General features: G+C 32.6%; 1 protein-coding gene across 1 annotated transcript; it reads left to right on the top strand.

The window, feature by feature from the left end:
- The first annotated feature begins 26076 nt into the window (after positions 1-26076).
- Positions 26077-124444, top strand: LOC149903614 (uncharacterized). The gene is made up of 15 exons (XM_090108400.1): positions 26077-26293; positions 95354-95476; positions 97988-98123; positions 99380-99486; positions 99956-100045; positions 105615-105644; positions 106460-106573; positions 112819-113022; positions 115206-115328; positions 115782-115911; positions 116937-117178; positions 118212-118306; positions 122420-122638; positions 123397-123488; positions 124293-124444. The coding sequence occupies exons 2-15, from the start codon at positions 95358-95360 to the stop codon at positions 124413-124415; spliced, it is 1824 nt and encodes a 607-aa protein (XP_089964526.1). The 5' UTR covers positions 26077-26293; positions 95354-95357; the 3' UTR covers positions 124416-124444.
- Positions 124445-144179: the final 19735 nt, after the last annotated feature.

Raw genomic sequence — 144179 nt, 5'->3', positions numbered from 1 at the left:
TAAATGCATTTTTGTCTTCAGAGGACGGCTGTTTGTTTGAGGGATAAATATATATATATATATATATATATATATATATATATATATAACAATATATACAAAAATATCCACCCAAAAAAAAATATCCATCCAACAAAAATATAACTACAATATATATATATATATATATATTGTAGTTTGTGTAGTGTATAATACAAGTATATTTATATAACTATGTGGTATCTATGTACAGTTTATGTAGTATGTAGGCATTTTTTTTAAATATATTCTTTCTTTTATTTCTTTTTTGCGCTATCCTTATTCTTCTCACATTTCCTTTCCTACCAGGTTGCCTGGCAGAGATTGCTGTGTAGCAATAAGGCCGCCTATTGTGCAAAATTTTTGTACCTCACTAATTTGTACCAAATTTCCTATATTGTTTTGTACAATGAAGTGTTATAAATAAATAAATAAATAAATAAATAATTTTGTAGAAGTTTATAATGATTGTCGCTAATAAGTACTACGTTAATCGGGCTAATATTTACACTAGAATTATGATTATTTAGTTTTCTTATCGTCCAGTTTATATAGTGGACATTGACCCGATGGTAAATAATGATAAAGTACTAACTACAACAGCTATCCTTGGATAGAGGTAAAATAATATTATGTTAGACTAGTTTAGTTCCATGGATTTATTTATCCGTAGATCATCGCCACACTTTCTTTTTTTATCTATATTTTATTTATTTTAAACAATGCAGGCAATGCAGTGATAATTTCTGTACAATTATGTTATTCAATGCTCAGTAACTAAGGATTTTTTTTTAAATATTATTTTTAAATATTATAGGACATTATAATATCTATAAAAAAAGGATATGTGATAATTATTTTTATTAAGTCATCAAATTGTCAGAAATTGACCAAAAAATAATACCGAAAAGAATCGTCAAAATCGGTTCACCCGTGAAAGTTCTAACGTGACAACACCAAAAAAGTCAAATTGAGAACTTTCTTTTATATGTATTTTAGGTTTCGTTTTAATTAGAGAGATAAATCTCTGAGGAAATTAGCAAAAGCAACACTTCTTTTTCGATACAAAACACGCTGTTCCTAGCTGTAAAACGTTGGTCGTCTTTTATAAATCGTGATTCGTTCAGTATATTTATTGATAGACGTCTGCTTTTATTGATCAATTCGATTACATTCATCTACGCTAGTTACAAGTCACATAAATACAATACACTAGTGTTTATTGGAACATAGTTTAATACTTTACGTATTATAGGCGTCTAACGCCAATCAAAACATAACAAAGGCGTGTTAGAATTATGTTGGTTTAGGACACAGGTTTAGGATTATCAAAAAAAGTGATAGAAATCTTGAAAAACCGACCTAACTGTGTTTTCACGATCGGGTCCAGTATGAATAAGCTTAAATTTTCATACATATCGTTAACATAACATAATATAATAGTTTAAAAAAACTAAAAAAACACGCTTTTTATAGAAAACCGAACTAAAAAAATAGAAAATTTTATCAAATTAGTGTATTGTCATCGGTCCTCAATAAATCTACAAAGTTTGAACGAAATCTGGCCGTTTAAAGTGGGTCAAAATCGCGCCCAAAGAAGTCGGTTACAAACAAACAAACATACAGGTGAAGCTAATATAAAGCGTGTAAAAATATAACATAATTTCAAGTTTACAAAATTGAAGATATTATGCCTATGTATACCTAAATTCAAATTTTTATATTATCTTTATCAAAATTTGTCATAAAACGTTCCGTTTCATTTAACTCGAAGAGAAAAAGAGTAATGAATTTTGAATATCATCCTAAACAAAAGCAAAGGAATATCAAAGGTGTGAAATTACTTTGATATTTTCATTATTTTAATCAACGAAAGAGATTCGTACAGGATAAGACGAAATCTCATCTCTTTTGAAAGTGCTAATAACGCTTGTGGAACGAAATTTTCTTTGAAATAATGTTTGAATACTGTCCTTGTTATAAGGGTACATTTATGAATATTTATCATCTACGTAACAGTTCACAGTTCACTTAACGAGTATATAAGCATTATTATGTCATACGTTTTGTTAAAATGTTAAAAAAAATACTAACAGGAAAATAAGTATTTATTTTGAGAGCGTCATAGGTTTCTACAAGAAAGTCATTTTTTTTATGAAAATGATGTTTAGTGATTACTATACTAGCTGTGCCCTGCGGTTTTACCCGCATTGCTCCGCTCTTATAGCTATACATATAAGTAAATTGGCTAACTAACACTTATATTTATAAAGCATTTGAATGCCATAAAATCAAAAATATCAATTTTAACTAAAACTTAATGTTTTTTTAATTATTTTTTAATATTAGGTAATATAGATCAATGTTTTAATTATTTTTTAATATTAGTATAGATCAATGTTTTATTTAATTACCTATGTTCGTGAGTGTATAATCCGTCAATAGAATATTGACCGTGGCTGAATTAATTTATAATAATAAAGGGCCTCTGCGTGTTGGACCTGTGTCCCCACGTAAGCCTTCCAAAGGACCGGGTATCTTCCATAAGGCGATGCCCGTGTATTATGGAGATAATAATAATAAAAATTCTTTATTGTACACAAAGAGAGAGGATAAAACAATTATACAGCAAAAGTACAGAACAAGTACAGAGGGCGGTCTTATAGCTTCGAGCGATTTCTGCCAGACAACCACAGCAAAGGAAAGCTGCAGACAAACGGAGTAGGTGGTGCACAACTGAAAGTTGAATTTTAATATACTTACCTTTAAAATAATTTCTATTCTCTTAACCAGATAAGCTATATAAAGTCTAGACACAGCATCAGATTGTAATGCAAACATGTTAATTTGCATTGAGTAATATTCAATTTATATGTATGAGTGTGTAGGTAATGCATTGTAATGTGCATGTAGTGGTATGAATACTTATAAGTTATAATGCATCCCTTATAACTATGTGCAGGTAGTTTCAGTAATAAATGCTTTGATATTTTCTTTTCAGGGAAAAGCTTGCATAGGTACTGAAATTTTCTTTTTCAGAACAATTTTATTCTATTTAGTTCCTAAGACTGAAATCTTCTTAAAATACGGAAGTTTCAAGAATTCTAAGGTGATCTGGTAAATTTTTAGTAGTTTAAGAAGATATTTAATCGATAAGAAGCGATATTTAATCTGCGTCTTTGCTTTTCATTTCTGTGAAAAAGATATAAAAATAGGTACTTAGTAAAATCTATTAGAATTTTTAATGCTTTGCTTTTTATTTTATTGAGATAGTGAAGTTGAATATTAGTGAAGTAAGGTTGAATAAAAACAAAGGATTCTGCGTCTCTGCATGAGATGTAAAGTTCTTTGTGTTTTCAAACTAGACTTTAGAATATAAACAACAAAAGTAAGTCCACGTTATATTTTATATACATTACTATATTATAATATTTTTATTCTTCTACATATTTTTGTTCATAAACACTGTACACAGTTAACGATACGAAATAATGTACGAACCTAATTATAAAAATTACCCCACTTGTATACTTCGCTTAGATAAACGTAAACTTTTCAGCTACCATTTAGAAGGAGAGTCGATCTCACCCTTCAAACGCCCTCATCACTACATAGACTTGAACTTGGTAAACGTCCAATCGTAACCCATTTTTATCAACCCAGCACAAGCGTGTTTGAGCAAAAAAGAAAGTAGAGACGTATTAACCACTTCCCGCCAATAGCGTACATAAAAAAAAGAAGTAAAAGCACCGCACACAACCATCCAATGATTGACCGAATATAAATCAGTTTCGTGCGTATGTGTGGAAATGCACACAAGCATAAAGTTTGTAGCATTTATCGTAGCTATTAACCACAGAATAAAAATAGGATTACTATGGGATTACTATCAAGTTTTGTCTGTACTTTTTTCTTGTTTTATACTATCTTTTTATATAGTGTTACCACGTGTATTTAACAAATAATAAAGCAAAATGGTCGCACGTATGTTCTAATATTTGTCAGGACGATAGCGCCTGGATGGACTCCAGTATCCAGCTTCCAGTATACCAAGTAATACCATGGAACTGTGTGACGCAATAAATCGTGGCTAAGCTAAATTTATCGCTATACATTAGTAACGTGCTACGTACAGGCAATGATGCTCTAATTGAAATAGACTACAAAATATATCGTAACTTGTAGCTCTAAATTCGACTCGTTGGGCTCGTGGTTAGCAAATTACGGGTTGGACTAGATCGATCCCGATTTTCTATTGAACTCAGCTTCAACTAGACGCCAAAGAGATCTTGGTATTGAAAACGGAGTAGCAAATAGTTAATTGCACTCCTTCAGAATACTCTACGATGCAAAAAAGGTTTTTTTTTTGTAATAATAACCATTTTAATTTCTAAAATAAAATAGATACTAAGTAGGTACTACGTACTAACCTTAAATACGTTGAATTTAGATTTGTATATACGAACACTAGCTGTGCCTCGCGGTTTTACCCGCATTGCTCCGCTCCTGTTGGTCTTAGCGTGATGATATAGCCTTCCTCGATAAATGGGCTATCTAACACCGAAATAATTTTTCAAACCTGACCTGTAGTTCCTGAGATTAGTGCGTTCAAACAAACAAACAAACTCTTTAGCTTTATAGTATTAGTATAGATATCAATGTATACATAATTATAATATTTATATTGCTCAAGCTACTTACGAAAATCCGATAACTTGTCGATACATTTGTTGATCTTTTGACTCAAGAACTACTGAAACAATTACCGGAATTACCATATTGATGATGATACGCAATAACACACAGGGTTACATTTCTGAGAAATACAGAACCATGGCCGCGGGTTGCTATGAATAATTAATTTCACATAAATATGGGAACCGTTATCTCCCAGTGGTGTACTTTCTTGAGCTTCGAAAACATCAACTAATTAACTTTTCTATAAAGTATATCTAAGTATTCTTTTATCATGATAATTTCTTTAATTTATACTAAGACTATAGTTCTGGAAAACGTTATTCTGACTTATTCTTATCACTGCGAGTATGAATACTAATTTTGTTCGATTCTTTCTTACCCGATACACATACAAAATTTCATGAGAATCGGCCAAGTCGTTCCAGAAAAGTTGACTTAAAAACACCGTGACCGGAGAATTTTATACATTAGATTTATGTGCAAGATATTTCTACCTTATTTTAGTTGCTACTACTTCTTGAAGAATATAGTTTTAAGTCGAGATTACTAGCTAGATTGAAACAGTAAGCCAAGGGTGAATTTCTTTGGACAAGCTTATTCTATCCCCTTTTATCCGAGCTGACTTGTTATCTAAGAAAATAAGTTGACGATTTACTCACTTCAAAGGAATTGATTAAAATTGTGTTTTTGTCATGTTCTTTGCGTTTTAATTACAACTTCAAATTATAATTATAAGTTTTAATATTGTTTCAATTATACTGTAAGACCTGTCTGAAAACCTGCGTTGTTTGATTTTCTCAAGTTTTGACGGCAATTATTGAGACGAACCTTTTGACAAAAAATGGGTAAGTACATAAGAAAGTAATGTATTCTTAAGTGGTTATTATACGAAAATATATGATTTTTTTGCGTAACAAATGCCTATGATATTTTGAAATTACCATTGATTGTGAATGCCAGTTTTTATAGACACAAAATTAAAAAAAAAATTAATTTTGTATGTCAGTGAAATATAAAGTCATTTTAAAAGGTAGATCTATTTCTTATTTGTTCTATATGTTTATTGTGTCTATGGTTAGGTCTTGATTGTTTTGAAAATTGAGGAAATAAAGCAAACATTTAATTGCACTTATTCAGAATAAACAACGATCTTCGATTCTGTGCTCTGATACACATTTAGTTAATTGAAATGTTCACATTTCACTATTTAATATTTATATTGTTATCTTTCAAAGACCGCCTCCTTGGTACAGTGGTTGACTCGTGAGCGTAGAACCGAGGGGTCCTGGGTTCGATTCCCGGTGGAGACGAAGAAAATACAAAAGTCTCGGTCTGGCAGGATACAGAAGGCTGACCTTGCACATTAAACTACTTGTACATAAAGAAAAATTGATCAGTGTAACAGGCGTATGCATAATGCATCTGCCCTTTACCCCACTAGGGGATACGGGACTTTATCTTTCAACATGATCCTTTCTCTAGTGACGAAATAGTCCAAAAACCTCAACTATAATTAAAACATAAATAAAGTTTAAAAATAACATCATAATTACAAAATAAACGACGAATTAAACTTGTATGAATTTCTATGTTTGACATGAGTCCCTGAGGAGTGAGGCCTAATTTGTTTAACTAAGTTGTAATGACCACTGAGGTGCTTTTTTATGTGTTGAGTTGTACATTGTAAACATAAAATAATAAACGATTATGTACTTTTGGATTTGGTTTGGTTTTTATTGTACTGTATTTTTGTTGCCTTTGTTGATTGTTGTTGTTGTTGTTGATGTATTTACAAAAATTATATTAGAAGAGTAAGCACAGATAATATAATACTATATGTTATACAAGCTATCCGCCCGCGCCTAACTAAAACCTTCCTCTTGAAACACTCTATCTTTAAAAAAAACCGCATCAAAATCCGTTGCGTAGTTTTAAAGATTTAAGCATACATGGGGACATAGGGACAGAACAGACGACTTTGTTTTATACTAGGTATGTAGTGATGTAATAGCATAGATGCAGCAGATCTTTTTAATTCATTTCCCTTTTTTTCAAGAGATGCATTCATTTGCTAGGAAAAAAAAACTTTAGGCATCGAATCCGTATATTCTTTTTAATTTTTACAAACTTTTCATTTTGTTTTCTGTTCCGTATGTTGTAACAGCTGTGACCATTAAAATAAAACAAGGCCATGTTTTTTAGCGCGCTTTTAAAGTCAGCATTTTACTCTATTTTTGAAAGTATTTTTTAATTAATTGGGTGAAAAAATTAGGATGAGAATTAACTTAGTTATAGTATGAAGCCATAAATACGCTGTTAATAGTATTATAGTCAGGACTTTCAGATACCTTTTTGTAGTGAAACTTCTTTAGGTGTGTTGAGAGTAAAATTTCGCATCATGGCAATACGACATGGAGTAAGGCGACGACTTTGGTATCTTTCAATCTTGCTAAAGAAGTTTCACTTCTGACAAGTGTGCTCGGCACACACGCTTTGTTCATAAGAAAAGCTTCTTTATTGCGTGCTCGATTCTCACGTAGGTAAATATTCCTCACACTCTTACTTCTAATAAATATTATGCACTATGATGAATGAAGAGAAGCCATTCCTTGTTTTTATTATAAACTGTAGGTCCCTTATATTATGTATTTCGAAAAAATATGACGTAGGTATAATAATAGGACTTAACAAATGTCCAGTTTCAATTTAAGGATACAAATAATTAAATGTTCCAAATAGCCGTATTTCATAACTTTTAACCTGTAATTACAGTAAGAGGTACATTTATTACAACCCTAAAGTTTCACCCTTTATGATATACTACATTTATTGTGCCATTCGGTTTTATTATTAAAGGGTGAACATTACATTGATAGAACTTTTTATAGTTTTCTAATGGATTATGTCAATTTTTATTGTTAGTTACACAATAGCTGTGTTTTACCTGAAAATAAAACACATATTAAATACTTACCTATATTTGAAGCTTACTTCATTGAGAAGGTACCTAGCTTTTTCCGCCTATTTTTCCCTCTCTTTCCGTTGTATATATGCTATCTCTCTCGCACACCTCTCCACCAGGTGGCGGGGCGCACGATAATGTCGGGCGCTGGATGTTTTTCATTGAGTCGAAATCCACAACAGGTGGACGTTAAGTGTAAGCTTCAAATATAGGTAAGTATTTAATATGTGTTTTATTTTCAGGTAAAACACAGCTATTAAACACTTGACCGTAATTTGAAGCTTACTTCATTGAGACCTGTTTGTTACCCACCTGGTGTACAATATATGGACGCCAATGTGAATTTGAATACATAAGTAATTACTTATTTCTTTATTTGAAAGAGTAAGGTGTGCAGATAGTATACCTACCAATAAATCACACAAATTTTTATATTATATAATATATTAACAATCCCAGATGAAAAGTTAATCAAATAAGAACCAAAAAGTTAATCATAATGATTAAAAGTATTAGAACTTATGAGATTGGTTCAAGCGTACCTTAGTTAACCTTTTGGGCTTGAAAAGTTAAAGTTACTACAATTTTCACTATCTTTAGCGTAAATCTGCGAAAGCGCCAGTAACGACTTTCAATTACGCATTTAGATGTTACTTACAAAATGAAGCAACAGCTGATCCCGACGAGGCAAAAATACCTCAAACTCAAACCTTTATTTATTCAATTAGAACTCTGTAGAAGCACAATTGAATCATCTTTACATAGAATTACCACCTGTCTCAACTCACACAGTTTTAACCCAACCTGCTACAAGCGGACAAGAAGAGAACTTGGTCCTTACTTTTGGGGTCAGAAATAAATTTAAAAGGTCACCCCTTGAATAAGGCAATAAAATATCAAAACAGGTAAACGGTTTTAATTATAATACAGATTTTTAACATCAAACCAAACCGTGCGGTATCTATTAATGTTTAGAGCCAACGCCACCAATCATAATCTAAACATGGCTAGTACTTTCAGTACAATGCATGAATTATTTATTTAAAACTGATAGGTCATAAACTCTGTACTGGAAACAAATATACTGAACCTCTTAAGAGACTAAAATGATAAGGAGCTTATCTGTGTCCCAAAACTGCAATTACTACAGCCAAGTACGTTACTTTTAATCAATTCGGTTTTAAGATATAATTATGATTTACATAAGAACTTATATACCGAAAGCCTCGGGACTACATAACGTGACTTATCTTCTTATATATAAAAATGAATCGCAAAATGTGTTGGTAAGCGCATAACTCGAGAACGGCTGAACCGATTTCGATAATTCTTTTATTATATTCCTTGAAGTACGAGGATGGTTTTTATGTAGAGAAAACGTAAGTACCACGAGCGAAGCCGGGGCGGACCGCTAGTTTATAATAATAGTGTTTGTGCACAACACTAGGCAGTCAACAGCTATATGAACGTCAGATAGGAAAAGAGCCAAATTTATCCAGTCAGTAACAAAGGATTTTAACTATAGTTACTTTATTCTAATTCAACCAACTACTATTAGCTACTCCGTATGTCTTTTGGATAGACGGAGGCAAATAGGATTTTTATTCCAACTATATCATTTGATATTTTGAAAATGTACTCCACATTTTCATACCGTCAGAGTCATTTTGCAGATTATAGTGGTGCAGCACTGAACACTGTCTATTAGGTGGCTGATGCTGCTGACCGGGCCTTCAGTTCCGCTTTCCAGAATACCTTCACCCTTCTAGGTGTTACTACTACTGAAATAGCGGTACTCTATCGCGTCGTTCAGGTCTCTAACTGACTAGGATTTCTCATATTATCGTAACAACCCTCGCTCGTTCTAACGAGGATAAATTATCGCCAAGGAATTCTGCTGCAGGATAATGGCAAGAGAGATTATAAGCTTAACTATGCAATATTATGTTAAGGAATATGGTGGGTTTTGAATACTATCGTCGTCTGAAAGTATCTCCTTTCGATTAACTGCATTAAGGATGCAGATCTGATCCCATCTTTGTTCCGTAGGAATGCTACGACAGTCTAAACGTTACACTGAACAAAGAAAATTGCCCTGAATATAGTCGGTTGTTCCAACATCCGTAATATGGCTAGCCTAAGGTTAGTTATCCCTTGATTGTAACTGCTACCAATGGAGGCATTGCTCTTGTGTTGTCCACAGTTGTGCGAGTGCAAAAATGAAGAACTGAGCTCGTGGGGAGCTATGTCGAATGAATCTGTGTTAAGATTATGACAGTATAGGACAGTTAGCTGTGGATGCGAAGACAGGACATTACTTTATTCATCCGTAAACACGCGAGGCAGCCACGGACAGCGATATAGCAAGAACTAAACTAGCAAAGTTTAGTTCGCTTACCAGACTTTGTCATGTTTTAAATGCAGTATATCCTCTGAATAGCATTGCATTTATGACTATTGATAAACTTAATTCACCCGTAAACACGAGAAGCAGGCACGGATAGCGATATAGCAAGAACTAAACCAGCAAAGTTTAGTTCGCTTACCAGACTTATATTTTAAAAGCCGTATAGCCTGTACATTTCATTTATTGCCCCCCCCCCCCCCTCAAAGCAAAGAAATGAGAAGTCATTTGGCAGAGCTTTCTCGTTAAGGGTAGGGGTTCCAAGTAATATCTAATAATAAGAGGCTTTTGTTTGGAAAGATTGACTTTCCGTTATTTATCCTCTATCCTATGTAACTCAACAGTCAGTATTCTCAGCATTCGTTGAGTACTTAAACGTTTTACGTTAATAGTTGTATATAACTTTATTATACAATATAATAATCCTGGTGGGATGACAAAAAAAAACTTGTCTAACAAACGATTATCCTAATCCCTCAGCGATTTATTGTTTGAGCCCCGAAGAAAAATCTCATGGGTGCAATAATGAGGTCAAATGGGTTGAAAAACGAGTCAAATAAATTGCCTACAAGACCGGGCAACTAAAATAGGCCTATGAGAGGTCAACTATACGTAATCAATCGTCATTTGTTACATTCAATCGCTTTGCGATTAAAAAATCTCTTCCGATGTTTGTATATGTAAATTGGTCGGCTAGTGCCATTTAATTACGATACCAAACATACCGTTGACACAAGGCTTGGTGACAATCCTCGAAACCACCGCCACAAATCATCTGCGAGATGATATTTGATCCGACTCGCCTTCCTTTGTTGTGATTAGGCTTTGCATTGGTAAATACAATTTGTTCAATTCCAATTTCCATAATTGGTAAACCAATGGTGGTTTCCTGATTCCTGAAGCGTAAACTTTTAGGATACGAAGTATCAATTTCATGCGCCCATTATTTGACGTATCTAACCTTTATTGTATTTATTAGGTCATTTACTATACTGCCCACTGTGAAGTAGATTTCAAAACCTTTTTCTACCTACCTTAGAAGAGTGAAGATCCGATACGGTCATATCCAAAACTTCTTTCGTGGGTCCTCGTTGACAAAAGCAAATATCTATGATCATTTTAATGATCAATCCTTTGTATATTTGCACCAATCGCCATTAAAGCCCCGCGAGGGCTGATATATATTTGCACCATTTCCCCGTGGGGACGGTTGTTATCAAAGCCCCGCGAAGGCTGATATATATTTGCACCATGTCTCCGTGAGGTACTGTTGTAATCAAAGCCCCGCGAGGGCTGATATATATTTGCACCATTTCTCCATGAGGGACGGTTGTAATCAAAGCCCCGCGAGGGCTGATATATATTCGCACCATCTTTTCCGTGAGGGACGATTGTAATCAAAGCCCCGCGAGGGCCGATATATATTTGCACCATTTCCCTGCGAGCGACAGCTGCGCGAGGGATGTTTGTAACTAGAAATAAGTAGGGCCTGCCAAAAAATGCTTAAGAGACACCCTGCGAGGGTGAATTTGACCTGGCTAACCCCTGCGAGGAGTAGTGGCCACATTTATGTATTCTGCTTCGAGCAAGAATACACCTTAGTGCTAATATAAAAATAGCAGTAAATAATCATTTAAATAATATAGCAATTAACAAGGTCCTTTAACTTATTTTCCAATGTTAGCGACATTTAATAAATTCATAATTCAAATCAATTCACTAAATTTTAAAATGAACTTCGATTCATATTTATTTTTGTTCATGCAATCGATGTAACATTTAGTTGCTTTATATCCGTTAACATTCCTTACGAACGCAACCATACCGTCGTAGGACGTTATATTTAATTGCACAAAATAATCTCCACTCACCCGCAATTTTTTACTTTTTGTCAAGGTGTACAAGTTTATAATATTATTCTAAAACGTTAGAAGTGAATTGTAAATCCTTTGAAATAAGTGTATCTAAATCTAATTTATATTAAGATATCTCGATAATTATTATACGATAACCCTTTCAGCACAAGTTCAGTAAACCAAAGAATTTAATTGTAAAATTTTGGTACTTACTCGTTTTAACAAAAAAGTTGCATCATTTGAACATAGGAAACGTAATTTTCAATCAAATTAGCCGTGTGTAATATGTCTATTTTCACATAAAAACGGATCAGAATAATACTCATAAAAGGACACGTATAGACTACGGATAGTTTTGAATGTGTGGAACATTCATGGTACGTATCTACTATACATGAGCGAATTCCATCATTATTCAGTTGAGCGGTAACTCCCGTACGATTTATAAAATAAAATCACAACATGTTCTGACATGTCGTGACTTCTTGGAGCTGACTCATCTCGTTCGATAATTTTTAGTAATAAACTATGATAGGAATTCCGAACCGTTCCTAGCGATAACGACAATGTAATAAAGTCGTAGCAATGGATTGTATGCCTGTAAAGCTTTGAGTTGGCTCATATCCATACTAAGTATTAATTGTAATTTTTCCACGAAAAATTCACTTGTACCCTTGTAATAAAAACACATTATTAAAAATGAAATAAAATATTAAAAATATCTATATACAAGAGAGGGTATTTGATATATCTAGTAATATCAAATAATCACAAAAGTAATATTAACGATTCGAGTAAAGCCGAACGGTAACACCGTTAAAATAGCTTTACTCACAGTATTAAAAATTCAAATATTAATTAGTACATATTGCATAATGAAATATTTCAAAAGAAAAGTTACTATTTCAAGTAAAATGTAACGGTTGTATCGTTAATTTTAAATATCTTTATTCATGCTATTAAGTATTTAAGCATATTGAAAAATAAACTATTGCTGAAGGATTCATTAAAAACCTCAGCATTTTAAATAAAGTCCAACGATTATACCGTTGACTTTAAAGATTTTTACTCATTTTTAAGTAAAATATTATTAGAATAGATGTAAAAATAACTCACTGTACCGATCCGACGGGATACACTTTTTAACACTTTTAGCACTTGCTTTAAGCAATACTTAATACTTAATAGCACCAAGGTTGTAGTCTTGTAGACAACCTTCTCGCGGCGGAAGCTAGACGCCAATGAAAAACATCCAGCGCCCGACATTATCGTGCGCCCCGCCACCTGGTGGAGAGGTGTGCGAGAGAGATAGCATATATACAACGGAAAGAGAGGGAAAAATAGGCGGAAAAAGCTAGGTACCTTCTCAATGAAGTAAGCTTCAAATTACGGTCAAGTGTTTAATAGATCGTAGAAAACATTGGTGATAAAACTTTGATAAAATGATAACATGAAATTCGTCATTATTTCTTTATGGTATCTACAGATAAAACAATATAATATATTATGTTTGAGTTTTACGAGTTAAAGGTTTGTCAATCTAACAGAACAATATTTCACAGTAGAAATTAGAAAAATTTGGAAAATCCAAAAGTGCACGCCTCATAATTTTTTTTTAATAGATATTTATTAATTATTATTTTTGTTTATTTAATAACAATTAAACCACATCGAATCAGACCCTGAAAAATGAAAGGGTTCTATTCCTGAGCATACTCAAGCGTAAGAGAAAAAAAAAGACTCGATTAGTAAAGTATTTCGGTCGCTATCGTGTTAACAAGAAAAAGGATCCGCACATACAGACACACGGACGTCCAAGACAGAACTTTTTTAAACTGTTTTTTAACTAGTTTAAATAACAAAAATGACATCAAAAATATCATGAACGTTAAAAATAGTGTTTTTTCTTAATATGTGTGTGTATGTATTATCTTACAAGTGCAATGTATGATACATAAAGACATTTTAAGTTTGAAAAATCAGATGTTTTGCGCGAAGTGACAGTAGTACCCACCTCAACGCTTCGCTTATGAGGCGTGCAAAACAATCTATGGTAGGTACCTACCTAACGTGTAACATAGATTTTATTTAATTTAAATTAGGGGCAAATCTCTTAATAAAAATCATAAGGGTGCTTTTCCACAAGAGATTTGCTATGCTACAAAAATGATTAAGCTATACTGTGAAACTATATGACTTTTTCAACTTATACTAAGCTATGTAGCGGTGCGAGTAGAGTCATACGAAACAAAAGCCCTAGTTGACAGATAAATTATGATAAAACACTCCACTCCTTTAAAAATAAAAAAAAAAAATGTATGCGTGTACTAGGGTACACACGTAAGAAGTGAAACTTCTTTATGACCTTAAAAATGTCAAGAGTATGGCGTAACGCAAAAATGTCACGCGTACGGCGTAACGCAAAAATTTCACGCGTACGGCGTAACGCAAAAATGTTACACTAAATTTTTGTCCAACCCCGATAAAGAAGTTTCACTTCAAAAATAAAAAATCACCCAACACATCCCTATATCTTTTATTATCTACATAAAACTTAAAAGCATAAAATATGAAGGCAATATACAATCATTCGTCACATTCACAATTGGTCGGGTTATACCTTTGTTTTCTATTTGCTATCAACGCAAAGCTATTCGGTCTCACGTCCGTCGATTGAATTTTCCTCATTCCTTTGTTTAGAAAAGTTTAACTTTTAAATTTCCTAAAGGTTTCGTCTATTTACTTTTCATCTTGACTCCCATTTCATTATAATTTATGCCTCAGGGCATTCGGTTTGAGTAAATTCGTTTAAGAACTGGATAGAATATGATTAAGTTTTGTTATAATATGTATGTAGAGTACAATGGGCATTTTTTTAACATTCACATTAAAAAACATTTAAGAGAAGATTTTAATTACATATTGAATAATCGATTTGTACATTTAGGGCGCTTTTCCACTAATAGTATGCGAGGATTGGGAGCGACATGATTGATTATTTTAAACACATTCCTCGCACATTATTGGTGGAAAAGCATCCTAAAAAACCTCTAATAAAACACACCTACGCAGCACTTAAACAAAATAATAGGTCCCATTATATACATATTACATACATTTCCGTAAATTCCCAAACATCAGTACATCGTCTCGGTTTAACAATACCTCGACGATATCGTTGCATGGATGTTGCATAGTTTAGGAACAGGGAACAGTCAACTGTTCAAATATTGTTAAAGTTTAGGAATCTAGTAGTTTCGCTACAATATCGTTGTTCACCTGCTTTCCTATTTGAATGTCTGCAGTTTGTGAATGTTTTAAAGCAATTGAGATTTATTCTATCTCGTTTTGTAGTTGAATGTGATGTATTTATTTGAGAAACTCTATATAATATATTACATAAATAACTATGTTATAGTATTATATTATCTGTGGTTTTAGTATCATTAAATTATGCGTGTGCTGGTAATTAAATACATATAAACTTATATATGTATTATCATATATGTCATAGTATAGCTGTTATCATCATTAATATCCTATTATGCCACGCAGAGAGCCTATGAGGAGGAGATATCATGGAGTAATTTATTTTTTAATCTTGCGAAGGCGTTTCACTTCTGACACGTATACTCGGCACAGACGCTCTTTATATGTTACATTCAAAATGTATACAAAAAACTTCTCTCTTTTTGTAAAGCCAACCAACCAACGCGCTTGATTTAATTTTAACACAGTTATAAAACGGCCTGTAAAACCTTCGCTAACTTTTTAAACGTTAAAACAAAAAAGTATTAACTATGCCACTATTGACAACCCCAAATTGCTAGCAGTTTTAAATGTCATATTTTTAACACTTTTTTACCCGATCATGCAAAAAGGAGGGTAAAAAAGTGTTCTAAGTTCTTCGTGAGTGTGTATGTAGTTATGTATATTTCGTTGGCACGCCCTACCTCCGAAACTGTTGGACGGATTTTGTTTTATAAGCCAAGGTGTCGTTGCAACCATCAGAATTGTGATAACATAGGCTACATTAATTAGCAGTCAGGTTTTTTTGTTTGAATAATAAAATTATAAAGTTCTTGTCCAATTTTAGTTTAAAGTTATTTTTGATCTATTTTTTTCATTTCTTCATTTGTTCAGTTTTAAGTCCTTGCTTTTCTATTATACATATATGTATGTTTATCAGCCGTCTGGTTTCCATAACACAAGCGAAAGCTTAGTATGGGATCAGTTCGTGCCGTGTGTGAAAATTGTCCTGAAATATTTATTTATTTATTTGATTTCTTGTAGAATAAGCTTTTTTTCTTTCAATTAAAATGTATTCCATCTTGTATAAGTCACAAAGACAGTTAAAAATTCATCTGGCTCTTTGCAATGAAACAAACCACGATACGCCTATTTTCGTCAAAAGCCATTCTCTGGTGTCAAGGTTGGGTATATTGATGTCAAATAAAACTAAGCTGCCTCTCCACTGTTGAAAGGTTAGAATTCAATATCTGATACACTGTTTGGAAATAGCCTTATTTATAGGTTAAATATTGTCTGAGTTTAGAAATTTTGAAGGGATATTATAGTGTACGGGAAATTGAGTTTCTTTGAAGAGTGATATCTTGTAGGATCATACTATTTTAATTCAAAGGTAGAGTCGTGTTTTAGTTATGTGCTCGTACGAGAACCATATTTGTGTGAGGATCGTCGATACCACAGATAAAAAATACCAATATTTTAAGTAAAAAAATTATAACTGTGAAATTAAAAAGAGAAAATATAAAACACTAGCTTTCCGTCCGCGGCTTCGCCCGCGTTTTCAAAGAAAATCCCGTTCCCGTAGGATTAAACCTATCCTATGTCCTTTCTCGGGTATCAAAATATCTCTATACCAAATTTCATGCAAATAGGTTCAGAAGTTAAGGCGTGATTGAGTAACAGACAGACAGACAGAGTTACTTTCGAATTTATAATATTAGTATGGATTACATGCATTAGCATTTTACCAGTTGATTTCTGGCTTATATTATACTATGGTACTAATGTTCGGGATAATTAAGTCGAAAACCAGCAGAAGCTAAAAGTAATATGAAGTAAATGTACCTTCTAATTGATAGCCATGAAAGTCTGGATGTATAGTCTCCACTTAAAGTGGGCTGCTGTCTTTATTTGACGCTCCCGGGCTCATCCTCGCCATTATGTTTATTCGTATTATATTTCACATAATATATGGTGATTTGTCTAAGGTGATATATAACTTCTGCTTAATTAAATTAGAAGTCAGTATTTTTATTATGTTGTTGTAATGGTATGGGCCAATAAGGTACAATTATTGGTCATTAAATTTTTTTACGTGAATGTGTGGCAAATTCATTATCAAATATAGAATATATTAATTTACATATCTATGATATTATATAAATTAATATAGATTTCGATTTATAATTATTCAGCTAACAGTTCAATTTATTGGTAACAGCCCTAGCTTACATATGAAAAAAAAGGAAAAACACTCGAAATTTACAAGTTTCCGTCGTTTTTTGGATAGTCTGTGATAAAGTACCTATGATTTAATTTGTCAGAACCATATTATGTCGGTTTTAGTGCCGTAGATTGCGGAAAAGAGAACTCGGTCCATTCATAATTTATTACGTAGCAGCAGCCCTACTTTCCAGCGAACACATACGCCAATAACTTTAAAATTATAGACTTGACAGCTGCGTGTAATATCTTAACCCTATCATAAATTATAAGTCCCAATGCGTATAACATTGTTTAAAATTATAGCTTAAATTAAAAAAAACGCCACTATAATTCTGGTCAAATTTCATCACGGGGTTGGTCCGGCGTTGTCCTTGCTCTATAATATAATGATACTAGCTGTGCCGCGCGGTTTCACTTGCGGATGAACCCGCTTGAAAATTCATTTATTTCTAGCTCATGTGTTATTCTGATGTATCTATACTAATATTATAAAGCTGAAGAGTTCGAGTTCAGGAACTACTGGTACGATTTCAAAAATTCTTTCGGTGTTAGATAGCGCATTTATCGAAGAAGGCTATATAATATCATTACGCTAAGACCAACGCGACGCCACGCGGGTGAAACCGCGAAGCGCAGCTAGTAACCTATATTGGCTATATTACTGTAAAGTTTCATTCAAATCCGTCGAATAGTTTTTTCGTGAATGAGTAATACACATCCATTCTCACAAACTTTATCATTTATAATATGAGTAGGATATGATCACGATTGAAATATTCTGACATGCTCTGGCGTGCTATTGATCGTTTTTGACCCGGGAATTTGGACTCGGCGTCGAGGGTCGTGCCGTTTCTGAGTTTCAACTTTATAGTGACTGAACTCGTATGTTAAGTTAAATTAATGTTTTGATCCATTGGGATGTGATTACGGATAGTTTGTTTTAGTCTGTTTGAGCGATTAGAGATATCAGTAATGTAAATTTTCCCCTTCCTTAAGTTGAAAGTTGGTATAGATGATGTTACTACTTATTTATATATATTTTAAGTAACTGCGCTCCGCGGTTTCATCCGCGTGGGACCGCTTCTATATAGCCTTCTTCGATAAATGGGCTTTCTAACACCGAAATAATTTTTCAAATCGGACAAGTAGTTCTTGAGATTGGCGCGTTCAAACAAACAAATAAACTCTTCAGCTTTATAATATTAGTATAGATTAATTTTTTGTATTCCTTAAGTTAAAAATAGAAATTGTATATCAAATTTTAAATTAACTCGATCTAAAAGGTATTCTATGTACCTTGTTAGGTACTTATAAAGTACGATATATACCGTAAGTGCATATTCAATATCGTCTAGTATAGTCGATTATATCTGTGAACATCAAACCATAGGCTTTCTAAGTTTATTATATGACACGATCATTAAGCATAATGTGTATAGTTAAGGTATTTGTTTGTCACTTAGGAATGTGTTGGGGGAAAGAGGTTGTTTTCCGTAATTATATAGTTAACGATATAAGGAAGAATTAATGGTAAAGACGACAAGATCTAAAGGGTCGGTAGAGTTTTGAGAACTTGCTTTGACTAATCAGCTTTTCAACTTATTATGAGCTACAAGCACAGTTTTACAATATTAAAATATATTGTAATACTGTGCTACAAGTGCAAAGTCATACTTGTAGCACAGTATTACAAATTACAATATTGTAATACTGTGGTACAAATATGACTTTGCACTTAATATTATTTCTGACAGCAAAAACATTGTAACATCTTAACACCATGTTAAGAATAAACATTAATTTAATTGTCTACTTTTACATTATAATTTAGTTAGTTTATTATGTAAATGTTTTTGGATTATATTCTGTAACTGTGCCTTCTATCTATACTAATATTATAAAGAGGAAACGTTTGTAATTATGAATGTATGTATGGTTTTCACGCATAAACTACTGGACCGATTTCAATGAAATTTAGCACACATATAGAGGGTAACTTGGATTAACACATAGGCTAGGTTTTATCCCGGAAATCCCAAGGGAACGGGAGATACGCAGGTTTTTCTTTGAAAACGCGGGCGAAGCCGTGGGCGGAAAGCTAGTAATTAAATAAATAGATCTTAGATTAAATATTGTTTTATACCAATTCGATATAATGTAGAAAAGACTTACTAATGTAATAAACCTTTTTTTAATCAAAATCAAAAGGTAGGTTTATGTTAGATTTACAGAGGCAAAGGAGAATCGATTTATGTGATTCTTTTCGGATAAAGATTCTTATTTGACGTAGCGATTGTCCCAGAAAATTTACGGTTCCTTTGACACGGATTTGGGCCTAATTCTATTGACAAAAACTCCTATAATTCTATTAAATTACCAAAGACAGAAGCCTCAGAGAAGATCTAATTATTTATTAATTGCTCACATCAAAGACAAATAATGCTCAGAATTCCCAACTAGCTTTGAAGAGAGGGTTTCAGACAAGGCCGTGTATAGCTGTATAATATATAGTTTGTTTATTATAAACTAGAGGTCCGCCCCGGCTTTGCCCGTGGTACATATTTCGCAATAAAAGGTAGCCTATGTCCTTTCTCGGGTATAAAAATATCTCCATACCAAACTTCATGCAAATTGGTTCAGTAGTTTAGGCGTGATTGAGTAACAGACAGACAGACTGAGTTACTTTCGCATTAATAATATTAGTATAGATTATATTATAGAGACGAATTTATTCATAGAAATTTAATATAAGAACTGGGTTGCTTGGAAGCTATTGCTTTTACGCAATAACACAGCTTTTCGTATATATGTACTTTCGTATTATTTTCTATATTAAATGATCTTTTTTCCACTTTTAGTATATTTCTTCAGTTTTACAACAAATAATAAATAAATCTTGTTTAGGTGTATATTAGGATAAACTGTGATGAAAAGTACACTGCTTACAGCGTTTTATGTGAACCTTAAAATTAATAAAGTTCCTTAAATAGCAAATGTGTACATGGTCACGTTTGAGCAATTACTTTAGGCCGCGTTATCTACGTACCGTAGTTACTTTGATTATAACATTTTTAGTATTATTATGAATTAAATTTTAAATTATTTTATATTTTACTAAACACCGTAATTCAACTATTTATGTTTTATGTAACTTGAAAATACCTATCAATGTTTTTATTTATCTTAACAAAAAATACTTTATAAACCAATACTGCTTCTAATAAATATACTATACTCGATTATAATATTATACTCTATTGTAAACAATATACCTACTGTTTGTTTTGTACATAATATAAAGACTTTCAAGTAGTTCAGGAAATTTAATGTTATATTTTTCTAACGTTATATTTTTAAGCTAGGATTGGAAGTAGAGATTACGTACTTGAACACAATTCTTTAAGCTCCACTGAAAAGATTAATAGTGATATATCGTATCCATGTGCTTATACTCTTAAACGTTTGAAGCGATTTAAACGCAGTTTTCAATAAGACTGTTAATAGCATTTTTTTGAGGAAATAGGAACAACTTCTTGCTCTCATTGAAACTTGTGTTTATAATCTAGCAAAGCATTCAAACATTTCAGTCTACAATTAGTTATAGTAGCAATTTTATACCATTACCTGCCATTTTAAATTAATGTTCATTAAAAACATTTTCATATTATCAAATCCTATATTCTGGTAGGTTACGTCGTACGGTCAACTATAAAAAGTTTATCGATACTAAAAATGCCGTTATATTTCTCTCATAAGTTACTCACGGCGAAAGATTTTTACGTTCCTACGGGAGTGTTATTTTGTATGAAAGAAATTGCGGAAATAGGACGGTGGCTATTATAAATAAATTATTTTTTAGGGCCCGAAGTCGGAGGCGTGGAATGAAAGATGAATCCCAAAGGATAATTTTACTGCAGGTACGTTTAGGAATCTTGTTTTGAGGAATTGGAAATGTGAACAATGTTTTAACAGTGAACTTACATTCTGCATGCTTTATAGAATAACTAGGTTTCCGCCCGCGGCTTCGCCCGCGCATTCAAAGAAAAACCCGCATAGTTCCCGTTCCCGTGGGATTTCCGGGATTGCGTCATTTTCCCGGGATAAAAAGTAGCCTATGTCCTTTCTCGTGTATCAAAATATCTCCATACCAAATTTCATGAAAATTGGTTCAGTAGTTTAAGCGTGATTGAGTAACAGACAGACATACAGAGTTACTTTCGCATTTATAATATTAGTATGGATATATTATGTAATGTAATAAATAGAATATTGATATTATAACCTTTAACTCTACGCGTCTCCTGCTAAACTTGAATTTGTTGCACTATTAATGTTATCGATATTTATGCCATAGGTAATTTCATTAATAATTAATAATTTAACAATAATAATATAAGGTAATTTCACATTTAAGGTATAAGGTAATTTCACATCGTAATTTAATTTTCAAATTAAATCCTTATCCTTTCAGATGTTTTAATCTGTTCTTCAATAAAAAACTGGATACCATAAAGACTCCACGAACTCGGCCAAGTACTTATTCTTCTTTAGAGAAACCTGAGAAGCTGTGAAAAAATATTTCATTTATTATTGTTTGCAATGTAATCAAAACACGAAAGAATCCGAGCAATTCAATATGTGTTTACACAATTCTTGACTTCAGTTTCTTGAGTCTTCGTATAATTTCCAAAGGAATTATACTAAAAGAAATGATGGTTGAGATTCTGCGACACGCTTACACTTAATTAAAGAAATAATTTCTTTTTAGCACTCCGACTTTTCGGAGTTACGAAAGTTTTGCGGGGAACTCGTATAAATTTTGTTGATGAAAGCGTGTCGTGAAGGAAAATATTGGACAAATAAAGGGTACCTTTGCTTTTGTGTGTATGAATTGGGAAATATGATGGAATGGTGAAACTTTCTGTGTTATGTATTCGCTTTGAGATTAGGGTTAAGTATCTACTGTATAATAAACCAGTTATATACATGGTTTTCGTTTGATAATAAGTACTTGTATTACGTATAGACAAAATAATGTGCTTTTTTTCTATTCTACTCTTACATAAATGTAATATTTTGGAAAAATTATATGTCATGTTGTCAAATTATTTTTCTTTTGCGAAAAATCTTGATATAGAAAACTAAAACTAGGACTATGTAGAGTGGTCGCGGAAGAATTCCAACCAATACCCGCGGCCCCACCATTAAAGCGGCTCGACGGAACACAGTGGGGTTTCAGTCGGTAAGAATCCGACATAACCCACGGCTCCTTCCCCGGGGGCCGTGGGTATCTTTAGAAGATTTCCCCACTTTAAAAAAAAAGGTTTATGTAGAGTCATAATCTATAGCTTTTTTGTTCAAATTGAATTCATAAACTTCTATAGTTACGTAAATTATTATTCTGCATAACATCAAAAGTTAGCAGACAAAAAGTTTGGCAATTTGATGAACTCAGTGTCTATGGATTGTACGTTTATCGGATAGTGTTAATTAACGTTTTTATTTGAATCTATTGACTAATAATAAACATTGATTTTAAATAAAAAGTAAGATTATAATTTTTATGATTGGAATTAAGAATAAGGTTATTTTAAAAGATAAGTTTAAAGAAGAAATTGTTGTGTTAAAGTTAAAAGGTAAGATTAAGGTAGCCTCAGCTCTTTTCGATATGAAAATTAATAAAACCGGCCAAGTGCGAGTCGGGCTCGCGCACAAAGGGTTCCGTAGCAGCAAATATAATAAATTACAGTTAAATCAACCTATCTCAAAAACTATAAGAGATACTTTGATCAAACCAAAAATCGTTGAAAGAGTTAATTAGCATGCATCACCTCTATTTTTTTTAGAATTTTATACCCCGTAGTTATAAAAATAGAGGGGGGGGGACATACTTTTTACGACTTTGAGAGCTGATATCTCAAAAACCGTTCACTTTAAGAAAAATGTTTTTTAGAAAACTTTATATCATTTTAAAAGACCTTTCCATTGATACCCCACACGGGTATGTACATCGAAAAAAAAAATTTCATCCCTCAGTTACATGTATGGGGGGCCCCACCCCCAATTCTTTTTTTTACTATTTAGTGTCATATTTTTGTAGCGGTTCATACAACACATATTCCCATCAAATTTCATCACTGTAGTACTTATAGTTTCCGAGTAAATCGGCTGTGACAGACGGACAGACGGACAGACGGACAGACGGACATGACGAAACTATAAGGGTTCCGTTTTTGCCATTTTGGCTACGGAACCCTAAAAATCGAAGAAAAGATAGTACCTATTAGATTAGTACCGTACATTATATGCTAATTAGTTATGCAAAAAGACATTTCACTGGGTTATAAATCATCTCCTATACAAGCTTAAGTAAAGGAGTCTAAAAATTCTGTCCAAAATGTCACGATAAAGCAGTTACGTTAACGCATAAATTTTATATGGAGATCTTTAAGTAATAAATGTTTTATAGTTATTATCGATGATATTATTTAAGTAAGAAGGTGTAGGTGGGGGGCACGTCCAAATGTGGCTAATTAGCCAGACTTTATTTCAGTTGTCTCTTTTTAGCATACGATAATTTAATCATGCCATCTTACTTTGTGCCGTTTTTGATTGAATGTTGTGTGGTAACCTATCTATACCTTTTTAATTTGATTATTATATTGAAAATAATACCACAAAATTGGGTGGGTATGTTCGTACATATTGCAAGTATAAAGGTAAATCCTATCCTACTAATATTATAAATGAGAAAATTGTATGTATGTTTGCTACTCTTTCTCACAAATACTACCGAACCGATTACAATGAAATTTAGCACACATGTAGAGGGTAACTTGGTTTAACACATAGGATAGGTTTTATCCCGGAAATCCCACGGGAACGGGAACTTTGCGGGTTTTTCTTTGAAAACGCGGGCGAAGCCGCGGGCGGAAAGCTAGTAGATCTAAAATACTTCAGCGAATGACGTAGGCTACGTTTTGACGTGAAAACAAAACTTGAAGATTGTGAAATGGGTTATGGAAATTTGTATGGGAACGGTTGAGCAAGCGAAACCTTGTAATAAATATTATTAAAATATGAGAGGGTTCCGTCGTATTTTACAAAATTAACTCCATTTTTACTTTTACTGAGCTGTATAATGTATATTATTCGAATTGAGAATTTTTGATCTTTATTATGGAAGTAAGGATATTTTAAATATTAATATTAACGATGTATTTGACGAAATTACCTTAACTTCACTGTTTATTAATTACCAAATGCAAACATAAATCATCATTATAACGAGTAAAAAGTTTTTTAAGTGTTTTTCAGGTTTCATTTCGGTGTTTGTTTGGAGTTAAAAGGCACGTGTCGTTAAAATGGACAATAATTTTGTACGAATAAAAGTTGAACCGAAAATATTTCATACTTGACCAGTCTCCGCTGTGACAAAGCTTTGTGTCGGGTTTTACTTTTATTTTCTACAAAATATCTTTCTGTTACAGTTTTGTATAACTTTTTTGACGCTGTTTTCAATAAAACAAGTTTGTGTATTGGCCAAAGGAAAGTATATGATAAATTTTTGTTTCTGACAAATTTTGTATTAATATTTTCGATGTTTTCTGATTAGAAGATGTATTGTCGTTGATATAAATTCATCATTTTACATTTTCATTTTGATACTATATAATATAAACTCTCAGAAATAACTTCACTATAATGTGTAAAGTTAAAAATTTTAAGATTTTTATATGTCTTAGAATTAAAAGAGAGAAAGTATGTTTGTATGTTCTTTCAAAATACGATTTGTTTCAATAATGAACATTCTTCTGCATAAAGATTTTAAGTATGTCCAACGTCTACTTTTGATTGCTTCTACAATTTACCAATAATTGTACAATACGTATCATACTATCATACCCAGCAAAAATGGAACGTATTTCAGTTTATAAAATATTTATTAAGCTCATGTGAATAATTTTATTTAGTTTAGAACATAAGAATATAAGTATGTATGCGGAGCGAAAGCAGGCGGTTGAAAATCTAATCTTAGAAAACATTTTTGATATGGGTATGAAATGTTCTTTTCCATTTTGTATACAAAATAAGAGGATAATATAAATTTGAATCCTTCAAAACACTTTTATAAACCTTCAATGTTTGCCGTTTTCGGATAATGTTATTTCCCATTGAAATAATGCTAAATGTAGCGAGGAGTTGTTCAAAAGGTTATTAGCTAAAACAGTATACAGCAAAAGGGTTATTAAAAATGTATGTGGTAAAATGTTTAGGAGAGCACAATTTTAATTAAAGCAAAAAGAGTCATATTACGCTGTTTTTAATTACTAGTAAAACGGACTTTTATCAAATATTCTACATAAAACATTATTTGTTCATGATATACAAATAATGTATCCAAAACCACACACAGCGAACATTTGGCATATTTCCATACACCAAATGTGTATTTAATAATAACAAATGGCTACTTGAGACTCTTAAGCGTGCTCTGTTATAGGGCGGAAATTCGTTACGCTAATAAAAAATTCACTTTCAACAAGTAAGCCATTGCGTATATCTCTATACTATACGCATAATGTTTGCTCGACCAAGTTCCTCGCCCGGAGGCTGACTCCATTCATTTTACGTCAGTTTTGCTCAGACTCCTACGGCAGGCGCACGTGTTTGCGGCGTTCGCAAAATTTAATGAAATGCTGTTGTTTTACCATAAAGTATTAATTAAAATAGCTCTCAAAACACGCGGCGTACCATTAAATTAACGAATTCAGTCTAAAATGTGGAATATACATTATTCGAACGCTTTATGGGCGTAAAGTTTTGAAAATAGTGTCCTTGGTTCAAATCGTTTTGCTGTTTACAAATGTGAACATCTGAGTAAGTATTTTTGTGGTACGTTAGTAGGTAGTCCTAAGTAATTTATGGCCAATCGAATTAATGATTTCATTTACCTTTGCCATTGATTGGGCTTATTTGATTTGGTGAAGTAGTTTGGTGTTCTATTTATAAGATGTAGGTTATTTTCGTGTGTAACAGTTTGAGAAAGCGGGTTTTTGAACGGCGTTTAAGCGTCTGCAATTTTTAGCTGAATGTGAATCCGTTTAATATTTAAAAAGCTTTGTGAGGGGGAAAAGATAGTCGGTGTGTCTTCGCTACGTTTTTTTTGTGTGGAAATTGTTGTAATGTTGAATGAAAATATATTGTAAGTGAAAAAACAAGAAGTGGTTATTCTTGAATTTCAAAAATGCTGAAGCTGAGCTGAAGGGTTTCATGATTATTTTGGATTATTTGATAATTTAAGAATGATTAATATAATAAGTTCGCTAAATTAAGCTTTTATGGTTTGTTTGATAATAAATTACATTTGATATATTGTACGTTGAAATTTCATCTAATTTTATAAACTTTGTTAATTATCGGTTTCCCGAGAGACAGGGAGATCTGCGAGGCGTGGCTTGTATGTGCTATGAATTGTTATTGCAATTTGATGACGTGAATATTCGCTATTGCTAGCGACCGGAACGTTAACTCGAAATACCCAATGTATAATATTTCATGTTTATTTTGACACAAAATTCGAGTAATGTGTTTACTTTTTTATGTTATAGTCTTTTTACGCTATTTAAGAATGTTCTCAGAGCGATCTTATACCATAGGTATATCAAAATAAGCATTCTAATTGATTCACATAGACAGCCAATTAAAGCGATTGGTTTTATGAATAAACTAGTGGTCCGCCCCGGCTTCGCCCGTGGTACATATTTAGTATCCTATGTCCTTTTCCTAGCTCTAAACTACCTCCCTGCCAAATTTCAGCTAAATCGGTTCAGCCGTTCTTGAGTTATAAGTGGAGTAACTAACACGACTTTCTTTTATATATAGATGTGTGTTGTTTTTAATTAATGTAAGGATGGTGGAAGACGAAAAACAAAAATAATAGCAATTATTATTCCTTAGAAATTCATTTTTTAAACCTCATAATGTTATACATGAATACCTTTTCATTGAAAACAAACATAGCAATCATGTCTGCGAGCTACACACGAGTTTTCACGGAAGTCGGAGATATTACCGCTAAGTCATCTTTTAGAAACAACCACAAGAGAAATTGAATAGAAACTATAATACAAACATTTACAGCTACGGAGCTACGCGGCTACGAGCTACGAGCTACGCGATCGCCTACGATGATCAACCGGCTTTATCAACTTATTAATCCCTGAGATATCCTTAAATTAAAGTGATAAAGTCTGCTGAAATTTTGTAATACTTTGTTCTTATAAAAGTCTCTTCAAACATCATTTTTCTTTCGCAACCATGTTTCGAAATCAGATAAAGGGAAAAGAAAATTTCTTTGCCGTTTCGTAATTGGTTGTTAGAACGGAATTTTAAGGCTTCTTTCGCAACCTTTTTTGCAATCCGTCCATTATTTAGTCTTTGTGAGAAAATGGAACCTCAAATGATAAGAACCCTTATCGGTACGTTTCGCCCGCCAGTCTGTCATGACCATTTATTTCAAGGCTTGCTAGATGGCATTATATTTCATAATTTAAGGGATAAGATAATTCCAACCTTAAGATAGTGTGTTGTTCTTATAACATGTCTTGACAAATAGCAAATGACTTGCCATATATTAAACGACACGACCATAACAAGAACATTCACAACCTTATTTTCGTGTTCAAAAGGCAATAGGCATTATTTAGAAAACAGCGTGAAACAGGAAGGTTGGGATAAGGGTTCGTATCATTTATACAGTGTTTGAAACGTGACAACACATGTACCAAATTGCTGGTTGCTATTATAACGTCAATCAAGAGTAAGGTAGCCTCCTTGGTGTTCACGTGACTCAAATCGTGACGAAGCATCATATCAGAGGATTTGGGAGGTAAAAGGAAGGGCATTTCGGACATTGATTGGAATGCGCAATTTATTGTACTATGTATTCAGAAAATATTTGATGTTCGATAGCTTGTTTGGGGTTGTGTTTAGTGAGCATAAGCTTTATTCAAAATGTCGAATGATTTTTGTTCATTGACACATAACTATCAAATCAAATTTGTTGAAATTTAAAATAATATTGTGTAGAATTGAGTTAAGACTACTTTTTGAGATACAATGCCAACATGGTGACTTAAATCTTCTTCTTATATATAAAAATGAATCGCAAAATGTGTTGGTAAGCGCATAACTCGAGAACGGCTGAACCGATTTCGATAATTCTTTTTTTACTATATTCCTTGAAGTACGAGGATGGTTCTTATGTAGAGAAAACGTAAACATGTACCACGGGCGAAGCCGGGGCGGACCGCTACTATTATATACATCTAGATCAACTTTTGTTTAAGTATTCTACTTTCTATCTTAATATGAAAACCGATTTTCTCGCTATCAAAGGTAATAGTAAAACATTAAATAGTATTTATACAATAATATGAATCATCGCCAGCCCTAGAAATGTAACTGTAAATTCAATTCAAGCATAAATTTTGATACAAGGCATTTTGCCAGTTCAGCTTTGATAAAGCTTTCTAGTTTGAAGCAGAAATTTAATCTTAATTAAGTTAAAGATATTTCAATGACTGCCCCATTATATAGGGGCAAGTATTTAATAACTTAGTTCTAAAGAGCTAATCACTATAAGCAATTGCTTATATCTATCTATAGACATTGTTTACTTGCGTGATTTTATTGTCTTGCAAACAGAAGCAATATCTCTATTTAAAGTAAATATCTCTAATCTATATATTATTTTCTGGTCTCGATTGAAAATACTCATTTAAAAAAGTTAAAATCCGATTTATTCATTATATTATTTTCCCGACGTTTCGCACACTTTGCAACGAGCGTGGTCACAGGGAGACTGTCTCCCCAAACATACAAATTAATATAATGAATAAATCGCGTTATAAACCCGTTAAAAATCTTTAATTGCTCAATATATCGCGTAAAATCAAACACTAGAAAATACTAAGTTTAAAACCATAAAGGTTTTCTTTCTAACGTATAATGATTTCACATGTTAGAGACAAAAATACAAATATATATAAAAATCCCCATTTATGCGGGTGCGTAAAAACCATATCCTTACTCTCATTATAAATACAAAAGTAACACTGTCCGTTTGTTATGATTTCACGCTAAAACCTCTGAAGGGATTTATGTAAATTTTCATAAATTGATAAAACATTCATTTGTGATATAAGATACTTTTTGTGGCAAAAAAATATCAAATGAAGGAAAGAAAAATGGCAAACAATGCCGGAGGGGTAGTAAGTTAATATTATATAACATTGGTTGTTTTCTTTTACAATATGGCATCTCGTATCACAGTTAAAAAGAGTATCTAAATATACAGGGTTAACGTTTCGTAATTGATTTTGAATAGCATTCCCTTCATGCATTTGCATCATAGTGTATTTTCATGCAAATAAACCTATATTTAGACAATTACTATTCTACAATTTAGGTGGAAATTGGACGATCGAGTTCAATGCGTTTTTGGTATGGCTCTGAATTATTAAAAACGGCCGATTTTTATAGGAAGTATTCCTTTTTTAATATTTTTTGGCAAATAAAAAATGCTTTATATGTTTTATGTAAGACTATATGCGTTGCATATATTTTTTACGCGTCCAGTATCAACCACCCGCTGTTTACTGTGATGAAGTTTGCACATTAATAACCAAAAAGTGAATCCTTTCTTATTTATGTCTATCTATTTGTAAAATACCATTCAAAACCAACCAGCCGTTTAAGTATAATTAGGTCAAACATTATCGTAATAAATATAGCAGTATCGTAAATAAAACGAACTAATCTCATTCTGAAATTTACTCCAACATGTTACGAAGTTAAAAATTGCGTGTCACAGCATCTCGTAGCACATGTAGTAAATAACTCTACGATACGTCTACGATTTACGTTCGTAACGCCTACGTGCCGTAGCCGATCATGAGTTCCTGATCACGTCCGCTTTATATTAGAACCTTTGACATCTTTCAATACCTATTAGTGTGAATATGCAAGAGGTTAGAAGCCTTCTCATTGCTGAAGGTAATTGTTCTTAGGAAATGTTAAAAGTTTAACTTTTTTCTGATGTTAAGTATTATTGATTTTGATGAGATTTTTCAGTTCTTTTTCTTGTACGCATCTTCAATCATCTCAATTTCTTTATTCAGGTTATTGGGATTATGGATAGTGGTGTGATTAATTTTAGTAAATAATTCAAGCACTTTGTTGTAGGAAGATAGTCACTTTATTTATCTTCAAATAGAGTATCGAAGGTATGTCTTAACAGTCTGAAGGATACGAGTGAACTACACACAAAGAGCTATATAACTCAACTGTTTTAGGGTCTATACAACACTCAAAATTATACCTTTATTTATGACTCTCTTCGAGTATTTCTTACCCGTACTTCTAGGAATCTATACAATAAATATTCACAAGGTTTAACATGTGTTACCAAGTGTTGAGTGTATACAGGACTCACAATAGGTTTACCAAATGTGCATGATAAAAAAAAAGGTCGTTGCAATAAATCACACGTATAGTGTAAGAAACGTAATTGCTTTTTAAGAGAGAAACTTTTGTAAATGAAATCAATATTTCAACACGCCCCCTCAAAAGTTAATCTCTTTTCCAAGTTACAATTTTAATTGCAATTACATATTAATACATATACAATTATATTAATACATCATGATAACCAAAATTCTAAAGTTGAATACAATACTCTTAATACTGATCGACATACCTTCCGCTTACTCTTTGTCTGGGACGGTTGTTACTAACCGTATACATAGTGATCCGACATTTGTCTTCACGATAAGGGAAACCCAGGAAAACCTTATCAGATCATTAAAAATATATAAGTTTACATCAAGATACAACTTATTTACTAATCAATCTTCTGATGCCATTTTCGCTCTTAACTTCAGGAACCTCCCTGGTAGTGGCTTTGTCAGCATGTCTGCAATTTGAACACCTGTTGACATATGTTTAATAATTTTAGTATTATTTCTCATATTGATCCCAAAGGAATTAATATTTGATGTCAATATGTTTGGATCTAATAAGGCTTGTTGGATTGTTAGCTAGTACATCCATTTTACTATTCATATATTAAGATAGGTTCTTTAGTTTTCAGGTTTATACCTGCTGCTAAAGTTTTTCAACCATATTGCATTTAACAGCTTCATACAGAGCCATATATTCAGCTTCTGTAGAAGAACCTGCCTTATTGTACTCCAACATATTGTACATCAATCATACAACTAGAAGAATTAACCCGTTGTACTTTTCTTTTCAAATACTAACTCGAATCAATTATCTTATCAATTTGTCTAATTAGAATCAAGTATCTTATCAATTTGTTCTTATATGTTTCCTTTACATATTTAATTTTAATCTACTTGTTTTTAAACATTACCGAGTTCTTGTTTATTTTCATTCACATGTCTGCTTATAGTTAAAGTCAGATCATTGTACATGAAATTAAATACATTAGATTTCCAATAAGAATTCGAAATGGAATACCGTCATTCTCATTGGATTCCATTGCCTCAAAATCTAAATTGAATTTTATGTAAGTAGATTTTGATCACCCATTGTACTAAGTTTATTTCATACGGTTTTAATATTTACTTATGTGCTTTGATCTAGTGTTACGACATTATTTTGTCTCGTGATTCTAAAGCTAAATAAGAATTTAACCTCCTTTTAAATCACCCATTTTAAATTAATTCATTAAATTCTGCATCGTTTTTCAACAATAGTCACTCACTATAATCACTAGATCGTCCACATTTAATTCAGTATAAATATTATTAGAGATATCTCATCTATTCAGTATGTACATGAATCGATCCTTAAAATCATTTGTAAAACCTTTGTCTAATAGTCTTTTCAAATATTTCAATCCAACATCTGGCAACTTTCTTTAAGCAATATGCTACCTAATGCTTTGTTTAATTTACAATCGGGGTTCACAAGTGTTTTCACTTTTCACACCCTCAAGTATTTTAATATACTGTACGATTAACTGACCACTTAAAATGCAGTTTAATCAATCTGGTAAACTAACAAGCCATGCTGCTGTTAAAAGACTTAAGTTCAAAATTGTTGCAACCGATATTTTTACTAATACCTCTAGCAACTAAACGGGCTTTACACTTTTATGGATTTCCGAACTCATCGTACTTTATAAGTTTATAATATCCATTTTCATTATATACAATATTTGTACTAAGTACTTGGTTTTGATACTAAAGTCCAAGCTTTTTATTTACAAATAAAGAATACCTATAGTTCATCATTAATTGCATTTTTCATTGTTTAGCATCATTCCTATTTTCAATTATCTCATGTGAATTAGGAGTAAATATACAATGTATTATGCGCACAGTAAATAATGAAACGGCTAATAATCATCTTCATTAGATGAAGTTTGGCTTTTAATATCTATCTGATATATCGGTTTCATTGTCAATACTAATTGTCTGTGTCATTAAATTTTAGGCACTGTATTGTTTGTATTTTCAATACTTCGATAGCCTTCTGCCTTATTATTTTATTGATGACTAGCTACTGAGTTTAACGCAAAGTTATTGACTACAGTTTTTCGTCTAGGTACTGAGTTTAACGTATAGCTGCTATTTACTTTCAGTTTTCACCAACTGAGCTTATCACATAGCTATTCATTCAGTTTTCACCAACTGAGCTTATCACATAGCTATTCATTCAGTTTTCACCAACTGAGCTTAACACATAGCTATTCATTCAGTTTTCACCAACTGAGATTAACACATAGCTATTCATTCAGTTTTCACTAACTGAGATTAACACATAGCTATTCATTCAGTTTTCACTAACTGAGATTAACACATAGCTATTCATTCAGTTTTCACCAACTGAGATTAACACATAGCTATTCATTCAGTTTTCACCAACTGAGATTAACACATAGCTATTCATTCAGTTTTCACCAACTGAGATTAACACATATAGCTATTCATTCAGTTTTCACCAACTGAGTTTAACATAATATAGCTATTCATTCAGTTTCAACCAACTGAGATTAACCCATATAGCTATTTTTAACTGAATATATAAGGTTGTCAACTGAGTTTAACGAATCGTTAGGGACTTCAGTATTTAAACCTGAATCAACCTCGTCTCCCTTTGCCTTCGATTTAAATTTACATCTCTTTCTACCACATATTTATTACTCTCCACTTTATACGCTCTATACCCATTTTACCTTTGATGACTTTTCATCAAATTTGTTTTACTGGTTTCAACATACGGCTGATTCGAAAACCTAAAGGTATTTTAAATATGGAGTTCGTGGCAATGTGAGATGATAACTGATACCTTTATCTACCTTTTAAGTAGTAAGATAAATTCTCTTTAACATGATCAGTAAATAGGTTTACAATACATCAGATTTATTTCTCATAAAATATGTTACACTCTTATGAGTGAATTCATCATTAAACATTACAAAATAATTTTATTATTATTTATTCATTTCTTTTAATCATGGGAACCATAAACATCTGATTTCAACATTATTTTATTAAATGACATTTACACTTGTTTATTGTTTATACAAGCTTCACACAAACAGGTAATCTACCTTTTCATTTAATGTCATCTATTAGCTACTAGATAATTTAACTTTATCAAACTTCTAATAGATAATTTAAAATTTATCTTTTCTTATTTGACCTCGTCACTGATGCTAATATTTTTATTCGGAATTAGAATCTTTATTTTAATAATTAATAAAGTTTAACTTACCGAAAATTCCAGAATAGATATATTGTATTTCGGCTTACCAGTCATTGCCGTCTTACCATTCCACCTCACTGTCAGCTGTCTTACTAACTGCTAAAAGGATATTTCACTTCCTTCATTTGTTAACTGAAAATTTCCAGCCATAAATGCAAAGCTGTCTTCAATCACTGGCTCAGCTTGAATGGTTTGAATTGTCCTTTGTCTTTCTGTACTTGGTTTGGACTTAAAGCGTTTCGAGAAGTTACGACATTCATTTTTATAATGTCCTCTTTTTCCACAATTGTGACACTTAATGTGCCCTTTATAGTTTATACCATTTTGTTTCGGCTTGACGATTCCACGACGTATTTTCGATGATTTTCTAAGCTCCTTATTATTTCGTTTTCTTTCATTAGTTTTCTGTTCAACATGTAGAACCATTTTACTTGTGTCAAGACTTTCATTAACAAGTTTAACTTCATGATCTAATAATCTTGTTTTCACGAAACTTAACGTGATGTTGTCTTCTGACAAAGTCTCGATGGCTGTTATAACACCATTGTAAGAAGGTGGTAAAGTAAGCAATAGTTGAGTCACTTTATCAACCTCTGAGATAGTCGCACCGGCTGATGCTAACTCCGATATCAAAGAATCGAACATCATAAAATGTTTACACAAATCTGTGTCTTCTTCCAACTTCAAATTAAATAATTTCTTCCGAGCTCCAATTTGTTTTGCTACACTTTTTCTTTCGAAGATATTGTTTAGTACATCAAAAATTTGTTTTGTCGACGATTCTGGTTTCACGTAACTTAAATACGAATCGGACAAATATTCAATTAACACATTCTTTGCGGTTGACTCCGATTTCTTCCACTTGCTGTCAGGATTCGCTGGTGCTGGTTTATCGATTACATGAATCACTTCAAGTTCATTTAAGAGACTGCGGATTCTGAACTTCCATATATTATAATTTTCACCGTTGAAAGGTTGGATGTTTCTTTTAGATTTTATAGTTTCCATATTGTTTATAAAATCTTTATCTTCACTCTGAATGTTTTACTTACGATACATTCACTAATTTTCAATTGCACTTTGAAATTTTAATTTTCTTCCTCTCAATAAAATTTGTATTTAAATTAATCAACAACGTAGCCTGGGCCCATAACCTATTGGGATTATGGATAGTGGTGTGATTAATTTTAGTAAATAATTCAAGCACTTTGTTGTAGGAAGATAGTCACTTTATTTATCTTCAAATAGAGTATCGAAGGTATGTCTTAACAGTCTGAAGGATACGAGTGAACTACACACAAAGAGCTATATAACTCAACTGTTTTAGGGTCTATACAACACTCAAAATTATACCTTTATTTATGACTCTCTTCGAGTATTTCTTACCCGTACTTCTAGGAATCTATACAATAAATATTCACAAGGTTTAACATGTGTTACCAAGTGTTGAGTGTATACAGGACTCACAATAGGTTTACCAAATGTGCATGATAAAAAAAAAGGTCGTTGCAATAAATCACACGTATAGTGTAAGAAACGTAATTGCTTTTTAAGAGAGAAACTTTTGTAAATGAAATCAATATTTCAACACAGGTCATAATTGAATAGCTATCGTGGGCATTTTACAAGAAAATTGGTGCTATTTCACTTATGTTTTTTTAGTTTTCAAGAAAAAAAGACTTACACATGTGCTGTAATATGGTAGCATATGTATTGCAAAGTATTTCTTCACATGGTCAATATAATGATCGAGTTTCAAATAGGCTATGCAGGAACATCTCAATAGGCCTGACCTTTCATTCTATTCCTCTAGTCAATATACTAGTAGGGTCTTCAAAATAAATACGCGTCTTCTCAAATCATCATCATCAATCAATACATATAATAAAATTCTAGAAAAGTGGTGTCTGTACAATGAAAATATGTAAAAAAAAATTAGCAGGGTTTATTACTAAATCAATCCCAAACCCAAAACTGTTGTTAAAAAAATTTTTGTCTGTTTGTCTGTTTGTCTGTTTGTCTGTATGTTTGAACACGCTAATCTCAGAAACGGCTTATCCGATTTAGATGCGGTTTTCACTAATATATTGTGGTAAGCTTCATTTAACATTTAGTGTTTATTTCATGTCAATCGGTTCATAAATAAAAAAGTTATGACCATTTAAGTAATCACAGCGAACATTTGCTAAGGCATTCTATACATGAATTACTTTATTACGTAAATTATACGCTAAAGTTATTCCTTGACATGTCCAGATGATCATATCGAAAGTCCCCAAGCGTGGGGGGGGGTGGTTATGCTGAGGGGGTAGTAGGGGGGGTCAAAGGACCTTTATTTAGATTTTTGCTCATAAGTCTAAAACCTGCACATATATGTAGCATTATGGTTACTTCTAGGTAAATTTTCTATATAAAAGGTCTTTGAAATTATGTTGTAGGTATTATTTTTAACCCCCGACGCAAAAAGAGGGGTGTTATGTCCGCTATGTGTGTATTGCGTGTCTGTCTGTGCCACCGTAGCTCGCTAACGCTAACGGGTAATACCAATTAGATGCGTTTTTTTGTTACATTAGTTGTTTATTATATTATATAGGGGTAAGTGGGAATGAAAAAAACGAATGTTAGTTGTTAATGTAGGTTGTTAATGTAGGTTATACCCAAGTGATATATCAAATGAAAATAGACGACATGTCAGAAACAATTAGTCAAATTTTATCAAAATCGGTTCATCCATTTATTTGATATAGGGGTAAAAGTGGGAATAAATAAATGAATTTTATCAAATATACTCAAGTGACGTATCTAATGAAAAACATGACGTGTAAAGTACAATAAGACATATTTTATCAAAATTGGTTCATCCATTTATGGGATAAAAGTGACAATAAAAGTTGTCAAATATACCTAAGTGGCATATCAAATGAAAGGGCATGACCTGACGTGAGAAGTGTAATGAGGCGTAGGTATTTAATCAAAATCGGTTCATCCATTTATTATATAGAGGGGTAAAAGTGGGAATGAAAAAAACGAATGTTGTCTGTTATACCCAAGTGATATATCAAATGAAAAAAGACGACCTGTCAGAAACAACAAGTCAAATTATATCAAAATTGGTTCATCAATTTATTTGATATAGGGGTTAAAGTGGGAATAAATAAATAAATTTTATCAAATATACTCAAGTGACGTATCTAATGAAAGACATGACGTGTAAAGTACAATAAGACATAATATTTTATCAAAATTGGTTCATCCATTTATTGGATATAATATGTAGGTATAAAAGTGGGAATAAAAGTTGTCGAATATACCCAAGTGGCATATCAAATGAAAGGGCTTGACCTGACGTGAGAAGTATAATGAGGCATATTTAATCAAAATCGGTTCATCCAATAATTATATGTAGGGCAAAAGTGGGAATGAGAAAAACGAATGCTGTCTGTTATACCCAAGTGATATATCAAATGAAAAAAGACGACCTGTCAGAAACAATTAAGTAGTCCAATGTTATCAAAATCGGTTCATCCATTTATTTGATATAGGGGTAAAAGTGGGAATAAATAAATAAATTTTATCAAATATACTCAAGTGACTTATCTAATGAAAGACATGACGTGTAAAGTACAATAAGACATATTTTATCAAAATTGGTTCATCCATTTATTGGATATAGGTATAAAAGTGGGAATAAAAGTAGTCAAATAATATACCCAAGTGGCATATCAAATGAAAGGGCATGACCTGACGTGAGAAGTATGATAAGGCATATTTAATCAAAATCGGTTCATCCATTTATTGATTTATAGCGGTAAAAGTGGGAATGAATAATCGAATGTGGTCAAATAATATAATCAAGCGGCATATCAAATGACGTGTGAATTACAATTAGTCATGTTTTATCAAAATTGGTTAATCTGTTTATTACATATAGGGCACCTTAGGGGTGATAGTGGGGATAAATAATCCAAATGGAGTACCAAACGAAAGGATATGACATGTACATAATATTATATAGGTATGATTAGACATGGTTTAGATCAAAATCGGTTCTGCTATTTACTAGGGGTGAAAGGGAAAAGTTGAAAGTCTGTGAAAGTAGAAGGAATATGGGAGCGGGAGAATAACCACATCCTGGAAATTTTTAACTCTTCTGTACCTAAGTTTTATAGCTCAGTTTAGTAATAAATTTTACTAACAGTTCTTTTGTGTTATTATTTATTTTATTTCTTAACTTTATAATAATGTGTAAGTACTTATAATTTAGTTGTATATGATAGTACGTGTTTCAAGACGTGTTTACTCAATAATTGTGTGTTAAGTAGTAACTACTATGCAGTCACTATTCCACGCGGACGAAGTCGCGGGCACAGCTAGTTCCCAATAAATCAAGTTAAATTCATGACACTTTAACGAGCGCCGTGACGTCACGTTTTATAATCAAATAGCCGGGATTCAGTGATAATTTGAATGAATTTTGCTAATCTGGTTTTCGTGAATGCTGACGGGAAGTTCGAATAAGGTCAACTTTTGGGTTCAAACGTGAAGGATCGGTCACTCGCTGGATACTTTTGTCGTGTGTTAATTAATTTTTGCTTTATATGGGGTAATTATTTAAAACGAAACGTACGAATGGGATTAACTCGGTATTTGTCTTTTAAAATAGAGACTTTTGAAGATAAATACCTATATCAATATTTGGTCAAACATATTATGTAGCTAATGGTAAAATAAAAAACCAGCACAGAAACATAAACGTGAAAGCAAGAATTTCAATGTCGTATCCTAGATAACATTATTAACCGTTCTATTAGCTTTTGCACGCCTCATAAGCGAAGCGTTGAGGTGGGTACTACTGTCACTTCGCGCAAAACATCTGATTTTTCAAACTTAAAATGTCTTTATGTATCATACATTGCACATGTAAGATAATACTATACACACACATATTAAGAAAAAACACTATTTTTAACGTTCATGATATTTTTGATGTCATTTTTGTTATTTAAACTAGTTAAAAAACAGTTTAAAAAAGTTCTGTCTTGGACGTCCGTGTGTCTGTATGTGCGGATCCTTTTTCTTGTTAACACGATAGCGACCGAAATACTTTACTAATCGAGTCTTTTTTTTTCTCTTACGCTTGAGTATGCTCAGGAATAGAACCCTTTCATTTTTCAGGGTCTGATTCGATGTGGTTTAATTGTTATTAAATAAACAAAAATAATAATTAATAAATATTTATTAAAAAAAAAATGATGAGGCGTGCACTTTTGGATTTTCCAAATTATTTAACATTTAATATTAAAAGACAAAGTTTAAAGATTCATTTAAAAATAAAATATAAATCTACACTAATATTATAAAGAGGAAAACTTTGTTTGTTTGTTTGTTTGTTTATTTGATTGTAATGAATAGGCTCATAAACTACTGGACCGATTTTAAAAATTCTTTCACCATTCGAAAGCTACATTATCCACGAGTAACATAGGCTAGGTTTTATCCCGGAAATCCCACGGGAACGGGAACTATGCGGGTTTTTCTTTGAAAACGCGGGCGAAGCCGTAGGCGGAAAGCTAGTGTAAACATAAAGTGATCGATGAAAACAAAACAGGCCTTAAAATATATTTTATTTATGTCAAAATATTAATTGAAATAATTTTGACCTACTTAAAAGTATTATTTTAATAGTGACACAGATTTACCCAAACTCGATTACTTATATTAATATTGATGAATTCAGTACCAAATGTCCATAATAATTCCTAAATTCCACAAGCCTAATTAATGCTAATGCCGTCGTGACTCTCAATTGAATATACATAATTGCTATTTGTATTGATTTGCGAATCAAAATAGATCTCCAAGTCGATGACATAATTTAAGAACGTGTTACAGTGATTTGTAGGTACTATAATAAGTTATATTGTATCTTATATTAGTAGGAATAGGATACATGTAAACGAACAAACTCAAAACCTACGGAAACGATACCAAAAATATTTCTCATTTGACGATGAAATATGTAAAATTAATTAAAAGGGTGTCAAGCATGCTGTTAGTAACACATAAAGAATCAAAGGTATGTGTAAAATTGACAATCTAAATGGGATGGAAATGTAAGTGTTCATGAGATTTCGCGAAGGAATTGCGAAGCAATCAGCTTCGCGAAGCAATTGCTTCGCGAGGCTGCTCGCTCTGTTGGGACCCGCCAAACCACAGACGTCAACGTAGAACAAATCTAGAAATGTATTATTAAAAATACTGACATCAATCATCCAGCTATTCAGTAAACCACGATGCATTAGTATTCATTGGCGGTACATGGCAATTACTATGTGTATCAGGTGCCTTAGTTGTAAACATTAGTTAGGATAGGTAGGTAAGTTCAGTGTCCTTTGTTTAAGAATAATTGTTAGGCTTATTTATGTTAATTCAAGCTTAAGAAGAATACAATTAAGATATCAAAGTTACATAAATATAACAAAACGAAGTCTATCAAAGAAAGTACAAATTTGGACAGCCCATAAACATTCTCAGAAATATTTTGCTTTGTAAATCATGCCTATAAATAAACTCAAAGTCAAACAATTATTTATTCAACTAGACTTCATTAAGAAGAGCTTTTGAATCGTTAAAATACAGAAAAATAATAACTTACCAGCGGTTCGGAAAGCAGTTTCTACAGAGAGGAGCGTGCAAGAAACTCTGTTAAAATCTCAATGAAACAAGATTTACATGTTTAAATAATAATCATCCTTGGGTACAGTCATGTGCTTTAGCGACATCATGAATTACCATCTTCTATAAATCCATAACTGCTAAAACATCCAGTAACTAAATAAACATAAATCTCATCAATGTTTCTTATAACCACGACCATATCACCCTCTTAGGAATACATGCTCCCCTGCGATCGATTCGCCAAATTAATTAGAAAACTTTCTATACATTTTGTTACAAAGAGATAACGATTTTAAAGGACCTTTGTATGTGTGCATGTACTATTATAATCTATTTATACACACACATGTATATCTAATGCTTCTTGAGCACAGCTAAAGCACTAATTACATTCCCTTGTGGATATGGCGTCTTGAAATTTGAATTACGGTTTCAAAGGAAGCTTAGATCAATAATGTTAGAATTTAATCTTCGATAAAAAGGGGGATTTTACATTTTTATTTCATGTTATGTGTCCGTTTGGCAGAAATAGATGGAAATATTTGTTGAAAACATTTATTCCTAACTATTTTTAATATAAATAGTGTACAGTGCAGAAGTCAATACTAAAACAGAAGCAATCAAAAAGTCATACACATTCTATTTACACGCTTTGTGTTTAAATACATAAATATTTACTGCCACTCTTATATTTATTGGGAAATAAAACGATCGTTCAATGTATGAAGTATACCATAAGATAATATTTTTACAGATACATATATGATACACTAGCTGCGCTTCGTGGATTCACCCGCGTGGCTCCGCTCCTGTTGGTCTAGCGTAATAATATTATATAGCCTTCCTCGATAAATGGGCTATCTAACACCGAAATAATTTTTCAAATCAGACCAGAAGTTCCTGAGTTTAGCACGTTTAAACAAACAAACCTTTCAGCTTTATAATATTACTTATATTATATTACTTAATAACTAGATACTATGATTGAGAAGTCCTGTCCCCTCGTGGGGTATGGGGTACATTTAATTCGCTCTAATGATTGATATACCTAACGGGAAAGTAATCAGCTTTCTTTGCTTTTTCGTAGATTTTCCTGGAAGTCGATCCCGAGTTGGTAAAACTTTATCCACTTTGTGAAGAAATTCTAAGGGCTAATCCTTCTGCTTGTAAATCAAAATTAGAGACTGTATGTAGCTATCTAAAATAATCTTTAACATTACTTTATTAAATTAATTGAAGTTGAGTGTGAATTTCTTACACTTACATAGAGCAACTTTTTTTTTTTTATCGCTTAAGCAGGCACACGAGCTGGCGGGTCACCTGATGGAAAGTGATGCCCGCCGCCCATAAGCATTCGCGATGTTAGGGCCACCGCGAATGTGTTGCCGGCCTTTGAGGTACAAATATGCCCTTTTCTTGAAGGTCTCCGTGTCGAATCTGTTTGGGAACACTGAGATATTTACATAATATATGCATTTTAGTTTTATAGCATCAAATGCTTTATAAATGAGAAAATATAATTGGAACAAAGTTCCTAATTATCGCGCGTTGTGAAAAAAAAATTAGACTAGACGGAAAAAATTCTTACGAAAAGTTGTCACGACACTTTTTGCTAGAGTTGTAAGCCGTGCGGCGTGCGCGTGGTTCTCTGTCTGTCTCTCTCTAACTTAACACTTCGTTCCATCCGGATGTCCCATGACTTCGCTCAAGTTTTTTTTTAAAGAATTTATAGATTTAGGTAATAAACCTCTACTTTGTTGAACTATATGTACATTAAAAAGACAAACGACGGAGGTAATGTATATCTTGCGAGAATATTGTAAACTACTTTTCTTGTTTCTTTCTAAAATTGTCTCTTCGATCAATCACAATTTGACGTGATGGAGGCATTTTATAGACAAACAAAACCTTATATAGATAAATGCGAAGTTCAGACATTAGTCGCGAAAGTTCAGGTATTTTTCCTACTTTGTAACTATAGATATATTTTATAATGATTACTAGCTGTGCCCCGCGGTTTTACCCGCATTGCTCCGCTCCTGTGAGTCTTAGCGTGATGATATAGCCTTCTTCGATAAATGGGCTAAAGAATTTTACAAATCGGACCAGTAGTTTCTCAAATTAGCGCGTTCAAACAAACAAACTAATCAGATTTATAATATTATAGATTAGGTTTCATTTGTAAGAGAAATCGAGACTAGAGGGTATCCTCTCTATAGAGAGTATTTATTACAATAGTTTTAAATTGATTTCATAATAGAATTAATAACTTATTTTCACGAAAGGTCACAGTAACTTTTGTTCGGAATATTTTCTTTTTTATATTCGTGAAATTTGAGTAGTTTTTATCCTAATACAGGGGTACGATTTCATTAACAAATAAGTAAGAAGTCTTCAGAATATACCTACATAAAAATAGAGAACAAATATTAGGGTCTTTTATGTAGAAATAATTTTTTAAGTAAAATTCATACTAATATTATAGCTATTTAAGTCGATAATGCCTAAAATGGATTCATATTATATTTTTCTATTAAAGAACTTTATTACACTTATAAATTAACTGCAAATCTCGACAAACACATGAGTGGACAATAGTCGAGGAACTAATTGCACATGTGTGGGTGACATGATTTATGATAGTTTATAATTCCTTGCAAGTATCTATAGTATTTATGGTTGTGTGGGTGGAGTTTTATAGGCTTGAATAAAATAGTTTTGTATGAGACTGGATTTTTTAATTTCAACCAAAAATTATACTGATTAATCTATACTAATATTATAAAGCTGAAGAGTTTGTTTGTTTGTTTGTTTGAACGCGCTAATCTAAGCAACTAATGGTCCGATTTGAAAAATTCTTTCGGTGTTAGATAGCCCATTTATCAAAGAAGGATCAAGAAGGATCAACAGGAGCGGAGCAATGGGGGTGAAACCGCGCGACATAGCTAGTGACTGAATAAAACGTTATTCAATTTTGCAAAAAAAAAATTTACATAGATATTTGTAAAATATTTTGAATACAAATGTATTATTTTATTATCTTTGATAGTTTCAAAATAGAACATCAATTTATCATAACATAAATCTTACTTTATATAAATTCAGATTTTAACTATACGAATACTTATGAAATACAATATATCAGTTTCCGAACGATTTTGTCAAGAATTTTGTCTCGAAAAATATTCACAACGTTGTTAATATTTTATAAGATTCCCAACGAGCAGAATGTTACTACCGAAAGATATTATCTTTCGGTAGTCCAATAGTTATATTCGAAAAATGTTATCATCATCATCAATCAATCATCATCATCATCATCATCAATCAATCAATACATATAATAAAATTCTAGAAAAGTGGTGTCTGTACAATGAAAATATGTAAAAAAAAATTAGCAGGGGTTATTATTAAATCGATCCCAAACCCAAAACTGTAGTTAAAAAAATTTTTGTCTGTTTGTCTGTTTGTCTGTATGTTCGTGCACGCTAATCTCAGAAACGGCTTATCCGATTTAGATGCGGTTTTCACTAATATATTGTGGTAAGCTTCACTTAACATTTAGTGTTTATTTCATGTCAATCGGTTCATAAATAAAAAAGTTATGACCATTTAAGTACTCACGGCGAACATTTGCTAAGGCATTCTATGGTACACATACAGTGTACGATAAAACGTAAGTTATCTGTTATACGCTACTAACAGTTATGTCCAAGTGATCATATCGAAAGTCCCCAAGGGTGGGGGGGTAAGCTGAGGTAGTAGGGGGGAGGGGTATTTCTAGGTAAATTTTATACATAAAATGTCCTTTAAATTATGTCGTATTATATTATATTTTTAACCCCCGATGCAAAAATATTGGTGATAAGTGTTTGACCGCTGTGTGTGTGTGTGTTTGTGCCACCGTACGGTAGCTCGCTAGCAGGTAATCCGAATTAGATTATGTTTTTTTGTTAGGCAGCATATTTTCCGACGCTGGTTCTTAAATAAACTGTTTCAAAATCGGTTCATCCATTTATTGTAACTAGGTATATAGGGGTAAAAGTGGGAATGAAATTAACTAAAGTTGTCGAATATACTTTAGTGATATATTAAATGAATTAAATGAAAGTGAACGACCTATCAGTAAAAATAAGTCAAATTTTACCAAAATCAGTTCATCCATTTATTTGATATAGGTATAAAAGTGGTAGATAATAAAAAAAGTGAATTTTTACTCAAGTGACATATGAAAAGTATAATTAGACATATTTAATCAAAATCGGTTCATCCATTTATTATACCTATATACAGGGTGTAATCGTTAAGTGTGCACAGGCGATTTTTCCGTAAAAATTACAGATAACAAAAAACTTTAAACTGATATCGAAAGTACTTAACCTAATGAGTAAAATGGCCGTAATAAATTTTTAAAAATAAATCGAGAAATATCAAAAAAATTATCTTTAAACCCTCCCATACATTAAGTATGAAATATGAATATCCCGTATACATTTAATATGAAAGATTTTTAGCTTTCTTTTTCTTTTTTGGTTTTCTGCTTTAATTACTTCGCAAATTTGAAGTGGCATTTTCCACGATTTTTCCGGACATTTTCACGCATTTTCCGGACATTTTCCGGGGATTTTCCGAGCATTTTCCGGGGATTTTCCAGGCATTTTCCACGCTTTTTCCGGACATTTCCACGCATTTTCCGGATATTTTCCAGACATTTTCCGGTTATTTACCGGGATTTTCCAGACATTCTCCGGGAATTTCCCAGGCATTTTCCGGGGATTTTCCGAGCATTTCCCGGGGATTTTCCGGATGTTTCCCAGACATTTTCCGGACATTTCCCTGGCATTTTCCTGGGATTTTCCACGCATTTCCCAGGCATTTCCCGGACATTTCTCAGGCATTTTCCGGGGATTTTCCAGGCATTTTCCGGATATTTTCCGGACATTTTCACGCATTTACCGGATATTTTCCGGACATTTTCACGCATTTTCCGGATATTTTCCTGGCATTTTCCAGGGATTTTCCACGGTTTTTCCGGAAATTTCCACGCATTTTCCGAGCGTTTTCCAGACATTTTTTGGACATTTCCCCGGCATTTTCCGGGGATTTTCCAGACATTTTCCGGACATTTTCCGAGCATTTCCCGGGGATTTTCCAGATATTTACAGGCTATGTCAGGGAAATATCCGGAAAATTCCTGGAAAATTCCCAGAAAATGTCCGGAAAATGCCTGGAAAATCCCTGGAAAATCCCCGGAAAATGCCTGAGAAATGTCCGGAAAATGCCTGGGCAACATCCGGAAAATCCCCGGGAAATGCACGGAAAATCCCCGGAAAATGCCTGGGAAATTCCCGGAAAATGTCTGGAAAATCCCGGAAAATAACCGGAAAATCCCCGGAAAATATCCGGAAAATGCGTGAAAATGTCCGGAAAAATCGTGGAAAATGCCACTTCAAATTTGCGAAGTAATTAAAGCAGAAAACAAAAAAAGAAAAAGTCTTCATATTAAATGTATACGGGATATTCATATTTCATACTTAATGTATGGGAGGGTTTAAAGATAATTTTTTTGATATTTCTCGATTTATTTTTAAAAATTTATTACGGCCATTTTACTCATTAGGTTAAGTACTTTCGATATCAGTTTAAAGTTTTTTGTTATCTGTAATACTTACGGAAAAATCGTCTGTGCACACTTAACGATTACACCCTGTATATAGGTATAGTAAATGGATGAACCGATTTTGATTAAATATGTCTAATTATACTTTACACGTCAAGCCCTTTCATTTCATATTATGTCACTTGAGTCAAAATTCACTTTTTTTATTATCTACCACTTTTATACCTTCTATATCAAATAAATGGATGAACCGATTTTGATAAAATTTGACTACTTTTTTAGGGTTCCGTAGCCAAAATGGCAAAAACGGAACCCTTATAGTTTCGTCATGTCCGTCTGTCCGTCTGTCCGTCTGTCCGTCTGTCACAGCCGATTTACTCGGAAACTATAAGTACTACAGTGATGAAATTTGATGGGAATATGTGTTGTATGAACCGCTACAAAAATATGACACTAAATAGTAAAAAAAAGAATTGGGGGTGGGGCCCCCCATACATGTAACTGAGGGATGAAATTTTTTTTTTCGATGTACATACCCGTGTGGGGTATCAATGGAAAGGTCTTTTAAAATGATATAAAGTTTTCTAAAAAACATTTTTCTTAAAGTGAACGGTTTTTGAGATATCAGCTCTCAAAGTCGTAAAAAGTATGTCCCCCCCCCTCTATTTTTATAACTACGGGGTATAAAATTCTAAAAAAAATAGAGGTGATGCATGCTAATTAACTCTTTCAACGATTTTTGGTTTGATCAAAGTATCTCTTATAGTTTTTGAGATAGGTTGATTTAACTGTAATTTATTATATTTGCTGCTACGGAACCCTTTGTGCGCGAGCCCGACTCGCACTTGGCCGGTTTTATTTACTTTACTGTATAGGTATAAGTGAGAATGAAAGAAACGAATGTTGTCAAATATTGTGATAGTACCTACCTAAGTGATATATCAAATGAATGTGCATAGCGGGTGAATTACAATTAGTAATGTTTTATCGAAATCGGTTCATCCGTTTATTACATATAGGGCACTTTAGGGGTGACAGTGGTTAGATAAATAAACCAAATGGAGCATCAAACGATAGGATATGACGTGTACATATAAGTACAATTAGATAATATTATTTACATCAAAATCGGTTCTGCCATTTACTAGGGATGGAAAGGGAAGGGTTGAAAGGCTGTGAAAGAAGAGGGGGACAAGGGAGCGAGAGGATAGCCACACCCTGGAAATTTTGAACTCTTCTGTAACAAAGTTTTATAGCTCAGTTTAGTTTTAATTTTACTAACAGTTATTTTGTGTTATTATTTTTTTTATTTCTTAACTGTAAAATAATCTGTAAATACTAATTATAATTTAGTTGTTTATGGTAGTACGTGTTTCAAGACGTGTTTACTCAATAATTGTGTGTTAAGTAGTAACTACTATGCAGTCACTATTCCACGCGGACGAAGTCGCGGGCACAGCTAGTTACAAAATATAATTTGACATTGATATTAAAAATAATTGTTTGAGTCGGGATTTCATTCCCATTTTAATGACCAGGGACATCTTATCTAATCGTATTATCATTTTATCCTGTTGTTTAGAAAATATTAAAGTCAGTGTTTTGTTTTACCTAATTGGAATAACTTTGGGTTAAGGATATGAAAACACTTTAAGTATGTTATTAATTAACTAGCGGTCCGCGTCGGCTTCGTCCGTGGTACATGTTTACGTTTTCTCTACATAAGAACCATCCTCGTTCGAGGAAAAAAAAATTGAAATCGGTCTACCCGTTCACGTGTGATGCCGTGACCAACGGGTTTCATTTATATATATATATATATATATATATATATATATATACATATATATATATATATATATATATATATATATAGATTATACCATCAATAAACATTAGAATTTTGTCTCCCGGGTATAGTGTTTAGCTCATTCATATTTCAAAAAATTATTAACATTACTTTATTAAATTAATTGAAGTTGAGTGTGAATTTCTTACACTTACATAGAGCAACTTTTTTTTTTTTATCGCTTAAGCAGGCACACGAGCTGGCGGGTCACCTGATGGAAAGTGATGCCCGCCGCCCATAAGCATTCGCGATGTTAGGGCCACCGCGAATGTGTTGCCGGCCTTTGAGGTACAAATATGCCCTTTTCTTGAAGGTCTCCGTGTCGAATCTGTTTGGGAACACTGAGATATTTACATAATATATGCATTTTAGTTTTATAGCATCAAATGCTTTATAAATGAGAAAATATAATTGGAACAAAGTTCCTAATTATCGCGCGTTGTGAAAAAAAAATTAGACTAGACGGAAAAAATTCTTACGAAAAGTTGTCACGACACTTTTTGCTAGAGTTGTAAGCCGTGCGGCGTGCGCGTGGTTCTCTGTCTGTCTCTCTCTAACTTAACACTTCGTTCCATCCGGATGTCCCATGACTTCGCTCAAGTTTTTTTTTAAAGAATTTATAGATTTAGGTAATAAACCTCTACTTTGTTGAACTATATGTACATTAAAAAGACAAACGACGGAGGTAATGTATATCTTGCGAGAATATTGTAAACTACTTTTCTTGTTTCTTTCTAAAATTGTCTCTTCGATCAATCACAATTTGACGTGATGGAGGCATTTTATAGACAAACAAAACCTTATATAGATAAATGCGAAGTTCAGACATTAGTCGCGAAAGTTCAGGTATTTTTCCTACTTTGTAACTATAGATATATTTTATAATGATTACTAGCTGTGCCCCGCGGTTTTACCCGCATTGCTCCGCTCCTGTGAGTCTTAGCGTGATGATATAGCCTTCTTCGATAAATGGGCTAAAGAATTTTACAAATCGGACCAGTAGTTTCTCAAATTAGCGCGTTCAAACAAACAAACTAATCAGATTTATAATATTATAGATTAGGTTTCATTTGTAAGAGAAATCGAGACTAGAGGGTATCCTCTCTATAGAGAGTATTTATTACAATAGTTTTAAATTGATTTCATAATAGAATTAATAACTTATTTTCACGAAAGGTCACAGTAACTTTTGTTCGGAATATTTTCTTTTTTATATTCGTGAAATTTGAGTAGTTTTTATCCTAATACAGGGGTACGATTTCATTAACAAATAAGTAAGAAGTCTTCAGAATATACCTACATAAAAATAGAGAACAAATATTAGGGTCTTTTATGTAGAAATAATTTTTTAAGTAAAATTCATACTAATATTATAGCTATTTAAGTCGATAATGCCTAAAATGGATTCATATTATATTTTTCTATTAAAGAACTTTATTACACTTATAAATTAACTGCAAATCTCGACAAACACATGAGTGGACAATAGTCGAGGAACTAATTGCACATGTGTGGGTGACATGATTTATGATAGTTTATAATTCCTTGCAAGTATCTATAGTATTTATGGTTGTGTGGGTGGAGTTTTATAGGCTTGAATAAAATAGTTTTGTATGAGACTGGATTTTTTAATTTCAACCAAAAATTATACTGATTAATCTATACTAATATTATAAAGCTGAAGAGTTTGTTTGTTTGTTTGTTTGAACGCGCTAATCTAAGCAACTAATGGTCCGATTTGAAAAATTCTTTCGGTGTTAGATAGCCCATTTATCAAAGAAGGATCAAGAAGGATCAACAGGAGCGGAGCAATGGGGGTGAAACCGCGCGACATAGCTAGTGACTGAATAAAACGTTATTCAATTTTGCAAAAAAAAAATTTACATAGATATTTGTAAAATATTTTGAATACAAATGTATTATTTTATTATCTTTGATAGTTTCAAAATAGAACATCAATTTATCATAACATAAATCTTACTTTATATAAATTCAGATTTTAACTATACGAATACTTATGAAATACAATATATCAGTTTCCGAACGATTTTGTCAAGAATTTTGTCTCGAAAAATATTCACAACGTTGTTAATATTTTATAAGATTCCCAACGAGCAGAATGTTACTACCGAAAGATATTATCTTTCGGTAGTCCAATAGTTATATTCGAAAAATGTTATCATCATCATCAATCAATCATCATCATCATCATCATCAATCAATCAATACATATAATAAAATTCTAGAAAAGTGGTGTCTGTACAATGAAAATATGTAAAAAAAAATTAGCAGGGGTTATTATTAAATCGATCCCAAACCCAAAACTGTAGTTAAAAAAATTTTTGTCTGTTTGTCTGTTTGTCTGTATGTTCGTGCACGCTAATCTCAGAAACGGCTTATCCGATTTAGATGCGGTTTTCACTAATATATTGTGGTAAGCTTCACTTAACATTTAGTGTTTATTTCATGTCAATCGGTTCATAAATAAAAAAGTTATGACCATTTAAGTACTCACGGCGAACATTTGCTAAGGCATTCTATGGTACACATACAGTGTACGATAAAACGTAAGTTATCTGTTATACGCTACTAACAGTTATGTCCAAGTGATCATATCGAAAGTCCCCAAGGGTGGGGGGGTAAGCTGAGGTAGTAGGGGGGAGGGGTATTTCTAGGTAAATTTTATACATAAAATGTCCTTTAAATTATGTCGTATTATATTATATTTTTAACCCCCGATGCAAAAATATTGGTGATAAGTGTTTGACCGCTGTGTGTGTGTGTGTTTGTGCCACCGTACGGTAGCTCGCTAGCAGGTAATCCGAATTAGATTATGTTTTTTTGTTAGGCAGCATATTTTCCGACGCTGGTTCTTAAATAAACTGTTTCAAAATCGGTTCATCCATTTATTGTAACTAGGTATATAGGGGTAAAAGTGGGAATGAAATTAACTAAAGTTGTCGAATATACTTTAGTGATATATTAAATGAATTAAATGAAAGTGAACGACCTATCAGTAAAAATAAGTCAAATTTTACCAAAATCAGTTCATCCATTTATTTGATATAGGTATAAAAGTGGTAGATAATAAAAAAAGTGAATTTTTACTCAAGTGACATATGAAAAGTATAATTAGACATATTTAATCAAAATCGGTTCATCCATTTATTATACCTATATACAGGGTGTAATCGTTAAGTGTGCACAGGCGATTTTTCCGTAAAAATTACAGATAACAAAAAACTTTAAACTGATATCGAAAGTACTTAACCTAATGAGTAAAATGGCCGTAATAAATTTTTAAAAATAAATCGAGAAATATCAAAAAAATTATCTTTAAACCCTCCCATACATTAAGTATGAAATATGAATATCCCGTATACATTTAATATGAAAGATTTTTAGCTTTCTTTTTCTTTTTTGGTTTTCTGCTTTAATTACTTCGCAAATTTGAAGTGGCATTTTCCACGATTTTTCCGGACATTTTCACGCATTTTCCGGACATTTTCCGGGGATTTTCCGAGCATTTTCCGGGGATTTTCCAGGCATTTTCCACGCTTTTTCCGGACATTTCCACGCATTTTCCGGATATTTTCCAGACATTTTCCGGTTATTTACCGGGATTTTCCAGACATTCTCCGGGAATTTCCCAGGCATTTTCCGGGGATTTTCCGAGCATTTCCCGGGGATTTTCCGGATGTTTCCCAGACATTTTCCGGACATTTCCCTGGCATTTTCCTGGGATTTTCCACGCATTTCCCAGGCATTTCCCGGACATTTCTCAGGCATTTTCCGGGGATTTTCCAGGCATTTTCCGGATATTTTCCGGACATTTTCACGCATTTACCGGATATTTTCCGGACATTTTCACGCATTTTCCGGATATTTTCCTGGCATTTTCCAGGGATTTTCCACGGTTTTTCCGGAAATTTCCACGCATTTTCCGAGCGTTTTCCAGACATTTTTTGGACATTTCCCCGGCATTTTCCGGGGATTTTCCAGACATTTTCCGGACATTTTCCGAGCATTTCCCGGGGATTTTCCAGATATTTACAGGCTATGTCAGGGAAATATCCGGAAAATTCCTGGAAAATTCCCAGAAAATGTCCGGAAAATGCCTGGAAAATCCCTGGAAAATCCCCGGAAAATGCCTGAGAAATGTCCGGAAAATGCCTGGGCAACATCCGGAAAATCCCCGGGAAATGCACGGAAAATCCCCGGAAAATGCCTGGGAAATTCCCGGAAAATGTCTGGAAAATCCCGGAAAATAACCGGAAAATCCCCGGAAAATATCCGGAAAATGCGTGAAAATGTCCGGAAAAATCGTGGAAAATGCCACTTCAAATTTGCGAAGTAATTAAAGCAGAAAACAAAAAAAGAAAAAGTCTTCATATTAAATGTATACGGGATATTCATATTTCATACTTAATGTATGGGAGGGTTTAAAGATAATTTTTTTGATATTTCTCGATTTATTTTTAAAAATTTATTACGGCCATTTTACTCATTAGGTTAAGTACTTTCGATATCAGTTTAAAGTTTTTTGTTATCTGTAATACTTACGGAAAAATCGTCTGTGCACACTTAACGATTACACCCTGTATATAGGTATAGTAAATGGATGAACCGATTTTGATTAAATATGTCTAATTATACTTTACACGTCAAGCCCTTTCATTTCATATTATGTCACTTGAGTCAAAATTCACTTTTTTTATTATCTACCACTTTTATACCTTCTATATCAAATAAATGGATGAACCGATTTTGATAAAATTTGACTACTTTTTTTACTTTACTGTATAGGTATAAGTGAGAATGAAAGAAACGAATGTTGTCAAATATTGTGATAGTACCTACCTAAGTGATATATCAAATGAATGTGCATAGCGGGTGAATTACAATTAGTAATGTTTTATCGAAATCGGTTCATCCGTTTATTACATATAGGGCACTTTAGGGGTGACAGTGGTTAGATAAATAAACCAAATGGAGCATCAAACGATAGGATATGACGTGTACATATAAGTACAATTAGATAATATTATTTACATCAAAATCGGTTCTGCCATTTACTAGGGATGGAAAGGGAAGGGTTGAAAGGCTGTGAAAGAAGAGGGGGACAAGGGAGCGAGAGGATAGCCACACCCTGGAAATTTTGAACTCTTCTGTAACAAAGTTTTATAGCTCAGTTTAGTTTTAATTTTACTAACAGTTATTTTGTGTTATTATTTTTTTTATTTCTTAACTGTAAAATAATCTGTAAATACTAATTATAATTTAGTTGTTTATGGTAGTACGTGTTTCAAGACGTGTTTACTCAATAATTGTGTGTTAAGTAGTAACTACTATGCAGTCACTATTCCACGCGGACGAAGTCGCGGGCACAGCTAGTTACAAAATATAATTTGACATTGATATTAAAAATAATTGTTTGAGTCGGGATTTCATTCCCATTTTAATGACCAGGGACATCTTATCTAATCGTATTATCATTTTATCCTGTTGTTTAGAAAATATTAAAGTCAGTGTTTTGTTTTACCTAATTGGAATAACTTTGGGTTAAGGATATGAAAACACTTTAAGTATGTTATTAATTAACTAGCGGTCCGCGTCGGCTTCGTCCGTGGTACATGTTTACGTTTTCTCTACATAAGAACCATCCTCGTTCGAGGAAAAAAAAATTGAAATCGGTCTACCCGTTCACGTGTGATGCCGTGACCAACGGGTTTCATTTATATATATATATATATATATATATATATATACATATATATATATATATATATATATATATATATAGATTATACCATCAATAAACATTAGAATTTTGTCTCCCGGGTATAGTGTTTAGCTCATTCATATTTCAAAAGGGTCTGAGGATCGATACTTGAGATCTGAACAAACAAACCTTAGGCATTTTATTCATAAAGAAAAACAATAAGAGAAACAAATAATTTGGAAAACCCAAAAGTGCACGCCTCATAATTTTTTTTTAATAAATATTTATTAGTTATTATTTTTGTTTATTTAATAACAATTAAACCACATCGAATCAGACCCTGAAAAATGAAAGGGTTCTATTCCTGAGCATACTCAAGCGTAAGAGAAAAAAAAAAGACTCGATTAGTAAAGTATTTCGGTCGCTATCGTGTTAACAAGAAAAAGGATCCGCACATACAGACACACGGACGTCCAAGACAGAACTTTTTTAAACTGTTTTTTAACTAGTTTAAATAACAAAAATGACATCAAAAATATCATGAACGTTAAAAATAGTGTTTTTTCTTAATATGTGTGTGTATGTATTATCTTACAAGTGCAATGTATGATACATAAAGACATTTTAAGTTTGAAAAATCAGATGTTTTGCGCGAAGTGACAGTAGTACCCACCTCAACGCTTCGCTTATGAGGCGTGCAATAAAACGCAGATAGCGTTGTTAAGACAATAAAAAAGTTCTAAAGAAATAATTTAGTTTCAAAATTATTCTTAAATTACACATTATTGAACAGTTTGAAGCGGGAAATGAAGAATATATTAAAGTAAATGTCAATTTTGTTTGAGTTACATTTCCATTTTCCAGAGGTAAATTTAAACTTTGTAAATTCAAAAAGTTTGAAAGCGCTATCAGATTTAAATAGAGGCGCGAATACTTTTCACGTTATATTTTAAAGGAAAACAATTAAAATATGTTTCATGTTCTTGTGTTTTGATTTTAAATGAGTTTTATACATTTACAAATTTAAAAACATTGTATATATTTCGTATGGAAATTCGTATGAAATGAATTATAAAACTAGTTGAACACAAAATTTATTACATTAAAGCAATCAAATATTATAACTAAATAAATATTATAACCAAAAATTAAAATTAACATGAAAAAGTTAAAGGAGAATGGGCATTTTACTATGGAAGTTGGGCCTGAACACTTGAGTTGGACCAATACACATGAGATATTGATTTTATAATAGATCATAACACATACATAACGGGAAAAATATATATAAAAAAATAATCAACCTGGTTTTTGTACAGTCACATCAAGTTTTATTTCTTTGTGTATAATATTTTTTGCAATTAATAACTGTTGCAAGACAATGACAATATCTTTATGTTACTCCTATTCACTTTCACTTACAAAGACGTACTAATCTGAAGCCTTCTAATAACCAAAATACACTAATATTATGTTTTGTAACAGGTACCTATACCGTGTTTATTATATTTCAACGTAGTTAGACGTTTTTTATGGTTAAACTCAGTCACTCCAATGACATTTAGGTTTATATTTACTTCACTCGAATTAAAAACACCGTTATTGTGCGCAAAATAAATAAAACTTTTTGCCTTGACTGTACACGAACCCGGTCGATTTATTTTTTTATTTTATTTTTTTCGTTAGGTATGTGTAATGATCTATCACAAAAACAATATTTCGTGTGTATTGGTCTTAGTCCAAGTTTCAGGCCCAATTTGCCCATTCTCCTTTCATAATGAAATAAATATAAATCCATTTCACGGTTATTACGTTTTGATAAAATTTGTTCAAAAATCAATGCCTTATTGAGGTGAATGCCTTTCTCAATATGTCGATTGTCGGTCCCATTCTACACTAAAGATAAACGATTTATGAGTTAAGGTCAATGTATGATAGGAGTGAGTATGTACATAGTATAAAGAGAGCATATTATGTAGACGCTAAAAGTCTCTAAAAATAAACATTTTAAATGTATTGAGTTACAGTGTGACGCAGATGTAGTTACCACAATAAGAAGGTAGTTTATTGTGCATTACGGATTACCACAGATACAAAATGAGCTAATATAATATAAAGTTATAGAATAAAAGCACGGATATGAAATATTTCATTAATTGATAAGAAAAACATGGATTTTAGAGGAAATGCAATCTTTTAAAATAATGGTTTACTTCAGTTCAAGATGATTTTCTTCACCATTTCATTTTTAATGGCTATTCAATTATTTATTCAAATGTCAACTGTAATTTTATTATTATCAATCTGTTGTTGTCATATTGAATTTTGTTGCAAGTCGAATAAATGTCGTCTTCAGTGACGAGAATAAGATTGACACGCCCATTTGAATACGCTTTATGCTTAGGCTTTATGTCTCTAGGATGCTGCAAACATACACATAAACATACTGTAATGTAACAACTTTAACTTTGAAGTTAAAGTTATTTTAGTATAGAGTGCTTAGAAAGTAGTAGTAGGAAACTATACTAATTGTACATTTCGTATAGTGTACTAAGACAGTAACTAGTATTATAGGAGTCGCGTTACAATTCTTGTGTCTGAATTTTTCTTGAAATGATATGATGATAATTTTTCTTGATAGTTCGGCTCGCGGCTTTAATAACGAGACGTACGTGCTGCAGTCTTTAATTGTTTAAAATAGTTAATCAAAGTTATCAGTTCTACAGAACAGTTAATTATATTATTGGTGAAGTGAACGATATTTCAAGTGCATAAATAGTAATAAAAAGTGTCTCAATTTTAAACAAATTACGAAAACAATTATATCAACATAAACTTTTTTGTTACCCTACCTGCAAACCACTTTTATAATTGTTTTGTCACGGAAGAATCGTTTGTACTTACTACATTCAAGTTTAAAGGATCAATTTTAAAGTTTATTTATGTGATACATAATTGGCTTTATAAATATAATCACAATAATACATTAAGCTACAAATTAACAGAAAACAGCTGAAAGAATTACATGACAGCGCCATCTATTGAATAATTGAGGTATTATTTTGTAATAAATCGATAATTGCAACCACAGATAAAATGACTAAATGCAATGGATGCGGTAAATTCGTCTCATCAACAGAGAGCGTTAAGTGTTACAAATGTTCAGGTGTTTACGATAGAATTTGTATAAAATTATCGAAAACTTACAAAGTCCCAAACGACTGGTTGTGCCCGGGATGTGTAAGTAAGCTCCCCAGGCGGGACAATACTGAGACACCCATAAAGTCATTCGGAACGCCAACCGCAAGAGCAAATTCTCCATCGGATTATAATCTTTCAACTATTCTTGAAGAATTACATGCATTTAGGTCAGATATGAGATCGCAACTAGCTATGATACGCGAAGAGATTGCGGGTTTTAGTGACAAGATGGAAGAACTATCCAAAACAGTCGACTGTGTTACTCAACGCTTGGAAACAATTGAACAAAAAGTTGAAATATTAGAAAATAGCCAGATTAACTCGTCTTCAAACACGGAACTCCAAAATACTATTACACAGCTAAAAAAGGAATTAAACGAGCGAGATCAGGAATGCTTGCTCATGGATGTAGATATTACGGGCATCCCGGAAACTCCGGGGGAAAACCTACAACATGTTATAAGTTTAGTTGCCAAAAAGTTGGCCATAACCCTGGATGCAAATGATATCGTGCACGCTCAAAGAAGCGGTCCTCAACGTTCGCGTGTCGGGACAAATCGTGAGAACTCACCACGCCCTATATCTGTTCGCTTTGCAAGACGCTCACTACGTGACAATTTCCTAAAAAATGCGCGTGTAAGAAGAGGCGCAGATACAACGGACCTCAGCCCTGGAAACAATCCGCGGCGTTTCTATGTGAATGAGCGCTTAACTTATATGAATAGACAATTATTTCACAAAGCGAGATTAGAGGGAAGTAGACTCAAATGGCGGTATGTATGGACCAAAGACGGTCGTGTATACGCTCGCCGAGACACTGATACGGTGGTTAAACGTATACGATCTGAGGCCGATTTTGAAACGATTTTTGGGTCTGGCTAGTTTTCGTCAATTGTTTTTTTAATGTTAAATTGTCAACCTTTATTTCATGTAGTTTTTGTCATGTTTCAAAAAATCATACATTGTTTATAGTAAGCTTCTTATTGTTTTATGAAATGTCAAAACTCAACCCTAATTTATCTTTGTTATCATTATTTTTCTCGATTTGCAATGTGTTCGTTTTTGTTGTGTTTTATGTTTTTTACAGTTTATTTAACCGCTTATATGTACTATCCAGACTAGTCTATTATGTGATGCCAAAATATCATAATGTGGTTTTTTCATTGATATATATACTACTACATTATGTTAATAATGTGTTATTAATAATAGTAAAAGTAATTCTGGTCTTAAAAATGATAAGTAGCCTTGCCGGTCAATTAACCCTTTTATTTAATATTATTTTATACATGTGTATTATGTTTAATTCCATACGATACATATTATCAACTTTTTTGTATATATTTTTTATTATGAATTATAAAAAAATATTCCATTTCAACCATTTAGAAGTACTATTTAATATACAAGTTTTATATTGTGTTAGTATCGTAAATTCTGTGATATATAATGTTTTAAACTTTATCACACCCTTTTCTATACAAAATATATTTGAATTTTTTATATGTGTAATGTCTGTACCTTGTATTATTTGTGTTTTGAAACATGAATTATATTTAAGTCACTTCTTACAATATCGTGTTATATTATTACACTAGCGACCCGCCCCGGCTTCGCACGGGTGCAATGCTGATTTTAAATACACTACAGAAAAACTGTGAACGTTGTATATAAAAAAAAAAATAGCGGTCCGCTCCGGCTTCGATAGCCGGGCGGCCGGCCGGTACCGCCGCAAACGCTACGTCCCGCAATTTTTAAATCTGTAATATCTTCGAAAATATTCACTTAAATCATACGGTGTAAAGGGCCATATAGATCTATATGAAATGAACAATGTATTCAAGGTATTTAATTGGTTAAGGATTAATGCTGTATTGGTTAAAACCGCTTCGAAAATTAGCCATTATTTGTCGTAAAAAGTAAATGACAAAAAAAAGTTATTGTGGGTTATCCATAAGAGATAGACATATACCATCGCGGACTTTTCTGTAGACCTTTTCAATGTGTATAATACTTAGTACATTATTTTGATAAAACTCGTAGGGTTCAGCCTGCGTTTGCAATGTAAGCGGAAAAAATGTAATTTTTTACGACATCACATTAGAAACCTCAAGAATAACAGTACTTCTCCACTATTTAATGGATGTTATTATACATATAAACCTTCCTCTTGAATCATTTTATCTATTAAAAAAAGCCGCATCAAAATCCGTTGCGTAGTTTCAAAGATTTAAGCGTACAAAGGGACATAGGGACATAGGGACAGGGAAAGCGACTTTGTTTTATACTATGTAGTGATTCTTTAAAAATATCCTATAAAAACAATGTAGATGTACTATATAGACAAGCTTTACATTACATTGATAACATTAATTTTGTCAAGAATCGAATATATTATGTTTTAATTATAATTACTGCACCCTTTTATATACAACATTTATTTGCGTTTTTTATGTGTGTAATGATTGTACATTGTACTGCTTGTGTTTTTAAAGATGAAATATATATTAATTATTTTTTACAATATTGTGTTCTATTATTATATTACCAATACATTATTCTACTTTATATGAATTCATTTATAAATTTTATTAACTTTTTTAAAAATTATTTGAAAACTAAATATTATAAAAACATACTTTCTACATTTAATACATATCATTGCTATCTAATCACGTATTCACTTGAGGGTAACAAGCATATAATAATGTTATTATGTGGTTTTATGTTGTCTGTCATTGCATTATGATGGTCAAGAAACATGTTAAAATTGGTCTACTTAATCCTGGCTCACTGGCAAATAAAGCAGATGAACTAGTACCCGTTGTGCATAGATCCAATCTAGATCTTTTATTTATAAATGAAACATGGATTCGTTTACATGAGGAAGGCCTGGCACCTAAGTTGATCGGATATCATTTTTGGAATATCCCTCGTCCACAGAGCATACGTACCCGGGGTGGTGGCGTGGGCGTTTATTTTAGAAAGGGAACGCATGTACAAAAATTGAAACATCCGCTGCACGTGAATGTTGAGCAGCTCTGGGTAAGTCTTAACATTGGAAGTTTCAAAATTCTAATTGGCACAGCGTATAGACCGCCATGGTTAAATATTGATACTTTCTTCGACGCACTTACCGATTCCATATGTTCTTTTCCAAGATTTGAAAAAATAATAGTCTTGGGCGATTTTAATATAAATCTGCTTCAAACCAATCAACAGTCTGCTAAGCTATATGAATTCCTCAATTACTGCAATCTCAAACAACATGTAGATGGGCCAACACACTTTACTGATCACAGTCATTCATTAATAGATGTTATAAGTAGTAATATGGACATAAATAACGTAGATATAAAGCACATACCTGAACTCAGTAGTCACGCATTTCTCTCATTTAATCTTCCTATGAATAAAGTAGTAAAAATCAAACCTTGCTGGAAAATATACAGATCGTTAAAGGACATTGATATTGAACATTTTAATAATGATTTAATGAATATAGATTGGAATAGTATTTCGTGCCTACCTAATGTAAATGATACAGTAAATGTGTTTACAGATATTTTGATAATGTTGTTTGATAGTCATGCCCCATACAAAAGAATATTTTCTAAAAGTTCTGTTTCACATCCTTGGATTACCTATACGATAAAGGAAATGATGAAATTAAGGAATGAAGCTTATGACAACTATCGTACTACTAACAGTGACACACATAAGGACTATTATAAACAACTAAAAAAAATTACTAATACAGCTTTATTTAACGAGAAACGTGCATTTTTTAGTAAAAAAGTTAATGACCAGTTTACTAATCCACGTATGCTCTGGAAAAATCTCAAAAAGTCGCTCAACATAAATAAAAAACCAGAAATAGAGATCCCACCACATTTAAATAATCCAAATCTTATAAATGCGTCATTTCTTAATGCTCCCGGCAATAATGTTATTGGCATTGACATTATTCAGAAGTTCAGTAATTGTAGATATGGAGACTCTAAATTTGACATCCGCACAGTTTCCCAAAATGAAGTAAAAAAGGTTATTGATTCTTTACATTCAAATGCGACAGGTATTGATGGTATTAACTTGCATATGGTAGCTCTAACTATGCCTAATAGCCTCTGTACTATAACTTCTATAATAAATAAATCAATTGAATCACACACCTTTCCAGAATTATGGAAAAGGGCTATAGTAAAACCATTGCCTAAAAACAATGAACCGGTGAATGTGAAAGATCTAAGACCAATCAGCATTTTGCCATGTTTATCTAAGGTTTTGGAACGTTTAGTGTACATGCAGACGATCTCATATTTGGAAGAAAATAATATTTTACCGTCACGTCAGTCAGGCTTTAGAAAGCGTCATGGTACAGCCACTGCACTCTTAGATGTTACTGATAGTTTGCTGACTGCTCAAGATCGCGGGGAAGGGTCCATCTTAGTACTATTAGATTTTTCGCGTGCGTTTGATACAATAAATATTAATCTGCTGCTTGCTAAATTGCATTTTTATGGATTCGAACCTGGGACTATTGAGTGGTTTAGGAGCTACCTGTGCGGTCGAACCCAAGCTGTGGAAGTTCGTGGAAGCGATGGAATGGCCGTTAAATCAGACCTACAGCCGCTTATTAGAGGAGTGCCGCAAGGCTCTATTTTAGGCCCTTTGCTTTTTATTCTTTATACAGCAGAGGTAATAAATGAAATTCAATATTGTCAGTATCATCTCTATGCAGACGATATTCAAATATATTTGTCCTTTAATCCTAATGATACACCCAGTGCCGTGGTAAAAATTAATGAAGACCTGGATAGGATAGCAGCCTGGGCAGATTCGGTATCTTTAGCGTTAAATCCTAGTAAAACAAAGTTCATGGTATTGGGATCTAAAAAACAAATAAAAGATATCGTCAGTAATAATTTGGACATAAAGGTACAAGGTGTTCCAGTGGAAAGAGTTTTAGAGGTTCGTAATCTAGGACTTATTTTTGATCAAGAGCTTCGATTCGAAACCTACATACAAAATTTAGTCAGGAACTGTTTTTATCGCTTAAAAATTTTATATCAAATTCGTAATTTTCTCAGCACTGATATTCGAACTAGGTTATGCGAGGCTCTTGTTCTTTCTAAATTTAACTATGCTGACTGTGTATACGGGCCTCGACTTCTTGCAAGAACAGAGCGAATAGTGCAGCGAGTGCAAAATGCTTGTGCAAGATACTGTTTCGACATACCTCCTCGCACTCACGTGACACCTTACCTCAACGAGAGAAACATTTTAAAGATGTCTCTCAGAAGGGAACTCCACATTGCCACTTTGCTCTTCGGTATTGTGACCAGTAAAAAACCAACTTACCTCTACGAAAAACTGGAATGGTGCAGCGGTATTGTTAACACTCGTCTGGTTAGCAACCCGGCACTGCGCTTGCAGCGGTATAGCACGGCGGCTTTTCGTGGTAGTTTTAGATACGTTTCGTGTAAGTGTTGGAATAACATTCCACCTCCCATTCGTAATTTAGGATCTGTCTATACATTTAAAAAACACTTAAAAATTAAATTAAATAATCACCAAAATCAGTTTCCTCCTGGCTCACGCGTTCTTCCCACTTACACGGCGTATATTACATAACTGCTGTACCTGCTTGCTTCATCGGTGTCTGCATGTTGTCGGCGTACTTATTTGTTTCTTGTGTAGTTGATAGTAGTGAATGGTACTTGTTGTATATATAATTATATATGTTTGTATGTATGTATATTATATATGTGTATGTGTATATGTATTATGTACTTATAAGCGATTATTTGTTGTACAATATATTATATAAATATTATATTCGTTAAGGTTATATTGACTGGCAGTCGTACTCTGTTATTTGAGCCGCAAGTTATCATTAGCACCGGTACTCACTGAAAACCAGTGTTACAGAAACACTCTGTAACTTTTGCTGACGTGGGGACCGTTTTGGCATCACACTAATTTTATCTATTTTTTTTTTTAATTTTAATTTTATTTTGTATTTCTTCTTTTTGTTTGTTTTTATATAATTACCTTATTTCTGTATAATGTGGTGCCAAATAAATGAGTTTGAGTTTGAGTTTGAGTTTGAGTTTGAAATCTTCATTAGATACACAAGGCTGATAAAGATCAACACCCCTTTTGACGATCATTCATCCTACGCGGGTTACGCATTTTCTTTATAGGGGTTCAACTTTACAATTGAAGTTACTCCTTGAACCATATTATACATGACTGAAACATAAACCCCCAAAAATATGTCTGCGAATACTAGTTTACTCTATATCCTAGCACACCTATAGAGGGTAACTTGGATTAACACATAGGATAGGTTTTATCTCGGAAATCCCACGGGAACGGGAACTATGCGGGTTTTTCTTTGAAAACGCGGGCGAAGTCGCGGGTGGAAAGCTATTATTTCATAAGTCAAAGAAAAACAGACATATTTCGCTATTTTCGACCACCAAATATGCAACAAAGTTTGAAGTCTTTTTACCTGGTTAATAAAAACATATTGCAAGGGTTGCTACTGAATAAATCGTATAGATTACGCAATGATAAGCTTCCAGGTCACTCACTAGATATATTTTTATCGCGAACCTGGCGACGGATTGACGGCATCTGTCTGCGATCTTGTCTAATCTTGTTCCTTATTAAATAACTATTTAGTACACCTTTTTTCTTATGAAATTGTTTATTTTGCAATAACAGATGTGTACTGCTTTTTCTTAGTATTTTTGTATTAGGTAGAGCGGGTTATTTGTACAATGAAAGATAACAGATTCTTTCTATCAAGTTTTATGTTATCAATGTTTGTGAATTGAATAACAAATGTCGAAATATAACTTTCATATTTATATATTACTCTTGTTGGTATTATCACAGTATTACTATGAGACGTGGAAATGTTTGAGTATAAATGAATAAGGCATACACATAAAAGTTTGTGCAAGATAAGTTCTTACTTCTCGTCCTCAGTTCCCGTGGAACAAAATGCCACTCCGCTGTGACATTTTGCGAAGAATGTGAAAAAAGGGTGAATATTAATCGATTATTTATTGAGTACGAGTCGTTCACTTCCTCTTATCGCATTATAGACGTTCCTTTACCTCGTATTACGTTTTAACTTACATTCCATAAGTCGTGTGTGTTGATATTAAAATTTATCCAAAACAGTACATTGCATCAAACTGAAAACGTAAAGGTAGAGAGAGATACATTTACATTTTCAAGAATGTACGGTAAATGTAAAATCGTACACGATAACGTCTATTATAGAGAAAAAATTATAAATTAAAATCTATACAATTGGTATTGAAACTGCTTTGAAATAAGCTCATATACATTCATTTTTCAGTTAGAAAATAACATTCATATACTAGAACGATACATATAATCAAAAATATCAAAATACATGTTTGCACTTTTTATCTGCTAATCTCTGAGACGGTTTTATCGACTCGACTGAACTTTCAGAGGCAGTTAGCTGATGTTCTAAAAACAGAGTTACACTTTTACGAAAACAAACATGCGTTGTCAACAAGATAACACAATATATAACACAAACAAAGTCACATCATAAACTATAACTAAATACCACATACACACTCGGTGTTTAAAAAACATATCCTTGGGAAAATCGAGTTATTTTATGTGCAAAGTGTGTTGCGAACTGTATGATAAATGTTCAAGAACTGTGGCTTACATGGTAAAATATTTACGTGTGAATTTTACATTTATAGGAACATATGTTTCTTGTTAAATTATTTACAACTATATTACAATGATGTTACAATCATGAAGCGACTTGGCTCGGTTTCGTAGGAAGTTGGATACATTTTATGTCATTTTGCGCTTAGAAGATTGATGTTCACAGTGATTTTTAGTGATAATTATCATACTAAAAACAGGTATACTGTCAAATTAAGCTATGAAAAGAAAGGTCAAAGGTTTTCTTAATTACAATTTAAATTTAATAAAAATTAATGCAAAGAAAGCAAGTTCTTATCACACACGCTGAAACAAAATTCTGTACATACGTATATATACATATATGTTACATAAAAATGAATTCATAGTAAATCAGATTCAGGGAATTATAGCAACACTGGGTCGGTGAACTATTACTAATTACTACCAGTTAAAACCTCTAAGGTTAAAACCAACCGCACACTTTAGTAATATGGGGAAAATATTTTGATGACGTTCTGGCAAACATCTTTAACATTCTACTGATACAAACTCAAGCATATTATACAACATCGTAGTTTTACATTAAATCATTTAAAAAAAAAATGTGAATATTTCTTTTTGATACAAACGGGTCAAGTTCATCGCACGCTTCATTTTTCACAAAGTAAACGAACTCAGAGCGTAGTTTCCTTTACGCCTGCAATTTTACAATACAAGGGCAGTTATACCGCTAATTGTATAATTCTATTAATTGTATTGTTGTATAATTGTATACTAAGCAATTACCGCTGTAACTCCATAGTCCATTCATTTCATTGCAATTTTGTTGTTTCACATTTGGATCATTTGTACATGCAAAATATTTAATTAATACCAGTTGTATTTTATTTTTTTATTTTATTAGTATTGATTAAAGTTTTGTTAAATGAAAATCTAGTCACACATTTTATATATATTTTAACTTATGTTTATGTTGTTAACGGTTTGAATTTAAGCTTTAATTATAAAGTAGTAAGGCATTAATGCTATGTATTTACTTATGATTTGTAATCATAATTGGTATATTAAGATTTAACTATTTATACCTATGTCAACTTCAAAGGAAAAACCGCATAGGTTCCCGTTCCTGGAAGGTTTTTGGGATAAAAACTATCCTATATGTTAATTCGAATTGTCCTCTATTAAATGCCAAATTTCAGGAAAATTGGTTCAGCAGTTTTTGTGTAATAACAAACAAACAAACTTCCACATAAATAATATTAGTAGGTCATTAGGATATAGCAATAACATAATCATTAAGCAGCTTGGAAATAGCTACATGCCTTGGAGTAGTGTAGCTAATTACTATATATTTTGTTATATAAAGTGTATTGTAAGTAAGTAAGTAAGTGTATTGTTGCTTGTAATATGTACATGAAACAAAATTATTTTTTGCTACTTACCATGAATTCGGAGCGAAAACGACTAGCCAGGAGTAAGAGCCTTATAAACTTGTACAAAAACATAAAACCGAGCGGGTTGTAGGATGAGTATGTAAATTGTTATTGTTATTTGTAATTTAACAAAACAAAACAGTATAAACGCGAGACTCAAGACTAATAAACATTAAGTTTGTGAGTAACTGGCAGTTTTCCATTGAAAACAGCAGATGTAACGTAGTATGAAGAAAATTAGAAAAGTTAATTGTATGATTGTTGTTCTTGCTTTCTTTCGCACTTTATTTTTCATCCTTGGTTAAAAATTATTCGTCGAATAATTTATAAAACTACCATTTTAAAACGTATTCGAATTTCCCGTATTTGACAGTTTACGTGACATTTTAATTTTATCGTGTAATACTTACTTTATTGGACGGATAAGTTTTAACCAAGCATTGAAAAATCGGCCCTTAGTCGGATCTTCTTTGTTTTTTAGGCATAATAGGTTCCGGATTGACCTGGGACTTGAAGAAGTTTGTAAGATATAGTTTTTATTACAGCGCTTCAAGGGTCTCGTACTAAGCTGTGTTGCAAGGATGAACGATGAATTTTTTTTATTATTTATTCCTGTAAATAATTTTTAATTTAAGAGTAACATATTTCGTTTAATTTTACCGGCATAAATGTTTTTATTGATGACCTCTTTAACGGATAGTATAGATTGTAATGACTAGCTGTGTACGCCGGCTTCGCCTGTTTTGCATTATCGAATACTAGCCCTGCTTCGCGGTTTTGTCCGCATTTATGAGCTTCTGTTTGTCTTAGCATAATGATAAATAGCCTATAGCCTTCCTCGATAACTATCTTACACTGAAAGAATTTTCCAAATTGGACCAGCAGTTCCTGAGCTTACCGCATTTAACCAACCAAACAATCAAATAGACAAACTCTTCATCTTTTTAATATTAGTATAGATATAAAGACCTCCTCCATTTCGTAACTTTACGTCGTACCTGATATTCGATAAGGAGTACCATTTTAAATTCAATGCTAAAGTGATATTATATACCAAAGAATATCGGTAACTTTCAAACTGTATCAGTATAGTAGAAACACGTTTTCATGACATGGATATCGAAACTCTCGTATAATATATATGTACATATACAGGGTGTCCCACTGTTGGTATACTAAGCTCAAAGGAGGTTATAGTTTTGCATACGCTGAGTACGTTAAAAGATACATATAATATACTTATCCAGACGCAGTTTTTTTTTCAAATAGATGAATGTACCTACACCCATAACAAGCAACCCGCCCAACTTTGCTACCAGCACGTGACCTATCGTTTAAAATTATGTTTTCATAGACGAAATGCTCACATTAGCGAAGCGATACATGCCGGCTGCGCGAAGCTAGAGAAGAAAACATGGATTTTCAGGAAAAGTTTAGCAAAATTTTTTTGATGTAATTTTGTTGATTAAGTATTTATTACGTGATCAGTGTATGCAAAACTACAAGTCACTTCGCGCTTAGTATACCAATAGTGGGACACTGTATATTACCTACATGTAGTTTCAAAGTTAATATAATGTTGTTCAAATGTAGATATATATTAAACATTAAACCTATTTTAAATTGTCAGAACTGAAAAATTTTATGGGACCAACCAGAAGACACTCGTTTTCAAATAAAAAAAGAATCTTCAAAATCAGTTCACCCAGTACAAAGTACTAAGGTAACAATCCAAAATAAATACAGTCGGTTTGAGTATCTTCTCCTTTTTTGGAAATCGGTTGAAAATTAACCTTAGACTGAAGCTGAGTTAATTTATATATTATAACAAAACAACTCCCACTAATACCAATTTATCGCTTCGCTTATTTAACACCCTTCAGCTTATTTCCTCCCTTCAAAAACCCATTGTCCTTTAAAATTCATTAAAATAGGTGCAGCCGTTCTAGCGTGAACACAATGAAGTACAAACTTAAAAGTTTGTTTTCGGACCCATATAATGTTTTCTATTACTCAACCCCTACAAATAAAAACCAGCCGTGCCCCGCGGTTTAACCTGCATTTTTCCACTTCAATTGGTCTGAGCCTGCATGCAGCCTATAGGTACTCGATAAGAGTATATTACCTAACACTGAAATTAATTTTGAAATTATACAAGTAGTTCCCGAGATAGCGCGTTCAAACCATCAAACAAGCTCTTCAGCACTATACAGGGTGTCCCGCTTTCGGTATACTAAGCGCGAAGGGACTTGTAGTTTTGCATACACTGATCACATAAAAAATACTTAAATAACAAAATTACGCGAAAAATTTTTTGCTAAATTTTTCCTTAAAATCAATGTATTCGTCTCTAGCTTCGCGCAGCCGGCATATACCGCTTCGCTAATGTGAGTATTTTGTCTATGAAAACATAATCTTAAACGATAGCTCACATGCGGGTGGCAAAGTTGGGCGGTTTGCTTGTTGGGGGTGTACACATGGAATTTTAAGAATTCCTCTATTTAAAAAAAAAAATGCGTCTGGAATTTTATAATTATTTTTTACGTACTCAGCGTATGCAAAAATACAAGTCCCTTTGCGCTTAGTATACCGAAAGTGGGACACCCTGTATATAAAGATATAGATAGTATAGATAAGTAATACCGAAAAAGTATACAAAATGAAAAATAAATGGTCATTGAATTTAACTATTTAACATGTAATTCGAAGCAAAATATTATTCAAATTTGAATAACTGGCGCTTCGCTGTATAAGTCCCGCCATTAAAGAAGATACCTAACTTAAATGGCTTCTATTTCTTGCTGTACGGTTAGCAAAACAGGTATTATAAATTATTATTTTTATTAAACACTAGCGGTCCGCCCCGGCTTCGCCCGTGGTACATATTTACGTTTTCTCTACATAAAAACCATCCTCGTACTTCAAGGAATATAATAAAAAAAGAATTATCGAAATCGGTTTAGCCGTTCTCGAGTTATGCGCTTACCAACACATTTTGGGATTCATTTTTATATTATAGATATATATATTACTGAGATTATGATGATATATGATTAAATTTACTTCATTTTAATTTAGAACTATGTATATTCGCTATATTATATTCAAAGTATATATTTTTTTACTATCTATACCTATATTAAAGCTGGCGAGTTCGTTTGTTTGAACGCACAAATCTCAGGAATTAATCAAGTACGACGGATAGGAGAAGAGCATCAATGAAAGTTGTAAGCATTGAAAAAATAAACCTTTTGAGAACAGTTGTTGCGTAGATATTTTTATTACATTACTAGTGGTCCGCCCCGGCTTCGCCCGTGGTACATATTTCGCAATAAAAGGTAGCGTATATTCTTTCTCAAGGTCTAAATATTATCTGTGCCAAATTTCATCAAAATCGGTCCAGTAGTTTATGCGTGAAAACCATACATACATACATACAAACCTTTCCTCTTTATAATATTAGTATAGATAAGCAGAAAATACATTAAGAATTGGTGTCATCACACAAATAATATATTGATTAACGATTTATTCAAGTTCAAGGCAATAAGCATTACAAGACAGAAGTCTGAAGCCGTATATTGTTTCCAAATTATATACTGAAAGATTCTCATTGTAGTGTTTCATAATAGTATGAAAATTATATTTAGACTTACAAAAGGGCCTCCATAGGAAAGGAAAAAAGAAATAAAACTTCACAATATTCTTATAAGTTTCTATTGTACAAAATTGTCTCTTTATATTTGGCTCTAAATATTTCATATAAAAAGGAATATGAAACACCTTTAATAATTTTATTTATTTATTTATTTATCAATACTTTATTGCACTTAAAGAGAATAAAAAATAAATACAAATACTTAAATATAGCTTAAACTAAGTACATGGCGGTCTTATCGCTTAATAAATGGGTAGTGCAATAATAAATAATAATAGTAGGGAAAACATACACATACATATTTATATTGTTATTGATAATAAATAGAGAAAGGGGAAGAGAAATATAATTTAGGTACGAATACTAAAATAGTCAAATAATTAACAATCACACTGATTCCAAGAATAATTCAGCCATGTTATCAAAACCTTAACCACGTTCCCTTGTGAATTCATCTTTGGTTCCAATCGTACTAAATTCCAATCTACAGTTGACAAACGCAGGCTTGGCTTCGACTGTAGAATTGATTTCTCCAAGTCTATGATTTTCAATTTAGAAATGATTTCACCATCTTGATGCTTTAATGAAGGAAATGTACTTTTATTTAAAAATCAGGTTATACCACTATCACTACATAGTATAAACAAAGTCGCTTTCTATGTCCCTGTGTATGCTTTTAATCTTTAAAACTACGCAATGGATTTTGATGCGGTTTTTTTAATAGATAGAGGAACAGGAAGGCTTTAATGTATAATTTATTGGGTCTAAAGACAAAGCGAAGCCGCAGGCGGAAACGTAGTAAGGTATGTAGGTAACAAAGTCACTTCCCGCTGTCTGTCTATCTGTCTGACCCTATTTATGATTAGATCTTTAAAACGACGCTACGGTTTAATATTTAGATAGAGTGCTCCTTGAATGTTTTTTGTATATAATTTGTTAAGTTAAAAGACGGGCGAAGCTACATGCGAAAGGCTAGTGAGAAATATATGAAATTTAAGCAGTAATTGAGTAACTTTCAATACGCGATGTAATTTAAAAGCTACGTTGCAGGTAAACCACATAAACGTTCTAGAAATATATGGAAGTTTCTCCCTTCTACAATCTTAGTATTGATATAAATTTTGTGCAATGTAAAGTTAGTTTGACATCTTATCGGTTGTCGGAAACGAATGTTCATTGTTAAATGTTTAGCAATTTTCGTATTTATTATGTTTGTTTGTGAGATTTTATTTTCGTATACGTTCTATAAATATGAGCAATTCCTTTTGTTAACGGTAGGTTGGGTTTTAATATGCCTCGTAGAAGGTTATTATTCAACTGTATTTATGGTTTATAAATCTTTACAATATAAAAAAAAAAAACATGGTACTAATATCAAATATGTGTTGGTAATTTATTCGTAATAAGTTTAATCTTCTTTCAGTATTTAGACAAATCACTAAACAAATCTGACATTTTGAAAAGTATTTTTAGAATATTAAACCCCGTTTTAATCCTGTTATAATGATGGTCGTTTTACATATTCCATGGATTTATTTCTGTTATTTTTTCTTGCAACGCTTTCCATATAACTTTTAGATTGGACAGCCACAAATACTCTCTCATTTATATCAACTTTGATTGAAGTTTTCTATCCCTATTTCCGCCATATTAAATCCGGAAGTTTGTCAATTTGTCCCCTGTTCATAGTAAAGGAGAGTGACGTGGTTTATTGTGGTTTTCGTTTATTTTGTGAGATTCCATGAATTAAATTTATATTGCTGTTTATTTTATGTCACTCGTTTCTTGTTTCGGAGTCGTTCGAATAGACGTGTTTTTAGGGCTAGGGTTAAAAGAAGAGGCAAACCTGTTAAAAAAAAATACTACGGGTGTAGGTACTAACTAATCTGACTTTCTCTTTCATGTGATTTTGTGGACAACTGAAAGAATGGAAAGGAAAATGTTTTATAATAATTATAATTAATTATTTGTTGTTGATTTAAATTAAGTTAGCGATGTATCGTCCTTTACACCTGTTTTGAAGTATTTTATTTTGAAATATTGTAAACATATTAGGTAGGTATGTATTAAAAAGAATGTCTAAATCTTAATGTACACGAGTTATTCTAAAAATGAATATAGAATTAATTATGAAATTATAGAATCGTAAACAATGCATTTGATGATGTGATGATCTTCAGGAAAGTGAGTAGGTACACGAATGCTTCTTAGTTGGTACGACAAATCTTCAAAAGTATACAGGTGAAGCCAGGATACACAGCTAGTCACCTATAACAAAGATTGTTTAGCATTTGAGATATTGCACTTAAAACGTGTAAAACTCTACTAATTGTCTGTTAGATGTCCTCTTAATAGGCTTGCAAATATAACCAAGCATATTATTAAATACTTTCATATGAGAGCAGATAATTTCGTACATAGAGACGTCTAGGATATTTCATAATATCGTGACTACGTGTGAAAAATATAATTGAATTCTTATATTCCGTCTAGACCAATTTATATGATACAAAATCTATTTTATCTTCCCAGTCTAGTACTCTGAAACAATAAATGAATTTAAAAACATCTTAAACCGACAAGTACAATAAAATTTACTTGAAATAATTGTCATTTCTTAATGTTGGAGAGGAAACTTCATTATGTACTTTTTATTGAGAAATAATTTTCATTCAGAACTTTGAAATAGTTAAAGATTGTGAACCTTTTACGGTATCTTACTAGTCTTTCTTACTAATATTATAAATGCGAAGTGAGGATGTGTGTGTGTGTTTGTAACTCTTTCACGCAAATTCTACTGAACCGATTACAATGAAATTTAGCACACATATAGAGGGTAACTTGGATTAACACATAGGATAGGTTTTATCCCGGAAATCCCACGGGAACGGGAACTATGCGGGTTTTCCTTTGAAAACGCGGGCAAAGCTGTGGGCGGAAATCTAGTATGTAATAAGATAGTTTACTCATTGTAACAATGTACCTACGTATAAATGCTACGTATAAAAGCTAATACATTTCAATACATAGAGTTTATAATAAATTAATATAATCTCGGGTTGAGAAATTTTAGAAACTTGCTGATTGTGTTTTATCTGCTGAATATCATCTAAAGCCATTTTTACGTATACTTTGTTGTAGATACCTAAAATATGTTATTTTAGGTTTAAATATTGTTATTTTAGGAACTTATTTAGGAAATTTTAGGAACTTCCTGATTAAATATTATATTCTCTACTGATATAATCCTCTAAAGTATATTTTAATAGCCTCCGCGATAATATAGATACTTTGTACCTAAAATATTAATCTAAAGTTATCAGAGTAAGCCAAAACTCGTATAAGAACGTATATTTTTCTTACAATGTGTATTGAAAGCCAAAGCAATTATTGGTTGAGGTAGAAATATAGGGTACAAGCTGCTCCGCGCGGTTTCACCCCCGTGGCTCCACTCGTGTTGGTCGTAGCGTGTTGATATATAGCCTATAACCTTCCTCGATAAGTGAGCTATCTAACACCGAAAGAATTTTTCAAATCGGACCAGTAGTTCCTGAGATTAGCGCGTTCAAACAAACAAACAAACAAACAAACAAACTCTTCAGCTTTATAATATTAGTATAGATTAGTAAAGGGAAGTAATTTTAAAGAAAGCTGTATACTTATCCTCTTTAGATCTTTAACAATGGGCCTTTTAAAAGTATATAAAGGTAATCTTTATATGGGAGTGTTGTATTTATTACAGAACCTATTTTTTGTGGTACCAAACAAAGAATACTATAGTGTTATATTATCTGTGGCATAGGAACACATATCCATACTAATATTATAAATGCGAAAGTAACTCTGTCTGTCTGTCTGTTACTTAATCACGCCTAAACTACTGAACCAATTTGCATGAAATTTGGTATGGAGATATTTTGATACCCGAGAAAGGACATAGGCTACCTTTTATTGCGAAATATGTACTTACCACGGGCGAAGCCGGGGCGGACCACTAGTACAATATATATTATTAGAATTATCTAAGTACTAAAAAGTAAAACTCACGATTTTGTGAATCTCGATATTCGCTGATTATGTAGATTACGATAGTAAAAATAATCTTTAAAATTGTTCCAGATAATAAAATAAAGTTTTAGTTTAATAATGGCAATAACACTTTATAGTTCTTTCTCTTTTATGGCCGAAGTATTGTAGGTTGTGTGGGTTTAAGGTGAAAAATTAAAATTGGCTTGAGGAATTAATCTCTACATTTTATATTAGGTATTTCTACAAGTAAAAAGAAAATTATTTTTTCTTTATATAATAATACTAGATTTCCGCCCGCGGCTTCGCCCGCGTTTTCAAGGGAAAATCCGCATAGTTCCTGTTCCCGTGGGATTTCCGGGATAAAACCTATTCTTTGTGTTAATCCAAGTTACCCTCTATATGTGTGCTAAATTTTATTGTAATCGGTTCAGTAGTATTTGCGTAAAAGAGTAACACACACACACACATCCTCACAAACTTTCGCATTTATAATATTAGTAGGAAGGATTGTATAAAGATATTTATTTTAAAATATACGTTCTATCAACAAACAATATAATGGCAAAAGAAAGAGTCGACATCTTGAATAACATTGAGAAGCGGTGGTAAAATCAACTTTTAAATATTTTTTTGTATGAACATTGAACAGTCAGGATAAAAAAGGATGTGTGGCACTCGGGGACTGCCGCGGTAAAGCCTTGCCTTCAAGCCACACCTCCGCGCCCGTCGGAGTGGGGAGCGTGAGGTTTTTCGTTTATACTCAATTTCTGGATTTGGTCCCCGTGCTCAAGGCCCGCGATAGAAGCTATGCAATAGCTTAAAATTGCGAAGGTATCTGAATATTTTGGTTAACAACTCTCTACTTCTGGCTAAGTGCTGATTGTAATATTTCCCATGTCAAAGCTTTTAGTTCCCCGACATACCCATTCACGATGTTTTTTTTTACAGATAGCAGCGGCGGTAAAATGAACTTTTTAATATTTTTTTGTATGAATAAATAATAATACGAAAAATTGTAAAATGTGAAAATTTCACGTGATAGAGGGGATGGTTTCTAGAGCTAATACGTTAGTTTAGTGAAGATCTTTGTATCCCAGCCATACCATTGATCATCAGTTAATCATCCACTAAATAGCATTTAATAATTTGGCTTCTTTCTGGCGTATATACGAAAAATTGTTACTCGTAAAACATAATGAAAAATTTGCTCTTTTTTGGCAGCTTCAATAGATTGCAGCAAGATTCTGTCATATTCGGAGATTCTGTTAGAAATTCCAAAAAAATATATAAAAGATTGTTTGAAAATAATCGGCACTGTCACAGGGAGTGACACAAACAAGTTCCAGACAGAGGTCTTAAATGATGAATAATTCAAATACGATAAGGATCTTTATAATTTGATTGGAAAACTTGTGAGGATTCAACGTGAAATATTACTTATTCATGTGGACTTTATTTCCAGCTTTTGCTGTTTTGCTGTGCAATAATAATGTAAATAAATTATAATATAATTGTACCTAATACTGTTAAATCGTGTTAAAACTACGTTTGTCACCAAAGGAATATAAATTTTACTAAAATAATTAGTATAATTGTCTATTTACATTATTTTTTTAAGAATGTGTTTTCTAAGATTTTATAGATGTTGAAGTAATAAAAAAAAACGCACGACTAGTAAATAATTTTCGCAGTTTATTCTACACATTTTTTGACTCGATTTATTTTTATAGTATTTTATGTTACCAATATTGAATGAAATGTTCCTAAGTAAAATGGTTAATATTTTGTAGCTAGATGCCTTGAATATCATCGGTATTTGAATTGGCTCGTTACCAAACAACGGTTAAGCCAGAAAAGCGATATGTAACCAATGCATTAATCTAGAGCTTAAAATGAACTAGTGTTTACTAAGTTTACACGGATTAAGATCGTACACGCTGAAATAAAGCGATTTTCTATTTTAACATGCGAATTAATTACTTTGAAGTTTGAACTAAAAAATAATGATATTTGATAAATGAAACTAGTTTTGGAGACATGACTTATACGTATTTGATGTATTTATAGGTAACTAGCTTTCCACCCGCGGCTTCGCCCGCGTTTTCAAAGAAAAACCCGCATAGTTCGCGTTCCCGTGGGATTTCCGGGATAAAACCTATCCTATGTGTTATTCTGATGTATAAGCTATATTGTGGTAAAGTTTCATTCAAATCCATTCAGTAGTTTTTACGTGAAAGAGTAACAAACATCCATACATCCATACTTACAAGTTACAAACTTTCGCCTTTATAATAGTAGTAGGATTTATTCATATTGTTTAAGTACATTATATTAAACAGTTTATAGAATTTTCATTATAATATTGTTGAATTTGATCTTAGGAATACTACTTATTACTTATTTAGACGTTCGACTTTCGCTGCGTAGGCTACTTAGCAGTTTTGATGTAAAACATTAAAATACTGATTGTTTACAACAGCTTCAAGCAAATGCATTGAATGCAGTTTATATCTATTAGAATTTATATTTTAAATTGGAGCGCCTATTTTCTGATAACAATGTCTGCAATATGAAGCCCGACATTAAACACGGTATAAATCACATCGTTTCGTAGAAAATAGGCCATAACGTTCGCATTGATTTATTTTATTTGTATTGTGACTTGTTATATATTATTGAGTAATTTAATGGTCATATTTTAAGGTGTTATCATTGGTTGAGGTATATGTTTGATATTGGGCAAATAACATGTAGTCCAATCGTTATATTTTGTACATCTTAAATATATGAAACTCACAGGTGACTGACTGACTGACATAGTGATCTATCAACGCACAGCCCAAACCAGTGTACGGATCGGGCTGAAATTTGGCAATCATGTAGATGTTAGGACGCAGGCATCCGCTAAGAAAGAATTGCGATCAATGCTACCCCCAAGGAGGTACAATAGGGGATGAAAGTATGTACCATGAACATTTATCTTTTCCACGCAGGCGAAGCTGTGGGCAACAGCTAGTTACTCTATAAATTGTCATTTTAACTGTGAAATAAGCTAATCAGAATTGTATCTTCTCTAACGTTAAGTAAACAACCGCATTTCTTGAAATATTCACTCTAACAGCGGTACTCCAATGTTTAACTTTTCCGCTTTCTAATACGATATATATACATATATAGAAATTTTATATACTCAAACTCAAACTCAAATTATGTATTCTATGTATTCTATGTATTCTCTAATGGGCGGTTTCAGTAACAGATATTATCCCAAAATCTATAGATTAGATAGTTTGGTGTACAAAGCTTCCTTATTTAAACGTGTAAACGAGAAAGCGATCAAAAGAAACAATGCATTCGAAACTATATCTTTAATCTAGATTACGGATTGTTCGATATTGAAGCCACAGATAATATAATAATTTACATAAAACACAGCGTATACAAACTATACACTACAAATACCAACTTGTTAGTAAGGCCAATTTAAATCATAGCTTTATAGCGAGATACAACGTAAATATAAAAGTAAAGTTGCCCTATTGCCATTATAACAATAAACATGTACATATTTTATTCTGAAAGTAAATTTACAATTTGAAACAGAATTGTAAATTTGATTTTCTTTTAAGAGCTAGGAGCACTTCGTTACAAGTGAATTTTGATGCGAGTTAAATGTGATGTATTTAACTTTATTTTTTTCTTGTGTGCAAAATATGCTTTCAATAAACAAAAAAAAAAAAAAAATCCCCAAACAAAGAGTAGAATTAAAAGCGTGAGAAATTTGACATCATTATTTGTGTTTGCTGGTCCGAATTCCTGGTGTGTACTGCATTTTCTTAAATCGTTTTGGCTGAGCGTTTTAGAGTAGGTACAGTGCTATAGAAACCCTTACAATTTGTAGTTGCTAGAACTAGAGCATTTATTTGTGGGAATATAGTAGAAAAAAAGAGCGAGTGTGCCGAGCACACGTGTCATAAGTGAAACTACTTTTCAAGATTCAAAGATAACAAAATCGTTGCCTAACTCCATGACGTGACAGTATTGTCATGACGCGACCTTGACATTTTACTTTTAACGCGCCTGAAGAAAGTTCACGTCAAAAAATGTTGAAAAAATGCAATTTTTAGAAAACATCTAAACATACTTTCTATTCCTTACAACAAACTTTCTATTCCTTAGAAACACTTTTAAGACAATTTAAGAAACTTACATTTATCTTCAGCTAAGCCTTTAATAAAATCCGAATTTTGTTTTATATAAAAACAATTTATTCATTTCGTTAATTAAACGAAATGTAAATTTTTACGTGTGTATTAATTATTATGTTCGAACTTATTCTCTTTGTCATAACTAAAATCAGTTCCATATCGAATGTTTTTCATTTTAATGAATAAAGGATAATTAAACGTTCTGCACATTTCCGAATTTGGATCACGAATATGTAATATTTTCACTAATTGTTTTACCAATTCACAACGGATATAAATTACCTTTTGGGAAATTTCGAATATTCGAGAATGCGAATGTCGATTTCAATGAAATCACGTTTGGCGCTCCACGTGTGAAAAAAATCTATTTGTGTGTTTAATCTTTGAATGGATTTGGCAGGAATTCCGGCGGTTTGTGAATGGCTTCTCTATATTATTTAAATTGCTTGCACTTGTATGCACTAGTTTGCATTTACAGTGTGGATTCATATTGTTCTGGATATAGGGTTATTGGCCATTGGGTATTGTCATTAGCTGATGCCCGCGCTTTCGTAAAGAAGATGTTTGTTTGCGGGACTATATTTTGTATTTTCAAATCTATAACGAGTGTAGTAAACTGCCGCCGGCTTGGTAGAGAGCTAAGCCTCTCGGTTAGAACCTTGAACCTCGGGTTCAAGTAGTGCTACTAAAAAAGTAATAAAATGTCCCTAGGTATAGCAGAAGGCGCTAAAGGTAAGCTACGTTCATGAAAATTGCTCAATGAAATGGAAGCGAAACACATTTGTATTCTGCTCCAAGAATGGCAGCGATACTTATAAATGCCCATATAACCATTAACTCAGTCTTTAGCTATATGTCTCGTTCTTAAGATTTACCACTTCAGTATTGATCGGATTACCTTCTCTAGGTCAGGAACGATTTTCAGCAAGTTGTGTTAGACCAATCGTAGTTTGTTGGTTGCTATAATGTGATTAAATAATTCAGGTTTCCAGTATGCTATTCTAAACAGGATTTGCATTACGAAAGCTAGTTTTTTTAACTCCAGTTGGTTTTAAGTTTTTCAATATGAATGGTATAAATGACATATCAATCGGATACGTTTTTGTTTCTATTCATTCATTTTATTAACTTTTCTGTATTGAGTGCTCGTTGAGTTATAGTTAGCGTTTTGTTTTGTTAGGGAACCTTAAGCTTTACTGATTGTTTTGATAGCTTTTTAGTTGTTTTAAGATTTTTAGTGATACTCTTATAAAGTATGGGATAACAATTTAGTAGAAAGAAAGAAAGATTTGTTCTTTTCTATTTTTCTGTCTATTTATAGTAAGCAATTTTTTAGCTTTCGATATTTTTATGTTTACAGATTATTTAGTAGGTAGGTATACTGTCAAATTATAAATGGATTATATTATATACTATAATATTATAAAGCTGAAAGCTTTGAAAAATTATTTCAGTGTGAGATAGCCCATTTATCAAGGAAGGCTATATATCATGCACGCTAAGACCAACAGGATCGGAGCACTGTGGGTGAAACCGCGGAGCACAGCTAGTATTAACTTTGAAGAGTACAATTACGTAAAATTGGTATTTAAAAATGATAGAACTAAATTGTTAAGAGAAAATTGTTCCAAGGATGGGATTGCATACTTCACCGTTAAGTCGTATACGAGCCGAGCGAATTAACATTAATTACTAGGTGATGCATTTGACGTGATGCTCCCATCTTGATGTTAGGTAGGTACATTAAGGTATGGGATATGGGATTAGGAGACTTTTTAATGTTATAGGATGGTATTATTTTTACGGCTTAGTTTAGCTGTAGTAAATATTTCCAGACAGTGGTGGGTTTAATTATTATTAGAATGAAATATAATTATTGGAATTAATAAAATTTTATTAGAATATAATTATTGTTAACAAAAATTAAATCGCCTACAAATTGTGAGAAATAGATGAAATTTAAATGGTATCATATCAACATGGGAGGCACGAACTTTCTAATAAAAAATAATCATTAGAATAGGTTCATCTAATTAGAGGTCCTGAGGTAACAAAGCCAAAACAAAAAAAAAATACAGTAGAATCGATGGAAAAACATGTTTTCTGCATTCCAACTAATATGGAAAAACAGTAAGTGGGTGTTATTTTCTTTTAAGTAGATATATAAACTTCAAGTCTCGGAAGTTTCAGGGTTAAATTGATTTACCTTAGCATGTTTGTAACAAAGTAGAAAACATTTCTCGATTCCGTATCACTGCAAAGTCTCTGAAAGTTTTAGCGTACGACAGGCATTCGCCATAAATTTCCACCCTTTATTTAAGTAAAAGGAAGCCTATGTTTTTCTTCAACGACTAATATATCTTCAATATAAGTATGCTTATGTATATGTAAAGTATAAGGTTTATTATACAATAAAGTGCGTCACACACGGTGAAGATACTATATGAATGAAGATACTAGATATTTTATCTTAAGATACTGTAATATTTTATATTACAGTATCTTAAGGTATCCGGTATCAGCGTTCTGACCATCATTTTTCTTTTTGTCATTGCGTACTAAGACCCCTGTAGAACCGCCATCCTGTTACAAATGACCCGAAATTTTGTGGGTCATTTGTAACAGGATGGCGGTTCTACAGGGGTCTTAGTACGCAATGACAAAAAGAAAAATGATGGTCAGAACGCTGATACCGGATAACTTAACATAATGTAATACAAAATATTACAGTATCTTAAGATAAAATATTATAGTATCTTCACCGTGTGTGACGCGCTTAATGGGTAAGAAAAGGGACATGTTGTCATGAAAGCTTAGTGCGAAGATTTTAAAAGTACGGTTACCCTTTTTCGTAACGTACGTTATTCCTTCATAATATCCTATGAAGAAAAAGATAATAAATGTTCCGTATTTTCAAATCAAACATATGATTTTACTTATTGGAAAACAGCCATACAATTTGGCGTTGCTATATCCATACTAATATTATAAATGCGAAAGTAACTCTGTCTGTCTGTTACTCAATCACGCCTAAACTACTGAACCAATTTTCATGAAATGTTATGGAGGAAAAAGGTATGGAGATATTTTGATACCCGAGAAAGGACATAGGCTACTTTTTATCACGGGAAAATGACGCAATCCCGGAAATCCCACGGGAACGGGAACTATGCGGGTTTTTCTTTGACTGCGCGGGCGAAGCCGCGGGTGGAAACCTAGTATTCGTATAAAACCACCTACACGAGTTTTTATTGAGTGATTTCTACAAGTTTAATACCCCTTGACATACAAATGTGTCTCATACAGATTTACATATATATATAATATCACTAACCTAAGGCTGCGTTTCCACCAGAGATTTGCGAGGATGCGAAGCGAGGGATGTGTTTGTAAAGAACCAATAGTATCGCTTCATTTACCTCGCCTCGCTCAGCACAGCTCTTGTGGAAACGGCTCAGCGGTGCTAGGTTTTTGCACATACAAAACAAGCGAGAGATGTGTGCGAGGAACGTGAACGAGGTATGTTTATTAGTTGTATAATTTTGAGCAATGAAATATATTTCACAGCTTCGCAACGCATCCTCGCACAGCTTTGATGGAAACCCGTCACAGCACAGCTAGCCTCGCACGACAAATTTCGATCGCTCTCTGGTGGAAATGCACCCTAAATATATGCCGTCTGCTCGTTCGGTTAATTGAATTCTGGGTATAATGACCATACTGACAGATGTTAACCATTATCAAGTTATTAGCAATAAGCAAGCAATATTCCACCGTGCGAATGGTCTACATCACAGAGGAATGCACAAAGAATTTTTAATTAAAACTCAAATGTTACGAAGCCGTCTTTCATTAGTGATTTCCCGTAACTTTGATATTTGCGGGATTCTTGACTGTTTTGAGATATTCGACATCAAATCGAAACGGCCATGATTAGTCGTACTTTGGAAATATAAGGCTGTATGATTATTGAGGAATCGATAATTCGTTTGAATGTCTTGAAATAACTTTATGATGATACTCGTATCTGTTGCTTTCTCAAAAATATATTTATAGATATATATATATATATATATATATATATTTTACTGCTTGAAAGTTCTCTTCAATATTTTTCGCCATTTAAGAGCATTATGTAATATGTTATATATTTCATAATTTTTGTTAATGTAGCTTATTTGATATTTAACTAAAAGATAATATTATTCTCTTAGGTCTATCTTTATTGCTCTAAAAATAACTTTTCGCATATTTTAGGAATATAATAAAAACCTTGTTACATTAAATAAATGAGAAATCTTTGGTCTACATAATAAAATGTCTCTGTGACTTGGAAGTTGTAAAAATAGCGCTCATTAAATGTCCAAGTTTATTCTAGGCATCTTCCACTTGAATTCAAGATGTATTGTTTTAGAGAAATGATGTTTTTAATGTGCTTTTTTTATTTTTAGTCTGTGATTGTTGTTATTAATTGAAAAAAAAAGATAATTTATTTCCCGTATACTGTATTTTTGAAGTCTTAGTTTCGTTATTTGATAAAAATAATATTTGTTTAGTTAGGAGGGTTAAAATAATCTATTTACTGAGTATTATTTCAGTCACAATATAATAAGAAATAAATAGCAGTATATAATTGGATTTCGCATATAATAGAATGTGTTGAATACCGGTTCTTGAAGAGGTTTCACCATTATTTTACGGTTTTCCCTCACAATGTAAGGTGAGATTTTCACAATAGTTTAACCCTTTGCCAACAGACCGTACAAACCCTTACGATCGTCGTTAAAAATAACGGGCAAATGTATGACAATTTATATGTAACTAGTGGACTGCCCCGGCTTCACCCGCGAAACATGTTTACGTTTCTCTCCATAAGAACTATCCTTGAACTTCAAGGAATATTATAAAAAAGAATTAACGAAATAAGTCCAGACGTTCTCAGTTTTGCGCTTACCAACACATTTAGCGATTCATTTTTATTATATATAGAAAAAGATAAAACAAATAGGTAATAATCTTTGTGTACATGAAAAACATCTCATAAAACGCTACAACTTTCATGTTATTTTATTGCCAAGTTATTTTTGGAAAAAGCTTTCGTATAAAAAATAAGAGGGACTGTTGAAACAAAAAGATTTTAACATCCTTAAGGAACAGAGGGTATAAAGAGTACTCAAGTGACCCAGCTTAAAATTGGCCTAATTTGAAAATCTCTTTGCTTTATAAAATATATAAAACAGGGCTCTTGGCTTTCTCTCTAATTGTTATATACTGCGATATAAATTATATTATATCATATTATAATCCGTAATGGTTTATAGTTTCGTATGTTTGAATCTTTTTTTTTAATTTTACTCACATGTACTTAAGTTTGATTTGTGATTCACGAATGAAGACGACTTATTAGACTATGCCTTTCTTGTATTGTTAATAATTGAATAGACAACGGTGACATTTTAGTCCTTATACAGCTCGTATTATACTAGCTGTGCCCCGCGGTTTTACCGCATTGCTTCGCTACCATTGGTCTTAGCGTGATATCTAACACCAGTATATTATTATTAGTCTGTGCTAACACTGAAATAATATATCAAATCGAACACTTCGTTCCTGAGATTAGTGCGTTCAAACAAACTACAGCTTTATAATATTAGTATAGATATGGATGTTGGTGGATGATGAATGTTTGTATTGCATCATATGGGGGAAAGTTTCCCCGTGAGATGAAACATAATGTATTTGTTTTGTATATTTTGGGTATGAGTCGAAAGGGATATTATTTATGTCAGATCAGTACAAGGGTTGGATGTCACTATGGTAGATATTTATTTAGGTATTATAGGCTGAATTATCGTTAAGTACATTATAAATAAGTTCACTTTCTTTACGTGCCTAAAAATAACTTTTCGAATAAAAGTTAAAACTTAGTCATTTTATTAACGGTAAAACGCATTATACAAAATGCGTAGGCTTTATTGCGTATGCAATTTGACTAATTATTTTGTCCATGTATTGGATTAAAAGCTATGTTCTAGTGTATATTAATGCCTTTGTCATTGTTAAATTTGAATTTTAATATGAGGTTAGAGTGGAGTTTAGTTTATTCGTATTTGCGGTTTTATCATATTGAGAGAATAATTAATAAATGATACTTGTATTTGTTTCTGTGGGTGTAATTTTACAGACAAAAATCGTGTTACTATTTAATGATACTTATTTATGTAATTTATTATTAAAATTCTAAGTTGTTTTATTTTAGAATCTTAAACAAGTTAAATCCTTTTTTTGAAAATAAGGAAGAATAATTCATGAACAATGCTAATATGAACTTCATAATCCTCAAGGTAGATATTTAGTCTTCATTTTAGATTCTTTAAAAATATGTTTTCCCTTGTCTTTGAAAATATATTGCGCTAATGTTTTTTGCCATAATTCAGTTTATTCTTTGTCTTCTTTTAAGATGTATCTTCGGTTAAAATAGTTATTTTAAATAATTTAAAATATTCGTTCTTGTTACTTTTATAGCTGCAAAATTGAGAAATTCGTACGTGCCACTAGCTAACGTAAGTTTAGTTCATTGGTTGAATTTAATATTTGATGTCGAAGCGATTTCGAATCGAGTCGTAGAGGTAACTTAATGTTATATATCGCTGTCTATACAAGTCATTCGAATTTAGTTCTTTTCGTGATAGATCCAGACTTATATTATAAAAAAATATAATGGGAAAGTCTATATGTTTTCATAGCCAAAACCGCAGCATTGATTTGATGAAATTTGGAACGAAAATAGGTCAACACCCAGGGTTAAACATAGGCTACTTTTTAATAAAAATGGGAGGTTTTTTGTTCGTGGTAAAACCACGGTTGAAACCACGAACTTTATACTAATACTAGCTTTCCGCCCGCGGCTTCGCCCGCGTTTTCAAAGAAAAACCCGCATAGTTCCCGTTCCCGTGGTTCATTTTCGGGATAAAACCTATCTTATGTGTTAATCCAAGTTACCCTCTATATGTGTGCTTAATTTCATTGTAATCGGTTCAGTAGTATTTGCGTGAAAGAGTAACTAACACACACACATCCTCACAAACTTTCGCATTTATAATATTAGTAGGATTATAAAGCTGAAGAGTTTGCTTGTTTGTTTGTTTGTTTGAACGCGCTAATCTCGGGAACTACTGGTCCGATTTGAAAAATTATTTCGTTGTTAGACAGCCCATTTATCGAGGAAGGCTATAGGCACGCTAAGACCAACAGGAGCGGAGCACTGCGGGTAAAACCGCAGGGCACAGCTAGTATAGTATAAAATAAAGTGGATGAATTTTACGCAATGCTCGGCTATTTCCTGGTCCGTTTGGTCCATTCATTTTTATTGCTTAGTAATGATGATTCAATTAAAAATGTTTCGGTTGAAAATTATTTCCCATTCAATAAGCTGTTATTCTTTAATTTGCAATTCTTTTACAATTGTAATGGATAAATACGATTTAATAAAACGTTCAAATTGAAAATTGATTGCATAGAGCAGTATAAAGGTTAATTATTATTTATGTAAACCATGCCGTTTTTTCCCTAGATAAACACGAAATTTAAAACGATAGTGTTTGTTGTTGAAATATGGAAAATATTTTTAACCGACTTCAAAAAAAAGGAGGAGGTTATCAATTCGGCCGGTATTTTTTTTTATGTATGCACACCGATTACTCCGAGGTTTCTGAACCGATTTACGTGATTTTTTTTTTGTTCGATGCGGGATGGTGTCGAATTAGTCCCATAAAAATTTTATTCGGATAGGCCCAGTAGTTTTTATTTTATGAGCATTTTTGTCTGTATTTGTAAATGTTGCAAGTAACTTTGATTCACTTCCCGGTAACCGATTGAGCTGAAATTTCGTATAGGTATGTAAATTGGATAGCGATGAAATATTATCATGACATAGAGCTGATTTGATGATGGAATCGGAAGGTGGCCATAGGTTAACTCAGTAATATATTGACTCAACTTTATCGAGTTTGGGCTCGTTTGATTCGTGTTGAAAAATAGGTACACTAAAAAGTATTAAATAAAAATAACTGCGTTAAAAACAACCGACTTCAAAAACGCAAAATTAAAAAATAAAATAGATTTGATATTATTAATTACTACATATTATTATGATGTGCTATTTATTAAACAGGTTTGAAGTCGGTGCCAAACACTAAGCACTCAGTATTAAGCCCGTGCACCGACATTAAACCTTTTTAGTAAATAGCACATCTTAATAATATGTAGTAATTAATAATATCAAATTTATTTTATTTTTTACTTTTGCGTTTTTGAAGTCGGTTGTTTTTAACGCAGTTATTTTTATCTCTATATAGAAGTTTAGAATTTCACCCGCGGCTTAAAGTTCTCGTACCTGTGAAGTTTTTGGGATAAAAAGTAGCCTATGGCTTATTCTGGGTCTTAAGCTACCTACATACCAAATTTCATTGCAATCGATTCAGTAGTATTTGCGTGAAGGAGTAACAACCATCCAAGCATTTATAATATTAGTAGAAGATATAATATTTTTGTACGATATAATATTAAAACAATCTAATAATTATTACAGATTCTTAACTGCTGTAAAAAACAATTTTTATTTCCATCTCAGCACTATAGAATAGACGATAACATTTTTCATAATAAATAACAACAGAGTGCTTTAAATAAGAATTATTTATAACACTAGATATCTTCTTCCATTAGCTTGCTTGCAGCCGTAAATCTTAATTAGCCATTGTGATCGGTCATTATTTTATGACCGTGTTATGGGCCGTTAATTTTGCATTGAATATTATTAATTGCTTCGCTAATGCAATTGAAATTTAACTATTTGATTATTACCTGTATTAATTTTAAATAGTAATTTGTGTTACTTGTGGTTTTGCTTATATTACTACTAGATTACCGCCCGCGGCTTCGCCCGCTTTGTCTTAAACCTAATAAATTATATACTAAAACCTTCCTCTTGAATCACTCTATCTATTAAATAAAACCGCATCAAAATCCGTTGCGTAGTTTTAAAGATTTAAGCATACAAAGGGACATAGGGACAGAGAAAGCGACTTTGTTTTATACTATGTACCTAGTGATTATGTGCACTGGTTTCATTTTGTAAAGTTTGTTGTATTTTAGGTAATTTCGCAGTTGTTAGCGAAAGCAGAAAATAAATTATTACAGATATCAAATAGATACTACGATATTATGTTTTTTATAGACAGCTAGCTTTCCTCCCGCGGCTTTGCCCGCGTAGTCAAAGAAAATCCGCATGTTACCGTTTCGTGGGATTTTTAGGATAAAACTTAATATGTAATTTCTCAGGTCTTAAGCTATCTCTTTAACAAATATCAACCAAATCGGATAGTAAAAATTTAGGAGGCCAATAATTATAAATTAATTAAAATTATTTCATCTAGCAATAATATAATAGTTACATTTACAAAACCAAACTCGTGAATACGTCGCAGTATAGTAAATATTTTAAATATTTACTTCAGAATGATTATGAAGCTCATTTTATGCTACATAATTTTCAAGTACTATGTTGACTATCTCTGGAATCTATTGAAAGCAAAGCTTATGTTGAACGTTGTACTAAGCCTCTGATACTGGTTGGCAATCTAGATATTCTTTATTGAAATATACTCTATTAAATCATATTCTATATCTTTTTCTTGTAAGAAAGTGGAAAATTTTGCAGTGAGCATATTTGATGCCATACATAATATAAATGTACTAGATTTCCGCCCGCGGCTTCGCCCGCGTTTTCAAAGGAAAACTCGCATAGTTTCCGTTCCCGTGGGATTTCCGGGATAAAACCTATCCTATGTGTTAATCCAAGTTACCCTCTATATGTGTGCTAAATGTCATTGTAATCGGTTCAGTGGTATTTGCGTGAAAGAGTAACAAACACACACACACACACACACACACATCCTCACAAACTATCGCATTTATAATATTAGTAGGATTAAATCAAAGTTTACTTACTGATTTCAATATTGCAAATGGCGATTCGATTCCTTAAATCTTTGCCAAGTTTCGTGATCAATGTATAAAACATTAGAAATTCATATTGTAACAGAATCGCTTCGCCAGGTGGTAGAAATTGTATCTTAATGTTCAATGTTTCAACTAGAATTTGAAATGATGATATTAAGGTTTACAATAATATTCCAATGTCCGCCCCGGCTTCGCCCGTGGTACATGTTTATGTTTTCTTTCCATAAGAACAATTCTCGTACTTCAAGGAATATATTATTATAAAAAAGAATTATCGAAATCGGTCCACCCGTTTATGCGTGATGCCGTGACCAAGGTAAATAGGGATACATTTTTATATGTATATTATAGAGATAGAGATAGATAGAGAAGATAGATAGATTACTATACATTGTCCAATGATAAAACTATATTTAGTAGCTATCATGAGCGATATGTATTAGTTACCAATATGTTCATGTCACTCTAGTTGGACGTTGACTTTTGAGTGACGTGTGTTAAATCAACGTTCGGCATAGTCATTCAATTAAATACCGTCATTCAATGAAGGCACTAGTCATTCAATCAAATAGGGAATTCAACTAGAAGATTGTGACATTGATTGTGCCATTCATAAGTATATGAAGGAATAATTAATTAGCAAAACTTCAAGAGTACGGTATCATATTATTATAGGTAAAAGATTGTAACTGACTTAAATTACCATTCAAATCAGCCATTAATTGAATGCGTTGCTAACAGCTGCTAAACGAACGGTGTAATTTGAAATGGCGTTGAATTTATGAAATGTTTTATTTTTCGCTCTTTTAAACAATTATCTTTATAATTTACGACTCGTTTTGTGTAGGGGTAATTTGACAAGTGGGTGTTGAAATCGAGAATTGTTTTCCTTATTCATTTTAAAAGAAAAAGTGGTGAGGTTTCCTCATGTTCCCGATATTGCAGAAAATGCAAATAGTAGGTATAATTTTTGTTAAAAGATGATATTATGATCTTTGTATATGAGTTGATACCGTTGTACGTAATTACAATAAATAAATAAATATTTCAGGACAATTTTCACACACGTCACGGCACAATCTGATCCCATACTTTCGCTTGTATTATGGAAACCAGATGGCTGATAAACATACATATATATAATTTTTAAATAAATACTTCTATAGATAATTTACACCCAGATACAGAACAAACATCTATGTTCATCACACAAATATTTGCCCCGGGTGGGAATCGAACCCACAACCTCTGGCTTGGAAGGCAGGGCCACTACCAACCAAGCCAACCGGTCAGTCGAAATGTTAATTATTTACTTCATACATACATTCAATTTTAGTGTTAAAACTTGACTTTTTATCTACAACAAGTTTAGCGTTGCAAAAATGCTGTGCATGTACATTTTTTAACGTCAGTTATTAAAAAATAACATTGCATGCGTTGAATTCTGCATGCTAAGCTCAAAAAATGTAACATTTCAATGTATTCTGTTTGTCACGGGCATTCTCGGCATGTGGATTTTACGAACGTATAAAATTCGATTTTTCAAAGCTTTTTGTTAATATTTTTTAATAATTTGTGTGCATATTTATAAAGGCATTTCTTATGTTTGGTGGGAATATTGTTGATTAAGAATTCCTTCTAAGTGTTCTACACTGTCCTACTATTAATAATTAATTAATTAATAATATTATAAATGCGAAAGTTTGTGAGGATGTGTATGTGTGTCTTTGTTACTCTTTCACGTAAATACTACTGAACCGATTTCAATGAAATTTAGCACACATAGTGGGTAACTTGGATTAATACATAGGATAGGTTTTATTCCGGAAATCCCACGGGAACGAGAATCATGCGGATTATTCTTTGAAAACGCGGGCGAAGCCGCGGGCGGAAAGCTAGTAGACAATAAATGTATCATTATTAATAAATATTTTGGCTCTGTAGATTTTATTTTAATACACATATATTCATTCTATGCGTAACTAGTAGTTACTAACTACATATAAACAATCTTTATTTCTCTTTATTTATCTCTAAAAACATCATAAATGCTGAAACCTCCAGTATTTATATTAAGTCTAAAGTTTAAGTAGAGGCACACTTCAGAAATTCTTGAAATGCCGCGATTCAAGTTATTTCAACTTAATAATGAGGCTTGTTAACTTAAAGACCATAAAATATTTATATAATACGTAGAATTTATTCAAATCGGATAGTGACGTCATTTTGACCTTTAAATTTTGAGATTCATCTTCTAAGGGAACTATGCTGAAATAAATAAAATCAGCAGTATCCACTTGAAAACGTTTTTTTTAATTCATTATTGGATTTGTTACATATATTTATTATAAACTGAGTAACTTACATTTGACTCTAACTATACAGGGTGTCCCACTAATGGTATACTAAGCGCGAAGGGATTTGTAGTTTAGCATACACTGATACCGTAAAAAATACTTAAACAACAAGATTATATAAAAAAAAATTTGATAAATTTTTCCTGAAAATCCATGTTTTCTTCTCTAGCTTCGCGCATCCGGCGTATACCGCTTCGCTAATGTGAGCATTTTGTCTATGAAAACATAATCTTAAACGATAGGTCACGTGCTGGTAGCAAAGCTGGGCGGGTTGCTTGTTATGGGTGTAGACATAGAGTTTTAAGAATTCATCTATTTGAAAAAAAAAACTGCATCTGGAATTTTATTAGTATTTTTAACGTACTCAGCGTATGCAAAACTATAACCTCCTTTGAGCTTAGTATACCAACAGTGGGACACCCTGTATATTTAGCAATAATATACGAGAAGCATTTTTTACTATTTATTTTATGAACACAACCAAAGCCACGAGTTATAAGTTGTATGTAAAAAAATAGCAAGACTAAGTTTTCTCAGAATAAAAATATTTTGAAAACTAATGCGATTTCATAAAGCGAAGGCTTAATAGATTTACTTTATAACAAAAAATGTATAAAGCCTAATTACATTTTTGCTTCGTAATTTACATGCTTAATTATAAAGAGAAAGACTTTTGCTCATCATAGCTTTTCTAGAGTATTTATATAATTTTTATTATACCATAAAAATATTCTTTGCTTATAAAATATTAAAATTTTCATAAACAATTGTTACGTTGCCTTAAATGAATAGAGACCGTATATGCCAAATGGTTACTAAGTATATGGAACGACTAAATATTAATTACTACTTTTGTTCTACTTTGACGTTGACTAAAGAAATCTCAACTATGTTTGAAAGTTAAATAAATTTTCAATCTAGTAGGGCACACAAACTTAATTAGTTCCTACTTCATGTATCCTAGGAGTATAAAATAAAACCTAAACCTTATTATTTTAACGCACTTCTTAAAATCGAATTTACCAGTAGGTATTTACTTTATTCTCAGCTAGCATACCTCGGTTTTACCCGTATTAATCAGCCCCTGTTGGTCTTAGCGTGATGATATATAGCCTATAGCCTTCCTCGATAAATGGGCTATCTAACACAGAAATCATTTCTTAAATGGGACCAGTAGTTCTTGAGATTAGCGCGTTCCAACAAACAAATTCTTCAGCCTCATAATATTAGCAATATTAGTATAGATTCAACTCGGTATTTTTTCATTCTTCAATTTTGATATTCCATTTGTTGTTCAGCGTTCGCCCATTAAGCAAAAATGTACTTAACTCTATTAATTTTAAAACTCTAATTTGTTAAAGCGTCTCATGAACTGTAAGATGAAAATAAAATTCTTTCAGTAAGATTTTTAAGTAACCGAGCGAGTTCATAAATCTCCATTATCCCATGTCGAGATTGCTCATTACGAAAATACATTATGTAACATTTATTTTATACTGCAAAGATAAATTTCTATTGGTTTTTCTGTATAATCAGTTTGGGAAGTTTTTTGGGTTGCGAAAATTGTTTTTTTAATTGCAATCCAATATATTTTGTTATTATTTTATGTTTTATTTGCGGTTTGTTAAATGAAGCATGATAATATTATTACAGGTAGTAATTTCTTCTGTTCGATTATATGCAAGTATTATATTATTTAGTCTCTCGGTAACCACGTGTAAGAGTTCGAATCATCGCATCGGGATAAAAATCATCATGCATAAATCGTGTTTAAAATCATTTAAAAAAATGTGTGCGTGTACTAGTGTACACACGTAAAAAGTAAAACTTCTTTATGACCTTATATTTCAAAAAATAATTTACTATATGCAACTTTACAGAAATACGTCGAATCACGCGTGGTAGGGATAAGAAAAAGATGGCGCGTATCGGCAAAATGTCACGCGTAACGAAAAAATGTTTCACTAAATTTTTTTCCAACCCCTATAAAGAAGTTTCACTTCAAAAAAAAGACATTTAGTATTTCTATATTTGAGTAAACCAAAGTAAATTATAAGGATAACGTATGAGTGGGTTAATAGTATTAGAATAATTTGCAAATAAAATTTGATGCAAATCACGTCTGCGTGATTAAACGACAAATGACACCATTAAAATGTTCTTAAAAGAACCCAGTTAATGACGCATTTTTGGTTAAAAATTTCCTGTTAGAGCAAAGGGACGTGAATTTTCCCTCATTCTTATTAGTTGGTTACTCCCTGTCTCATGAGTTTCTTAAAATTACCATAAACGACGTTTAGTACTAGCATTTATTACGTAGATTAGGTACTCTACAAAATAAACGTAGGTACAATACCTTAGTAGTAACGTGACAATCTAAATACATACGTCTTTTTTCAAATTTACGTCATAACACTCACTGTGCGCCCGCGGCTACGCCCGCTTTGTCTAAAACCTAATAAATTTTATGCTAAAACCTCCTCCAGAACTCCTAAAACCGAAAACGACTTTGTTTTATACTATCTTCTTATATACAGGGTGTCCCAAAAAGTAGTGATGAACGGAAGCTGGGAGGTAGAGGACCTAGAGAGCTATCCGAATCACCCCCATGTATGTTATGCGATTTTTCGTATTTTCGGAGTTATGACATTTTTTTCAATTTTTCATCTATCGCTGAGTACGATGAGATTTTTATTTATGGTGACGTGACTTATTGCGCTAGATGCTTGATTTTTTTTTGTGTGGTAAGCTGAAAGATAGGCCAATTCAGTATGGTAACATTTACTATCGTTAGATCTTCGAATGGAATAAAAAAAGAATTAAATGCCAAGAAAGATAAAATTACCCAGTATGTTCACAACTTCAAGGGCCCATAAAAAAATAAAATCACATAAAAAAAGTTTTCCATTTGGCTTTTAAAAACTCGCTCTATCTATCAGGTAGCTACCCTAAAAATTTCATTTTATTATTCAGAAGGCTTCAATCGAAAAATTGAAATCTAAATGTGGTAAGTGCAAAAATTTTATTAACATGATGATCATTAAAACCAAATTAAAACCCATAAATAGGTGTTTAATTACCAGAAATTTTTAAAATAACCCCGCTGTTGCTCAATGCAAGTGCGACATCACCGTAAAAAGTTGTCTTTTAAATGTCTGAATGCCCTTTTATCATTTTTAATGGTTTCTTCTGCTACTATGAATTTCCGGGTTATTTCGTCCAAATTGTAGCATTCTCTCAAGTAGCCGAGGTCTTTTTAGTATCCCCATTGAAACAAATCAATGGGGTTTAGGTCGAGGGACCGTGCAGGCCAGGCTTTAAGGCAGGCGTCACCAGCGCATGCGCAGGCTGCAACGACCAATCCATCTTTCAGGGTATCTTTGCCCTTTAGCCTGGCCTCGACGGTCCCCGGACATAAACCCTATTGATTTTTTTCCGTGGGGATACTACAAAGACGAGAGACTGCCACAATTTGAACGAAATAACCTGGAAATTCATAGTAGCAGAAGAAACCATTAAAAATGATAAAAGGGCATTCAGACATTTAAAAGACAACTTTTTACGGTGATGTCGCACTTGCACTGAGCAATAGCGGGGTCATTTTAAAAATTTCTGGTAATTAAACACCTTGTTATTGGTTTTAATTTGTTTTTATTAATCATCATGTTAATTCAATTTTTGCACTTACCTCATTTAGATTTCAATTTTTCGATTGAAGCCTTCTGAATAATAAAATGAAATTTTCAGGGTAGCTACCTGATAGATAGAGCAAGTTTTTAAAAGCCAAATGGAAAAATTTTTTTATGTGATTTTATTTTTTTACGGGCCCTTGAAGTGGAGAACATACTGGGTAATTTTATCTTTCTTGGCATTTTAATTCTTTTTTTTATTCCATTCAAAGATCTAACGATAGTAAATGTTACCATACTGAATTGGCCTATCTTTCAGCTTAGCACACAAAAAAAATCAAGCACCTTCCGCAATAATTGACGTCACCATGAGTGAAAATATCACCGTACTCGGCGATAGGTGAAAAATTGAAAAAAACGTCATAACTCCGAAAATACGAAAAATCGCATAACATACATGGGGGTGATTCGGATAGCCCTTTAGGTCCTCTACCTCCCAGCTTCCGTTCATCACTACTTTTTGGGACACCCTGTATAAAAATGAATCGAAAAATGTGTTGGTAAGCGCATAACTTGAGAACGGCTGAACCGATTTCGATAATTCTTTTTTTATTATATTCCTTGAAGTACGAGGATGGTTTTTATGTAGAGAAAACGTAAATATGTACCACGGGCGAAGCCGGGGCGGACCGCTAGTGTAGCAATATAAATGTATCACACATTGAATAATTAGATATTATAATTGGGTTTAGAGATAATTTGATTATGTATGTTTAGATATCTATACCAAAAGAATTGTGGGTTATCTTTTACATCTATTTAAAATTACTTAAAAAATATTATTGCCGTTGAAATGCTGTCGAATATTTAACATAATATGCTGTGTATTAACGCGTAATTCGTACAGTACATTTGAGCGTTGTTATATTCATTAGAATATGTTTTCAACAGCGACATTATTATCTATTTTATTTGCTTATATCATACTATATTGTTATAATTGTATAATTTTTGTTCCAGCACAATGATATCAAACACGCTTCGGATAGATAACTCGTCGCACTGTACCACGCCCTCAGATCGAAACGGTCCCCAACTGGTGCCCGTCAAAGTTGGTTGTATGCACATTAACCTAGCTACCGAGTGAGTATTACAATCATATATTTAACTAGCTGTTGCCCGCAGCTTCGGGTGCAAAAGATAAATTTTCATGGTTCAAAATTTCATCCCCTTTTTATCACCTCGGTGGTGGAATTGATCAAAATCCTTTCTTAGTATTAGATGCCTACACGACCATGCCAAATTTCAGCCCTTTTTCGCCTTATTTCAGCCCAGCCTTTCAGTGGTTTGAGCTGTGCGTTTGTAGATCACTATGTCAGTCAGTCAGTCAATCACCTTTGAGTTTTATATATTTATATGTAAGATTAATTCAATGGTATAATTTACTCGTATAATATAACTAGCCGCTGTTGTAGCTTCATAAGGAATAGAAGCAAAATTAAAATACGACGCTCAGGAAATATTATGTAGCTCTCTGTTAGCGAAGGACTCAAAAATATTTGCGATTTGGTACTAGCAAGAAGAAGGAATGATTCCTCTTTTTATTTGTAGCATAGTTAAAGATTAGGTAGGTACTAACTTGTTGAATAGAAAATCGAGCGAGGAAGTACTTTTTGAGGTTTACAAGTTCGGATAGTTTTTTATTCACGGTAAACGAAAATATTAGGATAGGAAATGCGCTGTTTTTGTACTTGTACTAGACTATTTTTAACCGACGTAATATTTAAATGAAACAAAATACATGAAATTTAGGAAATCTGAGTTTTCTACTGTCTAAACTGTTTTTATATTTTCCCGCCATTTTTACCACAGACAACAAATGCTCAACGTTTTGACGTTTATCTAAAAAAAACTCTCACATTTTAGAAAATACGTCCACTAAAGTGAATTTAAATTATACAAAATGGAAATCCTACCTGAAATCCAGCAGAGTGAATATTGAATTATCTATTTGCTGTACCTACTCGTACGTAGCCAGAGAACTGACGGAATGTAAATGCACCTTGGAGATTTGAGCGAGTTTAATCTTATTGAAACAGCAAGCATTAAAGCATTTACACTTTGTACTTGTTATGTTAATTTTAATATTTCAAGGAAAGGGAAATTTGGCACTTGAATAAGTGAATATTATAATTTGAAATACTTGTATTTATCTCAAATTTATCCAATAAAGATGTACATTTTACTAGTATAAAATCTAAAGTCTATTTCTTGTTATTTGAACATTATATTATAACAAGGTAATAAATGACTTGCCATAAATAAAAAAAAACCCCAACATGTATAAGCTGTTGACCATAGCTTATAGAATATCATAAAAAAACAAATATTTAAAATAGGAACGTGTGTGGAATACAAAGAGGTTTTCAACCTCTTTTATTTATTTGGTCGCAGAGGATAAGGCTGAGTGGACATTATCTCAGGCGGGCAATGTGCCATTATACGAAATAATGTGCACGCAATCGGTTATTTATTTATCAGAAAATGGGCCTGTGGGCTATTTTTATCGTTGCAGTGCAGGGAACTGATGTTTTTATATTTTGTGTAAAAAATATATTTTAAATTGTGCATCATTATATTATGTTCTCAGTAAAAGTATATTGTGTATTAATGATATATTAAGAGTTAAAGCACAGATTGCTAAATAGTTAGTTAAACGTTGAGGTAGTTTTCATGCTAATCCATACTAATATTATAAATGCGAAAGTAACTCTGTCTGTCTGTCTGTTACTCAATCACGCCTTAACTACTGAGCCAATTTACATGAAATTTGGTATGGAGATATTTTGATACCTGAGAAAGGACATAGACTACCTTTCATGGCGAAATATGTACCACGGGCGAAGCCGGGGCGGACCTCTAGTTGTAAATAAATAAAAATCAACATGTAGGAAAAATAGAAGCTGGATTAAACATTGAACAAAGAATATCCTTTAGCCATTTTTATTTTAAAGCAAACATGTAATTATCAGTTTTCTCTTCGTTTTCTGCGAATTCAATTTGGTTTTAAAATCTTTTAGTGTTCACTAAGAGGAAATCAAAACTCGTTTGATATTTGTGCTTGAATATTGTTGTCGTGATTAGGGCTTTAATCTTTAGGGTAAGAATTCTGTTTCTTTTACTTAGAATTCTCTTTTTCACAACGGATTTTATTTTTATTACCTATTTAATAACACATTTTACTTTAAGCTAGTATTGACATTTAATTTAATAAGAAAAAGAAACACAATAATTAAATTGACAATCCATGTAGCTGATTTTATGTTCATGTTAAAATATTAAATTCAAGTTCATTTAAATATAGAATGTAATAATATTAATTAATTATTAATATTTTGTTTTCATTTATGAAAGCATCCGATAATAATTAATTAAAAAGTAAAAAGAAAACAAAATTCCAGCTCCTGGCTGAAAAGATATTCGAAATTCTAATTTCAAATTGACGTTGCTGTCAAATTGATTTTTTTTCACATTCTTTTTTTGTTTTTCATTTTTGTAACTCAAACTTTTATTAGTGTTTAAAAGAAATATTTTCACTTATAAACTGACAAAATATATATTTCCGGTTCATTTATTTTATATTTTCTTTACTAGGCGCGGTCGAAAGATATTCCTCCTGCAGATGCTGGTCCTTTGTTTCGTGCCACACGCGGCGCTCGTTCTACAGAACTGTACAATTATGGCCCATCTTTCGCACACGGTGGACGCTTCACTTTTCTTGGACCATAAGGTAAGTTTTCATTAGAATATAATTGTATATACATGTCACTTGGTGTGGCAAATACAACTGATTTACCTAATCTACTGATTTTTGTAAATGAAAGGTTGTAACTCTTCCGTTGACTTTTTTCATGGGTTAAAATATGATAAATTTCTTACATATTTACAATTTTACATATTATCGTAACAACATTTTGTTCCTATATTTAAAACTTTTTTTCGCTGTGTGATTTTTCTCTCTAATGAATGAAATTCGAAAGGAGATAAATTACTTATGAATTTGCGCTTGGCTCTATTTTTAGGGTTCCGTAGCCAAAATGGCAAAAACGGAACCCTTATAGTTTCGTCATGTCCGTCTGTCCGTCTGTCCGTCTGTCCGTCTGTCACAGCCGATTTACTCGGAAACTATAAGTACTACAGTGATGAAATTTGATGGGAATATGTGTTGTATGAACCGCTACAAAAATATGACACTAAATAGTAAAAAAAAGAATTGGGGGTGGGGCCCCCCATACATGTAACTGAGGGATGAAATTTTTTTTTTCGATGTACATACCCGTGTGGGGTATCAATGGAAAGGTCTTTTAAAATGATATAAAGTTTTCTAAAAAACATTTTTCTTAAAGTGAACGGTTTTTGAGATATCAGCTCTCAAAGTCGTAAAAAGTATGTCCCCCCCCTCTATTTTTATAACTACGGGGTATAAAATTCTAAAAAAAATAGAGGTGATGCATGCTAATTAACTCTTTCAACGATTTTTGGTTTGATCAAAGTATCTCTTATAGTTTTTGAGATAGGTTGATTTAACTGTAATTTATTATATTTGCTGCTACGGAACCCTTTGTGCGCGAGCCCGACTCGCACTTGGCCGGTTTTATTTATTGTTGCAAATTGAATCAATTTATAAAATAGAATTCAACGATAAGTTTTCAGTTGGGTTCAAAAATACTTTATTTTCTTCGCCAGACCTAAGAATGATATTATAACTAGATGCTATTGAATTCGACTATAAAACCGCAGTAAAGCGGATTCATTTTGGACCGATATACATATTCCACAAGTATAATAAAAGGCACAGTTCTTATTTCTTGGTCCATACAGATTTTTATTTTCTCTAGCACTTTCATGTAACTTACTGGAGATAATAATTCAAACTTGTTATGTGTAACGTTATTTTCACGGACACATGCACTCTTGTATAAAAAACGTAAAAAAACTCACGGGATCTCCGTAAAATGGGAATACTTTTCCTAAAGCTTTTTGCAGGTGGCTGCGATTCTGTCGAGTTGTGAAGCCGTGTTATCCATACAGGATGAACGTATTGCAGTACAAAAATTTGTCATGAAGGTAGCGAGCGAAGCGAACGCGGAGCGGTGAGTGGATAGCGTGAATAATATAGGAATGGGAATAGGGTTTTAGTAAGATCGAAGTTTTAGTACAGTAATATACCTATTAGTCCATTGAAATGTTCATTTTTAAGGACTTAGCATGCGTTTCTCAGAGGACGCAATTTTATTTTAAATTCGACTTCAAGTTTTTGGGGTGACAGAGCTTGTCCCGCGGCCGCCATTTTGAAAAAAAAAAGAGATAATGCTGGGGGTCAATTTCGCACGAATAAATAAATCAAAAACAATTCGTAAATCTGAATTTGCGAATCTATTTTAAAATTTAGCTATATTGATCAAAAGCCAAAGAAGATTCAATTAGATTATGAGAAGTTTTATACTTTATTCGTATTTAACTGTTTAATTCATTGTTAGAAAATTGCATTTGTAAACTTTAACATGGCTTCAAATAAATAATTATTTGAATTATTTTCAAAGGTAACAAATTGTATTACAGGGTACCGTTCGAGCGAGTTTTCTCAATATCAGACTCAAGATTACAAGAGTTACAGTTTAGTATACCGGAGCGATTGAAGTTGATACTATAGTAAGTATTTATTGTTTTATTGAAGTGAAACTTCTTTATCGGGGTTGGAAAAAAATTTAGTGTAACATTTTTGCGTTACGCCGTACGCGTGACATTTTTGCGTTACGCCATACTCGTGACATTTTTAAGGTCATAAAGAAGTTTCACTTCTTACGTGTGTACTCTAGTACACGCATACATTTTTTTATATATTAACTAACTTACCGCCCGCGGCTTCGCCCGCTTTGTCTAAAACCTAATAAATTATATACTAAAACCTTCCTCTTGAATCACTTTATCTATTAAAAAAAACCGCATCAAAATCCGTTGCGTAGTTTTAAAGATTTAAGCATACAAAGGGACATAGGGACAGAGTAAGCGACTTTGTTTTATACTATGTACCTAGTGATTAAAGATGACGAATGACTCTGTTATCAGGTTTTTTATGGATTTTATTTTTAAAATGAAACTTCTTTGAGTGTAAAATTTCAAGGTCGCGGCATGGAGGGCAACGATTTTGATATCTTTTAATCTTTCCAATTAGAAGTTTCACTTCTGACACATGTGCTAGATACACACGCTCTTTTTTAATAGAACTAGTGTTTGTTTCATGATATTAACCATTTGCCAATAAAAATCTCACTAAACTGTTTGGAAAACGCTTTTACTGACTCGAGTAGCCTCATGCAAAATGGTTTCCGGAGCGGAAAGCTTTCCTGTGCTTATGATATTTAAAATTGCAATAAATGTGTGTTGTTTCATAAAGAACAATGCCCATTTTTCACCTGAACATGTATAGAAATGAAACAAATCTTAAAATTTAGCTTATTTTATTGTGAACTCATTACGCTTATCATTTTTTTATCAGAGACGTAGGAAAAAAAGATTTTTGTTATTTTTCTAAACTCGTACAAACTTCTTAAAAAATGAAATTATGGTTTTTGAACGTTATCTGTAGAGTTGCTACGTTCCGTTTTACTTGCTGGCGAGTGACGACTGGAGACTGACTTTTACTATTTTAACTAGTTTTATTACTGTTTGTTATATTTTAAGTACTTAATTCTTTTACCTAAATAGTAAAATATTATGAACATTTATTAAAGTCAAGTAAAAAATAATACGAACATTATCAGTTTACGTTTAATTATGATGATGATAGAGTGAAACGGATTGTTTTGACGTTTGACAGCCGCCTGTCATATTCGAATCGGCGCAGTCTCTTTCGTATTATGTATATATTTTAATAGAAAACAATGTATCTAGTAGAGCTGGCATCATTGAATATTGTTGTAATTGTTTGGTCGGGCGCAGAACCATTGGGTGTTGTGCCCACATCATGACATTGGTATGGTACCTTGGATGGGCTAGATACGAAGAGAATATATCTGCTCCTGCTGAACGGTTGGATGATGTTGTAGTAAGAGATATAGATTTCGATTTATGAATAAAAATATACCTTCTTATATTAATGTTTCATTTATGATTCCTGTTTTACCCAGATAAGAAAGTTGCTTTACTGTAGGCAAGACTGTAGGTCAGTATTTGATCCACATTATTTTCTTCGCGAGCGAATAACTAGTTCAGAATAAAGTATTGCAATCCTTTTAGTGATTACTCATAAAAATATATTTTTACTAAAATTAGGTAGGTTCTTTACAAAATGTAGTGATTACCTAACCTACATACTCATTGGCACTACCAGCATAGGTACATTTTGCCTGAGTGAAAGCTCTCTGTAATTAATAGGTAGAATGATATAATTAATTAACTTTTAAATACCTACTTGGTACATATGTACTGCCTACATATTTCCATAGCTATTTGTGTTGATAATTTGCCCGCGACAATTCCTAACCTACAAAGTAGTAATTCGTATTTTTTAAAATTCCTGGCGTTTAACTGGTAAAAGTGAAAACAGGGAATTATTCCCTAATCAAGCACGCAGTATTCCTGCTATACTTGCGGTCTATACATAAACTTTCTTTATCAGGTTTTCAAATGTATGGAAGGTGGGTATTGTCCTTTCAAAAGATAGCAACTATAGTAGAGCCATTTTAATAGGCAACATTTGACAGTTGAACAAACTTCAACAACGTAACCTAGTAACGACAACATAGAATAACATGATATTTCGTTTTGTTAGAACTGCACATTTGCTTAACTTTTTTCAATTACGATCACATATTTATAATAATAATGACCGATACAAGTAATTTTAAGATTTCATTTTACTGATAAACCATTCTAAACATAATAAACAATTTCTGAATTGAAGAACTGACGTCGCTACAATTTTGTGTCAATAAACCTTTTTTCTTTTTAAATACCAGAGACGTTACTCTAAAAATCGAAATCTGACATCTAGAATCGAATGCATTGATTACTTGTGAATAAAAATCATCATAAATTAATAAATTCGATTGACAAATGTTTCAAATCCGTATCGATTAATTCACTTTAATCGATGTTTTTAAGCAGGTTACCTCTCTTCGAAGATAAAATTGATAGACGTCAAATGTTGCCTATTAAATTGGCTCGACTATAGTGTCTTTATTATATTAACAGTACTGGATTTTATAGGTTAATTAACGCCCCCGGCTTCACCCGCTTTGTCTAATATGTATTTATATTATTTTTTATACCTTCCTTTTAAAACACTCTATTAAAAAAACCGCATCAAAATCCGTTGCGTAGTTTTAAAGATTTATGCATACAAAGGGACATAGGGACAGAAAAAGCGACTTTGTTTTATACTGTCTAGTGATAACTAGACCACAGACTATACAATACAGGAATATAAATTTGTTTATGTTTTTTGTGTGAAATTCTGCTATTCTCTAGAACTTTCGAGAACTTTCTAGAGGGTTTATATAGAGGGTGTATTTTTCCTAAGGTGTGAACTGAAATTGGAGCAATGCTATACGTAAATGATAAGATACCTAATAATCGTTATTATTTATGCTATTTTGCGCCATGTTTTGTTCATCATCTTGTATAAGCGAGTTGTTTATCACATTACAAGCAATTCATACAATATTCATATAATTACTTCGAAAAATAAGCAATTGAATTTCATTTGATGACATTTTTTGGATTGGTAGGTACTATTAGATTATGCAGTGTTTATTAAGTGAAATAAGGAAATTAGGTAGGTTCTGCCAATTTGAATATGTTAACTACGCTTATATTCTTTATGTAAAACATATAAGGAAACAAATAAATAATTCTGTACTAGAATCTACCAAGAATATATACTAACTTTCACACAAAAATTTATATATATAATACATGGAGAAGTTCAATTTGCAAAAAGATATTTTTCGACTACACAGTTACTAAAATTATACACAAAATAACATAGGAATTTATTGGTTCCAAAGACATTAAGTACCACAATCGACTTCAATATTCGGTAGTGATGATGAAACTTGTTATATGGTAATAGTGTTTCTTGTATTATGAATAGAATCTCTGATCGAAGGTGACATATGAATGAAGAATACAATGCGAGAGACAATCGACGAATGAATACGAATATAGGACAATAGCGGATTATTGTACGAAGTAAATAAATGTGCGCAGAAGTAGCTTTTGTTGTTTATTCGTTCTGTAGGATTGTGTTATTATTATTATTTGTTAGGAATCAAGAAAATTTGGACGTGGATGGATATATTGGATTGATAGCGTTACTTAGCACTCTAAAAGATATTATAGATGATAAAAGTAAATACTACGATTAATTATCGCTACATAGTACAAAACAAAGTCGCTTTCTCTGTCCTTATGTCCCTTTGTATGATTAAATCTTTAAAACTACGCAACGGATTTCGATGCGGTTTTTTTAATAGATGGAGTGATTCAAGAGGAAGGTTTTAGTATATAATTTATTATTAGGCTTTAGACAAAGCGGACGAAGCCGCGGGATGTAAGCTAGTATGTCATATTTATGACCAGCAGTGCTTTTGGCCTCGACTTCGTTCATTTTTTATCTCAAATAAACACTAACATTCAAGACATTATTACAGTATGTTCTCAAAATCACCAATTCGGTACTCTCTCACATTATCTACGAGTCTAAGATTCACTTTCTTATATTGTATTCTTTACCTTTTTCCTTTCCTTTTGCCATAATAAAGAGTTTTTTAACGTCCAGATATTGAACAATAGCACAGATTAAGAAATAGTTTTTACGTAAATAATACAACAATAGAAAAAGCTACTAGTAACAATATAAGTATAAATCTCAAAGAACAAATGGCACAATAACATAGCCGGTTTCAATACTACAGGTAAATCATAAATAGGCCAATTTTAGTAAATTGTAATTATTGAGAGTATAAATCAGTATTAATAGTTAATTCGAACGGGGACTTCAATACAAACATAGGTACATTAACAAGCTCTACTAATTTTCTGTTAGAAATTATTGATTAATATTGTTAATATTATGTTAGAGTGGATTGGTTCCTGTTATATTTGACACAAATTTGTATCAAATGTGTCAACACATGATACAATTTGATACAAATTTGTTAGAATAGCTTATAAACGTAGATTTTACAAAACCAGAAAACTTATTTCATTACTCCCGCTACAAAAGTGTTGTCATGCGAATATATTTTTCACTATAAAGATATGAGAACGGAGTTGTTAGGCGAATGAGTTTCAAATGCCTTTCAGATAAGTAGAAATGTAAAGGCAGACTTATTGAGAAATATGTGGACTTTGTTATATTCGAAACTATTTGAAATGGGTCTACATTGTGTATTGTTTTGTTGACGGCTATGAGTTTAGTTTTCGGCTTTCGCATACTTTAGCTGGTGCCGAGCGTAGTAATTGAGTGGATTGGGGTTTATTTTTAGTAGATATTAATGAAAAAACTCCATAGATACGTCTATTATTATATACTTAATTTAAAATAATAATAATTAAGAAGTTAAATAGAAGATAAGAAAAACAAAAACAACTTTATTCCCTCGAGGATGTTCAGTTTATAATAAAACAATTAATTTGTTGTTTTCTTTGAAACGAAATGAAAGAAAGTTTGGATCGGTGTGAATAAAAAATATTAGATTGTCTAATTTATTTTAAATTCAGTATGTAAATCTCACTTGCCTAAATAAATTTCGCATGACAAAGTGTGTTTATTAAATTAGGCGTAGGGTTCATGGATGTTAGAATTAAGAATGTAAGATATTTTTTTATGTGGAATTGTGTATGTAAAATCATAATCTTTTAGATGGTAAAAGTAAGGAAGTTACATTACTACCATCTTGAGTGTGGGATTTTATAATAATTTACAAGAGGCATACTTTAGGCGTTATTGTTCCTCTAAAAGGTAAAAGAGAAACGGATAAGTGTAAAATATGTTGTCACAAGGCAAATTAGACATACAAGTTTTTATGAAAAGCATATTAATTATAATGTATAAAATATGCATAGGCAATGCATCGTTTTATTTTTATATCATTGGAATTGTTTCCTATATCTATGTAGAAGATCACGGAAATCAATTTTTTTTATTAAAATTCATTGAATGCAGTAGTTTGTAATCGTTGTTTTTATAGAAATCTTTTTATATTACATGCAGTAACTTTCGACAAGATGTTTTGGATATGGTGTAAGTATGCAATTCGTTAGTAATTGATATGAAAAAACTATACGTTGGGCCTTCTTCACAATGGGCAGCGATGGGCGAGTAGGGGCAATGACGATAGTAGAGGGCCGAAATGTCAAATGATCGGCCGTAATTGTAGATGTTTATTTATAATCTCCGTTATGACGGCAAACATCGACGATCATTTGTTGGGCCAACGCTGCCCATTGAGAAGAGGGCCAATAGACAATCTCCGACTCCTAAATAGATATGTCTTAAACAGAGCCGTAGGTATACAGTTTTAAAACTAGAGCTAGAAAAATAACTCTATGATTTCTGATACCCAATATTAAAAAATAATTCACATAAATTAGCATAAAGTGTAACGTTGCTTTAATATTTTGAAGTTAAGTTAGTTTAAAAATTAAGTGTAATATATTATGAAACAAAATACGTTTTTACGAGTACAAGCTGTCCCGGCAAACGTTGTTCTGCCTTACTCGTATCACTCAGGCGTATGAAAAATAGATATCCGATTCTCAGACATTCCAGATATGCACACAGAATTTCATGAGAATCGGTCAAGCCGTTTCGGAAGCACTACAAACACCGCGACACGAGAAATTTGTATTATACTAGCGGTCCGCCCCGGCTTCGCCCGTGGTACATGTTTACGTTTTCTCTACATAAGAACTATCCTCGTACTTCAAGGAATATAATAAAAAATAATTATCGAAATCGGTTCAGCCGTTTTCGAGTTATGCGCTTACCAACACATTTTGCGATTCATTTTTATATATAAAGATAATGTTTTATATTATCTATATGTTATGTTTCAGGAAGTCGGAAAAGCCGGAGCAACTAAGCCAAGCGTCAGTATACGATCAAATCAATTCAGTTCTTCTGCTGCATATAATGGGGAGTGTTAAAGCTACCACTTCTAATATATGGAGGTGAGAGAGTTTTCATTATGTTCAATATATTATATAGATAAATAATTTTAATGTAAAATAAAACAAAAAATAAAATTTTGTATTAACCATCATAATTGTAATCTTCAAGTTATTCTCAAAATATGTTTGCTCTATGAAGTTTGCTTCTTATCAAAAGATTTAAATGTTTGTGATAAATTACTGCTATATTTATTTATTATATGTTTGTTGAATATAATATAATGTTGATAATGACCATATCACCGAAAAATGGATAATTTTATATTAACAATTATCAATCTTAAAATATATAATTTAATTACGAGCTTTTCATTAACGGCCAGTAACTACATTTAATATCGACATCAAAAACAACACAATTTAATATAACGATAACGCAACGAAACATGTAATTAACGTAGAAATTCATGTTGGATATGACATTGCGGCTAAAATATTGTTGAACGCATAACTTGGAGGTGGAGCTTTAAATTCATTTTATTTAATATTCTAGTGTGCAATGTAAATTGTATTTCATGTTTCTAGCGAAAAGTTATATGATGATGTAGGTATATTACCTACACGTATTTCAATTGCAAAATAAGGAGACTAAATCCATGTTATCGTCAACCAATCAATCCATTTTATATCCCATTTAGCGAAAAGAAAATATACACTCATGCAGTTTAAATAACACAATTGAGAAGTGAATCCTCAAACACGTATTCCTGTAAAACATATAGGATTACACCACAGTTTTTAAAATGAAAAATAAAAATAGGAAAACAAGATTTAATTTTTAATTCAGATTTACGACCGTTCAGAATAATCTCAGAAGAAACATCTAACAATATTGCTGTTATTTAAGAAACATTGCTTTTGCGGCCTCGTGAGATTTTATAAGATAATGACCATGTCAAATAGAACGCGTTTTTAGCGCATGTGAGAGCTCTAAACTTATGCTGCTCTATGAAATAACATAGAGGGGATTGCTAGATAGAACGTTTAAGTAGCACGCGTTATAGCGCTTACCTGACTCCGCGCCTTCATGTCCAATTGTGATTTACTACGCTGTAATCATGGACCTACTTATAAAAAATAATTTTTTATAGGTCCATGGCTGTAATATACCCTCAGACAGAGCACCAAGGCTCTGATGCTCGCTAAGTACGCGTTTTATCTGACAAAGCTGATAGCGCGTGGTAAAATACATATTGACGTCATAGCGCGGCTTCAGGTTAGCGCTCTAACTTGCACTAAGTAAACGTCCTATGTGACCAAGCATTGCATTGTCAGAAAGACCGTAAACTCAGCACGCGTCAAAGCGATATGCCTCTGTTTGACGGTATCTTAGTACAACACAATTTGACGTCATAGCGTGGCGATAGTTTAGGGATCTGATGCGCGCTAACAACGTGTTCTATCTGACAAAGCTTTAAGCCATCCGTCCACCCGTCTCTCACATTACTAAAAGACGCTGTGAAACATAAGAAGTTATTTTTTCAACAAATTGCCTCGTGTTTAAAACTTAATGCCCTCTAATTGGTTTCTACTTTCTCGTCAATAATTGCTTTGAAACTAGACTTATTTATGGTGTTTATTTTCCTTCAATGTGTGGTATATGTCTATCTCTTATGGATAAGCCACATTAACTTTTTTTTGTCATTTACTTTTTACGACAAATAATGGCTAATTTTCGAAGTGATTTTAACCAATACAGCATTAATCCTTAACCAATTAAATACCTTGAATACAATGTTCATTTAATATAGATCTATATGGCCCTTTACACCGTATGATTTAAGTGGATATTTTCGAAGATATTACATTTAAAAAATTGCGGGACGTAGCGTTTGCGGCGGTACCGGCCGGCCGCCCGCCTATATTTTATACCCGTGCGAAGCCGGAGCGGGCCGCTATGTTTTTATATACAACGTTCACAGTTTTTCTGTAGTGTATTTAGTATCAGCATTGCATCCTTGCGAAGCCGGGGCGGGTCGCTAGTTAATTATAAAAATAAGGAATTGTACATTCTATTTAAAGACTAGCTTTCACTCAAACTATAAAAAACTTTTCTCGAGAATCCCGCTATTCATTTGTGAAAACAAAATGAAAATCAGTGCAGTAAATTTTTACTTTATAACGACATGACAGTCAGTCAGTTTGTTTACCTTATGTATAAAACAAATATATGAAACGGATGTAACATCCTATCGCATGATACACGAATTACGTGGTTCATGAATGTTATACGTCCTTTTATGTACGTCCATTCACCAAAAAGCTATTTATAGTAAGTAATCTTAATATATTTACGGTAAAGTCAATTGTTTATGAAATTCAGGCATTCATTTGTTATATTGTGGTTATTAGTACTCCTAATTGTCTTAGTTTACACCTTGTTTACACATATTACTATATTATTACATATTTTAGTCTTTTCTTGCATTAAAATTAAGTATTAATTTATAGGTAAATCACGATCAAGTAAATTTTACTAGTGTTGTTTTCCTGAAGTATTTTGTTTTGTTTTTAAAATGTAGGTAACAAGGTTAAAGATGCCAATGGCCAACTAAATTAACGCGTAAATAGTAAAATCAGCACAAAACAGACTCTATTTCGGAAACCATTATTTTAATTGTTGTTCAAAATAGCAAGCAAACTTTAAACTGAATTGCACATTTCGTCGCTTCCAAAATTTATACGGTTGTGTACATTCAGGGGATTCTTGCCTTTGTTCCGGCTACCGAATATTTTATGAGATATTTTCTCTTTTCTCAAATTTATGTGTTTACACTTGACTTCACTTTTGAGGTAGCCATGTTGTACACATTTTGACTACGTGAGGTTATTCTAAAGTTTGACGTCAAAGGATGTTTATGAGAGTGGTTTTAATAGGAAAAGTATACACTTAAAATGTATGTATGTAAGTTTTTAGAACTGTAAAGGATACCGTACAAACAGTTTAACCAAATTTGAAAGGCAATAGTGATGTTGTTTGTTTGTCTTTCTTTCGCGTCGAAACGGAGCTATCTGTAAGCGTGATTTTTGTGACTGGAGAGTGTAATGGCCAATATTCATAAGCGCGTCCATCCGCTGGATTTGTAGCTGGCGACAAGTCCGCGGACAAGTGTATAGTGTACTTTTACCGCGATGAATTATTTTATTTATATATCATGTCAGAGATAACAGGCATAAAAACTAAATTGAGCATAATTCTCAATTAACTCGATAAAGACGGAAAACAACTTTAACTATACTTACTACGGAGAGAAGTTTATATGTAAGAAATTCATCCAAAGTATCAAGAACTTTGGTTTAAAACTATTGAACAAGAAATTAACGAGGGAACTGAGTCTTTGAATAAAATACAGATGGTTCATTTTAAATACTTAACGCGGTTGTTAAAGAAAGACTTTATTTAAATAAGAAGTGCGGAACTTCACTTTCAACTAACTTTAAGGAGAAGATTCTCAATTATTAGACTTTTTTAAGGTTTATTACCTCAAAACTTTCGACTGGGTCAACCGATTAAAATTTTGCCCAATTCTGACCAAATGAAGGCTGTTTAATATGTGTTGAAAAATAATTATTTAACGTAGGAGTTGAATTATTTGCGGTCAGCGGTTTGGGCTGTAGAGCGCGCCAAAGAAGACACAGATACACTCGAAAAACATAACCCTCCTTTCGCAGTCGGGTAAAAAAGGACTGCATTAAAAATAGTTATTTTCAATTTCAACAGAGCTATTGTGTTGCCCAAACAATCTCGGACAGGGTTCTTATCCCGAATTCCAGCTGATTGCTTACATTTTGATAGCGATCTGACCTTTATTTTGTTAACATATTGTGATACGTAGCGAGCAGAAAATATTGGTGAGGTCTTTTAGTGGAATGTACTTGAGTGTATGTTATGAGTAAGAAGCTTAAGTTTATGATCAGAAGATCTAAGAGGGTACAATTGACCTATAAATTAAAATTAAATTTTTCAGATATATGTAATGTGCGTTTTATATTATAGAATCGTAAATATGTGCGGCAATTTTATTATCTAAATTGAAAAATAAGAAAATTGATTATGCGTTTAATATTTCCACATTTTAAAAGTAAGCTTGCTTCTATGGTTTATATTTGTCCTACACTCAATAAAGTACTTTTTCAACTCTGCCTTACCTTTTGATCGGAACACCAATCTCTTCTGTAGCACTGAACTATTCACAGTAGGTATGTAATTTATCCGAAATAGGCATACATTGACACCTCACACAATACCTCAATAGCTCAGCAACAATCAATTCTATTGCCCATTCAAAGGGTATATTTTGCATTGCGTCACAAAATGATGAACGGCCAGTGATTTGGGCCATTCATCAAACAAATAGTAACTGAATTACTAAAGTTTTTGATTAGAGACGAACTCGTGTGTTTTGGAACAAAAGATTTCTATTAAGGTTAAGTGTAAGTGCTGAACGATACTTGTAAAAGTTCAGAATGTACTCCAGCTTGGTGATAAAATAGTGGTGTTGACGGGAATATAAAAGGATGCTCGTTCGAAATTAGATACCAGCAGTCAACAAAAGGGCTATAATGTTTAAAGCATTATTTATACTATATCATCTTTACTTAATATTATAAAGATGAAGAGTTTGTTTGTTTGTTTAAATGCGCTAATCTCAGAAACTACTGGTCCGATTTTAAAAGATCTCTCGGTGTTAGATGGCCCATTTATCGAGGAAGGCTATAGGCTATATGTCATCAAGCTGAGAAAAGCAGGAGGGGAGCAATGCTGGTAAAAAAGCGCGGCAAAGCAAGTTAAAGAATAAGATCACTCGATGGTCGAAATTTGACCTTCACTTTGTAATATAAATTACCTTCGTTTAACAGCACAGCTATGTTAATTATATTTTAAAAATCTTTACTTTTATGCAAAAAATGACGTGTGATTTATTATGACGAAAGCTGAACATTCTGCAATACATTAAATATGAATTTAACTATGCAACGTATAAATGATTGTTCTATTCCATTGAGAGTTTTTACAATTTTTATCCAATCAATGTAAAACTATGCAACGTATAAATGATTGTTCTATTCCATTGAGAGTTTTTACAATTTTTATCCAATCAATGTAAAAGTTAACTTTGATAGATGCTCGATTATAACTTTATTTCCTAAAATTAGGAAGATGAGAATTTTTTAAATTGAATACCTAAAGTGAAATTGAGCTTACGTTTGAAACTCCAGTGGCGTTTGTAAACGAGCTTTGAATGCGATTCTTTATTCTGATTACAAATTCCTCTATTTTTATTCAGAAAGACATTTTTGAAATAGAAAATTTTAATCGTATATCGTTTGGCTATCTTTCTACCAAATTGTTAAGCTGAATTCCATATGACAGATTTTTTTACTTATTTTCCTAAAGATTATTTGTTTTCTGTAAAAATTGTACGAATAGTACGGATCCTTATAGATCACGAAGTTATTCAATGATTTATTTGATTATTTCGTTTAGATTAGTTTTATTGTAAGCGATGACGATTTAAATTATTAATTGCTCCACATGATTCTTGAGGGCTACATTAGCAGCAAATCTTAGGTTAGTTTTATTTTTAACCCCTTACCGCATCATCTTATATCAGCTTATATTCCGGGCAGACGAAGTTTTCAACGTTTAACTTGCATTATACATATTAAAATAATATATTATAGAGTTAAGATCTTCAAAACATGTCTGTCCCGTTTAACGAGACAGTATTACCATGGACTAATATATATTTATTAGTCCATGGTATTACTAAATACCCAGAATGTATGGCATGTTAATTAACAAGGGATTTACTATCGAACTAAATCCTAATGAATCTTCTCGAACATTCGACGGAAATGAGATTACAATCATGATAGTAATGGTCAGCTTTATATGAAATAGGATATAATTTTGATGATCTGTTCGCATTATGTATTGTCAGTTTGATTATTATAGTCCTAGAGAGTGTCGGTTCGATTCTGGATACAAATAAATGCTATTTAATAAATATTGTGTAATATTTTGGTATTCATAAAATTATGTTATTTACTGAATGAATAAAATTGTTTGAAGGTTAAGCAATTATCTAGTTACCATCCCATCAGATTCGTTGAATTTGTAACGAGAAAGCAATACGTAAACATTGAAATGTCCACATAGTTTATAGTTATATGTTATTTAATTCTTCTATTAATGTAAATTTTATTCTTCAATAATTAATCATATATTATTTAATTTCCAGACAGTTAACAGCCTGTTACGAGATTCTGAAGACAAGAGAGGAACTGTCAATGGCGTTCCTTCAACCAATTGTGGTAGATGCTCAAACAAAGAACTTTGTGACACAGTTACATTTGAAATTATCTATGGAATATTTAGAGTCTACGAAACAGTACCTTAAGTTAGAAAATTTGGACGTAGATGTGTTAGAAGATGTGTTGTTAAGGTCAGTATATAGTGTTGCTTTGTATTTTTGTTTATTATTTGATGAACAATAAAATTCAAGATTCGATTCCACGTTAATATTTCAATATCTACGATTATTTTTTATTTTATTGAATAATTATACTTTTGGATTATACATACGTCATTATATCTAAATAGACTTGGAAATACAACAAAGCTTTTAGAAGCGTAAAAGACTTACAACAAAAAGATAAACCTGTGCTAAACACATGTCTTACAAAAGTGTCACCACAAAATGGTTTAAAAAGCTATTATATAGATAGGCTATTTATTTTAAAACTTAGATGAAAGATTTAATATTTAGATGAAAAACGAAATGTTGAGTTATTCAAAATATTGAATACGAAATATGACACTAATAAGGGTAAGTTAGATGTAAAGTACACGAATAACACGGATTATAAAATATACCCAGAATATGCAAATAAACGAGTAGATTAAGAATTTACAAAATAATAAAATAAAATTATACGCAGGCTATTAGTTAGTAAGGAATTCCGTTTGGAAATACCCATGCGCCTGACCTATCACTACACTAACGATATTTAGTATTATGTAATGTTACCTATATCTATAATTATATCTTGTGACACTGACTATATTTATAAATAATTTGGAAAATCCAAAAGTGCACGCCTCATAATTTTTTTTTAATAAATATTTATTAATTATTATTTTTGTTTATTTAATAACAATTAAACCACATCGAATCAGACCCTGAAAAATGAAAGGGTTCTATTCCTGAGCATACTCAAGCGTAAGAGAAAAAAAAAGACTCGATTAGTAAAGTATTTCGGTCGCTATCGTGTTAACAAGAAAAAGGATCCGCACATACAGACACACGGACGTCCAAGACAGAACTTTTTTAAACTGTTTTTTAACTAGTTTAAATAACAAAAATGACATCAAAAATATCATGAACGTTAAAAATAGTGTTTTTTCTTAATATGTGTGTGTATGTATTATCTTACAAGTGCAATGTATGATACATAAAGACATTTTAAGTTTGAAAAATCAGATGTTTTGCGCGAAGTGACAGTAGTACCCACCTCAACGCTTCGCTTATGAGGCGTGCAATAATGATACTGACTTTGAAGTAATAATAATAACAAAAGTTGATATGAGTATCTAATATGCATCTATGAGCTATCAATGTATCACAAACAAACCAAATTTTATTTTCTTATATTTGACGTTTTAATCATGTTCTGAAATGAATTTTACTTTACGACGTATTTACCGAACTAACGAAGATACTATTTTTTATACAAATCGATCAAGCCATCCGTTTCGAGGAAGGTTGGTTACCCTATGACACAGAAGTTTCATATCGTATGCAAATACATATTATATAGTAAGGTAAACTTAACTTTAACTGCAAGTGCAATTTTCTCTGTGTAAGTCAAAACTAAAGGAATCAAACTTTGGCTTACATTTTTGAATCTAGAAATTCCATCTAATCTAAAGATCTAGACAGATAAATGTATGATAATTAAAAATGTGACTAATTGTCATTCGCTGGGAAGACACTAACGCACCTGCGAGGGAAATATCAAACATAAATTGCAACAGTTTTCCTGTTCGAAAACCTATTACGTTGTTGCATGTGTATTTTTACTTTAATAAAATCTTACAAACTTAAGACTTTTTAAGCACTATATAGTGTTTTTCAACAATTATTGTAGCTTGTGAAGTTTGAAATTTTTCGAGAACTCTCTAAGATGCAACAATTTCGTTGTTGGTTTTGCGTAGATGTTTCCCGCGCTTTTATTTAGTCCTTTCTCCATAAATTACGACTATTATACTTTGTAGTGTTGTTAACAATTTTATTATATTGTACTTTGCGTCAAATTTACACTTTCAAGTATTTTACAAATGCGTACTCTACATTTTACAAATACCTAATTTCTATAGAATAAGAATTAAGAGTACAAATATAAGTTTAACAATACGTATTTCTTTATTCATTACCATTAGTGTTTCTTTAGTTTCCTTCTTAAAGTGCGCTCGTTCTTTATAAGCATAGTATTAATATAAATTGTTATATCGGGTAATCAGGCTTTTTCTTTTATTTCGTAGTTAAGTTTGTATCGTAATACTATCGTTATTCGCAAACAATACCCATTTTAATTAATACTAACAACAAAACACATTGACTTTCAGTTATAAATCGCAAGAGGGATTAAAGTTTAACGAAGAGGGCACAGAGCAGTATCATCTAGAGACGGCGTTGAACCACTTAGATCGTCTCCGGACTGTTCAGTTGGATCTGTGGACTTATGTACGGTAAGGAAACTTCACTTGTTACATAATATAATGTAATCCTCGTTGAGTCAGGCATTCTGTAACTAAGGGAATTGAATGTAAATAATGAGGAGTTCTGTTATTTGATTTGTTGTATGATGTCCACGATTAAAGATCAAATAAAAGATTAAATGTAGTCGTATTAAATGTATTGCATTTTACTTATTTACGCCTTATTATTATTATTATACAAGAACTTCATGAGGGCACACTTACAGCTCTTTTGCACTGCTATAAAATCATGAAATTTTTGTATCATCATTACATAGATTTTAATTTAATTATCTAGGTAGAAAGTTCAGTTTGTTTCATTTTGTGTTGATAAAAAAACATACATACACGGCTTTATAATATCAGAAATAACAAAATAATCACTACAAATTCACTGGTATTATTTTTATCATCCTGTTCAACATTATTTTTTCCCATTTTCAGGTCATCAGTGAACCGCGAAGTGTGGTCAGCGAGGCAGACTCTGGTGTTTGGGATCGTTATTCTTATATTAGTTCTTCTTGTTTCACCGTTGTTAATATTGTTGTTGAGATATACTATAAATACTATACAGGTGAGATTTCTATTAGTTTCTTTTTATATTATAGTACGAGTTCATTAAGTTCAATAATTTTATTAGTTTTCTTAGTATGTACCTATATTCACTAAGAAATCTCCATAATATAGAACTACCGTATTTTTTAATTACGCGGGCGACTCCGCGCGTGAACCCCGAGGGTTATAATATAATATGAATTATATCAAAAGTTAATGTTGATGTTAATTAAACCTTACCACCCTTACCAACTTACTCGTTTCCTTTCCAGAAATTCACAGAATCAATAGAAATAAGTACATACCTCCTCTCGTAGCAGGGAAGCAAAAATCGACCTGTTCCTCTCTCGCATGATCCCCTTACGCGTGCTACAACTATCTGGACTGTTATTACTTATTAATATGGCCATATGTGTTTAAAGAGCCTTTTCTAATTAGACGTTTAGAAAAAATGTGTGCGTGTACTAGTGTACGCATGTAAGAAGTGAAACTTATAACCTTATTTTAAAAAAAAAATATTTACTATATGCAACTTTACAGAAATACGTCGAATCACGCGTGGTAGGGATAAGAAAAAGATGGCGCGTAACGGATAAATGTTACGCGTACGAAAAAATGTTACACTAAATTTTTTTCCAACGAAAAGAAGTTTCACTTCAAAAATATATTCAATAAACCTATTTTGCTTTCAGAAATTCACACAATCAATAGAAATAAGTACCCAAAAGCTAGTAGCAGAAAAGATGCTCTCTCTCGCATGCTCCCCCTCCCCGTGATATTACCTATTATTAATTATTTCCAATGTTATCAATATATTATTATCTATATACTAGCGGTCCACCCCGGCTTCGCCCGTGGTACATGTTTACGTTTTCTCTACATAAGAACCATCCTCGTACTTCAAGGAATATAATAAAAAAATAATTATCGAAATCGGTTCAGCCGTTCTCAAGTTATGCGCTTACCAACACATTTTGGGATTCATTTTTTTATTATAAAGATTTGCTTGAATATTTGACGTTCATATTAATACTCTTGTTCCAGAAATTCACAGAATCAATAGAAATAAGTACCCAAAAGCTCGTAGCCGAAAAACAAAAGAGCGACTTGCTCCTCTCCCGCATGCTCCCCCTCCCCGTGCTGCGGCGGCTCCGCGCGCAGCGCACCGTGCCCGCGGAGGCGTTCGACGCTGTCACTATATACTTCAGTGATATTGTGGGATTTACGAACATAGCAGCCAATAGCACACCCATGGAAGTCATCAATATGCTCAACATGCTGTACAAGTGAGATGAGTTTTATAATTTATTGGCTCTTTGTGCATGTTGTGTTTAGATGGTCTATTATACTTTAGTGATATTGTCGGCTTTATGAATATAGCCGCGAATAGCACCCCCATGGAATTCATCAATATGCTCAACATGCTGTACAAGTGAGTTGAGTTTTAGTAGCTGTTTGTTAATGTTCTGTGTTACCATGCTGTCAAGGGTTACTTGTAAAACACCAGCCTCGCAGGACAAGATAGCTAACATCATAAGTAACAAAATTTGTTCTACGACTATTGGCATAACGCAATAAATGATTTTTAAATGTTTTTTTAAGCTTTTATTGTAGTCACCAAACATTTGTAAGTCTATGTTCTATTCATTAAACGAAAGGACGACGCGACGCCCCCTTCCCCCTCTCGTTCGCTTCTTGTTTACGTAATGTTTGGGATGCGCGTAGAGTTTATAATATTCAAACGGAAAATTAAATAAATATTTATTTTGTATGAAAATAAAATCTAACAAATTATCAAAAGTCGTAGAACAAAATATGTTGTTACTTATGATGTTAGCTATCTTGTCCTGCGAGGTTGCTGGTGTTTTACAAGTAACCCTGTATACATATAATTTAGTGATATTGTCGGCTTTACGAACATAGCCGCGAATAGCACGCCCATGGAAGTCATCAATATGCTCAAGATGCTGTACAAGTGATTTGAGATTTATTGGCTCTTTGTGCATGTTGTGTTTAGCTGTTGGTCTATTGTAGCTATTTGTCACTATATTCTTGTCTATATGTTAACTAGATGAGATGAATGACGTGCGAAATGATGTGCGAGATGCCTCATAGCTAGCTATGAATTGGTTCGCCCCGGTAAGGCAGAAGACGCGGGTTCGAATCCCGCCTCGTGATTGTTTTTCTATTCCTTAAAAAAATTTATCGACTCGCTTATTTTTATATTTCTGTGTTAAAGATATTAAAGTAAATAATTGACACGTTATTGGTTTTCTAAAATTGTGGAAAAAAACCAATACCTATTATTCTCTATTTCAGAATGTTTGATGACAAAATAATGCAGTACAATGTATATAAAGTGGAGACAATAGGAGATGCATATATGGTTGTGTCAGGGCTTCCTCAACGAAACGGTAAGCAGATTTACTTAACTTTACAAATAAAAATTATTTTAAAAATCAAGAAAAATAAACAATAAAAGTACCTATTATTAAAATTAAAACACACAGAACTAAATTTTTATCACAAAAATAATTACTTATCAATCCACATAATATCATTTTTGTGATTTGTGACTAAGAAATAAAGATTTAACAAACACAGAGTAAATTACAAACTTAGCTAGTACAAGAGATAGGATTATATCAACTTATAATATTTACCCCAATGCCTTCTTATAAATAAACAGATTGCTATATCAAGCACTTACAAGAAATGACGTTTATTGTGCCGAATACAAAAAAAAATATTTTATGTATAGTAACAATATTTTTAGGTCTAATTCGAGTAATTATTTGCGGATACCATCCATTTGGAATACTAAGAATATTAATTATATATACAAAGTCTAACGTTTATTAAAATCACGTGTAGGAATGTCGAAAACGGTCGTGTCGGATTGTTTCGTTGTTTTCCTTGAATTTACTAATAACAACAATTTTGTGCTCTATATTTAGATTTTTGTACAGGGCCGTGTTTCCTTTTTAGGCATTTTGAATTCTTATTAAAATTTACTTAAAAATACAAATCGGTTAGTTCGTATAATTATATACTACTACTAAGTACTTAGTTAAACTAAGTATTTTACACTAGGATTCGAAATTGAAAAACTTTATAGCCTGTGGTGTCCAGCCCAGTTAAAAATAAGCAAAAATATCTCCATACACAGTAAATTTTATAGATGTTTGTAAGATTACAATTGCCTAGAATACCTATATATTGATTATAAATTAGTTTTAATAAATCATAAAACAATCCATGTAGACAAAATAGAATGGATTTTATCGGCTCTGTTAGTCCAGTTTAAGGACAACGACAAAGAGGCATATAACGCATTGCAAAAAAATTTGACTTAAGTATTTTGTATTGGGTTTTTTGTATTCTATGCAAAGTTCTGCTTGTGTGAGTTTATTGAACTACGACGATGTTGTAACACATTGAACTTTGACCCTTCATACCTACTTCACTAGGTCAAAGACGTACAATTTCAACCTTCCTCAAGGAAAAGAGTTGGTATGACATATTCCAACCTCATGACGTTTTCTTAGTGACGTCGTAATATACCAAATTGTTGCTGTGCAAAAATCTTTACCATGTATAACCGCAATGTAAGGCTTCGTTATTGCAGCACTATTGCCTATCAGAAATTTATTAGAGACATTTTTAGATTCAGACACAGATGAACAAATAACTTATAATATGTAAATTTAAATTAGTTATCGAGAACTAAAATAATGATATTGGCGTTTGAAGTAATACAAGAAGTTGGATTAAATTACATGTACATATATGATTTTTTTTTAATTCATCTAGTGTTCGCAATACTGGATATGTGATTATTGATTAAACGAGTTCTGAATATATTATATTAAACTTGCTGTGCCCCGCGTTTTCTCCCGCGTGGTTCCGCTTCAGTTAGTCAAAGCGTGATGATATATAGCCTATAGACTTCCTCAATAAATGGGTTGTCTAACACCGAAAGAATTTTTCAATTCGGATCAATAGTTCCTGAGATTAGCGCGTTCGATTAGGCTAATCACGCTAAGACCAACAGGAGCGGAGCCACGCGGATGAAAACGCGGGGCGGCACTAGTACAATATAATCACTCCGTTGCGTTGAGAAAGAAGAAAAACAAGAAGATGAAAGTGTTTTTCTTGTTTATAATATTAAGTAAGGATTGTAATTTGTTCTTAGAATGACAGTGAATGTGTACTTATGCCCATTTATGTTCAAACCGTTACCACAAATAATTTAAGTTGGGAATTTGTTAAAAACAGCATATTCACATTTCAAAGTCCATTTCCTCCATTTCACCATGAAATTAATTACTCACATTTGGTTTTTTTAACAATGGTCTATGAAAGAGGACGATGACTCGTGACGTACAGGTTTTTCCTAATAATTGTTGTCAATAGGTAATTTATTATTTTTTTAACACGGATGACATTGCAATAATGTGAAATGAAAACTCTCTTTCATAATATTATTTATTCATAGAATTGCATATTATATGGTTTTTAAAATTTTAGGAATAGGTACAATAATAATGAATTGTAGCGTAATATCTAGATCACATTATGTTAGATTATTATTTACTAGATACTTATCTACTATTAAAATAATTGTGCAAATTGCATATTATTACACAGTGCGAAAGTTTGTGACGAGTTTTTTGTTTGTTTTTTTTAGATAGATGTATGTATGTAGGTATATTTGATCATCGAATAAACATATTTAAAGAACATGTTTGTCAAATAGTGAAATGATGTCCTAGTTGTCTAATTTTGTAATTTTGTTATTATTGTATAAGAAAGCATTATTTTAATTGTCTTTCTTTTATATCTAATATTTAATTATTGAATTTTTAATTATGATTTTATTGTAACACGCTTTAAATAACTGTAAGCTGTATCTCATTATAGTAGTAATTGTACACATTTTGTTGGGTTGCGATCTGCTCCCGAAATTGATATGTCGCCTATGGGTCCGGCAAGATCGTGACCTGTTGTGTGTATTTAATTTAAATAAATAAATAAGTATGTTTGTTACTCTTTCACGAAAAAGCAACTGTAGAGTTTTGGGTGAAACTTAACAATAATATAGGTTACACATCAGAATATGTGCAATAGAAATTCTTGATTTTTCCCTGAAACCACCACACCACGCTTGTCCTACTATCCTACTAATATTATAAATGCGAAAGTTTGTGAAGATGTGTATGTGTGTGTTTGTTACTCTTTCACGCAAATACTACTGAACGGATTACAATGAAATTAAGCACGCATATAGAGGGTAACTTGGATTAACACATAGGATAGGTTTTATCCCGGAAATCCCACGGGGACGGGAACTATGCGGGTTTTTCTTCGAAAACGCGGGCAAAGCCGCGGGTGGAAAGCTAGTTAGTTATACATAATTGAAATAAATTCCTACCATCTTTTTACCAGTTTTACTGGTTTGACCACGAGCTCATTTCTTTCCTCGTATCCTCCTGTATCTTATTAATTACGACACTGTACCAACGTCATCCCATACCCACCGTCGTGTGTTATTTAATAAAATAACATTGCCCATTTATGGTTAATGATATTCATTTATGACATATTATGTTGTTCAAATTCATGTTGCCTTGTTTTGTTTAGGTATATAATCAATGTCAAATTTGTATTGCTTTGGGTTGTTTACAGCAAAGTTGTTTTGAGTCAAATTAATTTATCACGATATTTATATACAAAATGACGTTAAGAAATTGACTCTGTAGGTACTTATTTTTGAAGTGAAACTTCTTTATCGGGGTTGGAAAAAAAATTAGTGTAACATTTTTTCGTCACTTGTGACATTTTTCCGTTACGCGCCATCTTTTTCTTATCCCTACCACGCGTGATTCGACGTATTTCTGTAAAGTTGCATATATGTATAGTAAATTATTTTTTGAAAAATAAGGTCATAAAGAAGTTTCACTTCTTACGTGTGTACACTAGTACACGCACACATTTTTTTATATCTGTGTATGTATATCACTACAACACTGTTCTGTGACTACAACAACCCAACATAGTTTGAATATACATACTACTTTCATAATTTGTTCTAACCCACACTTCTTATCTTCGTGTCAATTATCCTACAGCTTCGTATTGTTGTTTTTGTCAATACATTCTGACATCCTCAATATCCTAATATTAGTAGGATATGAATAGAATCTTAATATTAATAGGATATTAATTAGGAATTTGTGGCAAATTATTCAGACACTAAAAGAATATTAGAAGGACATAAAGTTTAATATAAGTTGGTTATAAACTGGACATTTGGTACAAATGAGAAGGATATGAATAGAATATAAGAAGGATATGAGATCAGAAGGGCGACACAATATACGTACATTGTAGTTTGTAAGTGACAAGGCCGCCTTCTGTGTTGTATGTACCTAATTATAAGATATGTTTTTGTTTTACCTTTTGTTCATAATTGCAGCACGATAAAGTTTTCAAAATAAATATGTAAACATAAGATAACGTTCAAGGTAACCTGCACGCGTCCGAAATAGCGGACATGTCGCTGTCGCTCATGCGCAGTCTGGAGGGCGCGCGCGTGCCGCACCGGCCCGACGAGTTCCTGCGCATACGGGCCGGCGTCAACACGGGCCCGTGTGTCGCCGGCGTGGTGGGCACCACCATGCCGCGCTACTGTCTGTTCGGCGACGCTATCAACACGGCCAGCCGCATGGAGAGCACGGGAGAGGGTGAGTCACACACAATAGCGCTACGGGCCGGCGTCAACACGGGCCCGTGTGTCGCCGGCGTGGTGGGCACCACCATGCCGCGCTACTGTCTGTTCGGCGACGCTATCAACACGGCCAGCCGCATGGAGAGCACGGGAGAGGGTGACTCACACACAATAGCGCTACGGGCCGGCGTCAACACGGGCCCGTGTGTCGCCGGCGTGGTGGGCACCACCATGCCGCGCTACTGTCTGTTCGGCGACGCTATCAACACGGCCAGCCGCATGGAGAGCACGGGAGAGGGTGACTCACACACAATAGCGCTACGGGCCGGCGTCAACACGGGCCCGTGTGTCGCCGGCGTGGTGGGCACCACCATGCCGCGCTACTGTCTGTTCGGCGACGCTATCAACACGGCCAGCCGCATGGAGAGCACGGGAGAGGGTGATTTAAACAAGCTCTACTTACAATGTTTGACAAAAAAACCTATATAGCGTTTTTATGAAAGCTCTGACAACGTTTGAATAAAAATATATAGAGCGTTTGTATTGAAGCTCTTACAACGTTTGAATAAAAACATATACAGCGCTTGTAGTAAAGCTTTTCTTACAATTCTACTTTACTTACTTTACCTATACTCGGGAATTGGTTAGGAGCATAAAAAAACAATTCTAAAATTGCCAGTAATTATTTTTTAATTAAAAAATGTACATCGTTATAAACATTGATAGGAAGTTTTACACTTTTTAAGCTTAAAGTTTTTATTTTCTTTTTTACAGCCATGAAAATACACATTTCACCAACGACCAAAGAAGCATTAGATGCGATAGGAAATTATATTGTAGAGTCCCGAGGTCTTGTTGATATTCAGGTATGTTTATCATCTTCGTTATTTTACTAACGTGACGTTTCTACAAAAATACAAAATTTTTAAATAAATAGTTCAACTTGCAGAGGCCTTTTATATAATTTTAGTTTTACCCGGCTCTATCTGGATTGACCCAATATATAAAAAAGTCTATAATACTCAGTAGAGATATAGCTTTCAAATGGTAAAGCATTTTAAAAATGGATAGAGCAGTTTTTGTGTTTTCTGGTCTTAATTTTTTGCTTTTGTATAGGTTAATATCATTGGTGAGGTTCATTGGAAAACGTTCGTTTTTAACAAGCTTTTAGAAGCTTATATGTTTGTATGTAACCGACTCCTTTAGGCCGGTTGCAGAGCTTCACCGACCATCAGTACGTACGTCAGTCGCTCTTGTCATATGTATGGAAATTCATAAATCCGTTCATAGCTAGACCGACCATACGCACACGTTTTTCCATACATATGACAAGCGCGACTGACGTACGCACTGATGGTCGGTGAAGCTCAACAACCGGCCTTAGACTCGATAATGACCCACTTTAAACGGACAGATTTAATTCAAACTTTGTACACTTATCAAGGATCGGTGACAATAGAATAATTTCATGAGTTTAATCGTATTTTTTGAAGTGAAACTTCTTTAGGCACGTTGAGCATAGAATTTCAAGGTCGCGTCATGACGATACCTTCACGTCATGAAGTAAGGTGACGATTTTCGTATCTTTGAATTTTACTAAAGAAGTTTCACTTCTGTCACGTGCGCTCGGCACACAAGCTCTTTCTTAATTATTAATGGTTAATTTTCAGGGTAAAGGGATTATGGAGACGTTCTGGCTCGTGGGACGGACAGACGAAAAGATTGAGAGCCCCAGATGTGTGCGGTTGCAGGATTATGATCAGAATGTTCTAGAATTATTAATTAGGTCATAGTTTAAGATTTTGTTTCAATAAACAAGTTGAAAATCTATGTGTTTTTCATTTTTAATGATTTATTAGTTTCAATATTATCAGTTATCACAAATAAATAAATTGGTATTTATTTATTTAGATACATAGGCAATGCTGTACCTTGATCCAGGTACTATGTTTAATAACAATAATTGTACATAAAAAATACACTGGTGCCATTCAACTCAACTCAATTCAATCATTCATTTATTCAATTAGACTACTATTTAGTAGCACTTTCGAATCGTCATTACATAGTATTTTAACATTTACCACCGATTCGGAAAGCAGTATCTATGGAGAAGAATCGGCAAGAAACTCCATAGTTGCTCTTTTAAATAATGTCAATAAATTTACATAATATGTAACTTATATCTACCTAACTACATAATTATATGCCAAAGAACTGTCCTGTGGTTTTTACGCGACAACCCTCCATGGGTCTTTATCGTCCATATATTCCTGAATACTGTAGTACGCTCTCTGAACTAGTACATTTTTTATGTAAGTTTTAAATTTAGTACTACTAAACTCTTTAATATTATGAGGAATTCTATTGTATAAGCGTATACCTTGACCCATAAATGAATTTTTAACTTTAGCTAATCGGAAAAATGGCATTTCAATTCTATTCTTGTTCCTTGTGCCATAATCGTGTCTATCTCCTACTCTTGTGTGTAAGTCAGAGCTTTTGTGTACATGCAAAATATTATTAAATATATACTGTGATGGTACAGTAAGGATACCAGTATTCTTAAAATGATCTCTTAGTGAGTCCCGAGCACGTAAATTATATATAGAGCGAATGGCTCTTTTCTGTAAGATAAATATAGTTTCTATATCTGCAGCCCTGCCCCACAGTAGAATTCCATAGGACATAATGCTATGAAAGTAGCTGAAATAAACCAATCTGGCCGTATCTTCATCGGTGAGATGCCTTATTTTTCGGACTGCATATGCAGCAGAACTGAGCTTACCTGCAGCGGTGTTGACATGGGCTCCCCACTGTAGTTTCTCGTCCAATGTTAACCCTAGAAATACAGTAGACTCAGTAGGATGCAATACCTCCCCGTTCAAGGTAATATCTCTGTTCAACTTTTTTACATTAGGAAGTAAAAATTCAACACAAGTGGTTTTTTTGGCATTTAATAATAAATTATTGGCAGTAAACCATTCAGATATGTGTAAAAGAGCACTGTTCACTTCGTCAACATTTGGGTCATGCCTATCCACATTAAAAATTAATGAGGTATCATCTGCAAACAGAACTATTTCACACCTATCCTGCAAATAATAGGGAAGATCATTGATATATACCAAGAACAAGAAGGGACCTAAAATTGACCCCTGTGGAACACCAATGTTAATTGACGCACCGCTAGAACGTTCTCCATTAACAACTACAGTCTGTATCCTATCATGCAGGTATGACGCTATGAGGTTCTGGGCTTTTCCTTTAATTCCATAGTGATTAAGTTTACGTAACAAAGTACAATGTTCAACGCAGTCAAATGCCGTGGAGAGGTCACAAAATATCCCTAGAGCATTTTTTGAGTTTTCCCATGCCTTATATATATGTGTTAGAAGTGCAACTCCAGCATCTGTGGTTGAGCGCCCCTTTGTGAAACCAAACTGTTTGGTGTGCAGTAAATTATTATTTGCAAAATGACTACTCAATTGGTTTAATATTAACTTCTCGAATACCTTACTTAATGTTGGTAAAATAGAGATAGGTCTATAATTGTTACAGTCTTCTTGATCGCCCTTCTTAAATAAAGGTATAACTTTACTAAGCTTTAGTAAATTAGGAAATGTACCATAGTCACAACACTTATTAAATATGGAAGCTAAATTTTTCGCAATATTTTCTATTATATTATTAACTAAATTTACGGACATTCCCCAAAGATCACAAGTATTTTTAAGATTAAGCGTCTTAAAGGCAGTAACAATATCATTAGCAGTTACGTGTCGTAATTCAAATAATGTACTGCACTCCGCAACATGGTCCCTCAAAAAGGTCTCTGCGAAAGCTGAAGACGAATTTAAACTATTAGCAATAGTAGCAGGGACACTACTGAAGAATTCTTCAAAAGCAAGCGCAACATCAGCACTTTTGTCAATAACCCTGTCATTATTTACAAGTTTTATGGTATTACTTGATTTGCTTTTACCCATTTCACCATTAATAATTGACCAAACTGTTTTAACTTTATTATCAGAGTCGCGTATTTTTTCTTTGATATACAAACGCTTTGCAGTGAAACAAACTTTTTTAAAAATTTTTGAGTAATTTCTAACATAACTAAGAAAAGATGGGTCTTTATTATATTGCTTCATACCATATAATTCATAAAGAATGTTCCTGCACCTATGTATACTAGCTGTCGCCCATTTACTAAATGGTAAATCCTTGGTAATATTTAAAGATTTAACTTTAAATATTTTTTCAAATTCTTTATGTACTAAATTAAAAAGATTTTTAAACATTTCACAAGGACTATTAGGATAGGATTGATCATTTAGTACGGGCAGGTTTTTATTAATATTATTCCTAAATTTATTAATTTGCCTTTTTTAGTTATAGGCCTAACATTAATCCTTTTAAATGTAGGTATGCAATCCCATTCAAAAACTACTTTCTGGCCACAGTGATCCGAAGTCAATGTATTGAGAATATTTTTCTCTAAACAGATGCAGTCACAGTATATATTATCAATACAAGTTGCAGAAGTAGGTGTAATTCGTGTGGGTTCGTTAAAAAGTTTATATAGATTAAATGACTGAAACAAATTAACAATTCGTGTAGCCGTTTGTGTTTGTAAAAGTAAATCAATATTAAAATCACCACATACTAAAACTTTTTTTTTACTCCTGCTTAGACGCTTTAATATTTCTTCCATGACTGTTATATTATAACTAAGGTATTAAAGTATAGAGAATCTTTCAGTTTTCACTCATTTTATAAGTTTGATTAAATAGGGTGTTTTGTTATATTAGGTTGAGAAAAAATAAGAAGGTAAATTATCTAAGAAGCAAAATATAGAGCGCCTTCCTTCCTTTGTAGAAAATCTTATTAAATAGTATAATGAGGCTGTTTTAATTAAATAGAAGTCATTTGGCCTTATAAGGCATATTAAATTGATGCTTAAAATCGAAGCAAGCAAAAATCAAACAACAGAAGTATTACATAATATGTTTAACAATATTAATGAATATTTTAATTCAATACTCAAATGCACATATTTGGGCTTTCCCCAAAATACGTCATCAATCGTAGTATTACAACAGTACAAACCTAATATATGTCGCTATAAGTGACTCCTGCACATGAGTCAACGCTGATTTAAATACTCAATCAATTGTAATTTCGTTCATACTTCATTGATCATTCAAGCGCCGGCTCTTGCACGATGAAGACGTGTATTCTAATATTGGTCGTGTGCGTCGCGATCGCACACACGCGGTATATAGATTCTGGTAATTCTGGGTCCAGTGCGATTTTCGTGGACCATAATGTTAGTGCAAGTATACGACTATCTAGTGTGAGAATGAAGAGAGGAATAATAATCTGTCATCTGTCAACGGACTGCGTAAAGTGTACAAGTATATTTTGAATGTGCTAATAATTGGCGTGTAAACAAGTCTCACAGTGATTTACCGAGTGTAATTTGTGACTCATTTTGATCCCACGTTTCGGACTTTTGAGTGAGTAAAACTTATAACACTGCTCACACATTATAAACCTGAAAATTATCATAGTTTCACTATATAACATTTTCAAGAAGAGGGTAAAAACAGAAGAAGAAACTTTGAACAACCTAGTTTTTCAACAACAAAATAACAATAACATCTGCAACTGTCATAATTCACTGTCAAGTGTCAACTGCCAATTCACACAAAAGTTGCCATAGATAAAAAAATTATATGAATATTTTCTGCTAATGCTGTGTCTACACGATCATTGATTAATTATGGCTGGAGAATGTTTGGCATGTAATTTGAACGTATTAGTGACGCATAAGAGAATCAAATGCACTAAATGTAGTGCACTTTATCATACGGAATGCGTTCTATCAACCAATTCTTCACAAGTGGCCCGTACTAATTGGATATGTCCCGCTTGTGTTGCTGCTTCTCGAAGGGGTGGTGACAACACAAACACACCTATTAGGCCTTCTCCTCGTGCAGTGACGTCCCCTGTGGCTGCTTCCTCCATCGGTGACTCTGCGAATTTTTCTACCATCTTGTCGGAGCTCAAATCATTCCGTAGTGATATGCAATTGAGATTAGACAAACAAGAAGAGAAGATAGACACTTTCAGTGGGGCTCTTGATTGTTTACAATCTGAAATAATCGAAATGAAAAAGTGCTTTCAGTCACTTCGCACCGATCTAGACTCTGTAATGGAATGCTCCAGTAAATTAAAGGATATGAGCAATCGTAACGAGGCCGCTCTGAAGTGTACGAAGAACTCAATTGTGGACATTAAAAACAAACTAGTTGAACATGAAAGCTCACTAGAATTTCTCTCGAAGAAGTTCGACGATATGCAAGCTGATTCCTCGTCACAGACATTAACTACAACTGAATTAAAAGTCAGTACTTCTACTATTGACAATAATTTGAAAACTCTTCAAAATAAGGTTAACCAATTGGAACAAATATCCAGAAGACATAATTTTGAATTACATGGCGTACCTGAAAAAAAGGATGAGAACTTAAATTCAATTGTGTCTAACTTGTTGGATAAAATATCTGTCTCGCTTCCCAACGATGCTGTTATTTCTTGCTATCGTGTGGCCAAACGGGTGAAAAGTACCGACCGCCCGCGCACTATTTTGGTTACATTGATGACTCCTAGGCATCGCGATATGATATTATCAGCAGTGCATCGCTACAACAAATCTAACTCCAGGAATGTATTGAACTCGCTTGACCTCGGTGTTGTAGGTGAAGTTAAACAAGTTTATGTAGCTGAAAATCTCACACCAGAAATGAGACATATTTTCATGGAGGCTAGACAAGCTTCTAAGACACTTGATTACAAGTTCGTGTGGGTTAAGTTTGGGAAGGTCTATATGAGAAAAAACGAACATTCTCCAGCTGTAATCATTAATAGTCTAGATAAGATTAAAAATCTGCCTTAGTCTTTACATAATTATTTGCATCTACATTTAATTTTTATTATTATTATTTTTTTTTTTAACCGCTGCATTATGCTAATTTTTTACCAGAATGTAAACAGAATTAGAAGTAAGCTTCAGGATTTCTTTTTAAATGTATTAAACTGCAATTACGATATTATCTGTTTAACAGAAACTAATCTCGATCCTTCAATTAAAGATAGTGAAATATTGGATAATCGCTATAGAATTTTCAGGAGAGATCGGGACAAGTGCACTAGTCATAAAATTTCTGGTGGAGGTGTTTTAATTGCAGTAAAAAAAGATTACATAGTTAATAGAGTTTTCGAATGGGAAACTAATGTGGAATGTATTTGGCTAAGCTTAATTAACTTTAAAAATAAACACATTAGCAAAATTATAAAAATATGTCTAGTGTACTTACCACCGGATCTTTCCATTGATAAACTGAAAGCTTTCTATAATAATACTACTGAGATTTTGTCAGGATCCGATGATTCTTTTATTTTACTGGGGGATTTCAATACTCCTAACTTAGATTGGATTAATTGTAACGCGACGAAAACTGCTACTCCTAGACCTTTGTTTAATGACGTTAAAGTCAACTTAATTTTAGACTTGATGACTTATGGCAACCTTAACCAGTACAATTTTATCAAAAATGACAATAATCGCACTCTGGATTTATTTTTTGCCCGTTTGATTCCGGTATCACTTGAACCCTCAATCGCACTTAGTAAAATGGACGTTCATCATCCACCTTTTGAAGTGTGTGTGAATGACATTCACGTCCCGTCCCTCGAACCATGTAAGAATAATAAAATCTTAAATTTTAGAAAATGTGATATAAATAAATGTAAAGATGAACTTAGGAATATTGATTGGAAGGTTCTCCTTTCCTCCGCGGATATAAATGAAAATCTGACACAGTTTTATGACACTCTAAATCTCATCATTAAAAATAATACACCTTATAAGCAACAAAGAAATTCATCAATACCTATTTGGTTTAGTAACTCTCTAATCAAATGCCTACGGGAAAAAGAGAAATTTCATCATAAATTTAAAATGTATAAAAACCCACGTGATTATGACACTTTCTCTCTTTTGCGTAAAAGGTCTAAAAAGATGATGAAGGAGTGTTATAACAATTATTTAAAAGATGTTGAATCGTGTCTACATAAAGGTAACATTAAATTATTCTGGAATTACGTAAAGAGTAAAAATAAATGTTCAAGTTTTCCCCAACTAGTTAAATATAATAACATTGTTGCTACTAAGGGTAGTGATATCTGTCAAACTTTTGCTAAATATTTCCATTCTGTATATGAAAATAATGCCATTGTTGAGGATCCCGTCCACAACAATTGGTCTAATTGTCTTAACAAAGTAGTAATTGAAGCGCATGATGTTAAAAAACTTCTTAAACAATTGGATCCGAACAAGGGTCCTGGACCGGACGGTATTCCATCTCATTTTGTTAAATCTTGCTATAACGAACTCACCTTACCACTTTATATAATTTTTAATAGATCTCTATCTACAGGCATCTTTCCTGACTTTTGGAAGATCGCTCACGTAATTCCAATATTCAAATCCGGCGATAGATCGGACTGTTGTAATTACAGACCTATCTGCATACTAAATTGCTTTGCTAAAATATTTGAACGTGTTATTTACAATCAAATTTACAATTTTGTTAAACCTTTACTTATTTCTGAACAACATGGATTTGTCGCGCGTAAATCAACAACATCTAATTTAACTGAATATGCTGACTATCTCCTAGAAACTTTGGACAACAAAGGACAAGTGGATGTCATTTACACCGACTTTCAGAAGGCGTTCGATAAAGTCAACCATGAGCTCCTGATTAAAAAGCTGATGATTTGTGGCATACATGGGAACTTATTGCGTTGGATCATCTCGTACATTAAAAACCGCACTCAAATAGTTGCTCTCAACGGCTACCTATCTGAACCCTATTCTGTTCCTTCCGGTGTTCCCCAAGGTTCCCATCTTGGCCCTCTTTTGTTCGCGGTTTTTATAAATGATGCACCCTTACGATTTAATATAGGTAGTAAATGTCTACTTTATGCGGATGATCTGAAACTATATAGAAAAGTCGATAATATTGCTGACTGTCAGTTGCTTCAAGAAGACTTAATTGCTCTTCATGCCTGGTGTAATAGAAATTTAATGAAACTAAATACCTCTAAGTGTCATGTTGTCACATTTACTAATAAAGTAAACAGTATTAACTTTTCGTATCAAATTTCAAATATTATCTTAGGTCGTAAAGAATTCATACGGGATCTAGGGGTGACATTCGATAAAAGTTTATCATTTATCGATCATGTCGAATCTACTGTCAAAAAAGCCAATCAAAATTTAGGCTTTATATTACGAATGTCCAGATCTTTTAAAAATAAAAATAGTGCCCTAATTCTTTATAAATCTCTGGTCCGTAGCACCCTTGAATATGGCTCCTCAGTGTGGTCTCCATTCTACAAAACACATATCGACAAGCTCGAATCGGTACAAAAACGATTTTTACGTTCTCTATGCAATCGTGAACACCTTAGAAGATCCTTGCCCACCTATGACATTCGACTTAAATATTTCAATTTGGATTCACTTGAAATGCGACGTAAATTCATTGATTTAACTTATATGTATAAAATTATCAATAACCTAATTCACACTGATATGCTTTGTAAATTCTCTTTATATTGTAACGCTCGTGTCACTCGGAACGCTAAACCCTTCTATATACCCGCCACTCGCTTATATATTTCTTATAATAACCCAGTATATAGGTTATGCCGACTATATAACGAAATAGTTAATAAAGATAACACTATTGACATTTTTTCAAATAGTCTAGCCAGTTTTCGTCGCCTAGTACTTACTGCTCTGCGTAGCACCTGAAGCATACGGATTTATGTCGAATCTTGTTAGCCTAAGTATATCTTTTATTGTATTTTTTTTTATTGTTGTGGTAACAGTATTTTTAATTTTTTTTACATCTTTCACACTCTAAACATTTGTGTATCCATAGAATAGGCTTATACATAGAACGTTATTAATTGTACTTGAATAATTTGTTTGTTATATTGTTGTATAAGCTGTTTGGAAACTAATAAAATAAAATAAAATAAAATAAAAATAACTAATGGAGGAAATCCCTGTCCCAAAGGACAGGTGTGGTACAAAATTAGATGCGTGTAAATTGTAAGTAGTTTTTCTTATTGACAATACTTTCAATATTGCAATCAAAATATTTCATAAACCTAACTTATGTGTTTTTAGATAGTTACGTAAAAATAGTCAAATGGCAATAACTTTAGATTCGATTACGGAACATTATTTTCCATGACAGATTTTATTATTATTGCTTCGTTCGTTTAGTACTTTAGTTCTTTGATGGCTTAGTAAGAATTTAAGTGCCATGTTCTTTTTATATGAAGGTATTACAAATTTGATGTTCTATATATATATATTCATTGGTGCGTTTCTTCTTCCAGGTACCAGAAAAAACAACAAGAGAACCTTAGCACCACCTCCGCGTATTCAAATAAATGCCGACCTTTAAGGTTTTTTTACACACAAATTTTTAAGATTGTGTCATGATTTATCATCGTCAAACGGAAGGTTTAGGTACTATGAATATGTTTATTATACTTATACAATTAATGCGACGATAAAAAAATATCTTCTGGAATATTGCTGCGCCCAGTGATCCAATGCCGATGAAATCTTTTCGTCTAGTCAATTACTTTGTTATTTTTTTATTTTATTATTTAAGTTATTTATTATAATCATAGACGGGTGATGAAGTAATCGGAAGTATTATAAGATTGTTTTTTCTTTACTTTGTGTAATGCTAGTTTGATACAAACGCTAAATGTATGTACTATTTAGATTTCTATAAATGCAAATGTGATTTGTTTACAAGATACCTAGTAATTATTGTTAATATTTAATTGGACCGCCTTCTTGGTACAGCGGTTGACGCGTGAGCGTAGAACCGAGGGGTCCTGGGTTCGATACCCGGTGGAGACGAAAAAAAAAAAGTTTCGGTCTGGTAGGATACAGAAGGCTGATCACCTACTTGCCCCCAAAGAAAATCGATCAGTGAAACAGATGTATGCATAGAGCATCTGCCCCTTACCCCACTAGGGGACACGGGACTTCACTTTTTAATATTGAATTGACTATGCTGTAATGGATTGTTAAGTGTTATTTATTATTTATTTTGTAATAAATAAGTAGCTAGGTAAAACTGTAGTAAAACTAAGTATAAAGTAATTAAAAGGCTATTATTTAAGTAAATAATATAACGTGTAAATATTACGGGGAAATTTCTAAGAAATTCCTACAGGTGTGTAAATTATTTATTAATAGAATTAAGTATTGTGATATTAAATATAGGAAATCGGTATTAAATTGTTAATAGATAGAGTTGATAAGTTTTAACGATTCGCAAACAAATGTTATAGGTAGTAACAATACAACAATATTTATTTATTTGAAATAAAAATATGTGAGTTTACTTTTTTGTCTTTATTTATAAAACATTCCTAAAATATATAAGAATAATTGGTGATTGCTATTGAAACCTATTTATATCATGGACCAAGACGTGATAAATGTCTTATAATACATGCTGCCCAAGCTTTGTGAAAAATGATCAATGTGAGATGACAGATTCATAAAAAAATATTCAAGTAATTAAATTATACATATTTTCTACTACGCCTACTGGGCACAGTAATTAAAGCAAGTTTAATTATAATTCTCTTTATATTTGTCAATAAGCCTTAAATAAAAATGCAAATGTATTCCTTATACAAACACATAACTACATTAAACCAATATTGGTCTAATATTGGTGGACCAATATTGGTCCAATATTGGTGGACCAATATTGGTCCATGTTTAAACACAACATTTGTCTACTCATAGTTTGTTTCCACATTTCTTTCTACATAGTATGTTTCCGTTTGAGTGAGAAATGCCCTAGAGTCGATTCTGGTTGCTAAAATTATTACAAATCTATCGTCAGGTTCACAGATAGCCTAACACGTTCGTCACTTTTAACTTATCTGTTTTTGCACTAAAAACAATGCTGAAAGCAAATTTTGCAATGATTATAGTAATCCTTAAAAGCTGTATATTATGGAAAATAATGAAATTTAAATAATAATTAATAACTGGTTCGATAATACTCGCCAATCTTCAAAATGTCCTCATAAATCAAGTGTCTATAACGTAAAATCTTACGTCGAGAATCTATATGTTACAATTATCTATACAAACATTAAGTCATTTTTGATACTTAACTATAATAGTAAACCTTCAACCACCCATTTTATATAATAGGATTTTCATCGCTTATTTTCTACATATCAAGCTTTCAAACTTCATAGTTACCTAGAAAATAAACGCAAAACATCACTACCTAGTATAAAACAAAGTCGCTTTCTCTGTCCCTATGTATGCTTAAATCTTTAAAACTACGAAACGGATTTTGATGCGGCTTTTTTAATAGATAGAGTGATTCAAGAGGAAGGTTTTAGTATATAATTTATTATGTTTTAGACAAAGCGGGCGAAGCCGCGGGCGGAAAGCTAGTAATAGGTATACTAAAGCCTTCCTCAAGAACCACTCTATCTATTAAAAAACCACTATCAAAATCTTACGTAATTTAACTGCAAGTGACTTTGTTCTATACTATGTTAATTTTCCTCTGAATAAGAATCCTGATTTTCTTGAAAATCAAAACTCAAGCCCATGGTTTGGCACACACAGTTTTCATTCGTCGTACATACCTACTACTGGATTAGTATATAGCACCAACATTATTTTATTGATTATTTTAAAGCACCTACACGAAGTTAATGAATATTAAGTTTTTTTTTTCCGTAAATATTTTACGCACATAACTAGTGGAAGCCACCGTACGATAGTACGGTAATTCCCAATTTAAACTTATAAAATGTATTTCATGTCTATAGTTTTCATCGAGAGGAAACCACTCTCTTCTAATATTTGATTGTTATTGCTGCTTTGAGAATTTTTTAATTTTTCCTGTGGAAAATTGTCTATCTGCGTTTTATCTCTACATACGGCACAAAAAATTTTGTACCAAAATAATAAAACAAGTAAATATTATAAAAGAGTATCTAATAAAGTTATATATCTTTTCTTCTAACAAGTATCTTTCACAATTTATTGGATAAATATTTGTTATACCTGGTGTTTTTAGTTATTTTCACAGTATAAGGCATTCCAATTTTTAGAAATTAAGAAAGAAAAATCTTGACCTATGAATCTTAATCACATTTAATAATATCGTTATATTGGTCCTAACATAGTCTTAAAATATGCATACATTTAAGTGATTGAATAACATGCATGTACTGGCACGCTTTTGAATTTTCCTCAAAGATTTTATCCCCGTGCTACGCCAGATTACGTATTAGTAGTTTGTATTTGCATGTGTAGTGAGTCAATGATCGTATAAATATTTGCATGAATTGAGATTTCATTCATTCACGTGTTGACTCTCGCACGATGAAGACTATTCTAATATTGGTCGTGTGCTTCGCGATTGCGCACACGCGGTATATAGATTCATGGTCCAGTGCGATTCCCGTGGACAACGATGTTAGTGCAAGTGTACGACTGACCAGTGCCGTGAGAGTTAGGAGACAGATAATTAATAGTGGAAGCAATCCCTGCCCAAAAGGTTATACAAAGTACAAGATAATGTGCATTAGATTGTAATGTAAGTATAATTTACTCGAAAACCCCATTAAATTTTAAAGTACCTAAATTTTGTTTATTTAATTGAAATTTTCTTCCATGTTTGTTAAATTTTACCACGTTATATTTTGTGATCTAAAACTAATTTACAAAAAAGACGGGTTGCACTCCGGGAGTGATGGCAGAAGTGAAAACTTGATTATTATCGTTGAGCATGTTTGATATCCATCCGTCTTACGCTTTTTCCATCAGGTCACGTGTCCTGACGCGAGTTTAAGATTTTATACCCATTACAGAAAAAGTGCTCAACGCCGCTAAAGAAGTTTTCACTTCAAAAATAGTTTTAAACTTTAATTACTTATGGCAAAATAAATGTGATTCAAATTTTAATATTTTGAAGTCTGCATTATTATATTAGGGCTTTTACTTTTTTTCAGAAACCACGAGCAATGAAAACCCTTCTAGTCAACTTATTTATTATGACGACGGTTATCAAACCTGAAGAAGTATTATTAGTTATTACAATAAGGAGAAATATTACAGTACTTATAAAGTATGCGCATACGGTGCCGAATGAAGCCTGCATACTTGTATAGTAAAAAATTCGTGAAAATGTCTATTTTTCACGTCGCTTCGGAGTGAAGATGCGTACATGAGCTAGTTCTAAATAATTAAAGTATTTGATAACTAACTTTCTTAGAAATTAATGTTATTCATTACAATAATGAATTGTGATATTATATTTATGAATTATCTAGTTAATTTATTGTGTTATGTTAAGACTTAAGATGTTATTATAACTAACCTTAAAAATATACAAAAATTGCGTATTTATAATGGTTAGGGAGCCAGGTGCAAATTTGGTTAACTATTTCCTCTCAAGAGATAATTCGTCAGACGCATGAGAGTATAGTATTACAAAGCCTCGTGAACGTCAGCTGGCGCTCGGTTGGGGGGGTGAGCGGTTGTAGCCTCCCACGCACATAGGAAAAAAAAATACATTCATTCATTCATTTCCTCTCAGCTAAAAATTTGTCAAATTGTAGCTAACCCAATATCTCAACGAAAAAAAATAGTCAGCTGGTTACAACATGGTGTATTATACGTCAGCTGGTGTCTCGAACATGAAAGTTAAATTTAAAGAAAAATTTATTTTCCGTTATTTCCTCTCAAACAAAAATTTACCTGATGATAGCTTATATGTAACTGTGGATAAATATATATGTCAGCTGGCTGTATCTTGGTGGAAAAACCGTCAGCTGATACGGGAGGCTATAACCGCTCTTCCCCCCAACCGAGCTCCAGCTGACGTTCACGAGGCTTCATAATACTATACTTTGATGCATTTTACTAATTACCGCTTGAGAGGAACTTGGTCATAAAATCTGCTGCTGGCTCCCGGACCATAAAATTAATTATTTCGTGGTAGATTTGAAATAAATATACAGTGAAACTGATTGGAGTATTTTTATTCTGAAATCCTTTATAATCTTATGGAGCTAAAGAGTTTCCTTATTTAACTAAATACGTAATGTTCATTCATACAGGAAAGTTATACTACACAATAAATATATATAAATAATAAATAAAACCTTTATTTGAATTCATACATTAATTTGTCACATTAGATTGGGGTTCAGGCCCCCTTACTAGGTATAACCTGTATTAAGGGGACCTGTTCCTTCCCTAGGATTGATTGATGTAGCACCACTCAAATAATAGGACTGGAGTAGTCAGGAAAAAGTGCAAAAAAAGAAAAATATTACTTTTGAGAACAGACGAAGTTGCGTGGCACAGTTAGTAATATTACATTATAGAATAAACTTATTATCTTTTCGTTGTTGACATCAGCAGGATACTCGTCCGTAGGTATTTTGTCCGCACTTCATAAAAAAAAAATAACTTGATTTCGATGAAATTTTTCTCAGTATAATTCCATTGATATTCAAGCTTGTTGTCTTCATCAGTATAGTTTAATAATCGTTTAATTTTCGACTGGAAATCACAAAAAATAGTGGAAATAGATACAAGTAATAACTGTCCAAAATTTGTGATACGTAACTTTAGACAATATAACGCATTATTTTTCAAATAAGTACATATACAAATATAATTTTTCTATCAATGTGAAATCGTTAAATTGTAAAATGAGCATTCCATCATGAGATGGTTGGATTAGGTTCGACTTAAAAACTATACAGACGTAGATAATAGCTTCGCAAAGTTGACCTTCGTCAACTTAACCAGCATTTGGGACGCATCATGACTGACGCAAGCATCAGAACGTTTGGGAAAAGTAAATCCTACTAATATTATAAATACGAAAGTTTGTATGTTTGTTTGTTACACCTTTACGCAAATACTGATGAACCGAGTTTCATAAAATTTGGCAATCACATAGAGAGTAACTAACTCAGATTAAAATATAGGATAATTTTATCCTAAAAATTCCACGGGTACCAGAAATGCGGGTTTTCCTTTGACTTCGCTAAGCTGCGGGCAAAAAACTAGTTCTAAATATAAATGAAAAATGGTTCAATAAATTGCATGCAAATGTAACGGATCTTAAATTTGACAGCTTGCAATTTCAAGACTCAAGAGAGATTATATTCTTAAGATTTTAACATCTTACAGCGTAACATATTATATCATTGAGCTTTTCGTTAAACTTGGACATTTCAGTTACCTCATGATATTCTCTTTTTATTTATTATCCTGACGTTTATCAAAAATACTAGCTGTGCTATGGTTTTACCCGCATTGCTCCGCTCCCATTGATCTGAGCATGATGATATATTATAGCCTATAACTATAGGCCCTATAGCCTTCATCGATAAATGAATATAATAATTTATACAATCGGATCCGTAGCAGTATATTATGTTCTATGCCCATGGTTCCTGTGATTAGTGCGTTGAAGCAAACAAACTCTTCAGCTTTATAATATACAATATCTCAAAATATTGTATGTTGTGTGTATATTATAAAAGACCAGGAACTGATTTATGATTTAAGTCTGAAATCTCTTTTTGTGGTATCTCTGTCTCTGCAGTGGAAACATAATATAGACTGATTATAATAATGTAAAATTAAAATATGGCCAAACCACATTAAAAGTATTTACAACATATTCATGTAGACATTTAAGAATTTCGTTATTATGTAAAAATTTTAACTCCATAATTCCTTTTGGTGAACTTTTAGGCTATTACCTCCTCTGCATACGTCAACCCCATTTCAACCAGGCACGTGTTACCGGAAAGAATGCGAATTGACGAACAAAACGCCAGTCAATGGTCACTTAGTGTTCGGTGTTCGGTGTTCGTTGTTCGGTATTCGTTGTTCGTTGTTCGTTGTTCGGTGTTCGTTGTTCGTTGTTCGGTGTTCGTTGTTCGTTGTTCGTTGTTCGTTGTTCGTTGTTCGTTGTTCGTTGTTTGTTGTTCGTTGTTCGGTGTTCGTTGTTCGTTGTTCGTTGTTCGTTGTTCGATGTTCGTTGTTCGATGTTCATTGGTCGTTGTTCGTTGTTCGTTGTTCGGTGTTCGTTGTTCGGTGTTCGGTGTTCGGTGTTCGGTGTTCGAATTTGAATTTGAATTTGAATTTGATCGTGTTCGTGTTCGTGTTCGTGTTCGTGTTCGTGTTCGTGTTCGTGTTCGTTGTTCGATGTTCGTTGTTCGTTGTTCGTTGTTCGTTGTTCGTTGTTCGTTGTTCGTTGTTCGTGATCGTGTTCGTGTTCGTGTTCGTTGTTAGTTGTTCGTTGTTCGTTGTTCGTTGTTCTTTGTTCGTTGTTCGTTGTTCGTTGTTCGTTGTTCGTTGTTCGTTGTTCGTTGTTCGTTGTTCGTTGTTCGTTGTTCGTTGTTCGTTGTTCGTTGTTCGTTGTTCGTTGTTCGTTGTTCGTTGTTCGTTGTTCGTTGTTCGTTGTTCGTTGTTCGTTGTTCGTTGTTCGTTGTTCGTTGTTCGTTGTTCGTTGTTCGTTGTTCGTTGTTTCATGTTCGTGTTCGAATTTGAATTTGAATTTGAATTTGAATTTGAATGTGTTCGTGTTCGTTGTTCGTTGTTCGATGTTCGTTGTTCGATGTTCGTTGTTCGTTGTCGTGTTCGTTGTTCGTTGTTCGTTGTTCGTTGTTCGTTGTTCGATGTTCGAAGTTCGTTGTTCGTTGTTCGTTGTTCGTTGTTCGTTGTTCGTTGTTCGTTGTTCGTTGTTCTTTGTTCGTTGTTCGATGTTCGTTGTTCGTTGTCGTGTTCGTGTTCGTGTTCGTTGTTCGTTGTTCGTTGTTCGTTGTTCGTTGTTCGTTGTTCGTTGTTCGTTGTTCGTTGTTCGTTGTTCGTTGTTCGTTGTTCGTTGTTCGTTGTTCGTTGTTCGTTGTTCGTTGTTCGTTGTTCGTTGTTCATCAATGAGAATATAAATTAAAAATTAAAAATTAAAAATTAAAATTCTTATATGACCGTGGTGATTTGATCTTGGGTTCGTCGAGTCGCTCATTGAAGTTCGTCCACAGAGCTATTCGGCAGTTACTTGCTGAGGTGAATTAGACAATCATATGTGACTTACGTTCTTGAATACTACACGAATAGATGGGTCGTGGACGAGAATTATTTTTAGATCCACCTCCAAGTTGTATAAAAGTCACTTACATGTAAATTCAGTGTAGTTTATTCTTCGAAACATAAACAAATCAGTGAAGTGTTTACTTAAGTGAATATCACAGTTTCATAAACGGAATTTAAACTTCTAAGTGAACAACAATTTATTACGATTGAGGTAATTTAAACTATTAAAATTGAATTAAAACAACGAGAACCGTGTACACACTTTGACAATTTTTTGACATTGTTCGCTGTTCGTTGTTCGTTTTCATGTTCGAGTTTGTGTTTGTGTTTGTGTATGTTCACATTCACATTCACATTGTTCGGTGTTCGATGTTCGATGTTCGATGTTCGATGTTCGATGTTCGATGTTCGGTGTTCGTTGTTCGATGTTCGCTGTTCGTTGTTCGTGTTCGTGTTCGTGTTCGTGTTCGTGTTCGTGTTCGTGTTCGTGTTCGTGTTCGTGTTCGTGTTCGTGTTCGTGTTCGTGTTCGTGTTCGTGTTCGTGTTCGTGTTCGTGTTCGTGTTCGTGTTCGTGTTCGTGTTCGTGTTCGTGTTCGTGTTCGTGTTCGTGTTCGTGTTTGTGTTCGTGTTCGTGTTCGTGTTAGTTGTTCGATGTTCGTTGTTCGTTGTTCGTTGTTCGTTGTTCGTTGTTCGATGTTCGTTGTTCGGTGTTCATTATTCGGTGTTCGGTGTTCGGTGTTCGGTGTTCGGTGTTCGTTGTTCGTTGTTCGTTGTTCGTTGTTCGGTGTTCGTTGTTCGTTGTTCGGTGTTCGTTGTTCGTTGTTCGTTGTTCGTTGTTCGTTGTTCGTTGTTCGTTGTTCGTTGTTCGTTGTTCGTTGTTCGATGTTCGTTGTTCGTTGTTCGTTGTTCGTTGTTCGTTGTTCGTTGTTCGTTGATCGTTGTTCGTTGTTGATCCAAAAGTAATGATAATTGGGTATTTCCTGTGCACATAAAAACAAGTTTTTGGTTTTTTATTTTTATATAATTCAAAATTTATTTTTTTTCTACGAAATTTGGTGGAAACTTACTATATTATGTCCTAAATACACTGTAATTTATTTGATTGAAAATATTTATTTTTTCACCTTATTTTGAATTAATACAAAAAAAAAACAACCTAATTTTCAATCGAAAAGTCACCCGTCAAAATATCAGCTTTTTCAAAAACTTGGGGAGCCTTTTATTCATTGAAATCTCTACTTTCATATGGTGTAAAAAAAAATAAACACCACCATAGTAAATGTTCTCAGGAAATGCGTACAAACAGTGTGATAATGAGCTTTTACTAAATCAGGCACACTATATTATACACTTGACAAATAAATTTAAAAATTACATTACATAGGAAATTATCATATTGAACATAAAATTTACTTAGAAAACATATTTATTTACATTACTTAAGCAATTTGTGCAATACGCTCGCTCTATACATATAACTACTGTAATATATACTCTAAGCAGTAACTTATCTTCTACTTATGATATTGTATTAACCTAATCTAACCTAACCTATGACTATCACACTTAGTATGGCCTCATCCCATCTCGGCACAATTCAAATATACGTACATAAAAGTACAGCTCAGGTTTTTTCATACTACTGTTAAAAAAAACTATCTAATGCGGACGAAGTCGCGGGTAAAAGCTAGTATATTTATAAAATTAATTAATAATTTAACTCTGTATATTTTATTGATTGTGATAAAAACATACTCTTATAACTATATGTATGTCTTGTTGTAGGTATGTATGTCATAAATAAAGTTAAGAATCAGTTTAAATGTCGTTTATTTCAAATATACATATGCATAAATACATTTTTAAGATTAGTTTCTTTAGTTAAAATCACAAACACATGTTGTGGCTCTAGATACAATAATTTAATAGCTATAGGTAATAAAAATTGTACATTGTTACAGTTGTGTTACAGCTTTACTAATAATAATACGACAGTACTGTTTATTTGTTTGTATTTCTTCACGTCACAACTCGAAATTGGTTGTCTAATTGTGAGTATATAGGCTATTTTTTAAAACAGTGAAACTTCTCGTGATTCATTCCTATAGGAATTCCCTTTCTCCTCGTTTGGTTTGCGAAGCCAATTTATTATTATTTACATTTTACATTACTATCTCGAGAAACATCTCACTTAAATAAATACTATAAATTCAATCCTAAAATATTAATTAAATTAATAACATGCTATAAATATAAATTTATAAAGAATAGAAAAAATTCGGTCACGAGGTGGGACTCGAACCCGCATTCTTTCGCGCCATTCTTTCTATTCTCCATTTTTTTCTATTCTTTATAAATTTATATTTAAAAAGCATTTGAATGCCATAAAGCAAGAAGTATTAATTTTAATAACATGCTTCTTTTCCAAAATGCTCGTCCAATTAAAATAATCACGTACTTATTTTGAAATTAAAAACGTACAATATTGCTTTATATGCATTCATAAATTGCTATGATAAAAAATACATTCTATATAAAAAATTATGTCACATATGACAAAGCTTTCCCCCTACTAATGCGACAATTTTCGCAATAGGGGGAAAGTTTATGCGTTTAAAAAATTTAGGGGATGAAATAAGGGATTCATTTTATTTTTTAAACAACTACATAAATAAAAGAAAAGTAATCAAGTGAAGCCAGGCGTAAAAATGTGGCTTTTTACAAAACAATTAAGTATTAAAATATTACACATATTTACACATACTTATAACTACAAACTAAAATTCCGCCCGCGACTTCGTCCGCGTTTTCAAAGGAAAACCCGCATAGTTCCTGTTCCCGTGGGATTTCTGGGATAAAACCTATCCTATGTGTTAATGCAAGTTACCCTCTATATGTGTGCTAAATTTCATTGTAATCGGTTTAGTTGTAGGTATTTGCGTGAAAGAGTAACAAACACACACACACACACACACACACATCTAAACAAACTTTCGCATTTATAATATTAGTAGGATTTAACCTATTGACACTTGCTTTATAAGCTCTTTTCTCCTTCTTTCATATTATTCTAATAATACTTCAATTGACTCCACGTACTCTTCTTTAAACAGCCGATTATTCCTATTTCATTATTTAGTTATTCTGAAATAAAGAAATATAAAATTAACATATTGATTAACGCCAAACGTAAAATATAAAAGGACTTTCTGATGAATGTTTGATTTCAATAATTTTAAAGAAATATTCTATAATCTATTCAAATAAAATGATTTTATTT

The sequence above is a fragment of the Colias eurytheme genome, chromosome 13 (genome assembly GCF_061535395.1).
Source record: "Colias eurytheme isolate Ceu_HAF_F1 chromosome 13, ilColEury1 Martin Lab GWU primary, whole genome shotgun sequence".
NCBI lineage: Eukaryota > Metazoa > Arthropoda > Insecta > Lepidoptera > Pieridae > Colias > Colias eurytheme.
The sequence above is the reverse complement of the archived record's forward strand: the minus strand, read 5'-3'. Positions and strand labels throughout refer to the sequence as shown.

What these genes read in the sequence shown, in the direction of transcription:
- LOC149903614 (XM_090108400.1), top strand. Translation starts at nt 95,358, where the DNA reads ATGATATCAAACACGCTTCGGATAGATAACTCGTCGCACTGTACCACG. An exon ending in CACATTAACCTAGCTACCGA is followed by an intron (nt 95,477 to 97,987) that starts GTGAGTATTACA and finishes TTTCTTTACTAG; the next exon opens with GCGCGGTCGAAAGATATTCC. An exon ending in ACCACTTCTAATATATGGAG is followed by an intron (nt 106,574 to 112,818) that starts GTGAGAGAGTTT and finishes TTTAATTTCCAG; the next exon opens with ACAGTTAACAGCCTGTTACG.